Consider the following 122,704-nt stretch of genomic DNA (forward strand, 5'->3'; position numbering starts at 1 on the left):
CGTGCTCGGTCACACGCTGGCTCAGACCCTGCTGTGGAAGTATTTTGTAGAGGGATTAACACCTACAGTTGTGGATTGTAAGTCGAGGTCGTCACCTTCAGTCACGGGGGGACCTCGTCTCAGCAGGTGAAGGTTTTCAGAGCAGAAAGCCAGGGTTTTCCAGGGAAGGAGGTGGTGGCCTCGGGGTCCTGGAGACCAGCCTGAGTGTCCAGGCTGCTGGCCTGGGATATGGGCAACGTTAAGATTCTGTTCCTTAAAGTAAATGTCTACACGCGCAAGACATCTGACTGACGTGCCCCGTGGGTACCAGCACGTCTGTCCTCTGCACCCCGGCTCTCGAGCCGTGGCCGCGTGGCCACACTGCCTTAGAGTCACGATGTGTCGCACTGGGGGTGAAATAAAACATTTAAAAACTAGAACAGGCACCTATGGTGTCCAGGCACCGTCTGTGCCCTGTGGCCCCGGCCCAATGTGGGGAGCAGCTGGACATGGGGTTACTGTGCGGGGTGGGGGGAGCCTAGCGGCGGCTTCCAGCGGGTTGACCCTGAGCAGCACCCCAAGTGGATGCCTGTGGAGGAGCTGGTGGGGGGGTGTCTGGGTGGGGAGGGCTCTCGGGCCTGCAGGGCAGGCCTCCCCGAAAGGACCTGCTGGTGGAACCCGAGAGGAAGGGGCGGTAGGGACAGGCCCCGAGCGTGGCCCCAAGGTCCTCTCCATCCTGAGGGCCATTGCGCAGTCCAGGAAGGCGGCATGGGGATGGCCTGGTGGGGAAGAGCTGCCGGGCAGGAAGGGGTCACTGTGGTCACCCAAGCAGCCGTGGGCGGTGCCGTGGAGGCGGGGAAAGCTGAGCAAAGTTTAGTGACCACGGGTCCAGACAGAGAGATCTGGGGTGTGGGCAAAAGCAGGGACAGCCTCTAGGCTTCTGGTAAGAGCAGGGCTGCTGGTGGCACCAGCTTGGTGGGGAGGAAGTGGAGCTTGGGGCGAAGGTCTTGCGACAGGCTTGGGGGTGTGAGGCTGAGGTGAGGCCGGCCCCAGCCTTCCCGGACTGCGGCCCCACCCCCTGGTCCTGGGCTTCCAGCTCTGCCCTAAGCCTCTCCCCCTGGTACTGCTGGGCTGAGCGAGAGAATCCTGGGTAGTCAGCAGCGCCCCGGTGTCAGTGGGATCCGTGTCTGTGGGAGCATTTGGAGCATAAGGCAGGTTTGGTTTGTTTATGTGCAAATATGTCCCAGAGAAATGTGAGGACAGCAAAAATCACATGCGCTGAACGGACCGCAAAACGCTCTGTCCTCCGACTCCTTCCGAGTCCCTGGGCCCCAGCCATGCCGGGCCTCGCCCTGCCCCTGTCACAACTTCCCCAACTCCAGCCGCAAGCCCACGCCCTCCTCCCGCAGCGCTGGTCTTCCAGTAGACACCACTCCCCGGTGTCTGCAACCTGCCCGCCCACCTGGCTTATTCGGCTCCCACCATCGGTGGCTGATGGAGGGCTGGCGGCCCGCCCTTCGCCCTGAGTTTCTCACCAGTCTTTGGGTTTTCTTGGCTGGTCAGCCCCCCTCCTCAGGCTGCATGGCTTTGGCAGTCCCTTAACAGCCACAAGCCGTGGATTCCTCCCTGTGCCACAGTCCTCCCCTCTACCTCCCCGTCTGCCCCTCTGCCCAGCCACCCATGACCTGGGCCTGTCCCAGCCCTGTGCAGATGTGCACGAAACCCTAGGCACACACACGGGGTGCCTGATCCAGCAGAGTGGTGGGGGCACCTGCAGGAGAATGAAATCCTGAGGGGAGGGGCCTGCACCGGAGGAGGCAGAGGAGGGAGCAGGCCCGGGGGGGGGGGGCTGCGAGGGGCTCCGAAGTCTGGTGGAAGGTTGGAGGGGCACAGAGGCCGGGACCTTCCAACGGGCGCGTCCGTGGGCAGACGGACAAGGGCAGACAGTGGACGGATACTTGGAGACGCTGCTAGAAAGGGCACCCCCAGGAGGAGGTGGTCAGATGTCGGCAGGAGCTGCGGCCCCTCCCGGTTCCCCGGTCCCTCTCAGCTGCTTCTCAGGCCAAGCCCTATACTGAGCAGCTCGAGTGTCACGGGGGGACATATGCCCTCAGCTCACTGTCGTCGGGGGATGGTGTGGTGGCGGGTGAACACATGGGAGCGAGGCCTGGGCCAGAGGGGACTTGGCCGCAGTCCGCCGCTCAGACTAGTGCCGGCTGGGCCGCTCTCGGAGGGCGTGAATCTGGGAGCGACGTCCATCCATCCATGTTTGTCTGGTTCAAGACTGGAGACGGGGCGGCTGGTGACCGAGAGGCCGGGGCTCCCTGGGAGGCGATGCAGGTCTCAACCAGGACAGTGGCGCTGTGAGTCAGAAGTGGAAAACCACCGTCTTCTTTCACACGAGGTAAAAAACCTTCTGGAAGATCGGCGGCCGTGAGCAAGTCACCGGTGGGAGGCTGCTTTGTCTCCTCTGGGGTCGCAGACCCTCGAGGGGTCTCCCGGCTCCCGCAGGTACCCCTCAGTGGGCTCAGGCAGTACCGCCTGCTCTGTTCCTCGCAAGGCCGCACAGCGAGTGCCACATGTGCTGAGCGCCGGTCTCGTGCCCTATGTCATCTGGGCACTGAGGTGGCCATGGTCGTACCCCACGAGCTACGGAAAATTATAGTGGAGTCAGACAGACGGACCAACGCACAGGAGCCACCACGCGGCGGGCAAGGCCTATGAGGGAGGGGGCCTGGCTGCTGGGGGTCAGGGGAGCGTTCCAGGGGCAAGACTTCTCACCACCCCATCCCAGTTAGAGGAATGTCAGGTGGGCCTCTGAGGGAGGGGACCGTGCCAGGACCCGGAGTGGAGGGAGTGAGGCGCGGCGAGCGCGCGCAGCGGGGGCGGGTAGGAGGCCGGTGGGGGGAGGCAGCAGAGGCCTTGGGGACCCCTCGCAACGTGGACCTCATCCCGAGTGGTGATTGCGGGGGGCTGTGGCAGGGCCGTGGCTGTCACCAGGGGGCCACACTGGCAAGGCTGTGCTGGCTCTTCCTGTCTCGCAAGGACTTGGGGTCAGGGCGGAGACTGCGCGGTCCCGCCATCCTGCGCAGACCGGGCAGAGTCGCTGCCGAGAAACACCAAACCTTCAGGGTGCCGCCAGCGGTCTTTCTGTTTCCAGATGCGTTTTTATCACCTCCCTGAGACCTTTTCAGTTGAGCTGCCCGTGAGGTCAGCAGGGTCGGAGGAGCCGTGCATTCCGTGCGAGCACCGTCTCGTGGGCAGACGCCGGGGCTGTTCAGAGGCTCGGCTGCCGGGATGGCCGCCCCGGGAGCCGTCAGCGCGCCTGCGGGAGGACTTGCCCAAGGGTCGAGCTCGGGAAGCCTCGGAGCACAGCTCCAGGTCGTAGAAGCTTCGCAAGAGAGCTCGATGGACCGACGGACCCGCTTCCCAGCCGCAGCGCCGCCGCCGGGTATCTCCCCGACACCTGCTGTCCTCACGCGTGTCGGTTTCTTCCAATGGAGCGGATGTTCCCTGGGGTCTCCGCGTGGGCCGGATGCCAGTCAGTCCATCAGCAAGCACCTGTCCAGGCCCTGCCTGGCCTCGCTCTTCTGGAGGACTGGGGGGCGGCGCGTGGCCGTTTCTGCTTCCTCTTTGGTGGCGCGCCCGTCGCGGTGTCCGTCGAGGGGTCTTCGCCCGCGGAACACCCAGGCTCAGCCGTGAGGTAACCGGGAGCTTGTCGCCTGCTCACGGGGCCGGAGACGGAGCCCGCGGTGGCTTTTCTGAAGGAGCCTCGGAGCCAGCCAGTGGATGTGCCCAGACCCACAGGGCAGCTCACACGCGAGCCGCTGAGGTCCACACTGGGCGGGGTGACAGGTGCCTGGTCCCCAAAACTCCCGCCTCCCGGGAGTCACGTGTCCTGGGACGGCTCCACACACGCGGCTTCCGGGACTTCCACTCGCAGGGAGCTCAGCTCCGGCCTTCAGAGCCGCGCGCAGTTCCTCCCGGCCCAGGCGGCCACGGCTGCCGCGGGCCACGCTGCCTGGTCAGGCCCTGGCGCTCTGCCTCCGTGCGGCTGCCCGACGAACGCAGCCGGACAGGCCGCCGCCGGTCGGACTCCAAGCTGAAGAAGGAAGGGCTTTGTTCATCTTTTGCCCACATTCCTATTTTATTATCATTTTTTTACAGTCATTTATTTTTTATTTTTTAGAGATTTTATTTTGGGCACCTGGGGGGCTCGGTTGGTTGGGCGACGGCCTTCGGCTCAGGTCATGATCCCGGAGTCCTGGGATCGAGTCCCGCAGCGGCTCCGTGCGTGGCAGGGAGGCTGCTTCTCCTTCCGACCCTCAAATAGAGAAATAAAATCATAAAAAAAATTTAAAAGTAAAAAAGATTTTATTTTATTCTTAAAAGATTTTATTCATTTATTTAAGAGAGAGAATGAGAGAGAGAGAGCCTGAGAAGAGGAAGGGTCGGAGGCAGAGGGAGAAACAGGCTCCGCACTGAGCAGGGAACCTGACACGGGGCTCGATTCCGGACCCTGAGCCAAAGCAGACGCTTATCTGACTGAGCCACAAGGGCATCCCCCAAAAGATGTTATTTATTTACTTGACAGGCAGAGATCACAAGCAGGCAGAGGCAGAGAGAGAGAGAGGGAAGCAGGCTCCCCACCGAGCAGAGAGCCTGATGCGGGCCTCAATCTCAGGACCCCGAGATTATGACCTGAGCCGAAGGCAGAAGTGTAACCCCATGAGCCACCCAGGGGCCCCAAGATTTTATTTTTAAGTAATTTCCACACCCAGCATCCATTGTGGGACTTGAACTCACAACCCCGAGATCAAGAGTTACGCACTCTACCGACTGAGCCAGCCAGGCACCCCCTTCACAGTCATATTTTAAAAGTCACTTTTAGGGGCAGCTGCATGGCTTAGTCAGTGAAGTTCGGCTCAGGTCATGGTCCCAGGGTCCTGGGATCGAGCCCCGCAGCGGGCTCCCTGCTCAGCGGGCGGTCTGTCTCCCCTCCCTCTGCCGCTCCCCTGCCTGCGTTGCTCTGTCGCCACATCTCTCTGTCTAATAAATAAATAGAATCTTTTAAAGAAAAGTCACCTTTATTGAGGTATAATTTTCATGCAATAAAATGTACCCAATTTAAGTGAACAATTTGAGTTTTTCTTTTTAAAGATTATTTATTTTCGAGAGAGCCAGCCAGGAGGGGCAGAGGCAGAGGGAGAAGGGACGTCAAGCAGACTAGGGGCTGCGCAGGGAGCCTGACGTGGGGCGGGATCTCACCATCCCGCGCTTCGTGAGCTGTCACGGTCCTGCACACGCGTGACCGCGGCTGCAGCAACGTCCGCACGTTCCCGTCCCCCTGAGAGTTTCCGTGTGCCGCGCTCCAGCGAGCCCCACCTCCACCTGCATCATCCTGTAAGTATTTCAGTGTCCGTTAGTGTGCGGCTCCTTCCGCTCAGCGTGTGGGTTAGAGACCCACTCCTGCGGCGTGTGTAGGGACTGTGCTGCTTTTCATGGCCAAGGAGGGCTCCCTCCACAGCCATCACGGCTGGCTTCTCCGTTCACCTGCTCGTGGGCATTTCAGTCACGTCCAAGTCTGGCGATTACGAATAAAGCCGCTGTGAGTAACTGTGTTCCAGTCTTTGGATGAAAATCTCGGAGCGGCTCTGCAGGGTCCTGTGGTAAGTAACTGTTTAACATTACAGGAAACCACCCAGTTGTTTTCCCAAATGGCTGTACCATCGCGCTCCTCCACCAGCGGCCCCGAGTCCTCGCCGGTGCCTGTTATTGTGAATGTTTCCGTTCTCGCTTTTCTAGTGAACGTGGACTGGCATTAATTGTACTTTCATTTGCATGTCCTTGATGACAAATGACATTGAAAATATTCCTGTGTGGGGTGCCTGGGTGGCTCAATAGGTCAAGCGTCGGCCTTTAGCGCAGGTTGTGACCCCAGACGGGGCTCCCCGCCCAGTGGGGAGCCTGCTTGTGCTCTCTCTCAAATGAACAAAATCTTAAAAAAATAAAGAAAGAAAAGAAAACGTTCACATGTGTTTTTTGGCCATTTGTGTTTCTCTTTTTACAGGGTTCCTAAAGTCTTTCGACCATTTTTGAAACTACGGTTAAGCATCTTCTAATTATGAAACTGTAGAAGCACCTCTCTGGTCTGGACACAAGCCTTTGTCAAACAAGTGTATTGCGAGTATTTTCTCCGAGTTGCGGCTTACCTTTTAATTTCCTTAGCAGTGTCTTTTAAATAACAAAAGCTTTGAAGTTTATCAAAGGTTTTTTTTAGTGGTTCATGTTGGTTGTGTCTTAGCTGAGAAATCTGCTTCCTCTAGGGTCTTGATGATATCACCTAAGTCTTCACCTAAATAAAGTTTTTTTTTTTTTTTAATCTGGCTTTTACATTTAAGTCTAGGATCTGTTTCAAGTTAATTTTGTGTGTGATATGAGGTACGGGCCGAGGTTCTTTCTTTTTCTTTAATCGTGGTACCCAGTTTCCCATTCCCATCTGTTTAAAAAATGTGTGCATAAGTTTAGTTCCGGATTCTGCGCTCTGTTCCGCTGACCCGCGTGTTCCTCCCTATGATTATTGTCGCTTTACGCTAAGTTGTGAAATCAGGTGGTGTGGGTTCTCCAACTTTGTTATTTTCTTTTCAAAATTGTTTTGCATTTTCTACATCTTTTGTATTTCCATATACGTTTTAAGATGTTTGTCAAGTTCTACGGTAAAGCCTGCTGGGATTTTGATTGGTGTTGTTGAATTTCTATATCAATTTGGAGAGAATCGATACCTTGATGTTGTTAAGGTTTCTGATCCATGAACATGGTACATCTCTCTGTTTAGGGCTCTCTCCGCCTGAGCCATCAGGACAGACACTACTGATCTTCCTGCCTTTACTCAAACCACTCCCAGGCGCTTCCCTGGAGGACAGCAGACTCTGGGGCTGCCCATCCTCGGGTTTCCACACCAGGCCTTGACCACTCAAGACTCTTCATGTGTCTTCCTTCCACTTGGTTTCCCCTGACCTGCCTCCGCGCATTCTCCTGGGCTTTGAGTTTTGCTGTCCACACTCCCAGGACGATTTCCCACTAGCACTGAGACTGAGCCGTGGTCCTGAAGTCTTAACACTCTGTCCCTGGCTCTGGGACATGAAGCTCATTCACTGACTCCACAGTTGACCTATGGTGTACCTGGCCCGGGTTGGGGTGCTGGCCTGGGTGTTCTGCAAGTAGGTGTCCTGGGCCAGCCTCCCAGCATGACTCTGTGCAGCACGGCCATGTTCCTTGGCAAGGAGTGTGATGGAGGTGTGCACACTTTGTGTCTCTTCATCTTGAAAACGAGAATGGATGTGACGATGGCCTATGGAGATAGACATTTTGGTTGAAGAAAACATTAGCCGCCTTTGGCCTCAGTATAGTTAGTAGCCATTTTGGTGCCCTCCAATGGAAGCCTACTGAGCCCACTGGGCCGGGCTTACCGCTCACTGCGCTGAGGGGACCCCTGGTGATGGACAGGTCACGATGGGCAGGCGACGGGGGTCACAGGACTGGTGCTAGAGAGGACCTGTGAGAGGGCTGGGCTCACTCGGGTGAACTGGGAAGACACTCCGGATTGCATGCTGGCAGGAAAGCGGGTGGCCTGGGCCTGGGTGTCTCAACACCTCTTCTTTGGAAGGACAGGCCAGAGGCAGGAAAGCTGTCAGTAAGCAGGACCGTGCGCCGTGGGTCTCCTGCGCCTGGACGACGCTATGTCTTGTCTGTGTCCATATGTGGTCACGGAGCGGACCCACCCCAGACCGCCTGCTGTGACACGGGTGTGGCATGAAATTGTCTGTCACCAGGAGGCCACCAGCGCCTGGGTCTGCGCTGGGCCAGCTCCTGCAGCGCGAGGGCTTTGCGCAGAGGAGCAGGCCTGCCCCCCAGGTCAGAGGCTGCTTCCTTCCTCACCTGGAAAAGCAACAGCGCTTCACCCCCAGCTGCTCCCCGAGCCCACACGAGCGCCTTCTCGCTCCACAGCTCTGGTCCCAAGCTGCCTCTCCTTCCCTAACCTGGGTGGGGTTAGCAGAAATGCCCCAGCAGGGCTGCGTGCGGTGGAGGGGCGCAGGCGGGTAGGCGTCTGAGTCTTGGTTTCAGCTCAGGTCATCCTCTCAGGGTCATGGGATCGAGCCTCGTCTAGGCCTCCGTGCTCAGCAAGAAGTCTGCTTGACACGGTCTCCCCCCGCCCCTCCCAGCAGGCTCGCTCGCTCTCAGACAAAATAAATCAATTACAAAAAATAAAAAGGAAAGAAAGAAAGAAAAGAGATGTGGTGCTGGCCTTGCTCCAGGCCTAGCCTGGTCCCTCTGGGGCGCCCCCGGACGCCTCCTGGCGCCGCGGCCCCAGGCCCAGAGCTGCTCCGACTCCCCTCTTCCGCACATCTCCATGGCTCCTTCCCCGCTCGCCTCACCTGTTCACACCCCACGCCGTCTCCTGGATATTCTGTTGCTGGGCTCCCCTGCCAGAGACCCCTTTACCTCGGGGCCTCAGCTGTGTGCGGCCCTGGCGTTCCCTCTGGCGGCACACGCCTCTTCTCCCTGTCCCCTGGCCGGGCGGCCCTCACCACGCTCCTGCACCAACGTCCGGACCCTGGCCATCCCCAGGGAGCCGGCCCCAGGGTTGGCTTAGCTGAGAGGCCGGCTCTGTTCTTGGAGCCTCTCGAGGAAACTGTCCTTGCGCGTGGCACTCACGACATTCCGAGCTTCCCCGCCATGACCGATGTTCCCCTCAGCATGTCAGCACTCTGGGGCTCTTTCCAGTACGGGTCCCTGGTGGGTCTGTGAGCGGACCCTGACCAGATGCTGGCATGCCTAGGCCACAGGCCAGGCAGGGAGTCTTGGGCAGGGAGCTGCCCCTGCTCGAGGAGCCAGCCACCAAGGGGAGGGGCGGGGAGGGGACCTGTACTGCTTGCCTCATGCTTAGCATGTGGACCTGGCTAAGGGAGATGGTGCAGCAGCAGCCACGGGGCGCAGCGAGGTGGACTCCAGGAAGGGCCCAGGGATGCGTGCATCCGTGCCTTGAGCAGTCGGGCTTGCCTGGCGGTGCAAGGTCAGGCCTGGGCATTGAGCGGCTAGGGGACAGTGGGAGGCCAGCTAAGCAGCCAGTGGCAGATGGCAGGCCCATGGGCCAGGCCAAGAATGTGCAGTTCCTCCACCAGCAACTCTTTGAGGGTTTGAAGCAGACGGGGGTGGGGTGATCTGCGTTTGGAAATAGACGTAGCAGGAAGCAGGCCGGCGGTGTGAGTGGACGGGTGAGCACGAGGCAGCCTTCTGTGCAGGGGCGGGTGAGGGCAGGGAGGAGAGAAGACAGCCCTGGTTCTGGCAAGGGCGGTGGGGCAGAGACCATGGATGGAGACGACACGTCAGCAGCAGGTTTGTGGGGAGAATGGACGGTGGGCGGGGGACACAGCAGAGGTGCTGGCAGACCTCGGCAGGGACATTGACTCGTGGGCAGTGAGTCCCTTCGGAGACACTGGGGTCATAGGTCAGTTGTAGGGTTGGGTTAATGGGTGGGGTTGGGGGGGCAAGGGGCCCTGGGAGAGGGTTCTCAAGCTTCAGGAGGTGGGGGTCCTGTGGGGGAAGGCCGCAGACAACCAAGGGCAGGGAGGTCCCCCGACAGAGCTGGCCTCCAGACAGTGCAGGGGCCCCTCTGTGGGGAGGACCAGGGTATGGACAGCCGGCTGGCCTCTGGCTGGCCTCGGAATGCGGCCCCTAGAGCCCGGCTGGGAGAGACAGCAGGAGGGCACGTAGAACAGAGGACCGAGGTGAGGCTGGGGGAAGGTGCTAGAGGCAGGCTGAGGGGGCCAAGCCCTCGGAGTCTGTCCAGCTTCCCTCGAGAGGCTCCAGTCTGCAGCCCCTCATGGGGAGCAGAGCGATCTGCAGAGCTTTGTCTGAGCCAGGCCCGGGGGGCAACATCAGGTGCCCACTGATGGGCAGAGCTGGGGGAAGTCTGCTCTGGGGCCAGTCACCTACGCTGTCCCCAGACCCAGGGGACCCGTAAGACCCTCCGCCACGCTGTGCGGTTCCCAGGAGCGAGTGGCAAGGTCAGGCCATTCACCACCCTGCAAACCCGGCGCCACACTGAAGCTCCGGAGGCCTCGGGTCCCTGCCCCCGTCCCCGCGGGGTACCTCAGACGGAGTTCAGGAAGGCGCCGGGAAGGGCAGTGCACTGTGCACGGAGGAGGCCTGGCCGCTCTCCCTGTCCTTGCCCCCCCCAGCAGGCTCTCCTGCTCCTGCTCCCTTTACCCTGGCGATGCCCGCAGGCTCCTCCCCACCCCCAGAAAACGCGGCCAGGAGAGGGATCACAACGTGGAGAGCACAAGGGCCCATTTATTGGAATTTTAAAGACAGCAAGACAGAGGAAGGCCTCCCTCCCCCTGAAATAGCCTCATCTTCTCTGCTCTCAGGGCTCCGCGGGGGGACAAGGCCCTCAGTCCTCAGGGCCCCAGAGGGCAGCGCTCCAGGGCGGGGGAGGGGTGGGGGAAGGGGAACCCTAGGCCAGGCTGGGGGGGGGGGGCTGGAACGGGAAGGGAGACGTGCACCCTCACCCCTTGGCTCGCACCCTCTCCCCAAGACCTGGTGTGGCCCCCGGACCCTGGGGCGGGCTGGCAGACGGCTCATGCAACAGTGAGTGAGCAGGTGGCGGCCTGGGAACCGGGCCCCACTGCCCTGGGCGGGGCCTGAGGGCGAGAAGGGGCCATGCTGGCCACGGCAGGTCCACACAGGAGAATCTGCAGTTACACATGGGAGGGTCGGAGGGGCCCCTCGGTCCCGGGCTGTGGCCGGCAGGAGGCGGGGCGCGAGGGGAGGTGTGGCGGCGCTGCCCCGTCAGGGCCGGGACCCAGGCCCGCCACGCCGCCTGAGTGGGGCCCCGAGCTCCGGCTACTCCTTGGCGCGGCCGATAATGGTGAGGATGTAGAGGAAGATGTTGATGATGTCGGTGTAGAGGTTCAGCGCGGCGAACACGTACTCCTCGGGGCTGAGGGACAGCTGCTTGTTCCCCAGCAGCAGCTGGGTGTCCACAGCCAGGAACTGGAGGGGAGGGCAGGCGGGTGAGGGACACGTACCTGCCGCCTCGCTGCCCCTCTGGCCCGCCCCTTGCGCCCCCTGACCCCCCCTCGCCCGCCCCCAGCACTCACACAGGTGAAGAGCAGGGCGCCCAGCGAGGCGTACACGATCTCCAGGATGCGGTTGCGGATGAAGATGCAGAGGATGGCGAAGGCGACCAGCACCACCAGGCTCACCAGCAGCACGCCCATGCACGACGTGAAGTCGTAGCGGGTCTGTGGGCACGGGGGGGGACAGGGGTCTGGGTGCCGGCCCGGAAGGCGTCTGGGCCCGCGGGGCCAGCAGCCTGGCCTTCAAGAGCCCCTCACCTGCATGGAGAAGATGACCACCGTGAAGCAGACCGTCGTCGTGATGCCCACGGCCATGATGACCGCCTCAGTGTTGTAAAAGCTGGCGATCATGCCCACCATGTAGGACAGGCTGACGGTCAGGATCGACTGTGGGGACACAGAGCCTCGTGTGGGGGCAGCGGCTCCCCACCCCCGCCCTGCCCCATCCCCACCCTTCGGTGGCTGCAAAGAGGGGGGCAGCAGGTGAGGACGCTGGGGGAGGGGGCAGGCCGGGCGCTGGGGTTACCAGGGCAACAAGGTTCCAGGGATGCTTGCGCCGGAAGTCTCCACAGCAGCTGAGGACGATGAGGGAGATGAAGAAGACAGCGTAGGACACATAGTAGGTCCACACGTTCTCCCGGACGAAGCCCTTCACCTTCCCGACGAAGGTGAACACAGCCACAGTGGACAGCGTCACAGACAGCTGCAGGGTCAGCACCAGGAACACCTAGGGTGGGAGCAGGCTCAGAGCCCCGCCGTGAGGGGCCTCCGCACCTCCCCCTCCCCTGCCCCCAGCCTCCTTCCCGCACCTTCCGGATGAAGGCCTGGCGGATGCTCTTGTCGTCCCAGTTGGTGGCGGGGAAGTCCTGGTTGTCGTAGTAGGATGGGGGGCCCTCTTCATGGTAGTTTCCATGCTGAGGTGCTGAGGGGCGGGGGGGGGGGGCTGGGTCAGCAGCTCAACTGGGCACCTGGAGCCCCTGCCCCTCCCCCCACAGCTTCACCCCTCATACTCACAGCCAGGGTCCGGTACCGGGAAGGCCTGTGGTTGTCCATAGGGGTTGGGGGGAAAGGGGCTCTGTGGATATGGCCCCTGAGGGTAGCCCCCTTGAGGGTAAGGGCCCTGGGGGTAGCCCCCTTGGGGGTAGGGGCCCTGCGGGTAGCCACCTTGGGGGTAGGAGCTGGGGCCCTGGGGGTACCCTGGCTGGCCATATGGAGAAGGCTGAAAGGGGGCTTGTGGGTAAGGGGCTCCAGGGTAGGGAGGCATGGAGGGCTGGGGTCCCCCAGGATATCCAGGGTTGGGGGGAGGATAGCTGTCCCCAGACACCAAGAAACTCTTTTCATGGGGCATGGCCTCAGATTCTGTGGTCTCCCCCTAGAGGAGAGAGAGAGAAAAGTCAGCCCCGCAGTGACAAGTCCCCGGAAGCAGCCACCGCTGCCCCGCCCCACCTGCTGCAGAGAACCGGGACACAAAAGGGGGCATTCATGACTTTTGCCCCCAGGGCCATTGGCAACCCGTGAGCAGAAGGACCGCAAAGCCATGGAGGAGTGGTTGGCAGGCTGTGGGGCTTTGGAAGAGGCCGTTCTAAGACCACCCCAAAAGTGGAGGAGGGGACAGACAAGAGGATGACTTCGCCCGCTCCGCGATTTTTGGTTTTGGTTGTTTCTTAACAGCAAATGGGGGAGCTTTGTGACCGCGGCGGCGGAGTCTCCCAGGTCAGAGCTCAGCCCGGGTCGGGGCTGGGGGCGCGGTCAGGGAGGTGTGGAGGTGTGCCCGGACCCTCCCCTTCGCCACCCTCCCCTTAAGCAGCTTTAAGGGGCCAGAGCCGGCGGCTATTTCTATCCCAGGAAATCCCCAGGCCATCTGTGAGCAGCGAGAGTCCTGACCCTTGTCCAAATGCAGGCCGGACTGTCCCTCGCTCCCAAGGTGGGGGGCAGCAGGCCTGGGTCGGCTGTCGGGGAGCCTGCCAGGAGGGCACGCCAGGAACAGCGGGGTGCGGGGGCGTGTGGGGGATGGAAGCGACCAGAGGGCGTGCGGGGGAACAAAGCGGGCGAGACGGCGAGGCGGATGGGGGCGGCGGCCACGGAACCCGCACCGAGGGCGGATGGGTCCCGCTGCCCGGTCAGGGGGCGCTCGGGACGCGGGTCTCGTCGCTGCCGCCCCCGCCCCCGCCCCCTACTCCGCCGGCCCGCCGGCCAGCCGCCCGCCCGCCCGCCGCCCGCCGCCGCGCCAGGCCCAAGCGGGCCGGGCGCCCCGGCGGGACCTACCGACTGACCCTCCGCGACGCCGCTCGGCTGCGCAGGGCCCGCGCGGGGGCGGCCGGCCCAGCGGCCGAGCGGGTAGCCGCGCCGCTGCGCTCGGGCCAGGGACTCACCACTCGCGGGGCGCCTCCGGAACGGTGCGCACGGTGTCCGGTGCGCGACCGCGCGGTCGATGGCCGCTGCGCCCGCACCCACACCCGCACCCGCTCGGCGGCCGGCTCGGCTGGGCCTGCGCCTGCGGCTCCGGAGACGCTGCGGGGCCTTGTGACGGGGCGGGGCCTGGGCGGGGGCCGGGCCGGGGCGGGGCCGGGGCGGGGCCTGCGGCTGCGGAGACGCAGCCGGGCCCTGTGTCGGGGCGGGGCCTGGGCGGAGGGGAGGGGCGGGGCCTGGGGGCGGGGCGGGGCGGGGAGGCGGTGGAGCTGGGCTGCGGGCCGGGGCTGCACCGGGAGCTCTGGGCTGCTCGCGGTTGGGTCGTACCCGCTGTGGCCGCCGTGCTGGCTCCTTTCCGAGCCCCAGGCCGGCGCCCGGCGTCCCCCACTGTCCGCGGAAGGGCAGGCTTGGGCCGCGGGGGCTGAAGACCCTGGAGGCAGAGGCCCGGCCTGGCCGCTTGGGTTCGGGGAGCTGGAAGTGCATTCCGGAGCCTGGGACGCGCTGCCCGAGACTCCAGGCCGCGCTGGTCTTCAAACCCCGCTCTCCCTCTTCTCTCGCCCTCTCGTGCGGGCTCTCCTAAACTTGCGGGCCTTCCCCGCTGAGCGCCGCCCCCCCCCCCCCCCCCGCTCCCGCCAAGTCACTGAGACCACACTAGACCTGCTATGTCTTGCGTCCTCACCGCATCCTCGCGGACGGTGAAGGTGGCCTTCTCAGCCCCGCGTCATCGCCGCGGCCGCAGGTCAAGTCAGCTTCTTCCCGGGACTCCTGCAGTGCTGCTGGGGCCGGCGGACTGCCGCAGCCCGGTCGGTTTGGGCCGCAGTGCCTGGAGGCCCTGTTCGTGGCCCTCCCTAGACCCGCAGTGGTTCGGAGAATGCTCCCTCCGGACCTATGGCGCGCTGGCCCACCGTGCAAGACCAGGGGTAGCTGGGGAAGCCCTGAGCTGATTCCGCTCCTGCTGGTGTTACAGACTTGCCCCTCACGGCGGGTTCCCAGCGGTCACCAGTGTGACAGCTGATCCACAAAAATCCCGGAAAACTTAGCCCCCTGGTCCTGGTGGGACCTGCTCTGGCACAGGCTTGGAGCCTGGCCGCGGGCTGGGGTGTGAGACACGCCTGAGACAGTGTGTGAAAGGCGATCTGCTCTAGGACAAGAGAAGACATGGGCAGGCAGGGTGTAGAACAGGAAGCCCACGCAATTTACGGGGCTCACATCAAGAAAAATCATTAGAAACGAAAACTATGAAGTGGAGGTGGGGGCCTTGGATGGGGCCCAAGCAAGTCAAAGGACCTTAGGGACTTTTTTTTTTTTTTAAGATTTTATTTATTTAGGGCACCTGGGTGGCTCAGTGGGTTAAAGCCTCTGCCTTCAGCTCAGGTCATGGTCTCGGGGTCCTGGTCTCGGGGTCCTGGGATCGAGCCCCGCATTGGCCTCTCTGCTCGGCGGGGAACCTGCTTCCTCCTCTCTCTGCCTGCCTCTCTGCCTACTTGCGATCTCTGTCAAACAAATTTTAAAAATCTTTTTTAAAAAAGATTTTATTTATTTGACAGAGAGACACAGGGAGAGAGGGAACACAAGTAGGGGGAGTGGGAGAGGGAGAAGCAGGCTTCCTGCTGACTAGGGAGCCCAGTGGGGGGCTCCATCTCAGGACCCTGATGTCATGACCTGAGCTAAAGACAGACATTTAATCATCTGAGCCCTCAATGCGCTCCAATCCTTAGGGGCTTTAGGGTCAAGTTAAATCTACCAAGAAGAGTGCGCTGAGGGGAGCCATGGGGGTGGTAGCCGGGGGCTCTGAGAGGCCCATCCCCGCAGAGGGACAGGCCCATGCTTGGGTGCTGAGGAGGGGAGTGTCTGTTACTCTACGGAAAGAGGTTGGAGCTGGCTGAGCAGGGGGGAGTGCAGGGAGGGTGGGGACAGAGAGGGGATTGGGACCTGGTCAGGCCAAGCCTGGCAGGGCCCCCAAAGGACTTTGGCTTTTACTGAGTAATTCTGGCTTTTCCCATGGCTTAAGCTGGAGCTGTAGGCACCATGTCACGAGGCTCCGCTGCCCTCTGTGTTGAGGACGGACAGTAGGGTTGGGTAGGCGTGTCAGAGGGAGACGAAAACAAGAGGCTAGTGCAGTGGTGACCCAGAGAGGAGACGAGGGAGGCTCAGGCCAGGGTGCTGGGGGTGCAGCCTGGGTGCAGGCTCCCCAGGTGCCCCCGGACGAGCCACAGGGTCAGAGAGAGGTTCCCAGCAGCCATGGGAACGAATCTGGGAGGCTGGAGGCAGATGACCAAAGGTGGGGCGGTCGGTAGCAAGAGCGAAGGTGGACCGTAAAGGTGCAGCCGGGGGAGGCCCCGCACCCCCCTGGGTCCTGTCTGCGCCTCCCTTTCCCCTTCTGTGATGAGGATCTGCTCAGTAGCACATGTCGGCAGAGTGTGTGACCTCTGCTGGGTTGTGCACGACCGTGACGATGCGGTCTGCATCGGGCGGAGAGACGCACAGGTGCACAGACCAGGGATCCCCAGGAGGACAGCAGACGGCGGCTGTGCTGGGCCAGGGTGGGAGCTGTTCCCCTTCAGCAGCCCGTGGGCCCTCAGCTGGCTGTGGACCCTGACCCCCCACTCCACCCCTGCCACCAGCTACAGGGCCGGTGGGCCTGGAAGGAGCACAGGCTCCGTGGTACAGGCTGAGCCCGAGGCCGGCCCCGCCCATGTGCAGCTGCAGGGACTGTCCCCCACTCCCTGCCTGTGCCCCAGCATCCAGAGCAGCACGGCCAGACCCTGCTGTGCGCCACGGAGCACCGAGTGCCACCCCGCTCTGCCTTGGACAGTCCCCGGCCAGACTGGGTCCTGGCCCACCTGCCCCAGCCCCGCTCCGAGGCAGGGGAGTCTCAAGATTGGGGCAGGTGTGCTTGTTGGGGGGACGCTGGGAGCCGGCCTGCACCTTCCCCCGCAGGAGTCTGAGTCCTGGAGACCCTGGACCTGAGGGGGTTGAGGCGTCCCCGGCCCAGCAGCGGATGTGGTGGGGAGCGTCTCCCCGAGGGCCTGCTGCTGCGGGGGCTGTGTCTGGAGCCCGTGCTCCGCAGTGGCAGGGGGGCCCAGGAGGGCCTGGACTGCCCACCTGAGCACCTGCACACGGTGGCCTCCTTCGAGCAGCGGCAGGCTGAAGGGAGCTGCATAGACAGACGTGGGCCCCACTCTCCCTGCTCCTCAGAGCCCCAATGGGCCTCTGTCCTCTCCTTTCCTCCAAGTGGCCAGGTGGGTCCTACAGCAGGACCCCCAATAGCGGCGCTCAGGCCTGAGCCTGCCCCCCCCCCCCACTGTGACATCGTGGAGCCCAAGCAGCTTGCCACGGACACTGGCAGAGGGAACGACCTGGTCACAGGGGGGCCAGGGGCCAACGAGCATGGAGAGCCAGTGAGGGGGTGAGAGCCAGTGAGGGCGCTGAGAGGGGCGGGGCTGGGGACACTGTGCTCCGAGAAGGAAGCAGGGCAGACAGGAGCCTCTCTAGGGATGGGTCCCCTTGGGTCTCTTGGCCAGGCTGGGCCACTCAGCTTGGGGTTTACCGGGTTACTGGGATGGGGAGCTGGTGGGCCATGGCCTGTGGGGTCTCCAGACCCAGTGGGCCTCGTGGAGACGGCCAGCAGGTCTTTGGAGCAGGTTTCCATACACCCTGCAGCCCCCAGACTGCATAGGCAGTGACCAAGAGAAGGTGCACATGGGTAGGGCTCTCTGGGGACCCCAGCACACCCTGGGGCCCTTTCTCGACCTGGCCTTCTACCTTGTGTTGCGTTGTGTTGTGTTGCGTTGCGTTGTGCTGCGTCGTGTCGCGCTGTGCTGTGTTGTGTTGTGTTGTGCTGTGTTGTGTTGTGACCCTGTACCCTTCCCCTTCTCTCCATCGCTCACCTGCCTTACCCTGTACCCTGCACCCTGCCTGGGCTTGGCCACTGACCCCACATCTCTCCCTGCCCCCAGCAGAGGTCTGAGTGTGGCCGGCCACCCTGGAGGACCTGGGTGGGGAGGACTTGCTGTCTCACAGCTGGGCGTAGTGGGGGTCTGAGGGGCGCCCAGAGTGGAATCCCGCCTCCAGGGCCCGGGAGGGGGCTGGGGTGGCCACAGGGGACATCGCCACGCTGTGGTGAACCTGTGGGAGGCAGAAGGCAAGCTCGTGGGCAGGGAGCTGGTGGCCCGTCCGGTGGTGCGCGTGGCTTTCAGGCAGGGTGTAGCTGAGCTGGGTGGGGTGCTGGGGGCTGCCTTGGAGGCACGGGTCGAGGAGGAGATTGTGGGGCCCCGGGAGCCCATCTGGAGTCGAGATGTGAGTGTTGCCCGGGGGTGACGGCACCGGTCTCCAGGACTTCGGGGCCCCACCACCTAGCAGGACTGCCGGCTGCCCCCCACCTTGCTCGGGATCAGAGTTTGGGCTTTGTCTTGGCAGCTTTGGGCCCCAGCTGTGAGCCTGCACCCGGCTTGGGGAGGGCGGGGGGGGGGCAGCCATCGGGGTCCAGTGCCCTAGGAATGGCCCAGATACCCTGGGTCTCCAGGTGTCTCAGCAGAGGCGGGAGGGTCCTTGGACAGGCTGGGGTCTGGCAGAGAGCAGCAGGGAGGCCCGGTTGGGGCCGTGGGGCGTCTGCTCACATGGGATCCACATGGCCCAGGTGCGTCCACACCCTGTGCTGCCGGCCTCCTGTGGTCACCCACTCGACTCATGGCACCACATTGTCTTGCTGAGCCCCTCCCCACCCCCCGCCCCCGGCTGTCCCTCTGGCCTCTCGGACGAGGGCCCATGGGGCTCCCTAGTCCTGTCCCTGCTCTGGGGGTGGGGGGAGACAGAAGGGTGTAGAGGGCAGGGGGCCCCAGGATCTGACAGGCCAGAGCAGGGGTCCCCGTTTTGCAGACTGCAGCCCAGTGAGGGCGGAGGGTGGCACCCGCGCTCCTTGTCGGAAGCGCGGGGTGGTGGCGCCATCCCGTGGCCACTGTAAGGATTACGCACCCCGTAGATAAGGGACTGGCGCTGTTCTGGGAACCCCCCCCAAAGCGTCTGCCCCAGCAGGACCTGCTGCACTATTTTTATTCGCTAAATGTGGCAACTCTGAGCATGGGTGTGTTTCACTTTTTAAACATTTTCGGAGATTGTGTTTATTTGACAGAGAGCATGAGCACAAGCAGGGGAGCAGCGGAGGGAGAGGGAGAAGCAGGCTCCCTGCTGAGCAGGGACCCCCCCCCCCCAATTGGGGCTCGATCCCGGGACCCCGAGCCGAAGGCAGATGCCTCACTGACTGAGCCACCCAGGTGGTCCCGGCCCTATGGGTGTGCTTCAAACACTGGGAAGTACTGGGTGGGGGACACCGAGAGTGAGCCCCCGCCTCTCAGGCATCGGGAAGGAGAGGCTGCAGAGGGTCTCAGGAGGCGGCCAGGGGGTGAGGGCAGTGGCCGGAGCTGAACCGAGCCGGCGGGGGAGTGACCATGAGGTGAGGACAGGTGCAGATGAGCCGGTCAGGTGAGGGAGGGGGGCGGGCTGGGTGCTCGCCGGGTAGACAGGCGGGAGGAAGGGGCCTTGCAGAGCCCAGGCCTCGGTGGTGGCCGAGGCCAGCCAGACACTCCGGATGCTAGATGTACAGAGCTGCAGGCGGGCCGGGCAGCAGAAGTGACCCGCCGCCGGGCAGAGATGCAGAACGTCCCCCCTTCCCCAGATGGCCCAGCACCGCTGTTTTCCTACAGGCGGTAGCTCCAGCTCAGAGGGCCCCTTCCCTCCGCGCTTGGACTTAGCAGCTCTCCCTTCTGCGCTGTGGAAACAGGCTCCGCCGCGCGTGGCTCCTACCCCCCCTCGCAGGGCTTGCAGGCTCCAGGCTCTTGATCGTGGCACTTGCGGCTTGTGTTTCCTGAACAACGTCAGAGACCGTTTCTTGACTCGCTCCGTGGGGTGTGGAGATCGCACGGTCTGGCCAGTTGCGTTTTTCTTATGTTATCAAGGTTGACAGGTGTCACTTCCTAGTTTGTGACCACCGTGATGGTAACGGAAAGTATTTACCAATGAACCAGAGGAAACCAGGAAGCGAAATCCTCGTTATTAAAACTGTGTTGCATGAAAGAGAATTATGCAAGGGTTCAAAGACTAATGGTCCGTTTTCTTCTTCTCCTCCTCCTCCTCCTCTACGTAGGCTCCATGTCCAGTGTGGGGTTTGACCCTTGAGCACATGACCCTGAGATCAGGAGTCACGGGGTCAACTGACCGAGCCAGCCAGGCTCTGCAGACCCAGGGCTCTTCATCTTTATTTTATTTTTTTTTTAACTTTCACTTTTTTTCCTGTGTGGTTACCCTCTGTGGCCCCTGTCCCCAGCCTGTACAGACTCTGTTTAGCAGAGAACCTCCCTGACTGGCCAGGAAACATTTACTTTGCTTTTTACCATTAGAGGTAACTTGCAACTGTAATTGGTGGAAACTTGTTTTTCGAGTGAAAGCTGCTCTGTGTTTGAGACATAGTTAAGACAAGTTAAAACAAGTCAAATAAGCACAGTGAGATCTTGCGTATCTTAAAATGTCCTTATTTTGTCCTCATTAGTAGTGTAGGCAGGCATAGTGTTCAGGATCAAACTACGTTTTCCTTCCAAGCTCTGAAAGACAGTGCCCTTTTCTTTTCACTTAAAAAACATTGTTTTAGAAAAGCTAAAAAAAATCCATTTGTGGTCTCTTAGGACCTAGTAGCATTGGTGGTGAGCATGTGGCATTTTCCCCAGATTTTTCCCCACTTGCATATGACTTAGGGGTGTGCGCGCGCATGCATGTGCGTGTGTGTGCGTGCGTGTCTGGGTACGTGGGAGTGTCCCCAGCAGGTAGGCGCCAGGGACGTGTCTGTCCCCTTTGTCCTTCCGGGCCTTTTTATGGGTCCTTTCCACCAGCAGACGCCAGCTCAGGGCAGGGAAACTGGGCTCCGGGGCGCCCTCCCTGGAAGGGGCTGGCCCCCTGTGTGCCACCTTCCCCATGGGAAGGTCCCCATGGGTCCCCATCTCCTCCCTTTAGCTCTGAGCTGGGGGCCACTTCCCCAGCTCCACCTCCTGACCTCACCACCCCGTCTGCCCACTGGACTCTATGTCTGCATTCCATTCCCAGCTTTTTCAGACTGATTCTTTCTCCAAGCAGCCAGTTCTGGTGCGTGGATGTGATACTCTCTTGCCTCCCCCTAAAGAGATTAGTTGGAATTTCTTTGGAAGCTCTGTTTGAGCCGCTGAGTTGGCTCCGTTGCCGCTGGCTGCTGGTCTTCCCAGTGCTGAGGGGTCCGGGCCATCTCGTGGAATCTCAGGAACATCCTGTGTGCAGTAGGGGCACCTAGCTCAGCTTTGCCCTGTAGAGCCTGGTTGTGGGTGCCGGGGCCTGGTGAGTGCTTGGGCTTGCCCACCTGCAACCCTCCTCCTGCAAGGACCAGACTTCCCTGGAGGGAGCAAGGCTTCTGAGAAGCCTTCCAGCGCTACTTGGGCCCCCATCCGGGCGGCTAATGTCTGCCTAACCTCTGCAGCGGGATGCAGCGTGACTGGAGCTCGGCCCTGCCCACCCTGAACTCCACTAGGGGAAGGCTCTTGGCTTCCAGGCTCAGCTCTGCTGCGGGTTCCCCCGGGGGTTGGGGGGAGTAGGGGTAGAAGCGTCTCCCGAGAGCCTGGCCCTAGATGGCTTTCCCAGGGTGGAGCGCATGAGCGTGGGCTGCAGCAGCAGGTCCCACGTCCCGGGGAGCACCTGGAACAGGCAGGCCTCTTAGAGACGCCCAGGGGAGCAGGTCCTGTGCCACGGCCCATCTGCCGGGCAGTCCCACACATGTGCACAGGGCTTCAGCCACAGCTAGGGAGGCTTTGACAGGCCAGGCGGTGGTCTCTGGCTCTGGTCACCCGAGACCATCTTGACCCTCGCCTGTCCCCTGCAGGCACACTCTGTGGGCAGGGGCGTGCCTCCCTGTCCCTGCAGGACCGCTACTGGGCCCCAGCGCTGATGGTCATAAGGCGGTGTTCCCAGTGGTGGAAACCTGTGGGCACCCCCCACCCCCTGCGCGCCCCTGGCCACGTGTTCCTGCGCCAGGAGCGGGGTGGTGGGCCTCCGCCAGCCCAGCATCTTTGTCATCCTTCGGGACACCCGGGCCCTGCCCACCCACCTCATTACTTGCAAGCACATGCCCGGGCTTCCCCAGAGGACTCCTCTGGGCATTTGGGCCATTTTCCAGCCTCCTGACCCTCCTCGCCCCGCCCCCTCCAGTCCCTGGGCTCCTGGCTGCGCACGGCGTTCCCGCCCCCTGGGCTGCCCCTGGGTTGCCCCTGGGGTCGCCCCACCTCTGGCTGGGGGGAGTGGACAGGAGGGTGCGAACCTGGAGGACCAGGGCTGTGTCCCCGCTTGGGGGCCCGTACCCGCCGGAGCCGGCCCAGCCACCAGGGGTCAGCAGAGCCCGGAGGGAGGGTGGGCCCGCTCGACCCCGCCCGCCTCGGCCAAACCCCGACCGAGCGCCACGGTTTCCTGAATAAACGTCTACTGGAAACCAGGCGGCGGGGCCTACGGGACCTCTGGGTCCGATCTCTGCTAGGGAAATGGGGGACCCCGGCGTGGCTAGGGGCGAGGGCCGGCGGGCAGAGTCCGTGGCTCCTTCGGGGTAGCCCTGGTCCGCGGGCGGAGGCCGGACCCAGCGCGCACCCCTGCGACCCCACGTCGCCTTAGTGACACGCACGCTCCCCAACAACGTCTCCTTGCCGACCGGCCCGCTCTGTGCGCGCGGGGAGGCCTGCGCCCGGCCAGAGCGGCGCGCACCAGTCGGGCGCTGCTCGCCAAGCGGAACGCGCGCTCCGGCCCGTCGCCTCGGGGAGGCCCCGGCCCCGCGCGCACCCGGGCGCGACGACCGCACGGGCGGCGCTCGGTTGGGGCCGGGGCGGGGCTCCGAGCTCGCCCCGCCTGCGCAGCCTCCGCGGCTCTCCCCGCCCGGCAGTCCCGTGGCGGCGACCGAGCCTAGCCGAGCTGAGCCACCAGGCACGTAGGACCCGGCGGGGGATGGAGAGGCGTGCGGCGCGCGGGAGCTGCGGGGCGGGGCTGGGGGCGCTGCGGCCTCAGGCGTCCCGGAACTAGGGGCTGCGTCGCGGCCCATGCTCCCTGCGGAGGACACCACCTCTGCGCGCCCAGCACTGCGGAACTGGACGGGCGGTGCCCGGAGTGTGGGCAGGAAAGGCTGCTGGGGAGGCGCGGTGACAGCGGCGTGCCGGGCGGGGGGACCGGAGCAGAGGTGCGGGTGGAGGAGCGGTGGGGCGGGGAGGGCGTAGGCGGGGCGGGGTGGCCCCCAACTCCGGTGCCCGCTGTCTCCTCGCCAGCGCTTAGCCCCAGGGCGGAGGCGCAGAGTCCATATTGTGCCCCCACGCCCCCCGGCCCTGCCGGGACAGAGCCCCATTCACCTCCCGCACGCCAGCGCTCTTGGGGACCCGGAGCGGAAGAGCGGTCACGCGTGGGTGTGCGTGTGCCCCGGCAGCGCCGGCCGTGCGGGTGCGCGTGAGGCTCCGGGCTGGGGCAGGAGGGGAGGCCCGAGCTCCGCCCACGCCGCTGCGGCTCCCGATGCTCGAAGGCCTTCACTGCGGAGAGCAAGGTGGGACCGCGCGGAGGTGGGGGTGGGGAAAGGCGGTCGGGAGTCCTAGAGGCTGACACAGCTCGGAGGTAGAGCGCCCGTGTGGGCCGGGACCCCTCCCTGATGGCGGGGTGAGGGCAGGGAGTGCGGTCCGGGCTCCCTGATGGTGCGGCTGGCCTGCTGATCAGAGGTTTTCAGGGGACGTGCAGGTTTGGGACGCAGCCGGTGGGGGCTGGTTTCTGAGTGATGGCGTGAGCCCCGGCACAGACAGTGTGGAGGGGCCAGTGTCCTGGCGATAGACAAGGGAGTGAGGTCAGTGTTGGGGGGAGGGGTGTCTTTGTGTGGATGTCCCCAGGGTGAGCTGGAGGGAGTGAGGCCAGTTGTGGATGGGAGCAGAGTTGTCAGTGTCTGGGTTGGGGGGTCAGTACGTGTGAAGTGGGACCCAGGAGGGGAGTGAGGTTTGGTGTCCAGCTGGTTAGGGTGCGAAGGGTGCGGTCAATGTCCAGATTAAGGAAGTGGCGGTTGGTGTGCAGTAACCCCCTAAGCCCAGAAGTGTGACCCCCTCCTGCTCCCTCTCCAGGAGGCCATGTCAGGCGAGGACCACGAGGGGCGGCCGGTGGCTGAAGATGCCAACGGAGGCAGCGGCTCGCCCAGCCCTGGGGACACACTGCCCTGGAACCTGGGGAAGACACAGAGGACCCGGCGAAGCGGAGGGGGCTCCGGGGGCAATGGGAGTGTGCTGGACCCCGCCGAGCGGGCCGTCATCCGCATTGCAGGTAACGCCCTGGGCATCGTCGGCCCAGTTCGCACACTGGCGCCCACTTGCTGACTGAGCACCTGCCGGCGGCTCCCCGCGGGTGTCAGCGGTGGGAGCCCCGCTGCGCCTCGGGGGCAGGTGACCGCGGGCCGCACAGCGCCACCTGCTGGCCCCCGCCTGTCCGCCACAGGAGGCCCGCGCCAGAGCCCGAGGTTGAGTCGGGTCTGGAGGCGCCATCATGGGCCTCATGACCAGGAGCCAGTGCCCAGATGCCATGATACTTTCTGGGGCTTTTGGGGCAGGGCCACCTCCCAGGCCCCTTGCTCTCGGCCGCAGCGCGGGGGAGCACGCAGTTGCCGGAGGGGAGGGGGCCCCGGTTAGCTAGAGCTGTGGGGCCTCCGTGGGCTGGGGGCCTGCCTTGGCCTCCAGCCGCTGCCCTGCAGTGGAGGACGGGAAGGGCCCGGCCTGAGGCCCCTGCGAGTGCAGGGCGGGGCAGCTGGGGACGGCCCCTGCCCCTGGGAAGTGGGTGACCCAGGGCTGGAGGCCATCAGGCAGGCTGTGGCAGGAGGGGAAGGACCGGCTGAGGGTTCGCTGGCGCAGGCTGCACACAGCTGACCCCATTCCCCCCAGGACAGAATGAGGGCGAGGCATGTGGAGGGCAGGCCTGGCCCCTGCAGGAGGCCGGGGCGACACTGAGGCAGGTGGCCAGAAGCCTGCAAGGCCAGCCGCTGAGCGTCGAGGGGCTCCGTGGGGGCGAGGCCCTGTAGCAGCGCAAGGCAGTGCAGAGGCGCGGGACGCAGTGAGGGTGTGTGGGCGTCACATATGGGTTTTGAAGAAGGATTTTTACCCACGTGAAAGCAGATCACGAGTGTCCTTCCGCACCGCACGCCGTCTTTGGCGTCCGCCCCCGCCGTGGGGTGGTGGCCGCAGCCCTCCCCGGGCGAGCTGCCGTCGGGGCGTGGGCCGCGGGGTCTGCGGCCTGCAAAGGAGGACGTTCGTCTCCCGCGCTCGGACACGGGGGGCTTTGCCCATTTAGTGGGTGGGAATGAATCTGTCTTTTAGTTTCACCAAATCTTTTTTCTTTTGGCTGCGCATTGCCTATTTTAGTCTTTTTAGACTAAAATTGGTTGTGCTTTGAGCCTCTTTTTATATCGAAGCCACCAGCTCTGGTCTCCAGCGGCGGGAGGCGTCTCGGGAGCGGCGCGGGGAGGCGGGAGGGGCGCGCCCGGGGGCGGCCAGGTGAGGTAGCCGGGGACGTCGGGGCGGCGGGGGTCGGGGTCGGGGCGGGAGGGGTGCGGCGGCCGGGAGCCTGCCCAGCCCGCCCCGCGCCGCCCCGGCCCCCTGGCCCCTCGCCCGGCCCCGCCCCGCCCGTGGGGCATCCTGGGTGCGGGGGGCGGGGCGGGGCCGCCCCTTTAAGCGGCGCGCGGCCGCGGGGCCGGTGGCCGCCGGGTCTGGAGGCCGCTCCGCGCCGCGCCGCCCCGCCCCGCCCCGCGCCCAGGCATGGCCGCCCCGCCGCCCCCGGGCCCGCCGCCCGACGAGCTGGACTTCATCCAGGCCTACGAGGAGGTGCGGGAGAAGTACAAAGGTACGGCGCCGCCGGCCCCGCGCACCGTGCGGGCGACCTGCCGTCCGGCCGGGCCCTGGCAGGTCCTCCAGCCTGACGGCCCGGCCTCTGGCCGCTTGTCCGCCGTGGCCGCTCCTATCGCGGCTCCGGTTACCGCCCAGCCCGCCGCCTCGCCGGCCCCGCTCGAGCCCCCGCGGCTGCGGCGCCCCCGGGAGAGGCGGGAGCGGCGGGAGCGCCCGGCGGAGCCCCCGCGGTCATGCCCTTAATAGGGCATCGCGCGGCGAGGGTGGTGGGGTGGGCCGCGCCGCGGGCGGAGGCTCTCGGGGCCGGGGTCCAGTGTCCCCAGCCGGTGCCCAGCAGACACGTGGGTCAAGGCCGAGCCCTCCCGCGCCCCTCAGCAGGGTGCCTCCCCCGGGGGTGGGGGCCCCCGCGGCCACACCTGGCAGTGGGTCGCATACTTGTGGCCTCTCCTCACATCCCCAAACGGGCCCTCACCTAGGCTGCCACCCTTCCTTGGCAAGCACCTCCTCACTCCCCTTCTCCGACACCCCCCCTCCCCGGTAGGCAGCCGTGGGCTGGGGAAGACTGGGCAACCTTCCCTTCCTATTGAGAAGAACTGATTCTCTGGCTTTGACAGACCCCCTGGCCTGCTGCAGGGGCCCCCTGGGGCCTCCGACCTGCCCAGGCCCTTGGTGCTGTCCTCGGAGGGCACACACAGCCCTGGCTCCTGGCCCACACAGGCTCAGGGCCCGGTGAGTGAGCTGCTGCAGAGGGTCGAGGCGGGGGCCCTGGGCAGAGCTGACCAGAGCTTTTTCCAGCTCCACGTGGCTGGCTCGGCCCCCAAGGGCAGCTCAGGGAGAGCTCCTGCTAGGGCCTCACCTTGCTCTCTGCCTACTGACCTCCCCCAGGCAGGGAGAGGTTGCAGAGCGCCTGGGGCTCTTCCCTACCAGGCCCCCCTCCGCAAGGAGCTTCTGCGTGATCTCTGGCTGTGCTGTGCGGTCTCCTGCCCGTGCTGTGGCCGCCCCATTGGCCTGGTCCTCACAGAGATGCTCCTGGGGTGACGGGCTGCTGAGGGAGGGAGTCTAGGTCCAGAGAGGGCCGGCCTGCTGCTCTTAGCTCCCAGAGCCAGCCTGGCCTTGGAGGGTTCATCTGGGTGGTTCCTGGGCATGGAAGCAGCTGCCCACGTGGGCCACAGCTCTCCTGTGTTTCCTGTGTCTGTCTCCTCTCAACTGTTTATGAAGTAGTCACTCTGTTTGAAGTAGGGACACCTACACAAAATACACAGAATACATAGTGGTTTGTTCCAGAATCTTCCTTGGTATGATCGGGTTGGTCCAGATCCTGTCTGGGGCATCTGGGTGAGGCATACTGACCAGATTAGCCATGTTCCCTCTACTCCCTGAGTTGGAGGCCGGCCTCCCAGGAGTGAGATCTGACAGGTGCCTGGGGGTTCTCCTGTCTCGGTGCCCTCCCTGGATGCCAGGCTTGGTGTTGGACACATTGGGCTGTCTTGGCCTGTGTCCACTTCCTGGGTGTGGTGGCTGGAGGCTGACAAAAGGGCAGTCGGCGACTCGAGCCTGCTTCTTGCCCGAGGGTACACAGCGTGGACTCGCCGGGGCCCGTGGCCCAGCTCTCTGGTCTGGTGGTACTGGCAGCTGGCCATGGCTTGGTAGGAGAGTGAGTGCTGGGGGCTTCCCACATGGGCCTGGGCATCGGAGGGCTTCTGGGTCATACCAGGCACCCCCGGGACTCCTTAGCTCCTTTGAGTAAGGGTCTAGGTTGGTGCCTGTGGCCAGCCCAGGGCCACTGCCAAGGCCAGGAGGAGCTAGAGGAGGCCATAGGTGGGCGGTGGGCTGCAGGCCTGGCCACTGTGCATGCCTCGGACCTACCAGAGGACCAAGGCCCTGGTCCACCCTGTCCCTGGAAGTGGAGGGCTCCCAGTGGGGGAGGGAGGGAAGGGGTGGCCCTTGATGCCAGCCAGTGTGCAGACGGGGAGGCCGAGCCCCCCTCTCTTGGGTCCCAGCACAGCACTTTTCAGCTCTGCCTGGGGGACAGCCCCTCAGCCATGCCCAAGCTCTGCTGGTCCCTCACTGGGCCGACCAAGGACTCTGGCTTCTGCCTCCTGGTTTCTAGCCCAAGCTAGCTCTCACCCTCCCAGCCCCACACATGAGAAGCTCCTTCCCCAGTGGCCCTTCCAAAGTCTAGCCACTCAGTCCCTGCCCCCAGTGATCCCTCCCCCCACAGTGCCCCCGACCCCACCCCGGACACGTCATTCATTCCCCGCTTCTCCCCCTGGAAATCCCCAGTCCTCCCTTCAGGGTCACTGCTCCTCCCAAGCATTCTCAGTTTCCTGTCAGCCTGAGCCTTACCCTTGCCTGTCCCCTGCCTTCTGTCCAGGGCACATTCCTGTGGAGCTGGAGCCACTGGGTCTGTGGTGGGAGAGCTCTGGGTGCCCGTGGGAGGGGCTGCAAGGCTCTCCTGAGTCCCCGTTCCCCAGAGCCTGGCCTAGAGGCTGGCTGTGGGAGGCAGGGAGGCTGTGGGTGAGGGAGGACCCAGGCGGGCCAGGAGAGTGGGGTAAGGCTGCTGGTAGAGGGGCAGCCCAGCTCCCCCTGGTGCTGTGTGCACAGGGCCAGGGGCCTGTCTGTAGGATTAGGGGGGACTGGGGCTTCCAGGAGGGCCCAGGCGGCCGGGGTGGAGCCTTCAAGGCTGTCCCATGGGGCTGGGAGCAGGGTGGCCCCAGAGTCCAAGTGGTTCCAAAAGCAGCACCTCAGGGTTCTGATGAAGTTGCTTTGGGGGTCCGGGTGGGGTTGGGGAGCAGGGCTTCCGGGCAGGGGGGTTAGGGTAGGGAGCCCGCATCAGCCTGGGGAGAAGGTGGGTCCAGAGAAGCCCTGGGGTGGGGGGGGGGGCTGTCTACGTGTCTGCTGGGCATGGGCCCGGCATGTATCTTGTGCTTTCTTTGAGACTCAGCAGGAGGGGCTTCCCCCCTCCCTGGCAGGGCTGGCATCCTCCTTCCCTGTCCCACTTTTCCCAGGGCCTGGACTCTGCGCTGGGTCATCTGTGTCCCCCGCACTGCCCCAGGCTGTCACGGCAGGGTGCTCGCGGGGTGAGTGGGTGGTCAGCACAGGGTGTCGTCTTTGGTGACCGGAGCTCAGCTGCAGGGGCTGGGCTGGCAGTTAGCCGGGCTCTTTGGAGAGGACTCTAGGGCTGTGGTCTTCTGTTCCCAGTACTGTGCGGTCGCAGAAAGCGAGACCAGCGATGACCACACTGCGGAACTACATAAAGGAAAACAGTTGTGGTCACACCTCTGGCCCCCAGTCTCACTGGCTGGGGAGATCACAGCGTGTGTGTGTGTGTGTGTGTGTGTGTGTGTGCGCGCGCGCGTGCGCATGTGCACACACCTGTGTATGTGGGGGTGGGGAGAGCAGAGTTTTTCAACATATTAATAGACTCGTGAAACCATCAGCACAGTTAATTCCAGAACACTGACATCCCCCGGCCCCTGGCAAACCCGGGTCTACGTTCGGTCTCTAAGGATTTGCCTGTTCTGGACGTTTCGTATCAGTAGAATCAAGCCATCTTGTACCTGGCCTCTTTTATTTAGCATGATGTTTCCAAGGTTCATCTGTGTGGGAGTGTGTGAAGGGCGTCCTTCCATGGCGGAATCATAGCCCACGGCACGGACGCACAGGCTTTGTTCTCTGTGCGTCAGTTCATGGACATCCGGGCCTTCTTTTGGCCATTATGAATAACACCGCTGTGGACATCTGTGTGCGGGTGTTTGTGCGGACCGGCGTCCCCATGTCTCCTGGGTGGACACCAGGGAGTGTGATTGCTGGGTCACGTGGGAACTCTATGTTTAACTGTTGGAAGAGCTGCCAGGCTGTTTTCCGCAGCAGCTGCCCAGGCCCGCATTCCTCACAATGGTGTGCAAGCCTTCCCACTTCTCCACATCCTCACCAGCACTTAGGCTTACCTGCCTCTCTGAGTACAGATGTTCAGTCCTGGTGGGCAGAGGTGGGATCTCACTGTGACTTTGCTTTCCGTTTCCGGATGGCTGACGGTATCAAGAGCTTCTTGGTCATTTGTGTACCGTCTTTTGAGAAACATCTATCCAGATCCTTCGCCTGTTTTTAAGTTGGGTCTTTATCTTTTTATTGTTGAGTTGTAGGTGTTCTTTATGTATTATAGATACACGTCCCTTACCGGATACAGGATTTGCAAAGAGTTTCTGATTCTGTGGGTTGTCTTTGTACCTTCCTCGTGGTGTCCTTTGAAGCGAAAAGTTTTTAATTGCGACGAGTCTAGTTGATCTATTTTTTTTTGCTTGTGCTTTTGGCATCATATCTAAGAAACTATTGTTTCCTCCAAAGTCATGAAGATTTATGCCTACGGTTGCTTCCAGGAGTTTTATAGTTTAGGCCTTACATTTAGGTCTTTGATCTGGTTTTTTGTTAATTTTCGTTTATTTCCCTCATCCCTTTACGTGGACATTTGGGCTTGTCGTTAAAAACGATTGCATTTCTAGGCTGCGCTCTGGCATAGGTGAGCATGGCAGATACAAGACACGCGCGTTCTCCAGATCTTTGCCCACTGATTGATGAGAGAATCCAAACTGTTTTAATTCGCATTCTTTGATCAGTAATAAAAGCATCGTTTTGTAGTTCTCGGCTAATGTCACTTTTCTTCTTTTATGAGTTGCCTACTCAAAACCTTTGTTCAGATCTAGGCGAGAGGCAAGTAGGGATCAGGTGAAAAGAAAGAAGCATTGTTAATTTTTCTGTATGTTGTGTTTCTCTTTGAATGATAAGTGCTCTTTACAGAAGTGCCTGGGAGAAACAGTCGGTTAAGCCTCCGTCTCTTGGGCTCTTGGTTTTGGCTCAGGTCATGATCTCAGGGCCCTGGGATCGAGCCCCGGGTCCGGCTCTGTGCTCGGTGCAGTGTCTGCTTCTCTGCTTCTCCCTCTGCCCTCCCCCTGCTTGCTCACTCTCTCTGTCTAAAATAAATAAATACATCTTTTTAAAAAGCCTTTAAAAAAAAAGAGAGCTCTTACGTATTATGAATATTAACTTTCTTATTTGTTCTATATGTTTCAAACTTTTCTCCCAGTTTGTTACCTTTGGTAAGTAAGCGTTCTATTGAAATATAACATTTCTATGGAAAAGCATGCAAATTATACACACGCCGCTTCCTTAAATTTCACAGTCTCCTTGTGACCAGCATTGAGATCATGGAAATAGCTTCTTAGCCTCTTAAAAGGCCTCGTGTTCCCAGTTGCGGTCTTGACTTTTCCCACCACACAGCCGTCGGGTCGCCTGTCATTTCATCTTGTCTCTGTCTTCATCCGTGTCGACTCGAAAACTTTCCTCTTTTCTTTTGTGGCCTCTGAGTTTCATGTCTGCTCAGGACGTTCTTCTTTTGTAAAAAACGTTTGCTAAGAGTGTCTTCCAGTTCTGTCGTGTTTGTTTTCTAACATCTTCCTCTTTATCTGGAATTTGTTTTGGGTTGGGGTGTGTGGGAGACTTGGGGTGTCGTGCTCAGGGTTTCGACTTGCACTAGTGGGTGACCAAGAGGATTTTACGTATCTCCTTTCCCACCCACCTCCACTTCCTGAGGGCAGGGTCTGTGTCCGCTGCTCCTCTGCCGCAGAACAGGATCGCTTAGAAACGAGTGAGTGAGTGGGAGAGAGAAGGGGGCCCCGAGCCAGACCCTCGCGGGACCCCTGGTCCCCGCCAGTTGCCCCAGGTGCCCCCAGAGCAGGTGCCGAGGGGAGAGGCCTGGTGGTGGCCGAAGGCAGGGTGGGGGCCGGCCTTCTCTCCAGCAGGGGAGGCGGGGCAGCGGGAGTTTGCTTTGGGTTTGCGAGTTGGAGATGAGCGAGCCTGTGGAGACCCCGGGATGCCAGAAAAGGCTGGATGAGTTGAGGGAGGCCCGTCTGGGGCCGTGCTTTGGGGTCCTCACGAGGAAGGGAGGAGGCCCACCTCTGAGCCTTGGGGCAGCTGGGGACACCAGCCAGGGGAAGCAGGGGCAGAGCCACAGCACAGAGTCCCGGCAGCCCAGTGACTGGGAAGGGGTGACAGACCAGAAGAGGGCCACCTGAGCAGGACAAGTCTCCAAGAGTGCCTGGCCTTCGGTGATAAGGGACACTGGGGACCTTGGTGAGACCTGTTTGAAGGTGTAGTCAGGTAGGAGGTGCTGAGGGTGATGTTCGGAAGAAGAGGGGTGCAGGGCTGGAGGGTGTCCAACACTGTGGGAGGGAGGGGGCCCTCCAGGACAGAGTGCCGGCACGCAGGTGAAACACTGGCCTGAGGTCCCTGGGGCAGGGGTGGCCTTGGCCTGGAGGGGCATCTGTGGCCATCGGGGTATGGGCATTGCCGAGTGCTGGGCCCTCTCTCTCCTTGACCCATCTGCCAGGGGCTGAATGTGACCGAGGGCCTGTGGGGTACGCAGGGGGTGGGGCTGTCAGGCCTTCGAGTATAGCAAGGTGTGGGTGACGGTGCCTCCTAGCCTCGGTTTCCCCATAAAGCCCGGGGGGAGCTGGCAGGAGGGGGCGGGGTCTGGGTGCCTTCAGAGGGGGCTCGAGGAGGCTGGGGAGCAGTGGTACAAGTGGGGGCCACTTGTAGGCCAGCCGTGGGCAGGGAACCGTGGGCAGGGAGCCGTGGACAGGGAGCCGTGGGCAGGGAGCCGTGGGCAGGGGAGCCGTGGGCAGGGGAGCCGTGGGCAGGGGAGCCGTGGGCAGGGAGCCGGTGCTGTGGGGCACAACGATGGGGACCCAAGTGAGGGCAGGTGCTGGGTCATTCGGGGGCGCCCAGGTTGCTAGTGGACTGAGTGAAGGGGAGGTCAGGAACTCATTCCCAGGTGATGGGCAGAGAGTGCCCATTCAGGAGCCACGGGACAGGGGCCTGGAGGCCTGGGCGCCCACCTCCCTCCTCTCCTCTCCTCGGGGGTGCTGGGGTCGTGGTTTAGGAGAGGGGTTGTCCCCGTGGGTGGTCAGCCCTTGGCAGGGGCCTTTACTGCTGTCCTGAGGCGAAAGGGACATGGGGCGAGGAAGAGGAGGGGGCACTCTGCCGCCCACCCTGGTTCCTGGAGTGGGGCAGGTCAAGGGCCAATTCCGCAGGCAAGGCATGCCCTGGAAGGACGTCTGGTGTAGCTGGTCTGGAGTCTGGGTTCAGGCCGGCTGGTGGCCCCACTGGTGCCCGGAACAGTGGGGGAGGGGCAGCCCTCTGGGGCCCATGTGCGGGGCCGGAAGTGCAGGCCTCGGGGGCAGGTGTGGGCCAGCTGGTGGGGGGCTGGAGAGCAGCGTCCACAGCAGGTGTCTCTGGGTGTGGGGCTCTTAGAGCCTTTCTTCTCTTCCCTAGGTTTTTTTTTTTTTTTTTAAGGTTTTGTTTATTTATTTAACAGAGAGATCACAAGTAGAGAGGCAGGCAGAGAGAGAGGGGGAAGCAGGCTCCCCCTGAGCAGAGAGCCCAACGCAGAGACTGATCCCAGGACCCCAAGACCATGACCCAAGCCAAAGGCAGAGGTTTAACTCACTGAGCCCTCTAGGCGCTCCTGTTTCCGTTTTTGAAGTGAATGTGCATTTTGAACTTTTTAAATGTATCCTTTTTTCTCCTTCCTCATTAAGTGAAGGGCTACGGGGAAAGCTTATAGGACTGGAGTCAGCCTTGAGGGACACGACTGAGCTTTCTGTGGTTATTACTAGGACAGCTCACGCTTGGCTGTGGGATAGAGCCGGCCCCAAGAACACCCTCTCTTGGGTCTCTGCCTCAGACAGCACCACGGTACCTCCCACTGTTCCAGAGGCTGTAGGGCCGCTCCTGTCCCAAGGCCCAGTGGCCATGGGCCTTCCCTGGTGAGCGACTACGGCTCCGTCTTCAACATGACCTCCTCCCTGTGTCTTCTCCTGTCTCTTGCAAGGCTCCTCGTCACTGGAGTTAGAGCCTCCCTGAGTGATCCAGGATGATCTTATCTGAACATTCTGAATTATAACTGCAGAGACCTTTTTTCCTAATAAGAGAACACTGTGGGCTCTGGGATTTGGAGGTGGACACAGATTTGGGGGACAACTATTCAGGCCACAGCTGTCTGCCCTTTGGCCTCCTAAAACTCATGTTTGTCACATGCAAAATACATTTACCCCTTCCCACAGCCCCCCAGAGCATCAGCCCATTACAGCATCAACTCAAGTTCCAAACCTCCTCTAAATTTCAGCAGCTCAAAAGCCCACATCTTGTCCAAAGTGTCCAAATCAGGACTGGGTGAGTCCCTGGACACCATGGGGCAGAACTCCCATCTGGGGGTGGATTTGAGAAAGTAGTGAGCCAGTCTGAGACTCCAGAATACAATGGTGGGACAGGCACAGACTAGACACCCCCTTTCTAAGGGGGGAACTAGACAGTGATCAGGGTCTTGAGGTCCCAGCAAGTTTGAAACCTGCAGGGCAAGTCCTTACTCCTCCCGCGGCGGCGGCGGCAGCGGCGGCGACGGCAGCTGCTGCTCTGCGCTCTGGCCTCCTGCATAGGCCCCAAGGCTCTGCTTGGGGAGCCCTGTCTCCTTAGCCTTGAAGGGTAGCCCAGGGTTGAAGCTGAGTAGCCCTGCCAGCCCATTTCCCAGGAATCCCAGATTCCTAACGCCTTTCTTCTGTGTGCTTGTTCCGTCCAGTCCAAGCTGCTGGTGTCTCCGCTGGTCTGACATTCTCATAAACCTGTGGGTCTCCTGTGTATGTCACGGGTCCCACGTCCTTAGACAAGAGGGGTCTCCGTAGATCTTTTCTGGATGACCCCACTCCCTTCCTAGCTTCTGCTGAGACGGTGGAGTGGACCTGAGGGTCGGACAGCTGATCCACCCCACGGAAGGCCGTCCCGTCACCCTTGGCTGTCCCCTCCAGGACCTTCTCTCGCAGCCTTAGCAGCCTTTGCAGTCTGAGCGGGTTGGGGCTTTCCTGGGTCACCAGCGCTAACCGTCCCTTCCACGGCGATGTGTTTCCTCCCGACCCTCCTGTGAGCAGCCAGGCAGGTCACGCCTCTCACGCTTCACCGGGAAATCTCCGCAGCTAAAGCCGCTCACAAGTTCTGGTTTCCACCCAACAGTGCAAGGTCGTTCAGTCCTGTTTCCTGCCACTATTTGATAAGGATCGGCTTTCCTCCGGTGTTCAGGAATGCGTTCCTCCCTTCCTTCTAGGTCCTCCCCGGCAACACGCTTGCCGTCCATGTTTCTACCCCCAGTCTGTGCGCGGCGGTCCAGGCCTCCTGGCCTGCTCCTTGCAGCCCTCCAGCCTCTGTCCACGGCCACGCCCAAAGCCACAGCCGCGTGATCAGGCCTTGGTCACCCACCTCCGTAACACAGTGCCGACTGGTTTCCTGTGTCTGCCGTAACGAGCGCCACACATGGGTGGTCTAACAAACACAGACGTCTTCTCTCAGCTCTGGAGGCTGGACGTCCAAAATCGAGGTGCTGACAGGGCCGTGCTTCCTGGGAAGCTTCTAGAAGAGAGCCTCCTCACTTCTTCTAGCTGCTGTGGCTGCCGGCATCCCCGTCTTCACATGGCTTCTCCTTGTGGCTCTGTTCTTTTCTGCCTCATTGGATTTGGGCCCACCCCCATGATCCCAGGTGATCAGATCTTGAGATCCTTGATTAGATCTGCGGAAACCCTCTCTCCACGTAAGGTCATGGTCAAAGGCACCAGGGATTCAGATGTGAACATATGGTTGTCAAGGCCCCTGTTCTGCGCCCTACAGTGTCGGGCGATGTACTCAAAATCTCCACATCTTTTTGTTTTGTGCTTGGTTTGAAAAAATGTGCACGATATTTTGTAATACAACTTAATATATAATTTTATAATTATACAATTTGATATCATAGAGCATTTTAGACACATGTAACTTCTTTTTACTTAATGTTACAACGTGGACAGCTTTCTATAACATTTATTTGCAATATAATATAACAATGTGCCTTGGTATGGTAACTATATATTTAAACATTTTTTTTTCACTAAGTAAACTCCGTCCCCAGTGTGGGGCTCAAACTCACGACCCTGAGATTAAGAGTCGCTCGCTCTACCGACTGAGACAAGGCGCCCCTAACCATATCATATTCAACCGAACCCCCTCCCATACAGCATTAAGGTTATTATTTGTTTGTTTGATATGAGGAGGGCAGCAAGAAGCGCTTCTGTAGCTGGATTGTTGGGTGTGTCTATGACTACTGTTTGAAATAGCATTTCTGAATCAAATCGTGTGTAAAACACAAGCCTTATCTACACCAAGATACCATTTTTTAGGTATCAGATTGGCAAAAATCCCAACACTGGGATTTCTGGATTGTGTTGGGGAAACTGTGGGAACCAGGCCAGTGGTGGTGCCCAAGGGGACAGTGTTCCTGGGGGTTCTGGCAGGCGACAGGGCTCCTGGGGGACGTCTGAGGGCTCTGCTAGCTTGGGGGGTTCCCCTCTGCCACGGGCTGATGGCAGCAAAGGGTCGGACGGTACATGTGAGGCGTCAGGTTTTGTGCCAAAAGGAGGAAAACCAAGATTCGTGTTTGTATCTGCCGGATTTTCCATCAGAGGAGTGAACAGGAAGCCAGGGGAGGCGCCTCCCCAGCGCGCGGTCCCCGTGCGTCTGCGGACCATCTCCCACGCAGACAACGGGTGCGCTGTCCGGGGTGTTTGCTCGGTGCTGCTGGTGCTTCTGCTGCCGGGCCCGGGGGCCTCACTCCGACACCTGCCCAGCGCCGGGCTACCGTTTCAAACGGACGGCAGAGCCTTGCCAGTCTAGAACATGCCAGACATGAGGACATGAAGCCGTGTTAACAGGTGCGAACAGGGGCCAGCCGCAGGGCCCATCGCAATGGCAGGGCTCAGCCTGGGGTGTGTTGACCCTGGCGCCGGGGTGCGTGAGTCCCCCGCTCTGTCTCTGTGCGCGGGGTGGGAGGGGCTTCCGCACTCGAGTCCTGGCGGATTTTTATTTATCTTCTTCTAAGCACTTTATAGCTAGTGTTGCTGATGAAGGCTTTTTTCCCGTATGTTTTCCTAAGTCGTTGCCGCATAGATGAAACCTCCCGATCTTTGAGAGGTGAAGGTCAAGCCGGCCACATCACAGAGCTCTCTTGTGGGCTCCGACGGGTGGTCTGTAGGGTTTGTCCTGGTGCCGAGAGCAGCACATGCTGGCCGGCGGGAGGCAGCGGCACGGGAGGGCTCCCTGACTGCTGCCCCGAGGGCCTCTCGGCCTGAAGCGGTCTGGCTTGCTCCTTTGGACACTCCCCGTCTTAGAGTAGAACATCCTTGGGGGACCGTGGATTGGGGATTGGGGGGACCCTGGCAGGACAGCCTGGCAAGCCTCTCGGGCCTCCTGTAAGCAGTGTGTGCCTTCCGTGGTTTACTGGGACACTCTCTAAAAACCAGCGCTGCTTCTGAGTTTTATCGAATGAGTTCTCAGCCTTTTTGAGATTCATATTCAGATTTTCTCTTTTAACCTATCAGTGAGGCAAAGCCAGATTAATAGAGGTCCTGGGAGCCCCTCCCCCTGGCACAGCGAGAGACCACTCCCTTCTCTCCGCCACAGCGAGGCCTGGGTGTCCAGGTCTGGGCTTTGGTGATGCTGAGAGAGCTGCCCGAGGCCACCCAGTCAAGTGTCTGCATTAGTGTGCTTGTCCCTGTTGGGAGGGACCCGCAGAAGGGCGCAAGCGGTGGGACGCAGGCCCGGGTCTACCACTGCAGGGGAGCAAGGTAGCCCAGGCTGGGGGGCAGCAGCGGGGCCCTGGCGGGACCTGGTGGGTGCATGGTGGTCTTCTGGGGGCTGCCAGGACGAGCCTGCTGAGAAGGGTGCTGGTCAGGCAGTGGGCTGGAGGATGAGGATGGGTTTGAGAGGCAGTTGGGGGAGAATGGCCGAGCAGGGGGTGTGGGGGCTGGAACCAGGACCCCCCACCAGAGTCTCTGGCAGGTGCCTGGTAACAGTGCTGTTCTGGAAGGGGGCTGCACAGGAACAGCTGGCCGGGGCCTGAAGGGGTGAACTCGGCGCCGTCTTGCCCAGCACCTGCAGGAGCCCCGGTGGGCACTCGGCCTGGTGGTGCCATGGACCTAGACCTCCAGGAGCCGCTCAGGGTGGCTGGTGTGGCCGAGTTCCTGCCGTCCTCCCAGGCAGAAAGCTCTTCTCCTGCCCAGGCCCTACAGCTTCCCAAGGTGGAGGTGGACTCTGGGCTGTGACCGGGGGGCAGTGTGCCCCCGTGCTCCTGCCACAGACACAGTCTGTGGGGTCTCACCGGGTCACATCTTTCTTGATTGTCCTGTGGCCTACAGCTGTTACTCGTGCCCCCTGCGGGGAGCCCCAGCAGGGCTGGCTGCCATGGGGGTGGGGGACGGGTTTGAAGCTCGTGGGACCATCGGGAGGAGCACCATGCTGAGGGCAGGCAGGGTCTCAGGAGCAGCGGGAGAGAAGATGACGGTACTTGGGGTTGGGGGCAGGGATCCCTCCTTGGTCTCCTGGGATCGTGAAGAGGGCTTTGTCCCAGAGGGGCTGGAAAGGAGGGAGGACCTGGTTGTGGTGCATGATGCAGGTTCCAGGGACGCCGAGGGCACGAGCTGGCTCCTGGAATTTGCAGAAAGCTTTGAGATAGTTTGGCGTGTCCAAAGTCTGAGTGCCTGGCCCAGGCGACCTGATAAGGCCCTAGCAGGCCTGAGAGCGCCACGCTGCTGGATCAGACAATTTGCCCTCCTGAGGATCTAGATAGGAAGCCTCGTGGGTGGGCCGTGCGGCCCCATAAAAGCTGAGGATTTAGGGTGGGCCGCCTTCCGTTCTCACGGGCTGGACCTGGGGAACCTGCTTTTTTTCGTCCTCACCGGTGGTCCGTATCTCCTGCCTCCAGGCCCTTGTCCAAGTAGTCTGAGGGAGCTCCCTAGCTTGGTGAACCCCCAGGGACAGGTGTCTCCAACTCTTCCTCCCCTGGTCCTGCTGTCTCCACATTCTCTGGGGCTGGCCAGACTCTCTTCTCTTGTCTCTGGGCCTTTGCCTTCCAGGACCAGGATACTGGCTGAGGAGGTCGCTGGGTGGCCCAGACCAGTGGGTACCTCCTGCAGGGTAGTGAGTGGCGGTGGCTTCGAGGTCCGGGAAGCCACTGGCAGGAACGACTGGTCCGGGAAGCCACCGGCAGGAACGACTGGTTGGTCACTCTGACCGCGAGGCTGTGGCTTGGGGAAGGATGGGCCATCGGAGCTCACCTGGATCGGGCCTGTTGACCCGGCAATCTACCTGGAGTTGGCAGGGTCAAGCACCACGAGGTGGAGGCTGGAGGAAGGGGGTGGGGCGCGGCGGGAGCTCCCGCCTGGGCGGCCGGCCTTGAGCATTGATCAGCCGAAGCCCCGCCCCGAGCTGACAAGCCCCGCCCCAGGCCTCCCGGCTCCTCCCCCAGGCTGCGGCTCTGGCCCCGGCAGTGAGTTGCGGGGCTGGACTCTGCGTGGCGGAGGCACCGCCGCCGTCAGTCCCGGTGGACACATGGACCCTTCGAGAGCTATCCAGCAGGAGATCAGCTCCCTCAAAGGTGCGGGCCGGGGACGGGGCCCGAGGCAGGAGGCGAGGGCCAGGCAGTGACCTCCATCTGGCTGCAGCCCTGCGCAGGGCCGCGGTCAAGGTCTGCTGTCCCGGGAGTAGCCTTGGGGTTGGGGAGCCGGAGCCGCCGAGACCCCAGGCCCATGCGCCGCCAGGGCTCCACCTGGCCGGGGTCTGCTCTGGGCTGCGGGGGGCTACTCTCGCTGCAGCCCTGCGGTGAGGGTCGGGGGGGGCGGGGCGGGCTGCTGCAGCGATGGGGGCGGGTCCGAGGTGAGAGCTGGCGTTTGCGGCGGATCCGCCCGGTTTCTTCCACGCCTCTGCGGAGCTCCCGCCCCGCCTGCGGCCCTCCCAGCCTCCCTACCGCTTTGCATCCCTGCAGCTCGGCGTCCGAGGGGACTGGCCAGGGCAGTGGGTATCACTGTGGGGAGGCGCCAGGCGGGCTGGCCCCGGGCAAGTCCACAGTGCGGCTCTTTGTTCTGGGGTGGGGAGGCTGGGGGCTGCCCGAGGGTTCCGATTGGTTGCCCTGGAAACCTGGAGGGCCCCGGAGTGTAAGGGTAGGAGGCCGTCCTGCCCCTCCCCAAAGCCCCCCACGCCCTGGCCCTCCCGGTGCCGAATCAGCGACTCCGGCTGCGGTTCTGCAGCGTGGGGGCGGGGCAGAAAAGGGCATCCTTCCAGCTCTGGGACTTTGGGGGGGCGCCCCAACCCTGGCACGGAGAGAGACAGGGCGGGGGGTGTGCGGGAGCAGACGAAGCTGCCGGGAACAGCTTGCTCCAGGCTCCTGCCTGCCCCGCCCCTCATCCACCGAGGGCGCCGGGGCTGGTGGGAGGGAGGGGGAATTCCCTACGGTGCCCCGCCCCTTTTCTGCGGTTCCCCAAGTTGCTGCGGTCGCCGGGGCAGTCCCCTGTAGGAGATACCCTAGGCTCAAGTGTTTGGGAGGTCTTGGGGGTGGCTTGGAGTCATTCTGGGGGGCGTCGGTTGGCTTGGGGATTTGGGGGGAGTAGGTCGGGGCATCATGCCACGAAGCTGGCCTGGATGAAGGGGGTAAGCCTGGGCGGGAGAGCGGAAAGTGAGGAGAGGGCTGTGGGGTGCGCAGGGGGGCCGCGGGGGGCTTGTGGCGGGCGCCTGACCGGGAGAGTGGGCGTCTCTGCACGCGGGGTTGGGCCGGGCCTGCCTGAGCGCGGTCCTGAGCGGCGGCCGGTGCTGGTTCCCGAGCCGCGGCCGGGAGGCGGGGAGGGTCCTCCGAGGCTGCGGGGCCGAAGGGGCGTGGACGCCGTCCACTCGCGCGCAGGCGGTGCGTCCTCCCGGAGCCGGTCTCCCTGCGGCTGGGCCCGCCTGGCTGCCCGCCTGGCTGCAGGGGACCGGCGGGGGGCGGAGGGCGGGGCCGTGGGGACAGTTGGCAGGACCTTCCGCTTGAGCGCCGCGCCCGCCAGCCCTGGCGCACGCGTGTGTCCCCCGAGTGCGCGCGCGCGTGTGACGGCGTGTGTGCGCGTGCGTGCGCGCGTGGTCGGGGCGCTGTTTGGGGCTGGCGCTGCGGTGCCATGGCAACGGCCCGTACACCCGCCCCCGCCCGCTGCCCGTTGGCCGCCTGCCCGCGGGCGCCTCCCACCTCGGGATCCCCCCCCACCCCCGCCCTATTTGCCCTATTTATAATCAGTTCCCGCGTTAGCTGAGCCTGGTGGGAATGGGTGTGTCGGCCTGGGGGAGGGGGAGAGAACAGGTCTGGGGGCGGGTGCCTGCCGCACAGTGCGCGACAGCGGGGTCTCGCGTGGAATGGGGGAGGCACGGGAGGTCCACGGTTAGAGCCCCTGCGGTGGGAGCCTGGAAGTGACTCATGGGTGCGGCCCGCCGGGCTCCAGGGCCCTCCCGTGGAACCCGCCGACGCTTGTGGACCCTGCTGGGGCCCCTGACCCTCTGCCAGTGTGCTGCTCCTCTCCCCTGCGTCTGTCCCCCCTTATACACAGGTGGCTACGTGGCCACCCAGGGCAGAGTGTCCATGCAGCAGTAGGGGCACCAGGCCTGCCTGGGTTGGTGGGGACTTGGTAACTGATTTTCTGTGGCCACTGAGCTTTTCTGGCTTCCAGCAGCTGGCCTGGGGGTTGGGGTGGATGAAGGCCTGCCCAGAGCCCCCTACTCTGCTCGCTGTTCTAAGTGTTTGGGGGTTCCAGAGGCTCTGTTCCTGCATTTCCCCCCCACTCCCGTTGAGCTGGCTTGGCAAGGGAAGTGTTAAATAGAGTGTCTCAGGCCTGGCATTTGGAGGTGGGGGCTCTGCTCCTTTGCCCCTTTGACGGACAGCAGCCAGTGGTGGCGGCTAGCCGCCTGGCCATGTGCTACAGCAGCTGCTGCTTTCGTCCTGCCTCAGGCCTCTGCTCCCCAAGACCCCAGCTTTCCACCCAGATTTCTGCCCTGCTCCCTGGACCCCAGCTCTCCCCTCAGACCTCAAGTGCCCCAGCCCCCAGGCGCAGACAGCCCAGCACCCCACTGTCGGATCCTTGTAATTCCACGAAACCCTGAGACCACAGCCCTGAACTGGGTCCCCAGCCTGAGCACCCCTCCTGTCCTCTCTGCTCCCTGCTGCCCATTCTGCCACCTTTTCGGTTTCTTGGTCCTTGGCTGCTCCCGGACACCCCCCCCCTCCGCCGCCCCGTCTTAGGAGCCATGAAGGAAGTGTTTAGAAACTGATGTAATTACTGACGTCGGAGCTGTGGGCCCGGGAAGGGAGGGGGGCTGTTGGGGTGCCGGTGTGGCAAGGTGCCCCCTACTCTGCGAGGGGCCCCTGCTGGCTGTGGGTGGGAGGGGCCGCCGGTGCTGCTGAGTCAGAGGGGGCCGGCCGGGCGGGAGGGCGGGCGGAGGCTCCGCAGGCGGCGGGCAGGCGACAGTGCCGGCAGAGCCTCTGGGAGCCAGAGAGCCCGGCGCGGATCCCCAGCCCCGGAGCCCGCGCCCTCACGCTCACTGCGGTGCCCAGCGCCAGTGTCTCGGCTGTGCCGCGGGGGCCTGCTGGGCCTCCTGGACCTCCTTGGCCTCCTCCCCGGCCCCGCCCGGCCTCCAGGCCCTGGCAGCCATGGTGGCCGGCATGCTCATGCCGCTGGACCAGCTGCGGGCCATTTACGAGGTGCTCTTCCGCGAGGGCGTGATGGTGGCCAAGAAGGATCGGCGACCCCGCAGCCTGCACCCTCACGTCCCCGGCGTCACCAACCTGCAGGTCATGCGCGCCATGGCCTCCCTGCGGGCCCGTGGCCTGGTGCGGGAGACCTTCGCCTGGCGCCACTTTTACTGGTACCTCACGAATGAGGGCATGGCCCACCTGCGCCAGTACCTGCACCTGCCGCCGGAGATCGTGCCCGCCTCTCTGCAGCGCGTGCGCCGCCCCGTCGCCATGGTGATGCCCGCGCGCCGCACCCCCCACGCGCAGTCTGTGCAGGGTCCCCTGGGCTGCCCGCCGAAGTGGGGTCCGCAGCCAGCAGAGGACCCTGCCCGTGAGGAGCGGCGGGTCTACCGTCGGAAGGAGCCCGCGGAGGAGCTGGCTGAGCCCCCTGTGCGGCCCGCCGCCGCCCCAGGGAACCTGGGGATGTCTGTTCTGGAGCCGGCGCCAGCCACAGGTCAGCGGCATCTGGGCCCCAGTTGTGGGGAACGGGAACGGGGTGCCCGGGCACCGGCTGGTGGGCTGGGGTGGGCAGCACACGTGTGGGAACGTCGCTTATGCCGGCAGGTGGTGCTCTGTCTGCCCGCGCGCGCGGGCTGCTCAGCCGCTGGACCCACGTGGCTCCTCCTTGTGGCTTGAGGACCTTGGGGTGGGCAGGCCATGGAGGAGCACTTGGGCCGCTGCCAGGCCAGCCCCAGGCTCCCCCTGGGGCTAGGGGTGGGGCTTGGGGGCCTGGACTGGCAGGCCCAGCTGCTCCGCACAGCCCTGCCCCACACCCACCGGTCGCCATCCCTGGCCCTGCCTTTGGCCTGAGCCTTCCTCGCGTGTCCCCATGGCTTGGCTGCCCCTAAGCCCTCTCTGGGCGAGGCTGTGGAGCGCAGAGGATGTGCCAGAATGGGACGTGGTGGGGGCTCTCTAGTAGGGTGGCCCGGGCCAACTGTCTGACCTTTCTGAGCCTCAGGTCTGTCTAGGGCTGGTGACATCTACCCCCACGGTTTTGTGGCTCATATGGTTTTGTGATGTGGTACTGTGACTGGGAGCGTGACTGCCATGGGGTTGGGGACGGCCCAGGGGGTGCCCCGGGGTTGTGGGGAGAAGAGCAGACCAGAACCAGGGTGTGGTGGGCGCTGGGCCCCGTCCTGTGTCTAGGCCGACGGTGGAAGGGGCTCCCAGAGGACAGAACAGGTCCTGTGGCCCCAGGGGTTGCCAGGGGGCCCGTCACAGTGTCCTCCCTCCGTGGCATCCCTCTCTCCCCAAGCAGCTTGTGCTGGCAAGACTCCTGCGTCCCATGTAGCTTGGGGCTCACACATGTGCTTTCCCCGCCCCCTGGCCTTGGTGCTGACTTGGGGTGGCCCTGGTGCCCCAGCAGAGGTCAGGCTTGGCTGCCGCTTCCGTCTTTGTGTCTTGTCCCCTGGGGAGGAACGGGGTCTCTAAGGGTCTGGGAAGGGGGCCTGCCAGGAGGCCGGCTGGGTGGGCACGAGTCTGCCAGGTGAATAGGGGTCAAGTTCTATTCAAGTTCTGGTGTGGTCTCGTTTGCCCCACGAGGGCTGGGAGCCCATCCGGGAGGATCAGTGAGGTTGTCGGCTAGAAGAATGTTCTCGGGTGCTCCCTGTGGCTGTGGAGAAGTTGCGTGGATCTTCCAACTCCTTTGTCAGTGGGGTGACAGCGTCCCCCACAAGGGGACGGTGCCTGCTTGGCTGGGTGTTTGATCAGCACTGACTCGCATCCCGTGGCCGAGTTCTAGCCCCGGGGACCTCCGACTCTTGCCCCTGGCCCTCCGGCCCTCTCCCTCTCCTGAGTCACGGGTGCGGTAAGCACGAGCTCCTCTTTCCTTTTCTCTCTTTCCTTCCTTGTCTATGGCCAGGCTGGGCGGCTGGGCGGGCATGTGGTCGTAGCGCCAGGATGGGGGACTGGGTGTGGCCGCAGCAGGCAGAGTGGAGGGCGCCCCCGGCCCCGACGGCGGTGACTCAGTGTTCCTCCAAGCCGCAGCCACAGGCGGCCGCTCAGAGTTTCCAACAGGAAATGAGCTCCAGCTCCAGGCTGAGTCAGGCCTGCGGGTGTGGGCTTCCCAAGGGTCCAGCGTGGACCTGAGGACCACCCTTGCTGGGGGTACCTTGGGCCTGCTGGGTGCTGGCTGCGGTGTGGGCACGTCCTCATCTCTGGGGTCGCACCTAGAGTCAGTGACTTTTTGGAGAGACCCCTTTCTCCCTCGGCTTTGCTCTCCGTTAGGGTGAGGCCCACCGTGCTGATCCTTGGAATGGCCTCGGTCAGTGGGTCACCCCTGCCTGTCCAGCCTTGGCCAAGGAGCTCGGACGCCGTGAAGCAGTCACAGGCGCCTGCTCTGTCCCCGCCTGCGAGCCCTGGTGGTCTGCTTGTCTGTGTGGGCCGGCTTGCTCCGTCAGCTGCATACTGGCCAGATCCAGACCAAGCCCCTGGCCCGGGGAAGCCCCTGGCACCTGGGGAGGGGCGGAGAGGAGGGACGGACACCGGGGAGCGAGCTTCAGAAGCCATCGGGGAGGGCCCCCCGAGGAGGTGCCCTGAGCTGAACCTGACCGTCCGTCGAGCAGCCCCGGCCCCCCCCAGAGTTGGCAGCGGTGGGCTGGGGGGGTTCGGTGAGGGTAGGGGTGCTGGAAGGACGTGGACCTGGGCCTGTGGCTGTGGTAGGAGTTGGGGTTTACTTCTGTGGTGGGAAGCCCAGGCCGGGGCGTTTGTGTAGGAATTTCTTCTAGGTTTCCTGTAGTATTGCTTTGCCCGGCTCAGAACTCCAGCTGACCCAAGATGCTCCCCAAGGAAAGGGACCTGATGCTCGCAGCACCGTCATCACACAGCCGGTGGCCCACCCCACAGCATACCTTGTCTCTCCTGTGTGCTGCTTGTGTCCCAGAGGGAACCCGGGGTCAGCACTGCTTGTGTCCCAGAGGGAACCTGGGGTCAGCACGCGCAACGGCGGCGCTCTTCCCATGGCCACGTAGCACCGCGTGGCGGGGACAGGTTTTGGCAACAGTCACCAGCTTTGTGTCTGTGCTGGAGCTCCTGCGCCCGGCTCTCGTGGAACTCGGGTGGGGCTCCGGAGCAGAATCAGATCTGCCTTTCCCGGCCCGGATCGGCTGGTGGGAAGATGCCTAGGGGAGCACAGAGAGAGGGACACCAGTGTGGCATTTGCCCAGGCTGCAGACCCATAGGGGCGGGAGGGGGGTGGGGGGGGAGGCAGGGGCCCGCTGCTGCCGGTGGGCTGGTCGGGGCAGGCATCAAAGACCGGTGGGCCCTGTGGGCTCCACGGAGGCTTGGGGATGTCGGGCAGGCCGGTCCACTGTACCACCTGGGCTGGTCGGACCCCCTGCCCCACCAGGCTTCGGCTCTGCTGGCTCTGGCTCTGCTCACTGACTCAGGGGTGGCCATGAGGAGGAGTCACGGCTCCCAGAGCTGGGTGGGGAGCCCAGGGCCTGCGTGAGCCCTCCCTCTGCCTCCCACCGCCTCCCACCCTCCCCTCCTTCCTGTAGTCCCTGCCTTGCCTCCCCGCTGGCTCCGTGGCCTGGCCTGGCGCGTGCTCAGCCGCCATGGACAGGTACAGCATGGAGGAGCTGATTCAGCTGGGCCAAGGTAGGGCAGAGCAGCCCCCCTGGGGGGCTGTGGGCATGGGGGCTCCAGCTGGGCTGGGGCTGGGGCCCTGGGGGCGCTGGGGACTGCCTGCTTTGCCTGGGACACCAGGACACGGAGGTGCAGGATGAGCGGGTCCCCTCTCAGACCTGCCTGTGGGCGTGGCTGGCCGTTGGAGGTGGGAGGCCCCGTCTAGGTGGGCGGTGGGGGACCACCCACTGCCCCGGAGGGGTCCTCTCACTGCCCGTGGAGTCCTGGGGCTGCCTTGAGGCTCCCACCAGAGCCATGGGCTGTAGGCCGTTGTTTAGAAATGAGCTTCTGAATTGGGGGTTGGCCAGTGGGCGGTTTGGGGGCCGGCCTGGGCCCTCTTCTCATAGCGGCTGGTCACCCCAAGTGGACCGTGGTGCCTGTAGCCCAGTGGTCGGAGGCCAAGCGTGGTCTGCTGTGGGGTGACCACCGGTGCCGGCCACTGCCCGGGCCCCCAGGGGCCGGCTCCTGGCTCTGCACAGGCTCCCCATCCCCGAGGCTCAGCCAGAGCATTCGACTTCCTTCTGGGGTTCTCTGAGGTTGAAATAGAATATGGTGCTTCATGCACAGGAAATGCTACACAAGAGGATATAAATCCTTTTTAACTCTTTGTGGGCCAGGGGCCTGAAGGCCCCAGGGAGGAAAAGGTGGCATGGTTACCCCCATGTCCTGTTTGCTGTCCAGGCTGGGCTCCAGGGCTCCAGGATGTGGCTTGGGCATGCCTGCTGACAGTGACCTCTGGCGTCAGGCCTCCTGCAGACCAGAGGCTTCGAGGGCTCAGGGTGGGGCCAGGGCGGGCATCGGGGGCAGCCTGGGGCAGGGTCCTGGGGCTTGTGCTGCAGGGCTGGCAAACCTTCCTGCGGCTCAGCCTGATTTGGGGCGCCCTGGGTGTCTGGCTCGTGGTGTGACCTTGGAGAGGCTGCTCTGTCTCCTGGACCAGGTGTCGTGTGGACTGACTTGTGTGGGGCCCGCTGGGAGAAAGGGAGCCAAGCCCCCTGCGCCTGTGGCCTTCCCCGAGCCCCCACCACTTCCTGCGCCCTAAGTGGCAGGGCGGGCTGGGCAGGGCTGCGTCTCCTCCCATGGGCGGGAGCCCCCCCAAGCCTCAGTGTCCGTGCTGGGCCTTGTTCTGAGGGGGATCCCGACGCCAGGTGGCCTCTTATTATTAGAATCACGGGCAGGAGCTGGGGCTGGGTGGCGCCGCCCCCAGCAGGACCGGACTCCGGTGAGGGCCCCAGTGCCCTGCTCTGCGCGTCATGTTCTAAGTCTGGACGAGTGACGGCCCCGCTTGCTCTCCTCAGATATTTATAGCCCCCCCTGCCCACCCCTCCCCTCCCCCATGGACACAGGCACTGCTGCTGACCGCGGCTCGGCCGGCCGTGCCCTCCTCCACCGCCACCGTGGGGCTCGCGGCCGCCTCCGAGGGGTTGTGACCCTCTGCACAGCCTGCTCCCACTCCCTGTCTGCCCCGTGGGCTCCCGCTGCTGTCCCTAATGAAGATCGTGCCGGGTAGGTGGGCCGTCTTTGAAAGCTTCCTGAGAGCCCACGGGGGCCCGCGGGGCCCGGCCGGAGGCTCTGTCTGTCCTTACTTCCCCGACACACCCTGCCCTCCCAGGCCATCGCCCCAGCCCTCCCTCGGTCCGTGTTCGCTGTTCCACATGGGGGTGTTGGGGCTCTGGGGGGGGTGCTTGGGTCTGCTGCAAGCCTGGGGGGGCCAGAAGGGGCCAGGGTGCTGCCCCCCCCCTGCTGGGCTCCTGGCAGCTGTCACCAAGAGGGCTTCTTGGAGGCAGAGTGGGGTGCTGGGACACTGCAGTCACCCTCCTGGGGAGGCATGGGGGGGCCGTGCTGAGGCTGCCCGGGCTGTGCTGGGGGGGCGGGCTGTGCGTCACTACAGGTCCCTCCTCCTAGCGGGTGTGGCTGTGGGTGAGCAGGGGTTAAGGTTCCAGCTAACCTTGAGCGTGCTAGCTCTGCGTGGGGACAGCTGAGCTGGGCGCAGCGGGAGGTGGGTGGGGAGCTCCGAGTGTCCGGGAGGGAGGAGGAGGGGGAGGAGGCTGGCGGGAGCACAGCTGGGGCTGTGGACCAGACCAGTCCCCGGGGCGCCGGGGCTCCAGGCAGACGGTGCGGTAGGGCGGTCCCGCAGGCTGGGCGGTCCCAGGTCCCGGGGCACCCCCCCCACACACCCGTCTTCCAAGCAGGGAAGGGAGGGGTCTACCGGGTCTCCGGCAGCCGGCTCCCAAGGGCAGTTCCGCCTGCTGTGCCCACAGCGGTGCAGCCCCAGAGCCATGGAGCCCTCGGGCAGCCTGTTTCCCTCCCTGGTGGTCGTGGGCCACGCCGTCACCCTGGCCGCAGTGTGGCACTGGCGCAGGGGGCGCTGGCGGGTGCAGGACGTGCAAGGTAAGCGCCTCTGGCAGCTACCACCTGGACCGAGTTGGGGCTGCGGTTCAGGGACAGGAAGGGGAGGGAACAGGGAAATTTAGCGGAGGGAGGGAGGCGGCCCTCACCCCGCCCCGCCTCCAGCTGGGCAGGGGCGGTGGCTGCTGACTGCAAAGGAGGCCCTCCTGGACCCTCCAGGCCCTGCTCTAGAGCCCCCGCCCCCAAACTCCTCTGCACCCACCTGCCCAGGCTGGGGCTCCAGGGTTCGGGAGCCACTGAACCCCAGCCCCACCCGAGGGAAACGGGCAGGGTCTTCAGTGCAGGGCCCGCACACAGTTGAGCGCGGAGCTCCCCTCCCCAGTCTCCGGTCCTGCGTTCCTTTGCCAGGAAGGCCTCTGCCCTGCTCCCAAGGACGGAGGAACGGCGGCTGGCAGGTGTAGGGCAGGTGCAGGGCTGCCGTCCTGGGGCAGGTCCTGGGACAGGCTTCTGCCCAGGACTGAGGTGGGGCTGGGCCTGAGCACCCTCCGCCGGGCCCAGGACTGCCAAGGGGCAGGCAGCCAGGCTGCAGCTCTGCCCCACGGCCTGCTCAAAGTCACCCGCTCTGGGTGCCCGCCTGCGGCAGCCAGGGACCGCCCAGCAGGGATGGGGTGGGGCCTGCCTCCTCCTGTGAATGGGGCAGGGGCGGGGATTGGCCTTGGGGCCTGAGGGGCTGCCCTAAAGGATTTGGAGCTGTGTCTGGTCTGTGCCTGGCTGCACCTGGGGGGCAGGGGTTCCCAGTTTGGGTGCCAGGCCCACGGGACCTGAGGACTGAGTCAGGATGGGGCTTCTAGGCGTGGCTTTGGGGACCGGGGAGCCGCGAGTGACTCAGCTGCGGGGCGTTTAATACAATGCATGGGGCCGGCGCTTCTCTCCGCAGATTTGCTCTTTCCTCCTTTCCTCCGCCCACTGTGTGCCCCGTCCCCACGGGGGGATGGGCTCCTGTTCCGTTGCTGTCGTGGGCTGCCCTGCAGTGCCCCTCAGTTCTGTTCTTGGCAGTTCTCAGCCCTCTGCTCCCGGCGCCGTCCCCAAGCGCCAGCCTCTGGGAGCGTCAGTCCGTGGGCGTCAGTCTAGGGGAGTTTCCCGGCGCCTCGGCGTCCCCCGAGGCTCCCGTCCGCGGGAACCTGGGCATCCCGCGGGTTCCCATGCCCCTTTGTTCTGCCGGGCTGCCTCCCTGCGCCGCCAGCGCCCCGGGCCCCGCGGGGTCCTCTCCTTCCAAGTAGGGGCGCGGCTTTCCGGCGCGCGCTGGGCGGGGCGCCCCGCCGGGGGCAGGTTCCTCGGGTCTGGGCCGGGCGCCCGCTGCCGGCGGCCTCGAGGCGCGGGCTGGGGAGCAGAGGCTGCGCGCGGTCCTCCTCGCTCGCGGACCCCAGGGCGCCCGGGCTCATGGCTGCGGCGGGCACAGGGCGGGCGGGCGGCGCCTTCGCCGTGCGGGAGGTCGTGCTGGAGCGGCCGCGCTGGCTGGACGGGGGCTGTGAGCGGGCCCGCAGGGGCTACCTCTACGGGCAGCTGTGCTGCGTAGGTGCGTGCGGCCGCGGGGCGGCGGGCGGGGGGCACGGCCTCCGGGGGAGCCGCCGGCTCCGGGAAGGGGCGGAGCGCGCGCCCCAGGTGCAGCCCCGCCCCCCGCTGCGGAAACACCTGGGAAGGCGAGCTCCGTCCCGTCGGGCCCATCGGTTCCTCGTCTGGAGCCCGGGGCTGGGAAGGTGGGCGGGGCCGGCCTGGGCTTCGGCCGCGGTTTCCTGCTGCGTTGGGCACCAGGCCGTGGGCAGTCGGGACGCCGGGGGAGGGCGGGAGGGAGGCGCGGCGGCGGCGCTCCAGGCCCTCTGCGGCCTTGGGGCTCTCCTCGGCCCGCGGGCTACCCTCGGTCCGGAGGTTTCCCGTCCCAGGAGCGTCTTCCTTAGCTGTGGGATCTTCAGCCTGAGTTTCCACATCTGTACAAAGGGGCGATGATACCCCTGAAAGGGTCGTGGGCGGCTCCGGGGGACCCCGGCTGGGAAAATCTGCTGTTCTGGACAGCACAAGGCGGGAGCGCCCCTGCTGGGGAGGGGGCCAGCCGAGGCCAGCAGTGTTGGGAGGCCGGTGTGTCTGGGGGAGGGCACGCCGGCTGAGCCAGCCTGGGAGGGCTTGCCTCTTGGTTTGAGGGCCTGAATCTGATGGGGGAGGGGAGCCAGGGGCAGGCAGGGCTGGGAAGAAAGGCCTTTGGAGGTGGAGGGAAAGGGGGAGCTCAGAGGGAGGAGAGCTTCCCTGGGGCAGCAGGTGCTGCGGCTGCCCACCCTCCCCAGCATCCTTGGAGACCCTGAGTGGCAGAAAGCTGGAGACGGAGCTTGGGCTGGGGCCGGGGGTGAGGGTGGGGTGGGGGTGGGGCGTGGGCAGCCACTGGTGCCCAGCATGGAGAGCGCCGGCCTGTGTTGGCAAGGCTGGCACTGGGCTCTGGATCTTGATTATAGGGCCGTGGTGGGTGGGGGCTCCCACCAGTGTCAGACTTCAGGCCCTGGCTCCTGGGTCCTGTTTGTCCTAGAATTCCCTGCTCGCACCTCCTGGCCCATTCCCAGGGACCTTCCCCAGAACGACACCCACACCCTGGCTGGCAGGGGCCCCTGCCTCCCCGCTGGTGCTGGTGCTGGCCTTGCCCAGTGGCTGCTTGTTGCACGTGCTCAGTCTAGGCTTCTGGAACTCTGGGCGGCTGCTAGGGCAAGGTGTCCTCTGAAGGGGCATTTCTGCCAGCTCCAAACTTGGGGAGGGGGCAGGTGGGTGTATTGGGAGCCAGATTTGGGAGGCCTTCGGGAGCATGGAGAGCTGATGTCCGGTGGGATTGTGGAGACTGCCTCCCCAGGCCACCTCGCTGCCCCGGGCTCTGCATGGGGTGTGGGGAGTGTGGAGCTAGACCTCCATCCTGCGTCTGGAGCCAGGTGCAGAGCCGGGGCTCCAAGCCTGAGGGTCTGGCTGTGTCACTTAGACGTGGGGGGCGGTGGGGTGTTACCAGCTCCTCCTGGCCGGTGCCCCCCTTACCCCGTGGTGTTTGGGCGCCCTCCTGTGGCCACAGAGGGGCAGCACGAACGGGGGTGGGGTGAGCTTTTCCCGGAACCTTGGCGGGGAGGCTCAGAGTAGGGGGGGCTCCGGCTCGCAGCTGGATCGCATCAAGCCAGATGCTCTGACTGGAAAATTCTTGTGGCTGTTTGGGCGGCTGGGGCAGGAGTGCCGGCCATAGGCGGGTCTGCCTAGAGCTGAGGAAGCCGGGCTGCACCGGGCACCCTTCGCTCCGCCCTGAACTGCTGCTCTCTGTGAGCCCCGCCCGACCACAAACAGCCCCCAGGTGTGGTTTCCTCTCCTGTGAGTCACTCGGGTCCCCTCCCAGACCCTGACTCACTGGTGCCCTCTCCCCCCCCCGCTCCCCAGTGCCCCCTGCACCCCTCCTCCCCCCAACTCAGGCCGAGTTCCTGCAGATTGGGGCTGGGCGGTCCTGCCTGATGAGTCAACGCTCAGCTATGTGCCCGCTCCTGCCCCGCCGTGTGCTGTGCCTCTGGACAGGGGGCACTGCTCCAGGATGTGTCTGGTGGGCAGCTCAGAAGGGCCGGGCCGGCACGGGACCATAGTGGCTCCTGAGCTGGGGCATTGTGGGGCCTAGCAGGGGGCGGAGGCCAAAGAAATAGGGCTAAGGATGTGGTCTGTAGGGCTGCAAAAAAGAGGCGGTTAGCTCATTCCCCCAGTTCAGGGTCACTCAGCCTGGGGTCCCAGCTGACAGGGTGGGCAGGCTGAGGGGTGGACTGAAGGGAGGTGTGGCCTCGGGGCACCCTGGGCCCAGCCACACTCAGGCACCCCTCCCTGTGGCAGGGTGTCCCGTGGGGTGGCTGGGGGGCTGGAGTGGTCCTGGCAGCAGGAGGTGTGCAGCAAAGTGCCAGGCCCCTCAAATCCCTGGGTGTCCCTCTGGGACTGTGGCAGCTGGTGGGTGAGGAAACCCCTGGGTTTCCTGTTTCTGTGGGGCCCTGGGTGTGGCCGTGGGGGAGGGGCCACCTTCCTCCTTCCCGCTGGGGGGGAGGGGCGTGGGCAGGGCGGGGTGGGGCTCGGGGCGGGGACAGCAGCCCGAAGGAGTCCGGCGGGCAGGGAGCGGCCACACCAGCTCTGCCTGGAGCCGAGCAAGCCCGCCGGTCCCGTGGAGCGCCAGCCTCCAGCCGCCTGTGTGCCACGAGGGCCGGAGCTCAGCGCGGGGGGGCCTCGGGACTGAGCGCCAGAGGGGTGGGCGGCACCATGTCTCAGCACCGGCTGCGGGTGCCGGAGCCCGAGGGCCTGGGCCGCAAGAGAACCAGCTCAGAGGACAATCTCTACCTGGCTGTGCTCAGGGCCTCGGAGGGCAAGAAAGGTAGTGGGCAACCCTGCTGGGCAGGGCCACTTCCTGCCGCAGGAAGCCTGGCACCCGGCGGGGGTGGGGACCCTGAACGCCGGGACAGAGTCTGAGACCAGCTAGGGCCCTCGGGCCTGTGTGACACACCCCGTCCCAGTGCAGAGCTGGGGTGGGGGTGGGGCGTGGGCAGCCACTGGTGCCCAGCATGGAGAGCGCTGGCCTGTGTTGGCAAGGCTGGCACTGGGCTCTGGATCTTGATTATAGGGCCGTGGTGGGTGGGGGCTCCCTGGGCCCTGGGGAAGCCGGCTGCCCTGTTGGGAGGGTACAGCGTTCCGCTCATCCCGCCCCTGCCCTGTGTGTGGGGGTGGGGCAGCCGGGACTTGGACTCCCGCGGGCCTGGAGAGTGGCTGCCCGCTCTGGACCCTCCCATCTCCAGAGAGAGACAATAGGGGGATTGAGCGGAGGAGGCCCCTCGCCTGCCCAGCACCCGAGCCCGCGCGCGGGAGGATGCTGGGTCTCTGGGATCCTGAGATGCTCTTCAGGTGCCGCCCACTGTGTCTGCCTGGTGGTCGCCTCCTGGGGGCCCCTGCGGCTGCTCCCAGGCCTCAGGTCACCTGGCTTTGTCTCTCTCAGATGAACGGGATCGTGTGCAGAAGAAGACCTTCACCAAGTGGGTCAACAAACACCTCATCAAGGTCGGTGGCGCGTGGACGCGTGTGTGCATGTGTGTGCGGGGCCATGGGGTGGAGGAGGGCGCCCTGGCCCTACGGCTGGAACCAGGGCTGCTCTCGCTGTCGGCCGGGGCTCACCTCTCCTGTCTGAAACCTGTTCTTCTCTCTTTGTGCCTCCCCCTCGATGCTCCTGCTCCTGCCTCTGCCTCCTGTCTCCCTCTCTTCCTCCTCCTCCTCCTCCTCCTCCTCTGGCCTCTCCTGCTCTCCTCGTAGCACTGGAGGGCAGAGGTAGGTGCCTCGGTGGGGGCGGGGCACATTCTGGGGTCAGGGCCTGTCCCCCCTCCACCAGGGCCTGGTGGCGGCTGTGTAGCAGCCCAGTATCGCTGTCCCCGCAGGCCCAGAGACACATCAGCGACCTGTATGAAGACCTCCGTGATGGCCACAACCTCATCTCCCTGCTGGAGGTGCTCTCCGGGGACAGCCTGGTGCGTGTCCCTGCCCGCCTGTCCCCTCCGGGGCCCCGCCTGCCTCTCACCTGGACGCCCCTGCCTGCCTTCCTCTCTCGGGGCCTTTCCCACACGCCCACTCCACATCTAGCCTGGCCTCGGCCCCTCCTGGGTCTCCCGGCCTGGAGTGTTGGGCCCAGCCTGGGAGTGTGGCCTGTTCCCCGTGCCGTGGGCTCGCGGCCCTGCTGCTCTCTGTAACCTCACGCTCTGCTCTGCTTTGGTTTCTCTGCTGCTTGGACTGTGAACCTTGGCCTCTGCCCTTTACCCTATGCCCTGCTCTGGCCGGGCAGCCAAGAGAGCGGGACGTAATCAGGAGCTCGCGCCTGGTGAGTGAGTGGTTGTGCGTGCTGGCCGAGGCCGCGCGTGCGCTCCCCAAGACCGGGAGCCCGGCTCACCTGGGGCTGGTGGCCCATCCGGACCCACCTGTGCCTGGCGCTTGGGGAGGCAGGTGGCTCTGTATCCAGCTGCCCGGTGTCCTGCCTGTGGCAGTGCCCGGGACTGGGGCCCACCAGGGCTGCTGCCGCCGTCCAGGAGGACCCTGCCCCCCGTGCCACTGCCCTCCGCCCGCGGCTTCCTGGCTATTGTCTCCTCCCTTCCTTCCTTCCCACAGCCTGGGCCTGGCTCCTGGACTTCCAAAGCCCCTCCCGGGTCTGGCCTCTGGGCCACCGGCCCCCCTTTTCTAGCTGGGAAGGGTGACGCAGGGACATGGGAAGGGCTGCTGCCCCCTGGGGCAGACCCTCGGTCGGTTCCATTCCCGCAGTTGCCCTGGCGGGTCTGAGGGCAGGCAGGGGGCTGTGGCTGGAGGTGGGACCGTGCCCCTGCCCTGGGGTTCTGACTGCCCAGGCCTCTTCCTGCAGCCCCGGGAGAAGGGGAGGATGCGCTTCCACAAGCTGCAGAATGTCCAGATTGCCTTGGACTACCTGCGACACCGGCAGGTGAGGCCACTCGACTGGCCCGGCCGTGAGCCCCTTCCCCGGTCACGAGCCCCTTCCCCGGCCGCGAGCCCCCTCCCCGGCCACGAGCCCCCACCCCGGCCACGAGCCCCCTCCCCGGCCGCGAGCCCCTTCCCCGGTCACGAGCCCCCACCCTGGCCGCCAGCCCCCTCTCCGGCCTCGAGCCCCCACCCCGGCCGCCAGCCCCCTCCCCGGCCACGAGCCCCCACCCCGGCCGCCAGCCCCCTCCCCGGCCACGAGCCCCCTCCCCGGCCACGAGCCCCCACCCCGGCCGCGAGCCCCCTCCCCGGCCACGAGCCCCCACCCCGGCCGCGAGCCCCCTCCCCGGCCGCGAGCCCCCACCCCGGCCACGAGCCCCCTCCCCGGCCGCGAGCCCCCACCCCGGCCGCGAGCCCCCACCCCGGCCGCGAGCCCCCTCCCCGGCTGCGAGCCCCCTCCCCGGCTGGTCAGCAGTGGGACTGTGGGTGTTGCGTGCAGGTGAAGCTGGTCAACATCAGGAACGATGACATCGCCGACGGCAACCCCAAGCTGACCCTGGGCCTCATCTGGACCATCATCCTTCACTTCCAGGTAGTCTGGGGCTGGCCGGGCGGCCAAGGGGGCGTGTGGCCCAGGAGCCAGGGCCCTTGGAGTCCTGGCACCTTCCTGCCAGCCCCAAGCCCAGCCCCAGACAGCGCCCGTGCCCTGAGCTAGCCCCGTGGCCCGAGGGCTCCAAGCTCTCTCTGGGGCCTTCCTGTGCTGTGCCCTCTGACCCCGGCTGGGCAGGGCCGAAGAGCCTCCCTGCAGAGGAATGTGTTCTCTGTGCAACATGCGGCCTCCCGCCCGGGAGGGTTTTGGAGAAGCACCCTCTGCACTGGCTGACTCACCCGCTGCCCGCCCCAGCCGCACAGGAAGCCACAAATCTAGGAGCTGAGCAGGCAGAGCCTGGGGGCACAGCAGCTGAGTCACACGGGCTGGCAGGCTGACAGGCCGCCCCCCGGAACGTGCCCATCCCCCAGAGACCCCACCCCCATTCTGGAGTCGGGGGGGCGGCTGACCTGGGCCCCATCCCCACTGGGACCACCTTTCCTAGGCCTGCGGCTTCTGGGCTGGCCCTGGTGCCCACGGCTGCCCTCCTAGGGCCTGGCCTCCAGCAGCTCAGGGAGGCATCCATGGTGCCCACCCTGTGACGGGGGCCGGGCCTGGGGGCACTGACATATTCCGGGGCAGCCCGGCGAAAGCATCTTGGGCGGTGGCACTAATGGGGGAGGAACCTGGAGGCCTCCCTCTGCCTCCGCTGGCCTGGGGGCTCCCACGGGGCCCGCGTGCTTGCACGGACTCAGATAAGCGCCCGTGGGTGCCAGGCGAGGCGTGTGGCTGTGGCTGAGTGCTGCTGGCCTCCCGCGCGGGGCAGATCTCCGACATCCAGGTGAGTGGACAGTCCGAGGACATGACGGCCAAGGAGAAGCTGCTGCTGTGGTCCCAGCGCATGGTGGAGGGCTACCAAGGCCTGCGCTGTGACAACTTCACCTCCAGCTGGCGGGACGGCCGCCTCTTCAATGCCATCATTCACCGGCACAAGTATGTGGCCCAGGGCGCCCCAGGGCATCTCAGCTGGGCGACTGCTAGCAAGTTGGGGCAGGGGCAGTGGCAGGAGGGGCATCTGCTGCGACGGGAACCCGCTGCCTGAGGGGCTGTGTGCCTGTGCCAGCCCAGCCCTCTGGAAGGGTGCAGGCAGGCCCGGCCCCCCATGGCCCGCCTCTGCCCGGAGCCTTTCTGAGGCTTCACTGGCTTCCTTGAGCCAGATGGCGAGTGAGCTGATGGCTCTCAGAGCCGGGGCCTCAGCCTCACGTGCACGCCCCAGAAGGGGCTAGGGTGGCCAGGCCACGGTGGGAATGCCTCTCAGTGGACCTTTGCCCCAGCCCAGAACCTGAGGCCTGGGGGGCAGGGCAGCCGCAGGAACCGTCCGCAGGCGAGGAGCCTCTGCTTGGTGTGTTCCAGCCTCTGTGCCCAGTGTAGGCTTCTTGAGCTCCAGAAGCAAGGCCACGTAGGCAGGCAGTACTGGGCACTAGAGAGGTGGGGGGGTCGTTTTCAGGGTGAGTGACCTGCCGCACGGGCCTCACGGTCCCCCCACCCCTCTGCCCACAGGCCCATGCTCATCGACATGAACAAGGTGTTCCGTCAGACCAACCTGGAGAACCTGGACCAGGCCTTCTCCGTGGCGGAGCGGGACCTGGGGGTGACACGGCTCCTGGACCCTGAGGGTGCGTGCCCTGTCCCCCGCCCCCTGCCCCTCTGCTGCCCCTTGCTGGGCCCTCTCTGATGTTGGTCCCTTCCCTGCAGATGTGGACGTCCCACAGCCCGACGAGAAGTCCATCATCACCTACGTCTCGTCCCTGTACGACGCCATGCCGCGGGTGCCTGACGTGCAGGACGGCGTGAAGGCCAGCGTGAGTGGCGGCTGGTGGGCGGGGGCGGGCTGGGGAGGGGGGACGGCTGGGGGGAGCTGGCCAGGGGGCGGGGTGGGGGTGGTCCCGGCGGCTGGGGGGGCTGGCTGCGCCTCACGGCTCCCCCGCCCTGGCCGCAGGAGCTGCAGCTGCGCTGGCAGGAGTACCGGGAGCTCGTGCTGCTGCTGCTGCAGTGGGTCCGCCACCACACCGCGGCCTTCGAGGAGCGCCGGTTTCCCTCCAGCTTCGAGGAGATCGAGGTGGGCCTGGCCTCCCCCCCACCCCCCCGTGCCTGGCCCCATGCGGCCCAGGCAGGCAGCTCAACACACGCTTCTCCACAGATCTTGTGGTGCCAGTTCCTGAAGTTTAAGGAGACGGAGCTTCCGGCCAAGGAGGCGGACAAGAACCGCTCCAAGGGCATCTTCCAGTCCCTGGAGGTGAGGGCGTGTCCTGGATGGGGGGGGGGGCAGTGCTGGTGGGAGTGAGGCCCTCTTCAGCAGGGAGGGCAGGGCCTCGTGGCTGAGCTGTTAGAACTAGAGCTGTTCCAGGGTGGGTAGGCTGGGGGGCTCTGGGGGGCTCGGCCCCTACCCCCCTGAGCTCGGGCCCTGCCCACAGGGTGCGGTGCAAGCGGGCCAGCTCAAGGTGCCCCCCGGCTACCACCCGCTGGACGTGGAGAAGGAGTGGGGCAAGCTGCACGTGGCCATCCTGGAGCGGGAGAAGCAGCTCCGTGGCGAGTTTGAGAGGTGGGCGGGGGCGGGGCTGGGGGAGGCAGCTGGGGGGTGGGGCCCGCGGCCTCGGGGAGCCACCCGAGGGTGAGTCACTGCCTGGGGAGGAAACCACCCCCGGGCTGGGAATCCCACACTGGGGCCAGCTCTGCTGTGGGCCGCGGGCGGGCAGGGAGGCCGGTGGCAGGAGGGGCGCACGTCCTGGAGCCCGGCGGGAGGACCCCACTCACGGCGGCTCCCGGGGGGCACCGCGCTCCGCAGGCTGGAGTGTCTTCAGCGCGTCGTGAGCAAACTGCAGATGGAGGCCGGGCTGTGCGAGGAGCAGCTGAACCACGCCGACGCCCTGCTGCAGTCGGTGAGGGGGGCGGGGGAGGGGCAGGCAGGGGGGAGGCGGGAAGCGCCGGGAGCCGGCCACGCCCTGTGGCCAGTGGGTGGAGAGCAGCCCCAGCTCCTCCCCTGGGGTGCTGCCAACTCTGATCGCTCCCTTTGGGCAGAGCTGGTTTCCGAGCGCTGGGCAGGACACATAGGAGGCCACCGAACCCGGTGCCAGGCCTGGGAGGCTTGCTGCCCAGAGGAGCTGTCAGGGAGGGCCCCACACTCATGGGGCCCAGTGGGGCTGGGGCTGTGAGCCTGGGCCGGAGCTTGTGGAGGCAGATGGGGCCCGGAACCATGTGCAGGGAGCCCCGGGGGTCAGCATCATTCCCGCAGAGAGCCGGGGATGGGCAGTCTGGCCGGGAGAGCGTATCAGGAGGCTGCCTGCCCGCAGGCCCTGAGCGCTGGGGACGCCCTCCCTGCAGGACGTCCGGCTGCTGGCTGCAGGCAAGGCGCCCCAGCGGGCGGCGGAGGTGGAGCGTGACCTGGACAAGGCCGACGGCATGATCCGCCTACTGTTCAACGACGTGCAGACGCTCAAGGATGGGCGGCACCCGCAGGGGGAGCAGATGTACCGCAGGTGGGCCGCGCCCCTCGCCCGGGTGGGGGGGACTCTGGCGCTCTGGCCACCGGCTCATCCTCCCGCGCCCCCTCTGCCGCCAGGGTCTACCGCCTGCACGAGCGCCTGGTGGCCATCCGGACCGAGTACAACCTCCGGCTGAAGACGGGTGTAGCGGCGCCCGTGACCCCGGTGTCGGTGCAGACCACGCAGAGGCGCCCGGAGCTGGAGGACGTCACGCTGCGCTACTTGCAGGACCTGCTGGCCTGGGTGGAGGAGAACCAGCGGCGGGTGGACAATGCGGAGTGGGGTGGGGACCTGCCCAGTGTGGAGGCCCAGCTGGGCAGCCACCGTGGCCTGCACCAGTCCGTCGAGGAGTTCCGTGCCAAGATTGAACGGGCGCGAGCCGACGAGGTGCGCGGGCGCCCAGGGTGGGCCGTCGGGGTGAGGGTGTGGGTCCTGGCCACGGTAAGCGTCACCGCTTCCATCTCCCGCAGGGCCAGCTCGCCCCGGCCCCCCGCGGCGCCTACAGAGACTGCCTGGGCCGGCTGGACCTGCAGTACGCCAAGCTCCTGGTGAGTGCCGGCTGCGGCTGGGGGCGGGGATGGCGGGGACAGGACAGAGGGACCGGACAGTGGGATCCGCTGACGGGCTCTCGCCGCCCCGCAGAACTCCTCCAAGGCCCGTCTCCGCTGGCTGGAGAGCCTGCATGGCTTTGTGGCGGCAGCCACCAAGGAGCTGATGTGGCTCAGTGAGAAGGAGGAGGAGGAGGTGGGCTTCGACTGGGGGGAGCGCAACTCCAACATGGCCGCCAAGAAGGAGAGCTACTCGGTGAGGCCACCTTCCGGAATCTTCCAAGACTGTCCTGCCCCTGTGGGGTCCCCGGGTGCTGGCTGGGGGGGGGACGCTTATGGGAGACTGATGGACCCTGGCGAGGGCCCGACACCATTCCTGAGCCCTTTGCCTCCATGTCAGGCCCTGATGCGTGAGCTGGAGCTGCGGGAGAAGAAAATCAAGGAGATTCAGAGCACCGGGGACCGGCTGCTGCGGGAGGGGCACCCTGCTCGGCCCACAGTGGAGGTGGGGTGGGCCAGGGCCCCTCGTGGGCACGGGGGGGGGGTGGGCAGGCCGTGGGGGACGGCCGCGGGGACCGTGGTGGCCGTGGGGAACTGCCCCGAGGACCCTGGCGGCCACGGGGGGTGTGCGGGCAGGCCGTGGGGTCAGCCACGGCCGACGGGGAGCCTGAGGGTCGATGGGGGGTGCAGTCCTTTCAGGCAGCCCTGCAGACCCAGTGGAGCTGGATGCTACAGCTGTGTTGCTGCATCGAGACGCACCTGAAGGAGAACACGGCCTACTTCCAGGTGAGAACGGGCTCCTTCCGGGTCAGCTGCGGCGTCCCCGAGGGGCCCCAGACCGCAGCAGGGGGTGCAGGGCCCCTCCCCGTGTCCGTTTGCAGGGGCGAAGCTAGGTCGGCGCGGTCCTGCGGGGCTCGCGTCAGTCCTCTGCAGCCGGAGGCCCCTGGGCCCCATGTGACCCTCTTTCCTTCCCAGTTCTTCTCGGATGTGCGGGAGACCGAGGAGCAGCTCCGGAAGCTGCAGGAGACGCTGCGCAGGAAGTACACGTGTGACCGCTCCGTCACCGTCACGCGCCTGGAGGACCTGCTGCAGGACGCCCAGGTGAGGGCCGCAGGCCTCGGCCGGCCCGGGGTGATGAGGAGGGCTGTGGGGCCCAGCGCCGTGAGGGCGGGTGGCCGTCCCCTTCCAGGATGCAACGGCCTGGCGGAGGCAGCTGTGGCCGTGGGGGGAGTGCGGACCCCCCCCCGGGAGCCCGGAGAGGCTGGCTCAGAGTCTGTGCTGCACGGCTGCTTCGTGAGGGTCCCTGTGGGGGTGGGCGTGCAGCAGTGGGGCGGACCAGGGCGCCGGTGGGGGAAGACCAGACGGGGGTCGGTCGGCAGCGCGGGACGGGGCCGTAGGGGCACTCAGAGGTTAGTGCTGGGTCGTGGAGTGGTGGTGGGGTGGCAGCTAGAGCAACGTGAGCTCGTCACCTGAGCCTCCAGAGCGAGCAGAGACCTGGTCAGCCACCCCACCACTGGCACAGTCAGCTGGCAGAGAGGCGTCTGGGTCTGGTGCCCATGTGCCCTGGGGCAGGGGCGGGCTTGGCGGGGGGGCACAGGGAAGGACACTGGACAGTCCTGCCGGCTGGGGGCCCCTGGGAGCAGAAATTGGGGGCAGCGAAGGCCAGGGGGTCTTCTGGCAGAGGCACGAGACCCGGGCGGTTCCCGGATAGACTGACCACAGCCTCTGACAGTCCTCGGTGGGCTTTGGACCCGTGGAGGAGTGAGATGGGCGGAGGTGGATGACCTTCCATGGGGGGAGGACATCGTGTGGCCAGGCGTGGCTAGGGCTGCTCTTGGGGGGCCCAGCGTGGGGCCCTAGGGGAGGGGGTGCAGAATCTGGGCCGGGAAGAAAGGAGGGTCAGCAGGATGTGTTGGGGGCCGAGCCCTGGGTTGCTACCCCGGTCTTACCTCCTGGATCGTGGTCTCTGAGCCTTCTCTCCCTGGCAGGATGAGAAGGACCAGCTGAATGAGTACAGGGCACACCTCTCAGGCCTGGCCAAGCGGGCCAAGGCCATCGTGCAGCTGAAGCCCCGAAACCTAGCACAGCCGGTGCGGGGCCGTGTGCCGCTGTTGGCCGCATGCGACTACAAGCAGGCGGAGGTGAGGACCGGGCAGAGGGCACCCCAGGCGGGACCCAGTGGGGGGCCGCACGACCGCTCTGTGACCGCTGCGGCTCCCGCAGGTGACCGTGCACAAGGGCGACGAGTGTCAGCTGCTGGGCGCCGCGCAGCCGTCCCACTGGAAGGTGCTCAGCAGCTCCGGCAGCGAGGCCGCCGTGCCTTCCGTGTGCTTCCTCGTGCCCCCGCCCAACCAGGAGGCCCAGGAGGCCGTCACCAGGTGGGTAGGCGGGGGGGCTGGCAGCTGCAGCAGGTGGCCCTGGGCGGGCGCCCCCACGACTCTGACCGCGCACTGACCCGCAGGCTGGAGGCCCAGCACCAGTCCCTGGTCACTCTGTGGCACCAGCTGCACGTGGACATGAAGAGTCTGCTGGCATGGCAGAGCCTCAGCCGCGACCTGCAGCTCATCCGCTCCTGGTCCCTGGTCACGGTAGGAGTCACCCACGGGGCCGTGTGGGGCGGGGGAAGGGCGGGAGGTACCTCGCGGGCCAGCTGCCCCTTGCCCACGCTCAGCCCCTGGTGCCGCCTGCAGTTCCGGACGCTGAAGCCGGAGGAGCAGCGGCAAGCCCTGCGCAGCCTAGAGCTGCACTACCAGGCCTTCCTGCGGGACAGTCAGGATGCCAGCAGCTTTGGGCCTGAGGACCGGCTCCAGGCCGAGCGCGACTATGGCTCCTGCAGCCGCCATTACCAGCAGCTGCTGCAGAGTGCGGAGCAAGGTAGGCGGCGGCAGACCTGCGGCGGGGGGCCTGAATGGTGGGAGCTGTGCGGGGGGTGGGGGGGCTTGAGGGACAGGCCGGGCAGGCCCCTGAGCAGCACGCGCCCCCAGGTGCACAGGAGGAGTCCCGCTGCCAGCAGTGCATCTCCGAGCTCAAGGACATCCGGCTGCAGCTGGAGGCCTGCGAGACCCGCACGGTGCACCGCTTGCGGCTGCCGCTGGACGAGGAGCCTGCGCGGGAGTGCGCCCAGCGCATCGCAGAGCAGCAGGCAGGCCCCTGCCCCCCCTGCGCCCCTCCCACCCTGCCCTCCCTAGCCTTCCCCGGGTGCTGGGTGTGGGGCTCCTCAAGTCAGCTAACACTGCGCGGTTTCTCCCCAGAAAGCACAGGCGGAGGTGGAGGGGCTGGGCAAGGGGGTCGCCCGGCTGTCCGCTGAGGCCGAGAAGGTCCTGGCCCTGCCGGAGCCGTCCCCCGCCGCCCCCACTCTGCGCTCGGAGCTGGAGCTCACCCTGGGCAAGCTGGAGCAGGTCCGCAGCCTGTCTGCCATCTACCTGGAGAAGTGAGTGAGCCTATGGGTGGCCAGGAGCTGCGAGGGTGGGGGGCCTGCGCGCTGTGCGCTAGAGGACAGGTGGATGGGGGCCAGGAGGAAGGGTCTGCTGAGTGTTCTGGCCGAGGGGCGGGTGTGGACCAGGATGGTGGGTGTGGATGTGGCCAGAGGGCACAGCCCTGATGTGTCCCAAAGGTGGGGGTTGCTGGTGACCTGACGTGGGAAGGGGGTTCAGTACGGCTCACTGAGGCATGGGACTGTGGGTGTGTGGGCCGGGGGAGGAAGGGGAGGTGGCCCGTGACCCGTGAGGTTCAGACGGGGGCTTGGCCAGGGTTGGGCGCCAGGGTTGGGCGCCAGTCTTGGTGCCGGGTGGGGATGAGGAGCTGCAGAGGGCACGCAGGTGGGGTGCCGCGGGGAGCGGGCCTGAGGCTGAGGTCTTCCTGGAGGCTGCAGCCCACCCCCCAAGTCCGCACTCACTCCCGCATCTCGGGGGAAATGCAGCCCTTCCCAGGCCCCTTCCTCTGCCGGCCCCTTCCTCTGCCGGCCCCTTCCTCTGCCGGCCCCTTGCGACTCGCTCCCATGTGGACCTCAGGGGGCTCTGACCCCTGGGAAGGGTGGCATGCGGTTCTCTGCACCTTCCCTCGGTCTCATCACGGACTGGCTCCCAGGGCCCGTGGTCCTTCTGTAACGTCTGTGTCGTAAATAGCACGGCCAAGTGTTACTCGTCCTTTCTGCACAAAGGCAGATAGGTCAGAAACATCACCATGTGGTACGTGGTGTCACCCTTTACCCAATTTTGGACCTGGAAGGCTGAGAGCTTCTCCCAGGGCCCAGGGCTTTCTCTGGACAGCACAGCTGTCTCCAGGACTCAGTCGGAGCTGGCGCGTCCCTGGGTCCCCGAGCACCCCAGCCACCCTCTCGCCGAGGCCTCTGTTCATCTCGTGGGCACCTGTGACCACAGGAGTCCTGTGGTCCGCTGTGCGGGGACTGGTGCTGAGCCCCCTCTCCCCGCAGGCTCAAGACCATCAGTCTGGTGATCCGCAGCACGCAGGGCGCTGAGGAGGTGCTCAGGGCCCACGAGGAGCAGCTCAAGGAGGCCCAGGCTGTGCCCGCCACCCTCCCTGAGCTGGAGGCCACCAAGGCTGCCCTGAAGGTAGGGCGGGGGCGGGGCCAGGGCCTGGTCAGGAGGCTGGAGTGGGCTGTGCCCTGGGGGCCAGGGGCGGAGCTCCGGGGCTGAGACCACGCCCGACCCTCTACAGAAGCTCCGGGGCCAGGCCGAAGCCCAGCAGCCTGTGTTCGATGCCCTGCGGGAGGAGCTGCGGGGGGCGCAGGCAGTGGGCGAGCGGCTGCAGCGGCAGCACGGCGAGCGGGACGTGGAGGTGGAGCGCTGGCGCGAGCGGGTCACACCGCTGCTGGAGCGCTGGCAGGCGGTGCTGAGCCAGACCGATGTGCGGCTGCGTGAGCTGGAGCAGCTGGGCCGGCAGCTGCGCTACTACCGCGAGAGCGCCGACCCGCTGGACGCCTGGCTGCGGGAAGCCAAGCGGCGGCAGGAGCAGATCCAGGCCGTGCCTCTGGCTGACAGCCAGGCGGTGCGGGAGCAGCTGCGGCAGGAGAAGGTGGGTGTGGGCGGAGCGGGGGCCGGGGTGGGGGCCGTGGGGGGACGCGGGCGGCTGCTGAGCGCCCTCCCCTCCCAGGCCCTGCTGGAGGAGATCGAGCAGCATGGGGAGAAGGTGGAGGAGTGCCAGCGCCTGGCGAAGCAGTACATCAACGCTATCAAGGTGAGGCTCCGCAGAGGGGGTGCCCTGGGCGCAGGCCACCCTGGCAGAAGCCCAAGGTACGGTGAGGCGCAGCGGGAGGGGAGCAGGAAGCTGGTGGCCAACTCGCTTGTCTTCACAGGACTATGAGCTGCAGCTGGTCACGTACAAGGCGCAGCTGGAGCCGGTGGCCTCCCCGGCCAAGAAGCCCAAAGTCCAGTCCGGCTCTGAGAGTGTCATCCAGGAGGTGGGCCGGGGGTAGGGCTGGTGGGGCCGGGTGGGCTGCCTGGGCCCGTGGCCCCCTGCAGGCCTGACCCTGGCTGCCCCCTCCCCCACAGTACGTAGACCTGCGCACGAGGTACAGCGAGCTGACCACCCTCACCAGTCAGTACATCAAGTTCATCAGTGAAACTCTGCGCCGCATGGAGGAGGAGGAGGTAGGGCCTGGGGGATGGGCGTGCTGACCTCCTGCCCCCTCCCCCAGATGCTGCCCTAGAAACCCATGTGAGACCCCGTAGTTCAGCTCTGTCCCCTCCCCTCCTGCCAACCCCCTCCCCTCCCGTCAACACCCTTCCCTGCAGCACGGCCTGCCCCACCTTGGCCTGGCGCTGCACTGCTCTCCCCACGGTGGCTGGTCCCCCTCCTCTGTTGGCACGCGCCCCCACCAGGTGTTCTCCTGGCTCTGTGTGCGTGTGCGCGTGTGCGCGTGTGCGCGCATGTGTGTTCCTCCTTGGGATTCTATGTGGCCTCTGTGCTCGGCCACTTGCTCTAAGAGCTGGGGAGTGTGACGTCCTGGGGTCTGCGGAGGGAGGGTCCCAGTGGCTCCCTCTCCTGTTCCTCCTGCTGCCTGGCGGGTACGCCGTCTAGCCTACCCCACCTCCTCTCTGCAGGCCTGCAGCCCCTTGGGACTGCTCTGTCGCAACAGCTGCCCTGCCCCTCCTCGGTCCACAGGGCTGCAGGAGCGGGCCTGGGTCAGGGACAGGGGGCCTCTGGCCAGAGCCAGGCCAGCTGGTGGTCAGCGTGTCTTGGGCAGGGCCATGTGGTGCGTGCAGCTCGCAGGCTCTGCGAACTTCCTGCTTTGCTCTCTTTCTCTCTCTCTCCCTGTCCGTCTGTCTCCATGGCCTGTCTGCGGGAAGAGGGGAGGACGCCTGGGCCTCCTTCCCCAGGCTGGTGAGCACGGTGGGGCCAGGCTGCGCTCGCTGTCCTGAGTGCCCTGGGAGGGTGCACGCTGTCTCCTTCCGCCGGGCTGTGATCTCTGTCCTTCCTCGATCCCCGCCCCCCCCCACCCCGCGCTGTCGGAGTGAACTGTGGTGGTGATGCGTCCTGTGCTGCGTCCGGCAGCCCGCCGTGTGCTCACCACTGTCTCTGGTTCTCTCCTCTCTGCTGTGGCCGCAGAGGCTGGCGGAGCAGCAGCGGGCAGAGGAGCGTGAGCGGCTGGCGGAGGTGGAGGCCGCGCTGGAGAAGCAGCGGCAGTTGGCCGAGGCCCATGCCCAGGCCAAGGCGCAGGCGGAGCGTGAAGCGCAGGAGCTGCAGCGGCGCATGCAGGAGGAGGTGGCGCGGCGGGAGGAGGCCGCGGTGGACGCACAGCAGCAGAAGCGGAGCATTCAGGAGGAGCTGCAGCACTTACGGGAGACCTCGGAGGCGGAGATCCAGGCCAAGGCCCGGCAGGTGGAGGCGGCCGAGCGCAGCCGGCTGCGCATCGAGGAGGAGATCCGCGTGGTGCGCCTGCAGCTGGAGACCACCGAGCGCCAGCGCGGTGGGGCTGAGGGCGAGCTGCAGGCCCTGCGTGCGCGGGCAGAGGAAGCGGAGGCGCAGAAGCGCCAGGCGCAGGAGGAGGCGGAGCGCCTACGGCGGCAGGTGCAAGATGAGAGCCAGCGCAAGCGGCAGGCAGAGGCCGAGCTGGCCCTGCGCGTGAAGGCGGAGGCCGAGGCGGCCCGGGAGAAACAGCGGGCCGTGCAGGCGCTGGAGGAGCTGCGGCTCCAGGCGGAGGAGGCAGAGCGCCGGTTGCGGCAGGCGGAGGCAGAGCGGGCGCGCCAGGTGCAGGTGGCCCTGGAGACGGCGCAGCGCAGCGCGGAGGCAGAGCTGCAGAGCAAGCGGGCCTCCTTCGCCGAGAAGACGGCGCAGCTGGAGCGCACGCTGCAGGAGGAGCACGTGGCCGTGGCGCAGCTGCGGGAGGAGGCGGAACGGCACGCACAGCAGCAGGCGGAGGCCGAGCGCGCCCGGGAGGAGGCGGAGCAGGAGCTGGAGCGCTGGCGGCTGAAGGCCAACGAGGCGCTGCGGCTGCGGCTCCAGGCGGAGGAGGTGGCGCAGCAGAAGAGCCTGGCGCAGGCCGAGGCAGAGAAGCAGAAGGAGGAGGCGGAGCGCGAGGCCCGGCGCCGTGGCAAGGCGGAGGAGCAGGCCGTGCGGCAGCGGGAGCTGGCGGAGCAGGAGCTGGAGAAGCAGCGGCAGCTGGCGGAGGGCACCGCCCAGCAGCGCCTGGTGGCGGAGCAGGAGCTGATCCGGCTGCGCGCCGAGACGGAGCAGGGGGAGCAGCAGCGGCAGCTGCTGGAGGAGGAGCTGGCGCGGCTGCAGCGCGAGGCGGGCGCGGCAACGCAGAAGCGCCAGGAGCTGGAGGCCGAGCTGGCCAAGGTGCGGGCCGAGATGGAGGTGCTGCTGGCCAGCAAAGCGCGCGCCGAGGAGGAGTCGCGCTCCACCAGCGAGAAGTCCAAACAGAGGCTGGAGGCCGAGGCTGGCCGGTTCCGCGAGCTGGCCGAGGAGGCCGCCCGCCTGCGCGCTCTGGCGGAGGAGACCAAGCGGCAGCGGCAGCTGGCCGAGGAGGACGCCGCTCGCCAGCGGGCCGAGGCGGAGCGGGTGCTGGCCGAGAAGCTGGCCGCCATCAGCGAGGCCACGCGGCTCAAGACCGAAGCGGAGATCGCGCTCAAGGAGAAGGAGGCGGAGAACGAGCGTCTGCGACGCCTGGCGGAGGATGAGGCCTTCCAGCGGCGGCGGCTGGAGGAGCAGGCGGCCCAACACAAGGCGGACATCGAGGAGCGGCTGGCGCAGCTGCGCAAGGCGTCCGAGAGCGAGCTGGAGCGGCAGAAGGGGCTGGTGGAGGACACGGTGCGGCAGCGGCGGCAGGTGGAGGAGGAGATCCTGGCCCTCAAGGCGAGCTTCGAGAAGGCGGCCGCCGGGAAGGCGGAGCTGGAGTTGGAGCTGGGCCGCATCCGCAGCCATGCCGAGGACACGCTGCGCAGCAAGGAGCAGGCTGAGCTGGAGGCCGCGCGGCAGCGGCAGCTGGCGGCCGAGGAGGAGCAGCGGCGCCGTGAGGCCGAGGAGCGCGTGCAGAAGAGCCTGGCAGCCGAGGAGGAGGCAGCGCGACAGCGCAAGTCGGCGCTGGAGGAGGTGGAGCGGCTCAAGGCCAAGGTGGAGGAGGCGCGGCGGCTGCGCGAGCGCGCGGAGCAGGAGTCGGCGCGGCAGCTGCAGCTGGCGCGGGAGGCGGCGCAGAAGCGGCTGCAGGCGGAGGAGAAGGCGCACGCGTTCGCGGTGCAGCAGAAGGAGCAGGAGCTACAGCAGACGCTGCAGCACGAGCAGAGCGAGCTGGAGCGGCTTCGCGCCGAGGCCGAGGCGGCGCGGCGGGCGGCCGAGGAGGCGGAGGAGGCGCGGGAGCGCGCGGAGCGGGAGGCGGCGCAGTCGCGGCGGCAGGTGGAGGAGGCGGAGCGGCTGAAGCAGTCGGCGGAGGAGCAGGCGCAGGCCCGGGCGCGCGCACAGGCGGACGCGGAGAAGCTGCGCAAGGACGCGGAGCAGGAGGCGGCGCGGCGCGCGCAGGCCGAGCAGGCGGCGCTGAAGCAGAAGCAGGTGGCGGACGCCGAGATGGAGAAGCACAAGCAGTTCGCGGAGCGGACCCTACGGCAGAAGGCGCAGGTGGAGCAGGAGCTGACGGCGCTGCGGCTGCAGCTGGAGGAGACCGACCACCAGAAGAGCATCCTGGATGAGGAGCTGCAGCGGCTGAAGGCGGAGGTGACAGAGGCCGCCCGCCAGCGCAGCCAGGTGGAGGAGGAGCTCTTCTCCGTGCGCGTGCAGATGGAGGAGCTGGGCAAGCTCAAGGCGCGCATCGAGGCGGAGAACCGTGCGCTCATTCTGCGCGACAAGGACAACACGCAGCGCTTCCTGCAGGAGGAGGCCGAGAAGATGAAGCAGGTGGCGGAGGAGGCGGCGCGGCTGAGCGTGGCAGCCCAGGAGGCGGCGCGGCTGCGGCAGCTGGCGGAGGAGGACCTGGCGCAGCAGCGGGCCTTGGCCGAGAAGATGCTCAAGGAGAAGATGCAGGCGGTGCAGGAGGCCACGCGCCTCAAGGCGGAGGCGGAGCTGCTGCAGCAGCAGAAGGAGCTGGCCCAGGAGCAGGCCCGGCAGCTGCAGGAGGACAAGGAGCAGATGGCGCAGCAGCTGGTGCAGGAGACGCAGGGCTTCCAGCGCACCCTGGAGGCCGAGCGGCAGCGGCAGCTGGAGATGAGCGCCGAGGCCGAGCGCCTCAAGATGCGCGTGGCCGAGATGAGCCGGGCCCAGGCCCGCGCCGAGGAGGATGCCCAGCGCTTCCGCAAGCAGGCGGAGGAGATCGGCGAGAAGCTGCACCGCACGGAGCTCGCCACGCAGGAGAAGGTGACGCTAGTGCACACGCTGGAGATCCAGCGGCAGCAGAGCGACCAGGACGCCGAGCGCCTCCGGGCCGCCATCGCCGAGCTGGAGCGCGAGAAGGAGAAGCTCAAGGAGGAGGCTGCGTTGCTCCAGCACAAGTCCGAGGAGGTACCGACCTGCCGTCCACGCGCAAGTGGGTGGGCCCCGGGGCAGGGGGGCTGCTCTCAGGCGGGCCCCGGCGTCCCTGACTGTCCCCTCCCCTCCTTCCCAGATGCAGGTGGTGCAGCAGGAGCAGCTGCTGCAGGAGACGCGGGCCCTGCAGGAGAGCTTCCTGTCCGAGAAGGACCGCCTGCTGCAGCGCGAGCGCTTCGTCGAGGAGGAGAAGGCCAAGCTGGAGCGGCTCTTCCAGGACGAGGTGGCCAAGGCGCAGAAGCTGCGTGAGGAGCAGCAGCGGCAGCGGCAGCAGATGGAGCAGGAGAAGCAGCAGCTGTTGGCCAGCATGGAGGAGGCCCGGCAGCGGCAGCGCGAGGCCGAGGAGGGCGCGCGGCGGCAGCAGGAGGAGCTCCAGCGGCTGCAGGAGCAGCGGCGGCAGCAGGAGGAGCTGCTGGCGGAGGAGAACCGGCGGCTGCGGGAGCGGCTGCAGCGCCTGGAGGAGGAGCACCGCGCCGCGCAGGCGCAGTCCGAGGAGATCGCCGCCGCGCAGGCCGTGACCGCCAAAGCCCTGCCCAACGGCCGGGACGCGCCCGATGGCCCGGCTGCGGAGGCGGAGCCCGAGTTTGCGTTTGACGGCCTGCGGCGGAAGGTGCCGGCCCAGCGGCTGCAGGAGGTGGGAGTCCTGAGCTCGGAGGAGCTACAGCGGCTGGCCCAGGGCCGCACGACGGTGGCCGAGCTCGCCCAGCGGGAGGACGTGCGCCGCTACCTGCAGGGCCGCAGTGGCGTGGCGGGGCTGCTGCTGAAGCCCACCGATGAGAAGCTGAGCATCTACGCGGCCCTCCAGAGGCAGCTGCTGAGCCCAGGCACGGCACTCATCCTGCTCGAGGCCCAGGCCGCCTCAGGCTTCCTCCTGGACCCGGTGCACAACCGGCGCTTGACTGTCCAGGAGGCCGTGAAGGAGGGCGTGGTAGGCCCAGAGCTGCACCACCAGCTGCTGTCGGCAGAGCGCGCCGTCACCGGCTACACCGACCCGTACACGGGGGAGCAGATCTCCCTCTTCCAGGCCATGCAGAAGGACCTGATCGTCCGCGACCATGGTCTCCGCCTGCTAGAGGCGCAGATCGCCACGGGCGGCATCATCGACCCCGTGCACAGCCACCGGCTGCCCGTGGACGTGGCCTACCGGCGCGGCTACTTCGACGAGGACATGAACCGCGTCCTGGCCGACCCGAGCGACGACACCAAGGGCTTCTTTGACCCCAACACGCACGAGAACCTCACGTACCTGCAGCTCCTGGAGCGCTGCGTGGAGGACCCCAACACGGGGCTGCGCCTCCTGCCGCTCACGGATCAGGCTGCCAGGGGTGGCGAGCTGGTCTACACAGACTCCGAGGCCCGGGACGTGTTCGAGAAGGCCACCGTGTCTGCTCCTTTTGGTAGGTTCCAGGGCAGGACGGTGACCATCTGGGAGCTCATCAACTCCGAGTACTTCACAGCAGAGCAGCGGCGGGACCTCCTGCGGCAGTTCCGCACGGGCAAGGTCACGGTGGAGAAGATCATCAAGATGGTCATCACGGTGGTGGAGGAGCACGAGCAGAAGGGCCAGCTCTGCTTCGAGGGCCTGCGTGCCCTGGTGCCCGCCGCAGAGCTGCTGGAGAGCGGGGTCATCGACCGTGATCTCCTCTGCCAGCTACAGCGGGGCGAGCGATCCGTGCGGGAGGTGGCAGACGTGGACTCCGTGCGGCGGGCCCTGCGAGGTGCCAACGTCATTGCAGGGGTGTGGCTGGAGGAGGCGGGCCAGAAGGTGAGCATCTATGAGGCCCTGAAGAAAGACCTCCTGCCTCCAGAGGCGGCTGTGGCTCTCCTGGAGGCCCAGGCTGGCACTGGCCACATCATTGACCCTGCCACGAGCGCCCGGCTCACTGTGGACGAGGCGGTGCGTGCCGGCCTGGTGGGGCCCGAGCTGCACGAGAAGCTACTGTCCGCCGAGAAGGCTGTCACCGGCTACAAGGACCCCTATTCGGGGCAGAGCGTCTCCCTGTTCCAGGCCCTAAAGAAGGGCCTCATCCCCCGGGAGCAGGGCCTGCGCCTGCTCGATGCCCAGTTGGCCACTGGCGGCATCGTGGACCCGAACAAGAGCCACCGCGTGCCCGTGGACGTGGCCTGTGCCCGAGGCTACCTGGATGAAGAGACCCGCCGAACCCTGTCAGCACCCGGGGAAGAAGCCAGAACCTACCGCGATCCTACCTCGCAGGAGCCCGTCACCTATGGGCAGCTCCAGCAGCAGTGCCGGCCCGACCAGCTCACGGGGCTGAGCCTGCTGCCGGTCTCGGAGAAGGCCGCCCAGGCCCGGCGCGAGGGGCTCTGCTCCGAGCTGCAGGCCCAGGAGACCTTCCAGAAGACTCCTGTGGAGGTGCCTGTGGGCAGCTTCAAGGGCAGGACAGTGACTGTGTGGGAGCTGCTAAGCTCTGAGTACTTCACGGCAGAGCAGAGACAGGAACTGGTGCGCCAGTTCCGGACAGGCACGGTCACCGTGGAGAAAGTCATCAAGATCCTCATCACCATCGTGGAGGAGGTGGAGACTGTGCGACGAGAGAGGCTGTCCTTCAGCGGCCTGCGTGCCCCGGTGCCGGCCAGCGAGCTCGTGGCCTCCGGGGTCCTCAGCAGCACCCAGTTTGAGCAGCTCAAGGATGGCAGGACCTCAGTGAAGGACCTGTCGGAGTTGAACTCTGTGCGGACACTGCTGCAGGGCAGCGGGTGCCTGGCCGGCATCTACCTGGAGAGCTCCAAGGAGAAGGTGACCATCTACGAGGCCATGCGGCGAGGTCTGCTCCGGCCCAGCACGGCCACTCTTCTGCTCGAGGCACAGGCGGCCACTGGCTTCCTGGTGGACCCTGTGCGGAACCAGCGCCTGTACGTCCATGAGGCTGTGAAGGCAGGCGTCGTGGGCCCCGAGCTGCACGAAAAGCTGCTGTCAGCCGAAAAGGCCGTCACTGGCTACAAGGATCCCTACTCGGGCAACACCATCTCCCTCTTCCAGGCCATGAAGAAGGGCCTAGTCCTCAGGGACCACGGCATCCGCCTGCTGGAGGCGCAGATCGCCACGGGCGGCATCATCGACCCCGTGCACAGCCACCGGCTGCCCGTGGACGTGGCCTACCGGCGCGGCTACTTCGACGAGGACATGAACCGTGTCCTGGCCGACCCGAGTGACGACACCAAGGGCTTCTTCGACCCCAACACGCACGAGAACCTCACGTACCTGCAGCTCCTGGAGCGCTGTGTAGAGGACCCCGAGACGGGGCTGCGCCTGCTGCCGCTTAGAGGCGCCGAGGGGACGGAGGTGGTGGAGACCACGCAGGTGTACACGGAGGAGGAGACGCGCCGGGCGTTCGAGGAGACGCAGATCGACATCCCTGGTGGCGGCGGCCGTGGCAGCTCCACGATGTCGCTGTGGGAGGTGATGCAGTCGGACCTGATCCCGGAGGAGCAGCGCACACGGCTGCTGGCGGACTTCCAGGCCGGCCGGGTGACCAAGGAGCGGATGATCGTCATCATCATCGAGATCATCGAGAAGACAGAGATCATCCGCCAGCAGAACCTGGCTTCCTACGACTACGTCCGTCGCCGCCTCACGGCCGAGGACCTCCACGAGGCCCGCATCATCTCCCACGAGACCTACGGGCTCCTCCGGGCCGGCACCAAGAGCCTGCGCCAGGTGCTGGAAGAGGAGTCGGCCTCCCGCTACCTGTACGGCACGGGCTGCGTGGCCGGCATCTACCTGCCGGGCTCCAGGCAGACGCTGTCCGTCTACCAGGCGCTCAAGAAGGGGCTACTGAGTGCTGAGGTGGCCCGTCTCCTGCTGGAGGCACAGGCGGCCACAGGCTTCCTCCTGGAGCCCGTGAAGGGCGAGCGGCTCACCGTAGATGAAGCCGTGCGCAAGGGCCTGGTGGGCCCCGAGCTGCACGACCGGCTGCTGTCGGCGGAGCGGGCCGTGACCGGCTACCGCGACCCCTACACGGAGCAGACCATCTCGCTCTTCCAGGCCATGAAGAAGGAGCTGATCCCCGCGGAGGAGGCCCTGCGGCTGCTGGACGCCCAGCTGGCCACGGGCGGCATCGTGGACCCGCGCCTGGGCTTCCATCTGCCCCTGGAGGTGGCCTACCAGCGGGGCTACCTCAACAGGGACACGTACGAGCAGCTGTCGGAGCCCAGTGAAGTGCGCAGCTACCTGGACCCGTCCACGGACGAGCGGCTCAGCTACACGCAGCTGCTGCGCCGCTGTTGCCGCCACGAGACCAGCGGCCAGCTGCTCCTGCCCCTGTCGGACGCCCGCAAGCTGACCTTCCGCGGCCTGCGCAAGCAGATCACGGTGGAGGAGCTGGTGCGCTCGCAGGTCATGGACGAGGCGACCGCGCTGCGGCTGCAGGAAGGGCTGGCATCCGTGGAGGAGGTCAGCAGGAACCTGCAGAAGTTCCTCGAGGGCACCAGCTGCATCGCCGGCGTCCTCGTGGACGCCACCAAGGAGCGGCTGTCGGTGTATCAGGCCATGAAGAAGGGCGTCATCCGGCCCGGCACGGCCTTCGAGCTCCTGGAGGCGCAGGCGGCCACCGGCTACGTCATCGACCCCATCAAGGGGCTCAAGCTGACCGTGGAGGAGGCCGTGCGCATGGGCATTGTGGGCCCCGAGTTCAAGGACAAGCTGCTGTCGGCCGAGCGCGCGGTCACCGGCTACAAGGACCCCTACTCTGGGAAGCTCATCTCTCTGTTCCAGGCCATGAAGAAGGGTCTGATCCTGAAGGACCACGGCATCCGCCTACTGGAGGCGCAGATCGCCACGGGCGGCATCATCGACCCCGAGGAGAGCCACCGGCTGCCCGTGGACGTGGCCTACCAGCGCGGCCTCTTCGACGAGGAGATGAACGAGATCCTGACGGACCCGAGTGACGACACCAAGGGCTTCTTCGACCCCAACACGGAGGAGAACCTGACGTACCTGCAGCTCATGGAGCGCTGCGTGGAGGACCCCGGCACGGGGCTGCGCCTGCTGCCGCTGAAGGAGAAGAAGAGGGAGCGGAAGACGTCCTCCAAGTCCTCCGTGCGCAAGCGCCGTGTGGTCATCGTGGACCCGGAGACGGGCAAGGAGATGTCCGTGTACGAGGCCTACCGCAAGGGGCTCATCGACCACCAGACGTACCTGGAGTTGTCCGAGCAGGAGTGCGAGTGGGAGGAGGTCACCATCTCCTCCTCGGACGGCGCGGTCAAGTCCATGCTCACCGACCGCCGCTCCGGCCGCCAGTATGACATCGATGAAGCCATCGCCAGGAACCTGATCGACCGCTCGGCGCTGGACCAGTACCGTGCCGGCACGCTCTCCATCACGGAGTTCGCAGACATGCTCTCGGGCAACGCCGGCGGCTTCCGCTCCCGCTCTTCCTCCGTGGGGTCGTCGTCCTCCTACCCCATCAGCCCTGCCCCCTCCAGGACCCAGGTGACCTCCTGGTCGGACCCCACGGAGGAGACGGGCCCCGTGGCCGGCATCCTGGACACGGAGACGCTGGAGAAGGTGTCCATCACGGAGGCCATGCACCGCGGCCTTGTGGACAACATCACGGGGCAGCGGCTGCTGGAGGCTCAGGCCTGCACGGGCGGCATCCTCGACCCCAGCACCGGCGAGCGCTTCCCCGTCACAGACGCCGTCAACAAGGGCCTGGTGGACAAGATCATGGTGGACCGCATCAACCTGGCGCAGAAGGCCTTCTGCGGCTTCGAGGACCCGCGTACCAAGACCAAGATGTCAGCCGCGCAGGCCCTGAAGAAGGGCTGGCTGTACTATGAGGCGGGCCAGCGGTTCCTGGAGGTGCAGTACCTGACCGGCGGCCTGATCGAGCCCGACGCCCCAGGCCGCGTGCCCCTGGACGAGGCCCTGCAGCGCGGCATGGTGGACGCCCGCACCGCCCAGAAGCTGCGTGACGTTGGCGCCTACTCCAAGTACCTCACCTGCCCCAAGACCAAGCTGAAGATCTCGTACAAGGACGCACTGGACCGCAGCATGGTGGAGGAGGGCACGGGGCTGCGGCTGCTGGAGGCCGCCGCCCAGTCCAGCAAGGGCTACTACAGCCCGTACAGCATCAGTGGCTCGGGCTCCACGGCCGGCTCGCGCTCCGGCTCACGCACCGGCTCCCGGGCCGGCTCCCGCCGAGGCAGCTTCGACGCCACCGGCTCCGGCTTCTCCATGACCTTCTCTTCATCCTCCTACTCTTCCTCAGGCTACGGCCGCCGCTACGCCTCCGGGCCCGCACCCTCCCTGGGGGGCCCCGAGTCTGCAGCGGCCTGACCGGCTGCTCGCGCCCCGCCCCCCCGCTCTGCATGTGGCCAGGTTCCCCGCCCAGGTGCTGGGTCTTGCGTGTCTAAAGGTGTCTTCCTCCCAAGCGGTGCCTCAACTTTAACCAAAAAGAACCAACGAGACTAATACGTTAGTATCTGTTTCCTGTTCAGACAGCCTGTGTCTGGGGGAGGGGCCAGCTGGGCCCCTCGGACCCCCTCATCCCGCAGGCCTCCTGCTCCTGTCTGCCTGCCACTCGCCCCAGCCAGGTGCCTTGGAGGGTCCCGAGCCAGACCCCCAGCCCAGCCCTTCTGGGCCTCCAGGGAGGGTGTCGTCAGGGCCCGGTTCTGCTGGCCCTGCTCGCCGGGCTCGCTGACACCAGACACCGGTCCTAGCGGCTCGGGGAGGCGGGGGGCGGCCCCCCTCACCGGCAGAGCCCTCACCACCAGCTTTCTCTCCTGTTTCCGGGACTGACCTCCGTGCTCAGCGGGCCCTGCCGGGGCGGGCGGGCGGTCCTGGGTCAGCCGTCTCTTCGAGCCTGCCCGGAGAAGCCCCTTCACCACGGGAAGAGCAGGGTCCGGTGTGCAGAGCCAGCTGGCCCCTGGCAAGCTGTGGACCCTGCCCCTCCACCCCCACTGACACTGTCCCGAGACCCCAGGCCTCAGCCCCCAGTAAGTGCCTTCAGTGTCCTTCCCCCACCCCGGCCCCGGGGCCCCAGATCTGGGGTGGGAGGGAGACCCTCCGGGGAGACTCCCCACGGCCCAGCTCTCGGGCGCGCCAGCCCGGGGCCAGCCTGGGTATGATGGGGCTCCTGTGGGCTCTGCCCCCCTGTGGCCCCGCCCCGGGGGCTTCCTGCCTGTCTCCGGGGAGACTGCTGCCAGGCCCAGGGCCACCTTGGTGGCTTCCACCCCGCTCCCCGCCCCGCCTCAACCCTCTGACGAAGCTTTGCATGTCCCACTAACCCATGCGGCAGCGCGTGAAGCAGCGGGGTTCTGGCCGCCTCCGTGAGGGCAGAGAACTAACCTGACCACGGGTGAGCTTGCACTGCCCACCCCAATAAAAGCAATTCCAACCTTCCGGTGGGTCCTGTCTTGCGTTTTTGTTCTGGGGTCGGGTGTGCGTGGGGGTCTGGTCGGGGCCGCTGCCTCAGGCTCAGTGCTCGGCCAGGGGCGGAGCAGCAGGGCCTCGGAGAAGACACTGGCCTGTGGCCGCATGTCTCAGGGCAGAGAAAGCTGACTGAGCAGCAGCGAGGCGGAGGCCCACCCCGCGGAGGTCTGCTCCGGGACAGCCTCGGCCCCTGTCACTGGTCCGGCCAGCCACACGTCGTTCTGCCGGGCCCTCGGGGCTCCGCTCACGCCTGGCACCACTGAGGCCGGGGCTCCATGCTCTCCTGTCCCCTGCCGTTGGCTGTGCCCCTGTGGCCCATCGTCGGGCGGGAGTAGTGTGCCTGTTTGTGAAGGGTGGCGTTCCAGAGGCAGGCACGGTGGTGAGCCTTAGCAGCTGGCCTCTCCCTCCAAGGCCGCACAGTGCCTCTCACGCCCGCCAGAGCCCAGCTTCCCCGATTGTTTCCTGAAAAGCCTCCAGGGGCAGGGTAAGCAGGGCTGAGCATGGTTGCACCCAGCCTCTGGCCCCGAGGCCATGACCAGAACTCATCTGCCTGTTTTGCCCGGAGCAGGGACAGCAGACAGAGTCCCAGGGGGTCTGAATCCTGGTGACCGGGTCCTTGTCAGGCTCTGCTCTCTCAGTGAGAGCCGGGCGTCCTGCTCACAGAGGCTCGAGTGTATCCACAGAGCCACGGGCAGACCCGCCGCGGTCCGGGAACATACAGCTGGGACAGACACACTTGACCACGGGCGGGAGTCGCGGCCGGTGCGACAAATCCACCAGGGACGTGAGGGTAAGATGGTGAAAGGAACTTAAGACACAAAGAGATGGGGCAGGAGGAGCACTGAGGAGGGGCCAGCAGTGGGATTTGATTCAAAGCGCTAAGGTCATAAATATAGTGACAGGAGGAGCAGTACACCTGTGTCTGGTGAAACAACCACGAGTTCCCATAATAAGTTTCACCTTTAGCTGTAAGCAGACCTCGTAACACCAAACGGCTGATGCTAGTACAGTTGTTCTGTGCTGATACAGCAAACCTGAAAGTAATTTATGGGCCGTACGAGGGCAGCAAGGACCGGCACCGAACTATTGACCCCCGCCGAGATGTCCTCCGTTGTTTAGCAAGCGTGTGGGAAGTCACATAGGCGAGCACACAGCACAGACCCTTTCTCTGTGCTGCTCAACTTTTCCCGTCCTAAACCTTTTGTTAGGTTATTCGGACTTTAAAGGAGGCACAAGTCAGGGCCTGCTTGGTTCTTGTCTCAAGCCCTGTGGCCTCCCACAGGCGGGACCCTCAGTGGCTCCTCGGGCTACAGAACACAGACTTCCTGTAGCAGGTAAGACCGGTGGGAGCCTCAGACACTCCTCCCCACGCCCCGGTGTAATAAATCACACACCGCGTCCAGGCTCGCACGGCAGAGACGAGCAGGGGTGAGGCTGTTTCCTACAACAGGTGAACATGGCCTCTGGGAAGTGCTTTGTGACGCTTGGCTTGGCAAAGCTTTCTGTGCCACACTGGGAGGAGTGAGGGGGAGCCTGTGTGAGTGCGACCAGACCCGGACTCCCTTCCTTTCCGACCCCCGAGGTCCCCCCTCTGGCGGGGCCTGTGCTGGTGCGCGGCGGCCCCTGGGGTCCACCAGCCCCGATTCCGACCTGGCGGCTCCAGCTCCCTCGGGCCCGCCTGCCCAGCGTGGTGGCTGGGGCAGCGTGACCAAAGGCCTCGGAGTCCTGCTGCCTCCACCAGAGTGTCTTGGGGAGACCGAGGAGGTCTTCCGATTCATGGGTTCTGGGTCCGAGAACTGGCTCAGGTAGGGAAGCCGGTCAAGCGATCACATTTTCCACTGGGGCAGCGGATGTCGACCACGTTTACCATAAGTCCCGATTCTCTGTGATAAGCTAGTGTTCCTCGCAGCGTGAGTTCTGAGCACACGGGCATGGTCCCAGGGCCTCCGGGCGGCAGGGGAGGGAAGCCACGCGTCCTCGGCCCCACCCTCGACCCACCGAAACAGAAATTCCAGGCCTGTCCTAGCCCCGCCTGTGACCGCGCGCCCAAGTGCGAGAGCCACTACTGTCAGCCACCCCCTTGCCAGACACCCAGGTCTCGCAACGCCATAATGGGGGGCTGCCTGCGCCAACTCTTGTGGATCAGGCCCGCCAGACCACTTCGACCGTGCCGTGGGCCCTGGTCAGCCACAGCCGCTGGAACGGGCACCACAGCCCAGTAGCCCCCAGCATGTGCTTCCTCCCAGCTTGGGGGACCACAGGTCTGACCATACTGCTGTCAGGGCTCTGGAAGCTGGTAATTCTTCACTGCTAGGGACAGCGACCAGAGTGCCTGGGACACGTGGGTGTCGTGGTTCAGGGACCAAGAAGCGGAGCCCCTGAGTCCTGGGGTCAAGCACCTGTGGGGGCCTTGTCCATGGAAGGCAGAGGGCCTGGCACGGGGGATCGGAGAGTATCAGAGTATCAGTGCGCGGGGGCTTCGTAGGCCCACCAAGCACAGGCCCGTCGGGCGAGGTTCTCAGGGGCAGTGCCAGCACGCGTGGGGGGTGCTTGGCGGCGCGTAGCATGTCCCACTGGTTCGTAGGCAGGCAGGACCCAGGTGTCCTATCTCCTGAACACTCTCCCCGTCCTGTTTGCCCTCCAGGGTCCAGAGACAGCACCGTTCCCAGGCTCCTCGCCCCGGCTCAGCACACACGAGCTGTCGCTGCTTACAGGGCCTCTGCTAATTCCAGCTGAGCCCTGGATTCAGCCCCTGCCATAGCTTCCCCCTGTCCCCGTCCCCGTCCTGCAGCTGGCGGCCCTACGAGCCCTGGATGTGGGGGGCGGGAGGGGTAAGCCTCCAGCTTTCCCTCAGCTCCTGCCACTAACTGTGGCTGCCCGGGACAGAGCCCAGGAGTGCGCTGGAGGAGGCCTGACCTCCACCCAGCCTCTCCTCCGGGCTCCAGGCCCCAGGGGCATCTCAGCTCCTGTCTCAGCAGGATGTCGGGGGCATCTGTTCCCAAAGAGCCAACACGAAACGAGAGAGCATCCCCCACACAGGCAGAGTTGTGGGCCGCACTGGACACCCCATGCCCAAAACGGCAGCAGCTTCCCCAAAGCCAGTGCCCAGAAAGGACCGGACTTCTGTGATCTGCCAAAAAGGGTCTCTGGTCTGCTCTCAGAACGTGAGACTTTACAATGTTGGAAATTGGAAGACGGGACAAACCGAGCATCAGTGAAGAAAACAGCTGCTTCAATCTACGAGTTAAAAAAGAAACGAGATGCTTGTCTTCAGAGGATCCTGGGGGAACCAACTTATTATATGTATTTTAAAATCGGTACCTAATGCAAGAGGATCCCGCGTTGGAGGATGGCGGTGTGCGAGGCACCAGGAATCCCTCCGCTAAAACACGCCTGTGCTGTGGCCTCCGTCGGATCGAACTACTCATGGAGACCTGGAGTCTGTGGAAGGTTTGTAACTTGCCAGGAAAGACTCAGGGGGTTCGATGTGGTTCATGCCCCTCCGCACAAGCTCTTGGCGCAGCAGCAACTTCCCATCCCTCACCGGGCTAGTGGCGGGCTGCGGCGCAGGTGCTCCTGGCGCATCGTGCACTGCTTGCGGGATCCAGGCGCACAGAGGGCCCTGGCTCCGAGTATGGAGACCTGCGTGCGGACCCCCAAGCGCCCCGTCAGAGCACACAGGAGCCCATGTGGCTGGGGGGCGGGCTAGTTCTACGCCTCCCAGACGGATGCGAGGCCCTCTGGCTGAAGTGACTTCCAGGGTATTTTAAGGGCCCCTGGTGGCTCGATCAGTCCAGCATCTGACTCTTGGCCTTGGCTTGGGTGGTGAACTCGGGGTTGTGAGGTCGCCTCCTGCATCCGGCTCCATGCTCAGCAGAGAGTCTGCTTGAGATTCCCTCTTTCCCCCAGTCCCTCTCCCCACCCCTCTAACACAAATAAATGACTCTTAAGAATAAAATAAAGGGGGACGCCTGGGTGGCTCAGTTGGTTAAGCGGCTGCCTTCGGCTCAGGTTATGATCCCAGCGTCCTGGGATCGAGTCCCACATCGGGCTCCTTGCTCAGCGAGGAGCCTGCTTCTCCCTCTGCCTCCGTCTGCCAGTGCGCTCACGCTCTCTCTCGTTCGCTCTCTCTCTCTCTCTGACAAATAAATAAATAAAAATCTTTAAAAAAATAAAAAAATAAATTAAAAAAAAAGAATAAAATAAAGGGCTGGCACCCTCTCCTCCAACTTTATTTTCCTCTTTTCTCCCCTTTGGGACCCAAACATTACAGACTAAGATATTCAAAAACAACCACATATAAAAGAAAAATTAGAAAGTGACCATGCAGGTCACCTGGATGGCTTAGTCTGTTGGGCGTCTGCCTCTGGCTCGGGTCATGAACCCAGAGTTCTGGGATCCAGTCCTGCATTGGGCTCCATGCTCAGTGGGGAGTCTGTTTCTCCTCTGCCTCTGCCCTCACTCGTGGTCTCTCTCTTTCTCAAATAAATAATAAAATCTAGAAAGAAAGAAAGAAAGAAAGAAAGAAAGAAAGAAAGAAAATAAATGACCATGCTGTCACACAGGCTAAGAAAAGACCAAATCAGACCTTCTGTTTACCCCTCACACTAATCCTTAGCACAGAGACAGATAATAATAATAATAACAATAACACAGAAAACCCTGGGGAAGGAGGAGAGTCTGATTTCCAGAGTTACCACATTATTAGATTCAAATATCTAGTCTTCAGAAAAATCACAGGGCGCACCAAGAAATAGGAAATCACGCCCATTCAATAGAAAAAAAGCTCAACAGAAACTGTTCCTGAGAAAGACCCAGCAGGTCTGCTGAACAAAGACTTTAAAACAATTGTCTGAAGGATGCTCAAAGACTTAAGGAAGACGTGGAGAATGTCCAGGAGATGATGTGTGACTAAAATGGCGAGACCAACAAAGAGATGGAAAACCTACAGAGACACTGAAAAGAAAGCGCGGAGCCAGAAAGTGCAAGATCGGAGATGAAGACGGTCGTCCGTTCAGTACAGAAGCAGAATGAAGGAGACTTAAAGGCAGATCCGAGCAGCAGAACAAAGGACTGGCAAACAGACGACCGGACAATAGAAATGATCAACTCTAAAGAACTGAAGAAAAAAAAAGATTGAAGTGAACAGAGCCCGAGGGACTTGTGACATCCCCAACATGTGCATCAGGGGGTCCCAGAAGGAGAAGAGCGAGAGAAAGAGACGGAGCGCAGCTGGAGAAGTTAAGGCTTAAATTTCCCAGATTTGATGAAAGCCATAAATATAAATATAAACATAATATATATATTTCCTGTATATATATGAGATATATATATAAAATACAAACATAAATATAAACATCCAAGAGGCTCAGTGACCTCCAAGTTAAGGTGAACTCAAAGAGACCTACACTGAGACAGTGTGATCAAACCTTCAAAACAAAATAGAAAGAATTTTGAAAGCAGCAGAAGAGAAGCTGCTCGTAGCATCCAAGGGTCCTCAGTCAGACGATGGGTGGATTTCTTTCTCATCAGAAAATGTGGAGGCCAGAAGGCACCTGGCTTCTATAGCCCAAGTGCTAAAAAGAAAAAAAAAGTGTCAACTAAGAATCCTATTTCCACCAAAACTGTCCTTCAAGAGTGAGGGAGAAATTAAGACAGTCCCACGTGCACAAGTGTGGAGGGAGCTCATGACCATTAGGCTTGCCCTGAAAGAGATGCTCCAAGGGGTTCCGCAGGGTGGGATGAAAGGCAGTCGCGCAGTAAGGAGACCCCCACACGGCCATCCCAACCGATTCAGAGGAAAGCATCAGCCAAAAGTTCAGCGCTCCTTCGTGATACAAACCCTCAGTGAACTGGGAGCAGAAGCAAACTATCTCGACATAATAAAAACCACAGTTGAAAAATCCATAACAAGCCTCATAGTCACTGGCGAGACACGGAAAGCTTTTTCCTCTAAGATCGGAATAGAACAGGGACATCTGCTCATACCACTTCTCTTTCCTGTAGTATGAGAAATTCCAGCCAGAGCAACTGGACAAGAAAAAGAAATAAAGGGCGTCCCCTTCGGAAAGGAAGAAGTAAACTTGTCTCTGTTTGCAGATCATGTCGTCTTATATGTAACCCCTTATAGGTGACCCCCTCGGGCCCTGCTGCTGGGAGCAAAAGGTCACCCCCCGGGGAACAGCAGGGCCCTTCCTCGAGCTGTCAGTCACGTGATCCCAGACGACCCAGCAATTCCACTCGCGGGAAGGGACCCCAGAGACCGGAAACGGCATCTGCACGCTGCGGTCCTAGCGGCGATGTTCGCAGGAGCCGAGGGGCGGGAGGGATACCAGGTCCCTGGACGGGTGAATGGGGGGGGGTGGCGGGAAGACCACAGGGGAACGCTGTTCGCCGGGAAGAACATTCTGCCTTGTGTAAACATGGGCAAACCCTGAAGACGCTGTGCTCGGGGAGATGAGGCACGGACAGCGCGTGACTCCACTAGGTCCGCAGCCAGCACTACAGGGGCAGGAAGCGGAAGGCTGATCGCAGGGGCCAAAGAGGTGACGACTTGGAGCCGGTGTCCAACAGGTACCACGTAGGCCGGCCAGGACCAGAAGAGCCCTGGAGAGGGATGGGGGTGCTCTCCCCGCGACGGGACGCCACAGACCTCCACGTTCACAAAGGGTCAGGAGGACGTTGTGTATATTTTACCACAATAACAAAAAAAGGAAAAGGAAACAATTTTTTTAAAAATTGGAAACAAGCTAAACATCCAGCAACTGGAGAATTTCTCACTCGGAAGGAAAGAAAAGAGTCGGGCGTGGCGCTCCTGCTTTCCTATGCAAACTGGGCTTCTCGGTAACACATGGGCGGGCGGCCCGGGGGGGGGGGGGGGGGGGGCAGCTTGTCTGCCCCGGAGCAAAGGTCCGAAGCGCACCGTCTTGACAAAACCCAGCCTGGTTCACTGCCTCCCGTTCTGGGGAGCAACCCCCACCCACCCAGCCAGGAGGGTCCCCAGAGGGGCACAAAGGGGCGTGACGGTGTCGGAGGAGGAGCCTACACAGAGGGGCACGGTGTGCTGATGGTCGGCTGGACTCCACCCCCCCAAGGGGAGAGGGGACAAGAGCCGTGTCACTGGGGGGAGCGCGCAGAAGCGAGGCGCGTCTCTGGTGGGTCTGGGCTGTGGGAAGGTGGAGCGCGGGCCTTCCCCTCTGCACCCTGCGCCACTGGCCTTGTCCACCTCCATCCCGCACCCACCTCCCCTGCCCGCCTCTGAGGACGGGGGCAATGGACCGAACTTGCCCGTGTCGTGACCTTGACTTCTGGGTTGAGAAGACTCGGCGTTGGGAGACGTCCCTCCACCCGGTCCTCTCCTGTCCGAGTCCCTCGTCTGTCTCTGCGACTGGCCCCGGCCAGGCCGGGAGGACAGTGGCTGCACGAGCATCACCTCACGGACGTCCTTCCTCTGTTAGACGACTCTCGATTTATTTTGCTCACGGTATGTTTTAGGTAGGGTTTGCGGCGGCTGAGGTGGCGAAACGCCTGTATTCTGACAGGTTCCAGCAGATGGCAGCCGCGCGCCCGTCCGGAGACAATCCCGGCCCCCCCGCGGCTGGGACGACCCCGGAGGCTCCGTGGGGGACACTCAGTGCCCGTCAGCTCTTGAGGCCGCAGAGAAGTGGTCCGGAATCCAAGCGCCTTTCTGGCCCGACGTCATCTCAGACCCGTGCTTCTCAGCGCGGCACGACACGGGACTCTCAGAAGATGGTGGGTTTTGGTTTTGTTCCCGCGTGTTCAGGCGTGGAAGCCACCGGGCGATGCGGGACGACGGGGACCCCGCAGATCTGACACCCGAAGACACACGGTGCCCATCAGTACCGCGGCCGGGCGTGAGAGATTTCTTAAAAGTCTGGGAAAAAATTAACCGTCTATGTTCTGGAATCTATGCTGTATTAAATATAAAAAATGTCATTTAGGAGCTTCGCGGGTACCCTTGGCTCCCACGCAGGTCTCTTCCGTTTAATGTCAACAATCTGAGCCTGGAAGCCAGTGCCCACAGCCACAGCGGCTGCGAGTCCAATTTAAGTGGGAAAAATTACAGTAGAACGAAAAACCAGTAAAACATCTTTGTGTGAGTAACACTTACATATCATTGAAGGTGAAGTGCAAAACACTTCCCTTCCCAAACGCAGGGATGAGCACGGCTGTGCACGAGCCCACGGCAGGCGCGCGCCCTCTGTCGGCCCCAGCCCTGCCCCGAGCGTGAACACTCTTCTGCGTACCCCAGGGCCCTGCAGAATGTCCTCCTGGGATGGCGGCCACTTACCCATCGCTCCTGAGCTGTGACTCTCGGTTTTCCCCACACATTATTATTTCTTTTTTCGAGATTATTTATTTATTTATTGGACAGAGAGAGATCACAAGCAGGCAGAGAGGCAGGCAGAGAGACGGGGAAGCAGACTCCCCGCTGATCGAGATGCGGGGCTCGATCCCAGGACCCTGAGATCCTGACCTGAGTCGAAGGCAGAGGCTTTAACCCACGGAGCCACCCAGGCGCTCCAGACACATTATTTTTTTAAAGATTGTATTTATTTATTTGAGAGAGAGAGAGCACGAGTGGTGGGAGGGAGGGCAGAGGCAGAGGGAGAAGCAGACGGTCCACTGAGGAGAGACCCAACATGCTGCTCCATCCCAGGACCTTGAGATCATCACCTGAGCCAGTTAGATGCTTAACTAAGTCACCCAGGCGCCCCCTCCATATATTATTTTGGTAAAGTTATTTTATTGATTTGGGGGGTTGTAAATATAAAAGATTCCTATATAAATATTGCTGGGGAAAAACTGAGAAAAGTTTTCGATTAGCAATAATCACCCCTCAGATAAGCCTCATTGGCTGTGATACGGCCCCTGCACTAAGCTGGGAAGAGCTCGAGAGATCCCTATGTTCTCAAAGTTGAGGTAGCAAAAACTCACAAGTTTTCGATGTCAGAAATGTCACCCTTGGAGACGTCTGTGCACTGTGCCGGTCCTAGGTTTGGGTTTGGACGAGGCAAGGTCTAGGATACAAACACCTGTACACCTGGGATAAGGTGGATATTTTTTATTTTGTGGAAATCATAGCAAAATTCCATAACATGATGCCAGATCATTTATGCAGAAAACAATCACCAATACCAAATAATGTCACTCATTATTTAGAGGAAATAAAAACTACAAAACCAAATAATTAAAATGATGGAAAATGCGACAAGTACGATGGTTTTCAGCAAAGTGAGTGCTGGCCAGCTGTGCCCCCTCTTCTGCTGCTGCATGGCTGGCTGGCTGCTGGCCCCCTGGTGAGACCACGTGACAAGTGTAGGCCAATGAGAGGTAAGAGGAAGTGGCATCTTCCCACGAGAGCCTTTAATTGCCAGAGTTCTTTCTCGCAGCGAGGAAGACCAGGAATGTTCTAGATTGTGGTCATTTCCTCAGCCTGGATCCCGCAATGAAGCCAGTGGAGCAGAGTCTCAGCCAATTCACTTATTAGGAGCGAGAATAAATTTACAAAAAGGAAATGGGAAACAACCCAAGTATCCATTGACATGTACCCATGTACAAACGGGAGACTCATTCAGCCTTTAAAAAGAATGGAATTCTGATACACACAACAATTTGAATGAACCTTAAAGTCATTATGGAATGCAAAGCAATCCAGACACAAGAAGAGAGATCCCGTATGAGTCCACTCACCGGAACTGCAGAGAGTAGTCTAATACACAGAGACAGAATGGAGATCAGTGCTGCCAGAGGCCGCGGGTGGGGCAGGACATGGTGAGTATCATTTAATGGGTCCAGAATTTCACTGTGGAACGACAAGAAAGTTTGGGAAATGAATAGTGCAATGGCTGTAAACTACACGGAGTGTATTTGATGTCACGGAACTGTACCATGTTAAGATGGTTAAGATGGTAAATTTTGTGTTTTACACATTTTAACACAATTGGAAACTTATTTTATTTTTCAAATTTTTAATTTTTAAAAAATTTTAAAAAGTTTTATTCATTTATGTAATCTCTACGCCCAACCTGGGGCTTGAACTCGTGACCCCAAGACCAAGACATCAGGCTCCCTGCTCAGCGGGAAGCCTGCTTCTCCCTCTCCTACTCCCTCTGCTTGTGTTCTCCCTCTCACTGTCTCTGTCTCCTTCAAATAAATAAATAAAATCTTTCAAAGAAAAATAAAGTAAACATCTGTACCGAAAAGAACAAATGTCTCAAATTAATAACCTAATCCTTCACCTTAAGAAACTAGAAGAGTGGGACGGCTGGGGGGCTCAGTGCGTTAAGCCTCTGCCTTTGGCTCAGGTCATGATCTCAGGATCCTGGGATCGAGCCCCGCATCAGGCTCTCTGCTCAGCGAGGAGGCTGTTTCCTCCTCTCCCTCTGCCTGCCTCTCTGCCCACTTGTGATCTCTCTTTGTGTCAAATAAATAAATAAAATCTTTAAAAAAGGGGGGGGGGCTAGACTAAACCGAAACCCAGAACAATCAGAAGGACGGGAATAATGAAGATGAGGGCAGAAACAGGGAGACATAGGAGGAAAAGCCAATGAAACCGAAAGTTGCTTTAAAAAGATAAATAAAATCAAAAAACCTTTAGCTAAACCGGCCAAGAGAGAAAGAGAAGACTGAAATCACTAAAATCATGTATGCAAAAGGAGACATTACTACTGACCTCACAGAAATAAAAATGACTATTTTTTTTTATATCAGATGGTTTGAATACTACGAACAACTATATGCCAAAAGTTAGATGACCTAGATGAAATGAAGCAATTCTTAGGAGGATATTAAACTAACTCAAGAAGAAATAGAAGATTTGAGCAGACCCACAACAAGTAGAGAGAGAGAGAGAGCAATCTAAAATCTTCCCTCGAAAAAAGCCCAGACAGATGGCTTCACTGCTGAATTCTACCAAAAGTTTAAAGAAGAATCAATACCAATTTGTCATAAACTTTTCCAGAAGGGTTAGACTTCCTGACTCATTCTGGGAGGCCAGTATGAGCATCATAATGAAACCAAAGACAAGAAAACTACAGACTTGTATCTCTTATGAACATGGGTGCAAAAAGTCTCGCCAAAACACTAGCTAATTGAATCCACTAGTGTATGAAAAAGGGTTATACACAGTACCAGTAGGGATTTACCCCAGGAGTGCAAGGTCACACTAAAAAGCAAGAAGACAGCCCACATAATGGGAGAAAATATTTGGAGATCACCTATCTGATAAGGGCCTCATATTTAGAATCCGTAAAGAACACTTAAACTCAACAGTAGAAAGAAAAACTTTCCAATAGTCAAAGGATTTGAGCGGATACTTTTCCACAGGAGATCTCCAAATGTCCAAGAAACACATGAAAAGACGCTTGATGCCACTAGTCACTAGGGAAATGCAAATCAAAACCACAATGGGATACCACTTTATCTTTAAAAGGATGGCCCTAATTTAAAAACAAACAAACGGAGAATAGCAAGAGTTGGAGAGGATGTGGGGAAATTGGAATCTTTGTGCACTGCCGGTGGGAACGTGGAGGGGTGCGGCTCCTTGGGAGAACAGTCTGACGGGATGACCCCACGGTTCCACTCCTAGAGATCAAGGAGCAAATTTTAAGGAAAACTTACATACTAACGTTCATAGCTGCATCATTCACGATAGCTACGAAGTACAAACAACCCAAATTACCACCCATGACGAAGGGTAAAGAAAATGTGAGGCGTCCACGTGATGGGACGTGATTCAGCCGTAAAAAGAAGGAGGCACTGACACCTGCTACCACACGGATGAACCTTCGAAACATCACGTTTGTGGAAGAATCCCGACGCGAACCACACACCGCACAAGTCCGTGGGCAGGAAAACGCGAGGGGCCGGCAAGTCTCTAGAGACACAAAAGGAATGAGAGGTTTCTAGGAGCTGGAGAATCACTGTTAGAAAGTGTGGGGTTGCTCTTAAGAATGATGAAATGTTGCAAAATTCGATGGCCGTGATGGTTGGTGAACGTTGGGATATAGTAAAAAACCCTGTATTGGGGCACCTGGGTGGCTCCGGCAGGTTGGGCCGGCGCCTGGTAAATCCTCTCAAGTTACAAAGTGGTTCAAGGTAAAGAGACGGAAGGTCCGGGGGAGGCTGAGGAGTTCCCGACCAAGTCAAGAGAAGGAGAGCAGGCTCTGCGTGTCCAGAGGGTCTCAAGGTTCCGCAGTCGATCCAGAACACACCTGAGGGCATGTCCGCAGGCACACACAGCTCACGGGCATCAGATGGGTAAGAAACCAGTTCGTTGTTTTTTGGTCTTTTTTTTTTTTTTTAAGATTTTATTTTTAAGTAATCTCTACACCCAACATGGGGCTCGAACTCACAGCCCTGTGATCGAGAGTCACACATTCCACCCGCTGAGCCAACCAGGGGCCCCCAGTTAGTTTTATTTTTAGAAAAATTCTCTGGGGCGCCTGGGAGGCTCAGTGGGTGAAGCATCTGCCTTTGGCTCAGGTCATGATCCCAGAGTCCTGGGATCCAGTCCTGGGATCCAGTCCTGGGATCCAGTCCCATACGGGGCGGGGGGGGGGGATCCCTGATCAGCCGGGAATCTGCTTCTCCTTCTGCGCCGCCCCTCCCCCTGCCGGTGAGGCGCTCTCTCTCAAAAGTAAATTTTAAAAATCTTTGAAAACATTTCGACAGCGGAGAGTTGGAATACAAGGAGCCACTCCCACTTACCCATACCAGCCCCTCAACAGCGAGGAGCCCATGGCCCACGTTGTGGTCTCTAGACCATCCTGTTCCTGTTCCCCACACCCCTCATCACCACGAAGACGAGGGCTCTTTTGCAAGATAATAATCACAATACCCTTATGGTGCCTAAACCAGCAATCCTTTCCAATATGGTCAAGGAAGCAGGACCCTGGATCCGGACGCGCCCCCACCCAGAACAAGATGCAAACGAAAGCCACAGACCCGGCGTGGGGCAGACACACTGTGAGAGGAGCCGAGCCCAGAGTCCACTTGGAGTGATAGAAACCGCTGCCCTGGCGCTGCCCCCATGCCAGGCCCACCCTCCGCAGCCTGAACATGGGCTCGAGTTGCTGGGACGCGGGTGTGGACCCAAGGTGGAGCCGGGGCAGGCCGACGCCGTCCTCAGCCGGAGCTCCGGACGCGGAGTTCCCAGGGCTTCCTGGCGCCCCCCCCATCCCCCGAGCCGGCATGCGCTGCTGGCTGAAGGGCAGGAGGGCGTCCAGTCTCTGGGGGCCTGAGTTCTGGGGCCTGGACACCAGGGCGGCCTGCTTTCCCCGCAGCGGCCAGGTCCTACGCCCGCACACTGGCCTTTCCTCCACCTGGGCCCAGGGTTCACGTCCCTGAGCTCCGCAAGGCGACGCATCTCTTCCCAAGTATTAGAGAAATACTTGCTTCGAAGAGTTTGTTGCTTTTTTTCCCCCAGTGGACGGTGGTGTCTCCTGCCGACAGAACAGTTTCCTTCTCTTTCCTCGCGGTTACTTGGCCTTCCTGCTTTCCGTTCCCCGGAGGCTTGAGGCCCCGACGGCGACTGCGTAGCTTGTGCACAAGGCAGAGCGGCTCCTGCCGGCTCTCAGTGACAAGCCAAAGGGCCAGGGGCGCCTGGGGGCTCGTGGGTTAAAGCTTCTGCCTTCGGCTGGGTCATCATCCCCAGGTCCTGGGGTCGAGCCCAGCATCGGGCTCTCTGCTCCGCGGGGAGCCTGCTTCCTCCTCTCTCTCTGCCTGCCTCTCTGCCTGCTTGTGATCTCTGTCTGTCAAATAAATAAATAAAATATTAAAAAAACAAAAAACAAAAAACAAGCAAAAGGGCAGACAAAGAAGTCAGGATTTAGGGGTGCCCAGGAGGCTCAGTCAGGGGAGCGTCTGACTCTGGATCTCAGCTCAAGGCTGGGTCTCGGGGTCGTGAGTTCAAGCCCCGTGCTGGGCTCTGTGCTGGGTGCAGACCTACTTTAAAGAAAGGTCATGTTTTAGAGCTAATTTGCTAAGAGTTTTTCTGGGATTTGCTTGTTTTTATAATCACGGATAGGTACTGGAGTCGATCAGCTGCTCTCCTGCGTGGATCCGTGTCTCTCTTTGTTCCCTACCGTCTGTCAACCATGTGAGTGACGTGCGCTGCTCGGCCCGTCGGACCACCTTGCATGGCCGACACTCCCGGACTCTTCTCTCAAACGTTGTGGCGTTTCACTAGGTAACGTGTTTGCATGTGTGTCCTGACACGGTGCAGCTCAGCGCCCCTTGGCCCTGCGTTGTCCTTTTCTGGTTTTGGAATCGACAGTTGTTCTAGCCACATAAAACAAGTTTGCTAGATCTTCCCTTTTCCTATTTTATCTGGTTTCGTGGGAACCCCCGCCATGAGTTCACAAAAAAATTCTTTTTGCAAGTTTGGTGGAACGTACTTCTAGAGGTACGTGGGCCTGGAGATTTCGCGGTAGGAGATGCTCGAATCACCATTTCATTGACCGGCTGAAAGCGTCCGTTCAAACTGTTTTCCAGTTTGAACATATTCTATACCTCCAGGAACGTGGACACCGTATCTAGGTATTGAGATGACTTGAGTTTTTGCAGAAATCTTATTTGGGTCTTTCGTTACGGACTGTGCTGGAAGTTCCACGATTTCTTCCTGGGCTGATGCTCGGGCAGAAATGTTCCCTCTGAGCTCAAAGCGTAGGTGTGCCTGGTCTGTGGGACTTGGGCACCTGGTGGGTCTAGGGCGTCTGGAGAACCCATCCGCCGGCCGCATCGCTGGCACTTCAACGCGTCTCTCTGAACCACCCGCTTCTCTGGGGCGTGTGTCCTGGGCAGCGGTACCTGGCCCTGCATCTCGGGACCGATTCTGAGGGGCTGCTGGGGGCTCCGAGCTCGGGGCTGCTCTCACCCTTCAGGGCGCCCGTCCGCAACACCGCCGGGCCGGGAGTCAGGACTGCTTTCTTTGGTTCATGAGGTTTTCGGGTTTTTGCTTTGTTTTTTGTCTTTTTTAAAGATCTCATTTATTCACTTGACAGAGCGCAGCATAAGCAGGGGGAGCGGCGGCAGAGGGAGAGAGGAAGCAGGGCTGCGGAGCAGGGAGGCCGACGTGAGACTCGATCCCAGGACCCTGCTCAGGACCTGAGCCGAAGGCAGGTGCTCGCCGGACTGAGCCGTCCAGGCGCCCCTGGCTTTTGGTTTCCAGTGGACCCTCGCAGGACGCCTGGTGACGCAGTCGCCTGAGCGTCCCACTCTTGGTTGCAGCTCAGGTCGCGATCGGGGTGGTGGGATCGAGCCCTCGGCGGGCCCCGCGCTCCCCGAGGAGTCCGCCTCCGCTTCTCCCCGCGGCCCGGCGCTCGCACGCTCACCCTCTCGAAAAGGAAGGAGCAAAGACACAAACGAATGTTAAAACCAGTGCGGTCGGCGCCTGCGGACGGACGCGGACACGCGGGATCCTGCTGGCTTTGCAAATCCAGCCCCAGATCTCCCCTAAGTGGAGAGGTCAGCGCAGCCTCAGGCTCCCGGGGCCACCGCCAGGGGCTGCTTCCTGCCCTCCTGCCGCGCCTTCTCCTCTCCGCTTCCAGGGCACCCCCACCCCCACCCCGCGTCCCGCAGGAACCTCGTCAGCCCCGATTCTAAGGAGACTCTGGTGCGCCTGCGTCGCTGCCCCTGCTCTCCGGTTCCCTCTCCTCCCTTCCCATCCCCATCTCGGCTCCCCGGCGGCCGCCCGCCACCCCCGGGCCCTCCTGTCCGCGCCCCGGCCGCTCGCTCTGTCCTCTGCTCCCGCGGCGGACGCCCGCCCCGTCTGTTGGCTCCTTCCTCCTTCCCGTCCCCGGGGCGGACCGGCTCTTGGCTGCCTCCCCCCGCCGTGCGTGAGGACAGCACCCCATTATCTGGCGTCCGGAGTCCGGCACCGGCCCCCTCAGCCACGCACTCCTCTCCTGACGCGGGTGGCCGTCTCTCTTGTCTGGGACTCCTGCCAGGGTGGCGCTCCTGGGTCCCTACCAGCCCCCCGTCCTGTTCCACCGCTCCGCCGGACGCCCAGGGAGGTTTGTTTGTCGCACCCGCCAGGACGTCTCTACCTCCGCCCGCAGCGGAGTGGCCTGGTCCCCGGGGTGGCCCCTGCGTCCCCGTTGCTCGAACTGCCTCTCCCTGCCTCGAAGAGCCTGCCTAGCTCCTCCAGCCGTGGCCGCAGACGCGTGGTGCTGGCCTCAAGGCCCCGGTCGCCTCCCCCGTGTTTCCCCCAGTGTCCGTGTGTAGCTCACGGGTCCGTCCACCCCGGCGTGTGTGCACCGGGTCGTGTGCCACATGGCGTCGTCTGTGAGACCGCGGCTGTGCCCTCAGGGCGCTGGTGGTGTCGCCCAAACTCCCTCTCCTGGGCCAGTTGCCACAGAAGCTGGCCATCATGCCCGTCCCTCCCGAGTGGACACACTCTCAGGGGGAGCGCTGGGAAGGTGGTCCCTTGGCTTTGGAGGGCAAGGGGGGCGGTGGTCAGGGGGACTTTCCTCAGCACCTCCGGCAGCCATGGTGGCCTCGGCTGTAGAGGCCTGGGAGTCCGTCCCTTTCGGCGGCCATCCAGAAGAGACCACGAGCAGTGTGCGTTTCCGGGGGACGCAGTCAGTGCCCGGGCAGGTGACACTGCCGCCCTGTGTCCCAGAAGGGCCACGGGACACCCTGGTCGGCGGTGCGCAGCCCACCACGCTGATCCGCGACTCGAGGGTGTCCTGGCTGCGGGACCCGGGGATACCGTGCGTGCTCTGTTTAGACACCGGCCAGTCCCGTGGATGGAGACACACCGACCAGGAGGAGCAGCGGTGCAAAGGCCCTGAGAGTGTGGGGGCGGGGAGAGGCGTGGGGGAGCCGCGAGGGGGAGGGCGGGTGGGGGCGGGATGGCCTGGCGAGACTCTGCTCTTCATCCAGGCGAGAGGAAGGCCACGCAGGCTCTCAGAGGTGGAGGGCAGCGGGCCGTCGGGGCGGCGGCTCGTGTGCTGTCCGTTTGTGCTCACTCTGACCACGCGCCGGGGTGTAAAGGGAGTCGTGCTCTGCTCCGTCTGCCGCGCCTCCCACTCAGCCGGGCTCAGCCGCGGGCTCCCCTTTCTGGGGACATCCTGTAAGGTCCTCCGGCGGCCGGGAAGGATCTTGAGCCCAAGCCACCACGATGCCCTCTTATCACATTGGTTGAGTTGTGGCCTCTCCTGCCCAGGGGGGTCCCCGGCACCGTCGCCTCCACCTGCTGCCATGTGTGGACAGCCGCTGCATGCCCGACGCCCCCAGCAAGGGACTCGGGGGCTGCCCAGCCACTCAGCAGCTTCTAGAACCTCGAGCCAGCCCTGGGGCACGATCCCCCCGAGAGCAGCTGGGGTCGGGCTCCCACCACCAGTCACCGCAGGGCAGCAGCCGGCCGTCCACCCAGCCCGCCGCCTTCGCCCGGCTTCTGCCTACGTCCTCCTGCCCCAGGCTCCGTCCGCCCTCAGCCCCTTTCCCTGCAGAGCAAGCCGGGTCACTCTCCCATGCTCCGGCCCCACCTTCAGGCCACGTGATGTCACGGCAGCCTCCCCCATGGGCAGGAAGCCAGCCGCCCTGAGCCGTTTACAGGCCTGAGCCTGCGCCCTCCCGGCCGGGCGCTGCCTCGGAGCCCCTCCGCCCCGTCCTCCCCCGGCCCCAGCTGCGGGCGCGGGGCCGCTGTGCCTCCGGTGGTCTGTGGCCCGTGGCTGGAGCGCTTCAGCCCCGCTCTGTCCCTGGTGCCTCTGCCTTCGTGTGCCGCATTCTCCCGGCTCTGTGGAGAACACGGGTCCCCCCAGGTGAGGCCGCCCTGATGACCTCACCGTCCCTCCATCACGTCACCTGCCAGAACCTTAGCACCAAGTAAGGTCAGATTCCCAGGTCCTGGGTGAGGGTTTCAACATCTTTTTTGGAGACACGGTTCAATACATACCAGCTGCTGACCCAGTGGTAGCCAAGGTGATTTAATCGGCATTTGTGGGAGTGACAAATGGGTTTCTTTTGTCTTGCGGCCGGGAGGCACACAGGGCTGCACCCAGGCTGCCTTTAAGAAGTAACAGGAAAGCAGAGAAAAGAAGCAGCTGTGCTCTGCCTGATCAGCAGGACCAAGCTGTTCCTGAAGGCGCACTTGCCGGGCTTCTCATGCATGTGAGCTGAAGGCCTGCCTTCTGCAAAGTTTCTGTCACTAGCAACCCACGTGGCCTCCACTGATGAGAAACTGGTGCAAGGGCTGGGCTTTACAAGCTGTGGCCCCTGAGGAAGTGGGGGGGACCAGAGGCCACTCCCTGTTCAGGGAAGTTGGTGATACACTTGGCCCAGGCGAGGCTGGTGACCGCGCCTCCTGCCCCAGCCCTCCCTGCAAGTGGTTGGAGGCCAGGTGAGGGCGGCGGGCTGGGTGGACGGCCGGCTGCTGCCCTGCAGTGACCGGTGGCGGGAGCCCGACCCCGGCTGCTCTCGGGGGGATCGTGCCCCAGGGCTGGCTCGAGGTTCTAGAAGCAGCTGAGTGGCTGGGCAGCCCCCGAGCCCCTTGCTGAGGGCGTCGGGCTCAGGAGCGGCTATCCACACGTGGCAGCAGGTGGAGGCGACGGCCAGGGGGCACTGGTCTCCAGGACAGACTGGAGTCCCGGATGCTCTGTGCAGGGGGACCCGCCCGGCCCCGATCCCCACTGCACGCAGCGACCCGGCCTGGGGAGAAAGGCTGGCCGCCGCTGGGACGTGGTCGTGCTCTTGAGGGCCGGGACTCGGGCGCCTGTGAGGTGCTCGGAGGGGGAGGCGTGTGGGAACCAGGCAGCCAGGGAGCGATGGAGAAAGTGCATGTTTGCCTCTCGCCAGCCCCTCTGCCTAGCCCGAGGAGGACACCTGTTCCCCTCACTGCCAACAAAAGCCAACGAGACCTTCTCCAGATCCTCTGGGATGAAAGCCGGAGGTTTCTCTCTCTTACCCTGCAGCGCTGTGACGGGGAGCCTGGAGCTGGGGCTGTGCGGACGCCCCTGCGGCCCGGCCTCGCCAGGTCCCTCTCGCTCTCTTCCCTCGGGCCGGCTTGAATCGAGTATCTGGTGACCCACGAAAGCTTTGGGTCTTCCTGGACCTCCACGGCCCAGAGGGGCCTCTGTCTGGCCCAGCCGTGTGGCTGCCTCTCCGACTCTGGGGGAAGGCCCGCCTGGGACAGGGGCGCAGGTCCCTTGGATCCCAGGATCCCCCAGACTTGGGCTTTCTGTCGTGAAGCCACACACCCCTGTGAGGGCCAAACCGTGGTTCTTGCCGAGACCTCATAAATCTGCGTCTTGCGAAGAAAAGCCTCTTATTTCAACACACGCCTCCTGCCCATCAAGAGGGTGGTAAACGAGCCTTCGCAGGAATCAGTTCCCCAAGAGACACCCCACCCCATGCCGCCCTTTCCTCCAGGCATTTGGAGCGCCCCCAGCCCCCCGGGGGCAAAGCCTCAGGCGTGTGAGCTGCCAGACCTCCCCAGCTCAGCCCAGGCCGGGGGAGCACAAGTCCCCTCGACAGCTCCCTCCTGACCCCGCCTGGGCCACCTGAACTTCCTCACCCCAGCAGACTCGACCCACGGCAACCTGGAGCCCTCAGGCCTCAGGCCCCATGAGGCCGCATCCCTCTGAAGCCGGCCCCCCGCACGGGCCTCCCCGCCGCGAGCCACGGCACGTTCATGCCAGTTCACCCGACCCAGGCCAGGGGGTCAGGGCGGTGGGGCTCACGGCGGCCAGTCTGGGCTGTGTCTGCAGAACTCGTGCTGACGGCATTCCCTCCCGGAGACCCCGGTCCGGCCACGGCCCGTGTTGCAGGGCCTGCGGCCGGGCTGCAGGGTGGAAGTCAGCCTAGCCAGGGCCGACGGTCCTTATCCCAGGTGGGGAGGGGCCACTGGGTGAGGTGCGGCCTCTGGAGAGGTCCCGGGAGCATCAGGTTGAAGGTGCCAGAGGAGGACGCTCCAAAGGGAAGTCTTGGAGGTGCACGCGGCCTGTGCCTGAGCCCGGGGCCGCATGAAGTGTGGCGCCCAAGGCCACGGCTTCGGCAAACCAGTCTCTGCTGGGCATGCAGCCGGGAGAGAGGGGCTGCCCGGAGATCGGGGCCCCTGCTCCTTTCCTGTCCCTCTTGACAGCAGGCCACGCCATGCTGCTGGGACCTGAGAGCCATGCCCCGTGGGGGAGGAGGACCACGTGGCCGGCCCACGCTGCCGCCAGCGAGGTGAGGCCCCCTCGGAGCCCCGCTGGGTGGTGGTTACCGTCCTCCCCGGGGGAGCCTGGCTCAGCCCAAGACCGTGGCCCCAGGTCCCCCTGGGCAAGGCCAGAGGCCGCCCCAGTTCAGCCCCTGGCCTTCCCGTCCCCTGCCGCAGGCCTTTGTTCAGCTCTGCGAAGACCCAAACAGAAGCCTGACCCGGCCCTGCTTCGGGGGGGGGAACCGACCACAAGGACCAGGTGTCAGGAGTGAAACTCCTCTCCCCTATGGGAGGCCCGAGCAAGAGCAGGGACGAGGTGGCAGGGACCAGGGGCCACCCCGGCGGCTGGGTACACCCAGGCGCACGGCGACATCTGTGTGTGGGGCCCACATGCTAGGCCATCTGCGGACCCAAGGGTGGAGGCTGAGCACAGGGTCGGACGGGCAGGGTGGGCTGGGCGGTGCCGTGGGACGGGCCTTCCATCCACCCCGCCTGCAGCCTGCCCCGGCCTGTCTGCCCGCCCACCCCACCCAGCATTTTCCGATGGAAAGTTCCCCGGGCAACAGCAGCACAAACCCCACGACAAGGACGAGCCCAGGCAAGGGCGGCCCGAGTGGTTTCAGGCTGTGAGGTGGGGGGCGGGGGCAGGCACTCTGCTGTCAGGCGGCTGGGGGGGGCCCGCCGTGCTTCCAGGCTGCCCCCGAGGTTGGGATTTCCTTTGCAGGCTGGATCTCTGGGTACCCTCCCCAGGCAGGGTGTGTTCCTGGGAGGGTCTGGGGCTCAGCATGGTGGTGGACACGTTCCTAGGCTTGTCTGCTGGGCAGAATGTCCACTCCTTGGAAGCAGCCAACACCAGACGAGGGATCAGTAGGCGAGTGAATGAATGGGCAAACCTGACCACGGACTGAAAGCGCGTTGGAATACCCTGAGCTGGCAAGGAGCCAGGAGGGCCCCTTCGGGGGAATCAACCCTTGTGCCAGGGGCCTGGGAGAAGGGGCTTCCAGGCTGGGCGGGGCAGGGTGCGTCCCGCATGTGGGGTTCCCGGAAGTAAGAGCCACCAGTTGGGAGGGTCTTGTCGGGAAGCCCTGGGTGAGGGGTAACCAGGCCCCGGGTGAGGCGGCTAGAGGAGGCGAGGCCGGCAGGGCCACGGGGAGGCGGGAGGAGAAGGCAGACCAGGGCTCAGATCTGGCTCAGGAGGAGGGGGAGGTGGGAACCCCCAGAGTGGTTCTGCGATCCCCGGGTTGTCGCTCCAGCCAGAGGCTCCCCAGCGCGCGAGACTTGCCTCCACTTCCCCTGACCCCGGCCGCACACAAGGCAGGCTTGGTACCCATCGCCCGTGGCCTCTCCGGTGCCTGTGGGCTGGGTGGGGTCTGCTTGGGGTGAGAGCCCACTGCCCCGTCCATGGCACAGGGAACGAGGACGGGGTGAGGAGCCCCAGCCTGCTCCCCACGCTCAGGCCGAGGCCCAGGGGGACACAGCACAGCGAGGGCGGCTGGGGCTGGCCAGGAGCTGCAGAGCTGTGCCAGGCAGACAAAGGACACTGCGGCTCCAGAGGCTCCCGTGCAGGCTGTGGAGGGCGGGAGCCGCATGCCTGAGCCTGCTCGGACAGGGGCCACCGGCAGTGACCCCAAGACAGCAAGTGCACAGTGTGAGGCCAGCACTGGCCGCGTGCACCAGGGTATAGGGGTGCTGGGCAGGCCAAGAGCCCCCCAACCCCGCCGCCCGTCCCTCGTGCTGGAGGCTGCCCCAGGCCCTGTCCGCCTTGGGGAAACCAGCTACGAGGCTGGGCTGCCCAGGGGAGGAGAAGAGCCATGCCTGGGCCTGCCCGAAATTCCCGGGCTGCTCCCACCAGCGTCTCCCTGGGCCTGGGAGAGGACAGCAGTGGCCAAGACCACGGGAGGCGGGCCCTGCTGACCCGTGGGGCAGCCAGTCCTGGGGGGCCTAGGCAGTCTGGGGCGGGGTGAAGGTTGGGGCACCACGCAGAGAGCTGGCGGCAGGGGGGCTGGGAGGGAGGCCGGGTGAGTGGGCTGCTGCACCTCGAGGCTGGGCTCTCCCTCCCCAGCCATGCTGCAGGTAGAGGTGAAGCCTCTGGGACGGAGCGGGGAGCAGGACCCCGAACTGAAGGTCGCGTGGGGGCCTTGGCGAGCCGACGGCGTGGGAGCCGGGGGAGCTGGTCACCAGTGAGGGGGTCTATAGGCTGAGGACAGCTGGGCCAAAGTCCCGCCGCTGCCCCGGAACACTGGGGGGTGGGGTTAGCTCCCCCAGAGTCTTGGGGGAAGAGAAAGGTGACCCCAGGCAAGCTGGACAGCCTGGGGGTTCTGCCCTGGGGCCCTGGCTGTCCGTGGAAGGGGTCCATTCAGAAGAGACCTGCCCTCTGGAGTGCTGAGGAGGAAGGAAAGCTGGGGCAGGCAGGGTGACCAGAAGGCTTTTTGGGGGCCACCTGGCTGGCTCAGTCGTTAAGCATCTGCCTTCAGCTCGGGTCATGATCCCAGAGTCCTGGGATCGAGTCCCACGTTGGGGGGGTTCGTGCTCAGCGGGGAGCCGGCTTCTCCCTCTGCCTCTGCTCTCAGTTGTTCTCTCTCTCTGGCTCTCTCAAATAAACACATACATAAATAAAAGAAGGCTTTTCGTGGCAATTTCCAGACTTGGCGCCCATCTCTTGTGGAACCTCAAGTCCCCTCCCCCGCAGGGTCAGGGCTGCAGACACTGGGCGCCTGGCCAGGCCACCAGAGGCAGGCGTGGGCAGCAGGAGACAGCACTGGGTCAGCTTGACGCTGTCCCAGTTGGGCTGGGGACAGAGAGGGGGGCACCTTCTAGTGGCTCTAACAAGTAGAGCTCCTAGTTAAGAGCTCAGTGATGCTAATTATGACCCCCCACTTATGCAGTAACTGGAAAGAAAACCTATTTGGAGCAAGATGTAAAAAAGTTAATTCTGAAGCCCAGGCAGGCATTCTTCCAGATTTAAGGCTGCCTGGAGGCACAGCCCACCAGGGCCCCCCCCACCCCCATCTCCTCCAGCACAGGAGGGCTGGGGTGGCGGAGAGATGCCGAGGTCGCTCCCCTTCTCACTCGCCGCAGCTCTGGTCTGCACACGCGAGCCTGGACTCGGCTTTGCAAGCTGAGAGGCTTCCACAGCACAAACCAGTCAGCGGCGGGTCAGGAGGCTGGTCCCGGTGTCGCAGGGTTGACTCCCTTTGAGGGGAACGAGAGCAAGGACCTGCTCCGGGCCTCTCTCCTTGGCTGGCAGATGGTGTCTTCCCTCGGGGGTGTCTGCCCAAATCGCCCCTTTTTCCAAGGGTACCAGTCAGGACGGCTGGAGGCCTCGTCTGAACGGATTACACCCGCAACAACCTCCGAGTAAGGTCAGGTTCGGAGGGACTCAGGGCTTAAGACTTCAACAGGTGAACCTGGGGGAGGGACACAGCTCATCATCGCGAGTAAGGCCTGTTGGTGAGTGCCCAGCAGCACGGTGGGCAGAGGCTGTGTTCCCTCCGGGCTGGGACATGCTGGCCAGAGCTCACTCCTCTGCTGGGGATAGGGCCCTCCAGTGGCCAGCAGCAGTCACACAGGATGGCAAGTGCAGGCCACAGAGATGGGGACCATTGCCCCAGTGCGTGGAGGCTAGCCCCAGGTCCAGGGAGCCTTGGTGAGCAGGTGTGAGTGTGGGCGTGGTAAGCAGGGGTGAGGCCAGAGCCCCTCCCGTAGCAGTCCAGACCCCCCAGGGCACAGGGACCTGTCAGAGGTGGCTGGCTGGCCCTGAAGGAGGTCAGAAATGACCCAGCAAAGGTGGGGGCTAGGGGAGCAGGGAGACTGAGCTCCAGGGCAGGGACTGGGGATGGAGGGGGCTGCCTGGGGCTCTGCCTTGGGGGGATGAGGGGCACAGCACTACCCTGTCCATCTAAAGTGTCTGAGTAGTCTAAAGGGAGACCAGCCAGGAGATCTATGAGAGGTTCCTGCCCTGGGCCGTGGTCCCCAGCAAGCTAGCCCCCAAGGTTTTGCCCCCGAGGTTTGGGCCTCTAACACCTGGCAGCAGCCCCAGAGGGCAGGTGCTCGGATGGGCTTTCCAGGTGTGGTCCGGGTACTCCTGGACCAACAGGGGACCTCCCCTGAGCCCAGGTGGCTGCGCTGGACTGGTGGGACGGGGCCTGGCCATCTCTCTCAGAAAGGACTGGGGAGCGGCTGAGGACACCCCGCTCAGCCCACACAAGTCCAAGCAGCAGTGGAGGGAGTTGGCCCCAGGAATCCAGCAAACCCAGCAGACTGCCCGAGAGAGGGCTGGACAGGAGGCGGCAGAGCAGGCCTCCCAGCCCAGCAATGAAGTTGCGTTTGGGAGAGGGAAAGCGCATGGGTGGGTCTGCGTTTCCCTGAGGCTCGCGATGCGCCCGCTCCCGCACCCCACGCCGGGGCTCTGCGGGGGCGGTCGGCAAGGCCGGGGTTCCACGGAGTGGGCAGCCGCCCTCCACCGTTCGGGGGCCCTTCCTCAACAGGGGTGCTCGCAGGCGGCCCGCCTGCCAGAGGGGTGCGCCCGGGGCGTCGGCCCGGCCCCGCGGGGTTCCGGGCACCTGCCCGCCGCACCCTGCTTCGGGGCGCGCCCCCTGCCCCTGCCCACCCCCACAGGGGCAGGGCCGCGGCGGGGCGGGGCTGGCGGCGCATTTAAACCCCCGGGGCGGGCGCACCAGCCAGCAGCGAGCGAGGACAGACTGAGCGCCTGGGGGCGGCAGGTAGGACACGCGGGGCCGCCGGAGCGACGCGGAAACCCCTGCGAGGGCGCGGGGCTTGGGTCCCGGGAGGCTGGGGCGGCGGGCGCGGGGGCGCGACGCGCGCTGGGAGTGGCCGGAGCTCTGGGCCCGGCTGTTCCCCGTCCCGGGCCGCTGGCCTCCCTCCGGCCCTGCTGGGCGGGGGTCCTGGTGACCAGCACCCACGTGGGAGACGCCGCCCGCGGGGATCCTCCCCGACCCCGCGCTTTCCCCCTCCCCGCAGGGCTGGAGGGCGGCTCCGGCGGGTCCCGCAGGTCAGGTTCCTGGGGGGCGGGGCGGGGGGGGCACCTTGTAGGGCGCGGCGAGGGGAGGGGGTGCGGACAGTTGGGGCAGGAGTGAGCGGCACCCAGGCGGCGGAGGGTGCGAGGTAATTAGACTGACAAATTGAGGGGCGGTGCTGCTCCTGGCGGGCGGGGCAGGGGGGTGGGGGTGGCCCGTTGGGGGAGCTACCTGCTGTGGGGTCGGGGGATGGGTGGGCACAGGGAGGCCTGCACCGGGCCATCTCAAGGTCCTTGGGAGGCAGAGTCCGCAGGGGCTCTGTCTTCCCTGTGCCCTCGTGTCATGCCGACTTCCGGGGCGGTTGGTCTTTGCTCCATAGAGGTGGGTGGGACCTTCCTGCAGGTGTCCACAGTCCGGCAAAGGCCGGGATTGCGCCTGTCTCTGCGGGCCTGAGGCGGCCTGGCCTCCTCCTTCTGTCGCCATGTGGCTCAGGTGGCCTGCCCGCCTGTCCGCTGCCCCTCCCAGGCTGGGGGGTGGGGGCTGACCTTCAGCGGTGGTGACGTTGATGGCCCGTGCCCAAGGAATGCAGACTCACCCTGCTCAGGAATCGTCTTCCTCCCCGCTGCCTGGGCCCACCTGAGATGGGGCCCTTCAAGGAAGCCACAGGAAGAGACCCCCCCTCAGATTCCTTTTTCCTCAGCGTCTCTCGCCCAGCCCCAAGGCCAGTAGCCCAAGGCCAGCCCCCATCGGCTGGTGGCCCCCTCTCTGGGTCACCCATCTTTCGGCTTCTGTGACATTGGGCTTGTCTGGGCCTCCCAGTCTCCCTCTCCCACTCCCCAGGCCCCGGACACAGTCACTTGCCCTGGCCCGTCTCTCCAAGCTCCGGACCCCTCCGTCCAGCTGCCTTCCCAGGGTCCCCCCTGCAGACTCAGGTGCCCACTCGGGGGTCCTCTTCGGGTCGCACCTGGGCAGGGTCCAGGGAGACTCAGACCAGGCTCAAGGTCACTGTCAGCCAAAGGGGGGAGGAGGGCGTGGCCCGGCTGCCACAGGCACAGGCCTCCCTGGGCCCTCACTTCCTGCTCTCCCGCCCCGCGACACCCAGCCCCGCGACACCCAGCCCCGCTCCAGCATGAATGCCCTTTGTGCAGGAAACGGGAGCCTCCTGTTCCCAGAGCATGTACTGGCTCTAGTTTTCTTGTCGAGTGCCTGCCTGGCACTGCCCGCCCCCCAGCACAGCCTGTCTGGCTCCGGGCTGGCTGCCCATGTCCAGGCCAAGGGCCACCCACGGTCCTGATCGCTTGGCTGCTCCCGCCGCACGTGGCCCAGGACACGCTTCCCTCACTCTTTTGCCTGGCGAAAGGCACACTGTCTTCCCTGCCCCATAGCCTCGTTCCTTGGCACCCCTGCTGGGACTGGGGCAGGTCTGGGTGCGGGCGACGCATGGATCCCTGGACTCGCACCCCCTCTGAAGGCAGTCCTGGGACGTGGGAACAGGCCCATTTTACAAACATGCCCATCCTTGGTGCGGCCGGGCTGCAGAACATGTGTCCGGGTGGGGCGCCAGGAGCAGAGTCTGCCCGCAGGACCATTAGGTGGTCCCAAGAAACCCCCTCCGGAGGGAGGATGGTGGAGGGGGGAGCCAGCCCGCCTGTAATGGAGTCGCACTGTTGCCAGGAGGTCAGGGCGGCCCTCACCCACCACCAGCTCCCAGGGTGCCGACAGGCTTCTCGTCCCAGGAAACCCGCAAACTAAGGGTCTCCTCCCCACTCCTCGTTCCCCACCCCCCGCCCCCACTGCCTGTCTGCTGGGCTTGGTGCGCCCTCAGGTGGGAACACTGTTAGCTGCCAGAACCCGGCGTGGGCCTTTGGGGCCCACCCCTGCCTCCACCCCGTCCCAGACCCCCCTTCTCCTGGCGGTCGGTTCACTCTTCTTCAGGCTTCTTCTTGGTCCTGGACACAAGGAGCCAGAACGTCCTGGGAGCAGCTGTGGCCGTCGGCGCAGCGGGACTGTCCCAGGTGGATCTGTCATCCTCTGGGACGGAGCCCAGAGCCACAAGGACAGAGGGTGGGGTCGTTGGAGGGATGGTGGGGGCCGAGCCTGCTTCCGTCGCTTGGCTCCTGGGCCCACGTGGTCCATCTGCAGGGACAGGTGCATCACATTTTAGGAGTACACCCCTCCCGGGGGCTGGGGGCGCCTGGGGGCTGGGGCTCCAGCTCTCAGGACGGTGCTGCCCAGCCTGCCCCCAGGGCAGTCTTCACGGTCACTGTCACGGTCACTGTGCAGCCCCACTGGGACCCGCATGGCCTTAGACGCCCAGCTGACTGCTCAGCCACTGTGATCTTCTCCCAAAGCTTAGCAAACACCGCCCGCCACGTGCTCGGGGCTAGCCTCCACGTCTCAAATGCCTGATACCTGGTGCTACGCTCCACTTGGGTGGGAAGGCTGGTGGCTTGAGGCCCTTCCCGGAGCCCAGCTGCCATGGCTAGCCAGGTTGCAGCTCCCCCTACAAAGTCCTGCTCGGTGTCTGTCTGGTCCTGGCCACCCCCGCCCCCACCGTCTGTGCGGCACACAGCTGCTGGGGTCCAGAAGGCTCAGGCCCCACATCTGTGTGTGGGAAGGGAAGGCGGCAAGACTCTACCTATACCCGGGGGCTCACAGCAGGGTCCCAAGCCAAGTCGAGGGACTAGGAAGGGCAACACAATTCCCGAGGGAGCAGAAGCAGGGGCCATCCGCGGGGGGCCCTCCTTCAGCCTCAGGTGGGGTTGGGCAGCACTTGAAGCGATCACTCTACTAGATCTGTGTCATCGAAGCCCTGGCTGATTCCGGGCGACTGTGGCAGCTCGGCACCCCGCTCAGCCATGCTGTCCCCTGTCCAGCCCCGGCATGGAGGTCTTCCCATGGAGGTCCCAGCTGCCCAGCCTCTCTATCACTTGCTGACCCTGCCCTGCTCCAGGGCTGGAGGCGGTGGAGAGGGCAGCATCAGGGAAGGTGGTCCTTGCAAGCTGGAGGCTAAGGGGTGCCTGGAGGCCGTAGGCGGGGACATGAGTTGGGCTGACCCGGTGAGGACCCCTGGTGGGACCAGCAGGGGCTGGAGAAGGTGTGAGGGGATTCGGGGGTTAGACAGAGTGCCTGAGGGAGGCTCTACAGAGCACGGGCGGTCGTGGGGGTGCCGCGGAGCCTCCGCAGGTGTCCAGGAGGCAGCCGGGCATGGGTTCTGGGACTCCAGGGCGGGCTGGGGAGATGGAGAGCAGTGTGAGGGGCTCCCTGGTTTGGAGCAGACCCTGTCACCGGCAAGAAGGCTGCAGAGCTGTGACCGGAGGCGGGGCAGTCAGATCCAAAATGCGTTTCTTGGGTTTGGCAGCCAGAGTCCAAGGTCGCCTCGGGGAGAGCTGCAGAGCGAAGGGGCAGAGGAAGGGGCAGAGGCGTCCTGAGCCTTGTCCCGCGGCGGGCGTGGGGCAGGGGCGTGAGCTGATTGGGTTGTCAGGACAGGTGTGGGCGGCCGGCACTGGGGACGAAGGAGGCTTCCGAGGAAACCGGGTGTGGGCCGGTTCACGGGGTGGGGCGTGGCGGGCAGGAGGCTGTGCTGCCCCCACCCAGCTGTCGCAGCCACTGCCGTAGCCTGGGCGGCTTGGAGCAGCCGACACGCCTCTCATGGTTCCTGGGGCTGGGGCTGGAGTCCGCTTCTGCCCTGGAACCTGGGCCTCTGGGCCTCTGGGCCCCTTGCAGGAGATCTTCGCCTCGGTCTTCCTGCGCAGAAAGCAGGCCAGGGATTAGGGGCCTCCCTGCTCTGGGGCCGCAGCTGAGTTCCAGCTGCAAAGACCCAATTTCCAAATAAAGCTAGAGTCATAGGTCCTGGAGGTTAGGACTTGGACATTTCTTTTGGGGGGACGTGATTGAAGCCCACAGGACAGGGATGGGCGGAGGTGACACAGGCTCGTGTGCAGGTGGGATGGGGGAGGGAGGGAGGGCACTTGGCACCACAGGTCCGACAGTCACGGCACAGCCGAGGGGCTGCTGGGGCTCTGAGCCGCCCACCAGGGCCCAGGGCCTGGCCATCCCCACAGTTCCTGCTAGACTGGCCCTCGGGCACCGAGTCTTTGTTCTCTCGGGCCTCCGAGGCTGGGTCTGGGCACAGGGAGGCCGTATCCCAGAGAGCACAGAGGTTGGGGGACTGGGAGGGCACCGAGTCAGGCTAAGGCAGGAGACTCTGGGGGTTCTGCCTGGAGCCCAGTGGGGGTCTGGGAAAGGAACGGAGGCCAGAGCTGAGGGTCCAGGGTGGAGTGTGGGGGTGGAGGTGGTGACTGGAAGGGTACTGGTGTCCCTGAACCCAGGGGGTGGCAGGAGGAGGAAAAAGCTCTCGGGAGCAGAGGGGAGGCCTGGGAGGCGGGGAGGTGTGAATTAGAGGGGGAGGGTGAAGGGGGAGGGGCCACACCCTGCGGGCTCAGGGCTGACTCCGCCCAGAACATGCAGGCCCCTCTGGCCGGGCCCACACCAGGACCCTGGGGAGGGGGCTGGAAGGTGTTGGGCGGCGACAGAGGCCCACAGGAGAAGAGCCCACATATGCTGGCAGCTGCCTGATTGGCCTGAGGTCCCTCATGGTCCCTCCTGGGATCCCACAGGGTGAGGCAAAGGACCTCACATGGCCAGGAGGCCAGCCATGTCTGGAGGCTGATCCAGAGTTTGGGACGGACCTCTGACTGGTCCCTCCTGCCTGCCTGGGCCATCCAGGGCCCCTAATGGAGCCTTTCTACCCCCCCCTCCCCGCAGGGAGCAGACACAGGGGACCTTGGGTGAGTGGATTCTGCACAGCAGGGCCAAGCATGATGAACGGCCACAGCTCCCCTCCTCTCGATGTCCTGGCCACCAATGGCACCGAGCTGACCATCGTCCCTGAGACCACGAAGGCCATGTTGGGAACCAGCACCTCCTCCGGGCCCCAGGCCAAAAGCATCACTGGGGTATTCGTGGAGGCCTCCAGCCAGGCCCAGAGTCTCTACGCTGCCATGAAGCAGGGCCTTCTGTCCAGTGAGCTTGGGCTGGCTCTGCTGGAGGCCCAGGCCGCCACTGGGGGCCTCGTGGACCCCACGCAGGGCCACTTACTCTCTGTGTCTGAGGCCGTGCAGCAGGGCCTGGTAGGCCTGGGGCTGAAGGAAAGGCTGCTGGCTGCTGAGCAGGCCGTCACCGGGTACCCCGATCCCTATGGTGGCGGGAAGCTGGCCCTCTTCCAGGCCATCGGGAAGGAGGTGATAGGGCGAGCACAGGGGTACAGCTGGTTGGAGGCCCAGCTAGCCACCGGGGGCCTGGTGGACCCCATTCGGGGGGGGCGAGTGGCCCCAGAGCTGGCCTGCCAGCAGGGCCTCCTGGACCAGGAGACGTGGCGTGTTCTGGCAGAGCGCACGCCGCGTTCCAGCAGCCCCGGCTTCCAGGACCCCAACACGGGAGAGTGGCTGTCCTACGGCGGTCTGCTGGGCAGGTGTGTGAGAGCCCCCGGCACTGGGCTGGCCGTCCTGCCCCTCAGAACCACGTTCCACACCCTGTGTGGGGCAGTGAGCTTGGCAGAGCTGCAGGAGGCAGGCATCCTGGATGGGGAGACCGCCCGGGGCCTTCGGGAGGGCGAGCTGTCCGTGTCGGACGTGAGCGCCCGGGCCGCTGTGAGGCGCTACCTGCAGGGCACGGGCGGCGTGGCGGGCGTTGTCCTGCTGCCCGCTGGCCGCAAGAAGAGCTTCTTCCAGGCTGTCACCGAGCACCTGCTCCCCATGGCCACGGCGCTCCCGCTCTTGGAGGCTCAGGCTGCCACCTGCACACTGGTGGACCCAGGCACCGGCCAGCGGCTGCAGGTGGATGAGGCCGTCAGGTCTGGCCTCCTCGGCCCCGAGCTCCATGGGCAGCTCCTGGTGGCGGAGCAGGCGGTGACGGGCTACCACGACCCCTTCAGCGGCACGCGGGTCCCCCTCTTCCAGGCCATGAAGAAGGAGCTGGTGGACAGGTCCCTGGCGCTGCGACTCCTGGATGCCCAGCTGGCCACGGGGGGGCTCGTGTGTCCAGCCCGCAGGCTCCGGCTGCCCCTGGAGGGCGCCCTGCGCTTCGGATGCCTGGACGAAGAAACACGGTGTTGTGTCTCCCGGGCCACTGGCTTCTCGGACCCCAGCACGCAGGAGAGCCTTGGCTATGGGCAGCTGATGGCCCGCTGTGTCACCGACCCAGAGACAGGGCTGGCCTTCCTTCCACTCTCAAATGGCACCCTTGGAGGGGAGCCACAAGGACTCCCGTTCATCGATCACAGCACCCGGCAGACCTTAAGTGAGGCCATGACCACCGTCTCCGTGGGCCAGTTCCAGGGCCAGCCTGTGTCTCTGTGGGAGCTACTCTTCTCCGAGCCCATCCCCGCAGAGCAGAGGGCAGCCCTGGCCCAGCGGCACCAGGAGGGCACCATCTCGGCGGAGGAACTGGCAGCGGCGCTGAGGGCCATCCTTGAACACGCTGCAGCCACGGCCAAGACCACCTTTGCTGGACTGAGGGGGCCCGTGATGCCCGCTGAGCTGTTGGAAGCAGGGATCATCGAGCAGGACATGTATGAGCGTCTGGAGCAAGGCCAGACCACAGCCCAGGAAGTGGGCAGGCTGGACCCTGTGCAGAAATACCTGGAAGGGACCGGGTGCGTTGCTGGCCTGCTGCTGCCCAGCTCCCAGGAGCGGCTCAGCATCTATGAGGCTCGCGGGAGGGGGCTTCTCAGGCATGGCACGGCCCTCATCCTCCTGGAGGCGCAGGCAGCCACGGGCTTCATCCTTAACCCGAAGGAGAACAAGAGATACTCCGTGGAGGAGGCCCTGAGGGCCGGCCTCATCGGGCCTGATGTGTTTGCAAAGCTGCTGTCGGCGGAGCGCGCCGTCACCGGCTACACCGACCCGTACACGGGGGAGCAGATCTCCCTCTTCCAAGCCATGCAGAAGGACCTGATCGTCCGCGACCATGGTCTCCGCCTGCTAGAGGCGCAGATCGCCACGGGCGGCATCATCGACCCCGTGCACAGCCACCGGCTGCCCGTGGACGTGGCCTACCGGCGCGGCTACTTCGACAAGGACATGAACCGCGTCCTGGCCGACCCGAGCGACGACACCAAGGGCTTCTTTGACCCCAACACGCACGAGAACCTGACGTACCTGCAGCTCCTGGAGCGCTGCGTGCTCGACCCCGAGACGGGGCTGCGCCTCCTGCCGCTGACCCGCCCGCAGCCGCAGCTGGTGGACGGCACCACCCGGCAGGCCTTCCAGAGCCTGCTGCTGTCCGTGAGGTACGGGCGGTTCCAGGGACAGAGGGTCTCGGCGTGGGAGCTCATCAACTCCGAGTGCTGCAGCGAGCCCCAGCGGAGGCAGCTTTTGCGGGACTATCGGCAGCGCAGGCTCTCGCTGCCGCAGGCGGCGCGGCTGCTGCAGAGAGCGACGGCGAGGTGGGCGGACGTCACGCTGCCCATGGCGTGCGCGCCGCGGGGCCGAGTCAGCGCCTACCAGCTCTGGGAGGCCCGGATCATTGACCAAGAGCTCCTGGACCGGGTGCTGGAGGGCGCAGTGAGCCCCGAGGCGCTCCTCCGCATGGACAGCGTGCGGCAGGCCCTGCGCGGCACCGGGGCCGTGGGCGGCGTGCTGCTGCAGCCCTCTGGCCGGAGGCTCAGCCTCTACGCGGCCATGAAGCAGCAGCTGCTAGGCCCAGGCGTGGCACTGGCCCTGCTGGAGGCCCAGGCGGCCACTGGGGCCCTTCTCGACCCCCATGGTCCAGAGCCCCTGTCAGTGGACGAGGCCGTGCGGAGGGGGCTGGTGGGGCCGGAACTGTACAGCAGGCTGAGGCGGGCGGAGGGCGCGGTCATTGGCTGCAGAGACCCCTTTTCTGGGGAGCGGGTATCCTTGTTCCAGGCCATGAAGAAGGGCCTCATCCCTGTAGAGCAGGCTGCTCGCCTCCTGGAGGCCCAGGTGGCCACAGGAGGAGTCTTTGACCCCATAGGCCGCTACCGCCTCCCCATGCCCACAGCCGCCCAGCGCGGCTACATTGACCAGGAGATAGAGACGGCCTTGTGCGGCTCCCCTGAAACTTTTCCCACGCCAGACGGCCGGGGCCACACCAGCTATGCCCGGCTCCTGGAGCAGTGTGTGAGGGACGAGGCTTCAGGCCTCCGTTTCCTGCCCCTGCCCGAAAACGCTGCTGCGGCCCCCACGGATGCACAGGTCCGGGAGACCCTGCAGGCCGTGCAGGGGGCTGAGGACGGCACGTCCCTCTGGGAGCTCCTGTGCTCCCACCACTTCTCGGACGAGCAGCGGCAAAGACTCTTGGAGGACTTCAAGGTGGGAAAAACCACTACCCAGCAGCTCCGGGAGACCGTGCAGAAGTGGGTGCAGGAGGCAGAGCTCCTGGCACAGGCTCAGGTCACAGTGCCCGGCCCCCGGGGGGAGATTCCTGCTGTCTGGCTGCTGGCTGTCGGCATCATCTCCCGGGAGACCCTGGTGGCGCTGGCTCAGGGCACGCGATCACCTGCCGAGGTTGCTGGGCAGCCCGCTGTGAAGGCCTGCCTCTGGGGTACCGGCTGTGTGGCCGGTGTGCTGTTGCAGCCGTCGGGGACCAAGGTCAGCATCAGCCAGGCTGTGACAGATGGCCTCTTGCCTGAGGGCCTGGGACGAAGGCTGCTGGAGGCCCAGGTGGCATCCGGCTCCCTCATTGACCCTCTGACCAACCAGAGACTCTCTGTGCAAGGTGCCGTCAAAGCCGGCCTGGTGGGGGCGGCCTTGCACGAGCAGCTGCGGCAAGCCGAGAGGGCCGTGGTTGGGTACCAGGATCCCTACTCGGGAGGTTCCCTCTCACTGTGGCAGGCCATGCAGAAGGGGCTAGTGCCCCGAAGCGAGGGCCTCCCCCTCCTACAGGTACAGTTGGCCACGGGGGGTGCCATGGACCCTGTCCACGGGGTGCACCTGCCCGAGGCGGCGGCCTGCAGGCTTGGCCTCCTGGACCAGCAGGTCAGCCAGGGGCTAACCTCCACAGCTGAGGACAGCAAGTTCTTCTTCGACCCCAGCGCCCAGGACACGGTGACATACAGCCAGCTCAAGGAGCGCTGTGTCCTGGATGCGGACACCGGCCTGTGGCTGCTTCCGCTCGCCCAGGACAAGGTGCTGAAGGTGGACGAGCACATGGTGGTGGCTCTGAGAGCCATGAAGGTTCCTGTTGGCACCGGCAGATTCAAAGGCCTCAGCGTGTCACTGTGGGACCTCCTGCACTCAGAGTACATCGACGTCCACACACGGCGGGAGCTGGTGGCCCTTTGCCAGTCTGGGAGGGCCACGGCCCTGCGGCATGTGACTGCGGCCGTCACTGCCCTGGTTGAGGTCTCAGAGACACAGCCCTCAAAGGTCACCTTTAGAGGACTCCGGAAGCTGGTGTCGGCCAGTGACTTGTTCAGGTCACGGCTGATTGACAAGGAGACGCTGGACGCGCTGACCCAGGGCACAAGGACAGTGCAGGAGGTGACGGAGAGGAGCTGTGTGAGGCAGTACCTAGAGGGAGGCAACTTCATTGCTGGGGTCCTTGCCCAGGGCACGAGGGAGAAGATGAGCATCTCTGAGGCCCTGAGGAGGGGCATCCTGCGGCCCGGCACGGCCCTGGTGCTGCTGGAGGCACAGGCGGCCACGGGCTTCATCATTGACCCCGTGCGCAACCAGAGGCTGACGGTGGAGGAGGCGTTCGCGGCAGGGATGTTTGGCAGGGAGACCTACCAGAAGCTGCTGTCGGCGGAGCGCGCCGTCACCGGCTACACCGACCCGTACACGGGGGAGCAGATCTCCCTCTTCCAGGCCATGCAGAAGGACCTGATCGTCCGCGACCACGGCATCCGCCTGCTGGAGGCGCAGATCGCCACGGGCGGCATCATCGACCCCGTGCACAGCCACCGGCTGCCCGTGGACGTGGCCTACCGGCGCGGCTACTTCGACGAGGACATGAACCGCGTCCTGGCCGACCCGAGCGACGACACCAAGGGCTTCTTCGACCCCAACACGCACGAGAACCTGACGTACCTGCAGCTGCTGGAGCGCTGCGTGGAGGACCCTGAGACGGGGCTCTACATGCTGCAAATTGTGAAGAAAGGAGAAACCTATGTTTATATCGACGAAGCCACAAGACAACAGCTCAAGTCCCAAACCATAAACATGCAAGTGGGGAGGTTTGCCAATCAGACAGTCTCCTTCTGGGACCTGCTGTCCTCCCCGTACTTCACAGAGGAAAGGAAACGGGAGCTCATCCACGAGTACAGGGTCCAGAACACATCCCTGGAGAAGCTGCTGGAGATCATCACCACGACAGTGCAAGAAACAGAGAATCGGTACCAAGGCATGAAGCTGACAGGCATCGGTGGGGAGGTGACCGCCGCCGAGCTGTTCAACTCTGAAATCCTCGATGAAAAGACCCTGGATGCCCTGCCTGGGGAGACCTCGGGGGGGCTAGATCTCAGCAGGCTGGTGCAAGTGAGGCCCTATCTGGAAGGGACCGGCTGCATCGCGGGGGTGGTGCTACCCTCCACCCAAGAGGCAATGAGCTTCTACGAAGCCAGCAGGGAGGGACTCATCCCCATGGGGTTCGCGGCTCAGCTGCTGGAGGCCCAGGCAGCCACAGGCTTTCTGCTGGATCCTGGCAGCCGCAAGAAGTTCTCCGTGCGGCAGGCCTTGGCTGAGGGCCTGGTGGGTGAGGACCTGCAGACGAGGCTTCGAGAGGCTGAGAAGGCCGCCCTAGGCTATGCAGACCCAGCCACGGGAGACACAATCTCCCTGTTCCAGGCAATGCAGAGGAAGATTGTCCAAAGAGAGGAAGCACTGAGACTGCTGGAGGTACAGGTGGCCACAGGGGGCGTCATCGACCCCCTGCACCACCACCGCCTCCCACTGCACGTGGCCTACAGACGCGGCTGTCTGCACCCGGACATCTACCCGCTCATTGCAGATCAGAACCACATGAAGAGAAGGTTTGTGGATCCAAACACTCAGGAGAAGGTAACATACCAACAGCTGCAGGAAAGGAGCCAGAAAGGAGCAGGGACGGGCTGGGCTCTCTTCCAGGTAGTCCGTGAAAGCCAGAGCACTGCCTATGTCGACGAGGCCACCAGGAGGGCACTGGAGGCCGAGAGAGTGGAGGTCCCAGTTGGAAGGTACAAGGACCAGAGGCCGTCGCTGTGGGAGCTGCTCAATTCGGAGTACGTAACTCACGAGACGAAACTCCAGCTGGTGAGGGACTATAAAAGAGACACGGCCAGGGCAATGGAAAAGGTAGTAAACGTAATTTTAGAATTAATAGAGAAGAAAGAAAAAAACAAAAAGGAGCTATGGTTCCCAGGGATCAGAAAACAAATCACTGCTTCAGAACTCCTCCAAGCAGATGTCCTCAGCAAAGAGGTGTTGGAGGACCTGGCCCAGGGCACCAGGACGCCGCAGGAGGTGACGGAGATGGACTCGGTCAAGCGCTACCTGCAGGGCACCAGCTGCATCGCGGGCGTGCTGGTGCCCGCCAAGGACGAGCCCGGGCGGCAGGAGAAGATGAGCATCTACCAGGCCATGTGGAAGGGCGTCCTGCGGCCCGGCACGGCCCTGGTGCTGCTGGAGGCACAGGCGGCCACGGGCTTCGTCATCGACCCCGTGCGCAACCAGAGGCTGACCGTGGAGGAGGCGGTGGCCGCGGGCGTGGTGGGCGGCGAGATCCGGGAGAAGCTGCTGTCGGCGGAGCGCGCCGTCACCGGCTACACCGACCCGTACACGGGGGAGCAGATCTCCCTCTTCCAGGCCATGCAGAAGGAGCTGATCGTCCGCGACCACGGCATCCGCCTGCTGGAGGCGCAGATCGCCACGGGCGGCATCATCGACCCCGTGCACAGCCACCGGCTGCCCGTGGACGTGGCCTACCGGCGCGGCTACTTCGACGAGGACATGAACCGCGTCCTGGCCGACCCGAGCGACGACACCAAGGGCTTCTTCGACCCCAACACGCACGAGAACCTCACGTACGTGCAGCTGCTGCGTCGCTGCGTGCTCGACCCCGACACGGGGCTCTACATGCTGCAGCTGGCCGGCCGGGGCTCCGCCGTGCACCAGCTGAGCGAGGAGCTGCGCGGCGCCCTGCGTGACGCCCGCGTGGCGCCGGGCCACGGCGTGCTCCAGGGCCAGAGCGTCTCCATCTGGGAGCTCCTGTTCTACCGGGAGGTGCCCGAGGGCCTGCGGCAGGACCTGCTGCGCCGGTACGGGGCGGGCGCGCTGACCGTGCAGGAGGTGGGCGCTGCCCTCACCTCGCTGCTGGCCCGTGCCAGCGCCGACGGGAGCGGGAGCCCCAGCCCGGTTCCCCCGGACCCCCGCGGGGCCCTGCGTGCCGCCACCATGGAGGTCAAGGTGGGCCGCCTGCGGGGGCCGGCGGTGCCCGTGTGGGACGTGCTGGCGTCCAGCTACGTGAGCGGCGCCACGCGGGAGCAGCTGCTGGCCGGCTTCGGCTCGGGGACGCTGGGCTTGCCGGCGCTGACCCGCAGGCTGACCACCATCGTGGAGGAGGCGGAGGCGGCCGGCGGGCCCGATCGCGGGCCGGAGGAGGCCGCCCGCGGCCCGCAGGAGGGCCGGCCAGCCGGGCGAGGTGGCGGGGACGGCGACGTGGGGCCCTCCCCGGGCCAGGCCCCCGCCGAGCCCACCGCCGGCGGCCCCCAGGAGCAGGCCCTGCGTGCCGTCACCATGGAGGTGCGCGTCGGCCAGTTCCGGGGGCGGCGGCCCTCCGTGTGGGACGTCCTCTTCTCCTCCTACCTGAGCCGGGCCCGCCGGGACGAGCTCCTGGCCCAGCACGCGGCCGGCGCCCTGGCCGTGCCGGCCCTGGTCGCCGTCCTCACCCAGGCCATCGAGGAGGCGGAGGAGCGGCTGAGCAAGGTGTCCTTCCGGGGCCTGAGGCGCCAGGTGTCCGCCTCCGAGCTGCACACGTCCGGGATCCTGGGCCCCGAGACCCTGCGGGACCTGGCCCAGGGCACCAGGACGCCGCAGGAGGTGACGGAGATGGACTCGGTCAAGCGCTACCTGCAGGGCACCAGCTGCATCGCGGGCGTGCTGGTGCCCGCCAAGGACGAGCCCGGGCGGCAGGAGAAGATGAGCATCTACCAGGCCATGTGGAAGGGCGTCCTGCGGCCCGGCACGGCCCTGGTGCTGCTGGAGGCACAGGCGGCCACGGGCTTCGTCATCGACCCCGTGCGCAACCAGAGGCTGACCGTGGAGGAGGCGGTGGCCGCGGGCGTGGTGGGCGGCGAGATCCGGGAGAAGCTGCTGTCGGCGGAGCGCGCCGTCACCGGCTACACCGACCCGTACACGGGGGAGCAGATCTCCCTCTTCCAGGCCATGCAGAAGGAGCTGATCGTCCGCGACCACGGCATCCGCCTGCTGGAGGCGCAGATCGCCACGGGCGGCATCATCGACCCCGTGCACAGCCACCGGCTGCCCGTGGACGTGGCCTACCGGCGCGGCTACTTCGACGAGGACATGAACCGCGTCCTGGCCGACCCGAGCGACGACACCAAGGGCTTCTTCGACCCCAACACGCACGAGAACCTCACGTACGTGCAGCTGCTGCGTCGCTGCGTGCTCGACCCCGACACGGGGCTCTACATGCTGCAGCTGGCCGGCCGGGGCTCCGCCGTGCACCAGCTGAGCGAGGAGCTGCGCGGCGCCCTGCGTGACGCCCGCGTGGCGCCGGGCCACGGCGTGCTCCAGGGCCAGAGCGTCTCCATCTGGGAGCTCCTGTTCTACCGGGAGGTGCCCGAGGGCCTGCGGCAGGACCTGCTGCGCCGGTACGGGGCGGGCGCGCTGACCGTGCAGGAGGTGGGCGCTGCCCTCACCTCGCTGCTGGCCCGTGCCAGCGCCGACGGGAGCGGGAGCCCCAGCCCGGTTCCCCCGGACCCCCGCGGGGCCCTGCGTGCCGCCACCATGGAGGTCAAGGTGGGCCGCCTGCGGGGGCCGGCGGTGCCCGTGTGGGACGTGCTGGCGTCCAGCTACGTGAGCGGCGCCACGCGGGAGCAGCTGCTGGCCGGCTTCGGCTCGGGGACGCTGGGCTTGCCGGCGCTGACCCGCAGGCTGACCACCATCGTGGAGGAGGCGGAGGCGGCCGGCGGGCCCGATCGCGGGCCGGAGGAGGCCGCCCGCGGCCCGCAGGAGGGCCGGCCAGCCGGGCGAGGTGGCGGGGACGGCGACGTGGGGCCCTCCCCGGGCCAGGCCCCCGCCGAGCCCACCGCCGGCGGCCCCCAGGAGCAGGCCCTGCGTGCCGTCACCATGGAGGTGCGCGTCGGCCAGTTCCGGGGGCGGCGGCCCTCCGTGTGGGACGTCCTCTTCTCCTCCTACCTGAGCCGGGCCCGCCGGGACGAGCTCCTGGCCCAGCACGCGGCCGGCGCCCTGGCCGTGCCGGCCCTGGTCGCCGTCCTCACCCAGGCCATCGAGGAGGCGGAGGAGCGGCTGAGCAAGGTGTCCTTCCGGGGCCTGAGGCGCCAGGTGTCCGCCTCCGAGCTGCACACGTCCGGGATCCTGGGCCCCGAGACCCTGCGGGACCTGGCCCAGGGCACCAGGACGCCGCAGGAGGTGACGGAGATGGACTCGGTCAAGCGCTACCTGCAGGGCACCAGCTGCATCGCGGGCGTGCTGGTGCCCGCCAAGGACGAGCCCGGGCGGCAGGAGAAGATGAGCATCTACCAGGCCATGTGGAAGGGCGTCCTGCGGCCCGGCACGGCCCTGGTGCTGCTGGAGGCACAGGCGGCCACGGGCTTCGTCATCGACCCCGTGCGCAACCAGAGGCTGACCGTGGAGGAGGCGGTGGCCGCGGGCGTGGTGGGCGGCGAGATCCGGGAGAAGCTGCTGTCGGCGGAGCGCGCCGTCACCGGCTACACCGACCCGTACACGGGGGAGCAGATCTCCCTCTTCCAGGCCATGCAGAAGGAGCTGATCGTCCGCGACCACGGCATCCGCCTGCTGGAGGCGCAGATCGCCACGGGCGGCATCATCGACCCCGTGCACAGCCACCGGCTGCCCGTGGACGTGGCCTACCGGCGCGGCTACTTCGACGAGGACATGAACCGCGTCCTGGCCGACCCGAGCGACGACACCAAGGGCTTCTTCGACCCCAACACGCACGAGAACCTCACGTACGTGCAGCTGCTGCGTCGCTGCGTGCTCGACCCCGACACGGGGCTCTACATGCTGCAGCTGGCCGGCCGGGGCTCCGCCGTGCACCAGCTGAGCGAGGAGCTGCGCGGCGCCCTGCGTGACGCCCGCGTGGCGCCGGGCCACGGCGTGCTCCAGGGCCAGAGCGTCTCCATCTGGGAGCTCCTGTTCTACCGGGAGGTGCCCGAGGGCCTGCGGCAGGACCTGCTGCGCCGGTACGGGGCGGGCGCGCTGACCGTGCAGGAGGTGGGCGCTGCCCTCACCTCGCTGCTGGCCCGTGCCAGCGCCGACGGGAGCGGGAGCCCCAGCCCGGTTCCCCCGGACCCCCGCGGGGCCCTGCGTGCCGCCACCATGGAGGTCAAGGTGGGCCGCCTGCGGGGGCCGGCGGTGCCCGTGTGGGACGTGCTGGCGTCCAGCTACGTGAGCGGCGCCACGCGGGAGCAGCTGCTGGCCGGCTTCGGCTCGGGGACGCTGGGCTTGCCGGCGCTGACCCGCAGGCTGACCACCATCGTGGAGGAGGCGGAGGCGGCCGGCGGGCCCGATCGCGGGCCGGAGGAGGCCGCCCGCGGCCCGCAGGAGGGCCGGCCAGCCGGGCGAGGTGGCGGGGACGGCGACGTGGGGCCCTCCCCGGGCCAGGCCCCCGCCGAGCCCACCGCCGGCGGCCCCCAGGAGCAGGCCCTGCGTGCCGTCACCATGGAGGTGCGCGTCGGCCAGTTCCGGGGGCGGCGGCCCTCCGTGTGGGACGTCCTCTTCTCCTCCTACCTGAGCCGGGCCCGCCGGGACGAGCTCCTGGCCCAGCACGCGGCCGGCGCCCTGGCCGTGCCGGCCCTGGTCGCCGTCCTCACCCAGGCCATCGAGGAGGCGGAGGAGCGGCTGAGCAAGGTGTCCTTCCGGGGCCTGAGGCGCCAGGTGTCCGCCTCCGAGCTGCACACGTCCGGGATCCTGGGCCCCGAGACCCTGCGGGACCTGGCCCAGGCACCAGGACGCCGCAGGAGGTGACGGAGATGGACTCGGTCAAGCGCTACCTGCAGGGCACCAGCTGCATCGCGGGCGTGCTGGTGCCCGCCAAGGACGAGCCCGGGCGGCAGGAGAAGATGAGCATCTACCAGGCCATGTGGAAGGGCGTCCTGCGGCCCGGCACGGCCCTGGTGCTGCTGGAGGCACAGGCGGCCACGGGCTTCGTCATCGACCCCGTGCGCAACCAGAGGCTGACCGTGGAGGAGGCGGTGGCCGCGGGCGTGGTGGGCGGCGAGATCCGGGGAAGCTGCTGTCGGCGGAGCGCGCTGTCACCGGCTACACCGACCCGTACACGGGGGAGCAGATCTCCCTCTTCCAGGCCATGCAGAAGGAGCTGATCGTCCGCGACCACGGCATCCGCCTGCTGGAGGCGCAGATCGCCACGGGCGGCATCATCGACCCCGTGCACAGCCACCGGCTGCCCGTGGACGTGGCCTACCGGCGCGGCTACTTCGACGAGGACATGAACCGCGTCCTGGCCGACCCGAGCGACGACACCAAGGGCTTCTTCGACCCCAACACGCACGAGAACCTCACGTACGTGCAGCTGCTGCGTCGCTGCGTGCTCGACCCCGACACGGGCTCTACATGCTGCAGCTGGCCGGCCGGGGCTCCGCCGTGCACCAGCTGAGCGAGGAGCTGCGCGGCGCCCTGCGTGACGCCCGCGTGGCGCCGGGCCACGGCGTGCTCCAGGGCCAGAGCGTCTCCATCTGGGAGCTCCTGTTCTACCGGGAGGTGCCCGAGGGCCTGCGGCAGGACCTGCTGCGCCGGTACGGGGCGGGCGCGCTGACCGTGCAGGAGGTGGGCGCTGCCCTCACCTCGCTGCTGGCCCGTGCCAGCGCCGACGGGAGCGGGAGCCCAGCCCGGTTCCCCCGGACCCCCGCGGGGCCCTGCGTGCCGCCACCATGGAGGTCAAGGTGGGCCGCCTGCGGGGGCCGGCGGTGCCCGTGTGGGACGTGCTGGCGTCCAGCTACGTGAGCGGCGCACGCGGGAGCAGCTGCTGGCCGGCTTCGGCTCGGGGACGCTGGGCTTGCCGGCGCTGACCCGCAGGCTGACCACCATCGTGGAGGAGGCGGAGGCGGCCGGCGGGCCCGATCGCGGGCCGGAGGAGGCCGCCCGCGGCCCGCAGGAGGGCCGGCCAGCCGGGCGAGGTGGCGGGGACGGCGACGTGGGGCCCTCCCCGGGCCAGGCCCCCCGCCGAGCCCACCGCCGGCGGCCCCCAGGAGCAGGCCCTGCGTGCCGTCACCATGGAGGTGCGCGTCGGCCAGTTCCGGGGGCGGCGGCCCTCCGTGTGGGACGTCCTCTTCTCCTCCTACCTGAGCCGGGCCCGCCGGGACGAGCTCCTGGCCCAGCACGCGGCCGGCGCCCTGGCCGTGCCGGCCCTGGTCGCCGTCCTCACCCAGGCCATCGAGGAGGCGGAGGAGCGGCTGAGCAAGGTGTCTTCCGGGGCCTGAGGCGCCAGGTGTCCGCCTCCGAGCTGCACACGTCCGGGATCCTGGGCCCCGAGACCCTGCGGGACCTGGCCCAGGGCACCAGGACGCCGCAGGAGGTGACGGAGATGGACTCGGTCAAGCGCTACCTGCAGGGCACCAGCTGCATCGCGGGCGTGCTGGTGCCCGCCAAGGACGAGCCCGGGCGGCAGGAGAAGATGAGCATCTACCAGGCCATGTGGAAGGGCGTCCTGCGGCCCGGCACGGCCCTGGTGCTGCTGGAGGCACAGGCGGCCACGGGCTTCGTCATCGACCCCGTGCGCAACCAGAGGCTGACCGTGGAGGAGGCGGTGGCCGCGGGCGTGGTGGGCGGCGAGATCCGGGAGAAGCTGCTGTCGGCGGAGCGCGCCGTCACCGGCTACACCGACCCGTACACGGGGGAGCAGATCTCCCTCTTCCAGGCCATGCAGAAGGAGCTGATCGTCCGCGACCACGGCATCCGCCTGCTGGAGGCGCAGATCGCCACGGGCGGCATCATCGACCCGTGCACAGCCACCGGCTGCCCGTGGACGTGGCCTACCGGCGCGGCTACTTCGACGAGGACATGAACCGCGTCCTGGCCGACCCGAGCGACGACACCAAGGGCTTCTTCGACCCCAACACGCACGAGAACCTCACGTACGTGCAGCTGCTGCGTCGCTGCGTGCTCGACCCCGACACGGGGCTCTACATGCTGCAGCTGGCCGGCCGGGGCTCCGCCGTGCACCAGCTGAGCGAGGAGCTGCGCGGCGCCCTGCGTGACGCCCGCGTGGCGCCGGGCCACGGCGTGCTCCAGGGCCAGAGCGTCTCCATCTGGGAGCTCCTGTTCTACCGGGAGGTGCCCGAGGGCCTGCGGCAGGACCTGCCTGCGCCGGTACGGGCGGGCGCGCTGACCGTGCAGGAGGTGGGCGCTGCCCTCACCTCGCTGCTGGCCCGTGCCAGCGCCGACGGGAGCGGGAGCCCCAGCCCGGTTCCCCGGACCCCCGCGGGGCCCTGCGTGCCGCCACCATGGAGGTCAAGGTGGGCCGCCTGCGGGGGCCGGCGGTGCCCGTGTGGGACGTGCTGGCGTCCAGCTACGTGAGCGGCGCCACGCGGGAGCAGCTGCTGGCCGGCTTCGGCTCGGGGACGCTGGGCTTGCCGGCGCTGACCCGCAGGCTGACCACCATCGTGGAGGAGGCGGAGGCGGCCGGCGGGCCCGATCGCGGGGCCGGAGGAGGCCGCCCGCGGCCCGCAGGAGGGCCGGCCAGCCGGGCGAGGTGGCGGGGACGGCGACGTGGGGCCCTCCCCGGGCCAGGCCCCCGCCGAGCCCACCGCCGGCGGCCCCAGGAGCAGGCCCTGCGTGCCGTCACCATGGAGGTGCGCGTCGGCCAGTTCCGGGGGCGGCGGCCCTCCGTGTGGGACGTCCTCTTCTCCTCCTACCTGAGCCGGGCCCGCCGGGACGAGCTCCTGGCCCAGCACGCGGCCGGCGCCCTGGCCGTGCCGGCCCTGGTCGCCGTCCTCACCCAGGCCATCGAGGAGGCGGAGGAGCGGCTGAGCAAGGTGTCCTTCCGGGGCCTGAGGCGCCAGGTGTCCGCCTCCGAGCTGCACACGTCCGGGATCCTGGGCCCCGAGACCCTGCGGGACCTGGCCCAGGGCACCAGGACGCCGCAGGAGGTGACGGAGATGGACTCGGTCAAGCGCTACCTGCAGGGCACCAGCTGCATCGCGGGCGTGCTGGTGCCCGCCAAGGACGAGCCCGGGCGGCAGGAGAAGATGAGCATCTACCAGGCCATGTGGAAGGGCGTCCTGCGGCCCGGCACGGCCCTGGTGCTGCTGGAGGCACAGGCGGCCACGGGCTTCGTCATCGACCCCGTGCGCAACCAGAGGCTGACCGTGGAGGAGGCGGTGGCCGCGGGCGTGGTGGGCGGCGAGATCCGGGAGAAGCTGCTGTCGGCGGAGCGCGCCGTCACCGGCTACACCGACCCGTACACGGGGGAGCAGATCTCCCTCTTCCAGGCCATGCAGAAGGAGCTGATCGTCCGCGACCACGGCATCCGCCTGCTGGAGGCGCAGATCGCCACGGGCGGCATCATCGACCCCGTGCACAGCCACCGGCTGCCCGTGGACGTGGCCTACCGGCGCGGCTACTTCGACGAGGACATGAACCGCGTCCTGGCCGACCCGAGCGACGACACCAAGGGCTTCTTCGACCCCAACACGCACGAGAACCTCACGTACGTGCAGCTGCTGCGTCGCTGCGTGCTCGACCCCGACACGGGGCTCTACATGCTGCAGCTGGCCGGCCGGGGCTCCGCCGTGCACCAGCTGAGCGAGGAGCTGCGCGGCGCCCTGCGTGACGCCCGCGTGGCGCCGGGCCACGGCGTGCTCCAGGGCCAGAGCGTCTCCATCTGGGAGCTCCTGTTCTACCGGGAGGTGCCCGAGGGCCTGCGGCAGGACCTGCTGCGCCGGTACGGGGCGGGCGCGCTGACCGTGCAGGAGGTGGGCGCTGCCCTCACCTCGCTGCTGGCCCGTGCCAGCGCCGACGGGAGCGGGAGCCCCAGCCCGGTTCCCCCGGACCCCCGCGGGGCCCTGCGTGCCGCCACCATGGAGGTCAAGGTGGGCCGCCTGCGGGGGCCGGCGGTGCCCGTGTGGGACGTGCTGGCGTCCAGCTACGTGAGCGGCGCCACGCGGGAGCAGCTGCTGGCCGGCTTCGGCTCGGGGACGCTGGGCTTGCCGGCGCTGACCCGCAGGCTGACCACCATCGTGGAGGAGGCGGAGGCGGCCGGCGGGCCCGATCGCGGGCCGGAGGAGGCCGCCCGCGGCCCGCAGGAGGGCCGGCCAGCCGGGCGAGGTGGCGGGGACGGCGACGTGGGGCCCTCCCCGGGCCAGGCCCCCGCCGAGCCCACCGCCGGCGGCCCCCAGGAGCAGGCCCTGCGTGCCGTCACCATGGAGGTGCGCGTCGGCCAGTTCCGGGGGCGGCGGCCCTCCGTGTGGGACGTCCTCTTCTCCTCCTACCTGAGCCGGGCCCGCCGGGACGAGCTCCTGGCCCAGCACGCGGCCGGCGCCCTGGCCGTGCCGGCCCTGGTCGCCGTCCTCACCCAGGCCATCGAGGAGGCGGAGGAGCGGCTGAGCAAGGTGTCCTTCCGGGGCCTGAGGCGCCAGGTGTCCGCCTCCGAGCTGCACACGTCCGGGATCCTGGGCCCCGAGACCCTGCGGGACCTGGCCCAGGGCACCAGGACGCCGCAGGAGGTGACGGAGATGGACTCGGTCAAGCGCTACCTGCAGGGCACCAGCTCACGCCGCC

The 122,704-nt window shown here is 64.9% G+C and overlaps 3 protein-coding genes and 3 long non-coding RNA genes across 36 annotated transcripts in view; 2 read left to right on the top strand and 4 right to left on the bottom strand.

Moving 5' to 3' along the window:
- Nucleotides 1-10,304: 10,304 nt before the first annotated feature.
- On the bottom strand, nt 10,305-13,639 carry GRINA (glutamate ionotropic receptor NMDA type subunit associated protein 1). 2 transcript variants are annotated; one of them, XM_082718994.1, is made up of 7 exons: nt 13,493-13,639; nt 12,135-12,492; nt 11,930-12,042; nt 11,647-11,847; nt 11,379-11,507; nt 11,142-11,285; nt 10,305-11,034 (listed from the first exon to the last, which is right to left on the bottom strand). In XM_082718994.1, exons 2-7 carry the CDS (start codon nt 12,466-12,468, stop codon nt 10,885-10,887), a joined length of 1,071 nt encoding a protein of 356 aa, XP_082575120.1. In that variant the 5' UTR covers nt 12,469-12,492; nt 13,493-13,639; the 3' UTR covers nt 10,305-10,884. The 2 variants fall into 2 exon arrangements, with proteins under 2 accessions (XP_082575120.1, XP_082575121.1); XM_082718995.1 differs by having other exon boundaries at nt 13,386-13,621.
- On the top strand, nt 12,531-76,572 carry PLEC (plectin). Of its 30 annotated transcripts, none has more exons than XM_082718988.1 (34): nt 22,364-22,508; nt 23,672-23,867; nt 53,086-53,168; nt 53,525-53,608; nt 53,920-53,955; nt 54,487-54,564; nt 55,060-55,152; nt 55,976-56,142; nt 56,710-56,825; nt 56,905-57,011; nt 57,149-57,268; nt 57,350-57,445; nt 57,624-57,751; nt 57,995-58,088; nt 58,531-58,685; nt 58,769-59,078; nt 59,162-59,239; nt 59,334-59,495; nt 59,640-59,744; nt 59,930-60,025; nt 60,215-60,340; nt 61,228-61,380; nt 61,463-61,617; nt 61,701-61,827; nt 61,930-62,113; nt 62,224-62,381; nt 62,491-62,669; nt 63,672-63,810; nt 63,917-64,273; nt 64,352-64,435; nt 64,554-64,658; nt 64,750-64,848; nt 65,807-69,187; nt 69,291-76,572. In XM_082718988.1, the coding sequence occupies exons 2-34, from the start codon at nt 23,678-23,680 to the stop codon at nt 75,507-75,509; spliced, it is 13,764 nt and encodes a 4,587-aa protein (XP_082575114.1). In that variant the 5' UTR covers nt 22,364-22,508; nt 23,672-23,677; the 3' UTR covers nt 75,510-76,572. The 30 variants fall into 30 exon arrangements, with proteins under 30 accessions (XP_082575117.1, XP_082575109.1, XP_082575089.1 ...); XM_082718989.1 differs by lacking the exon at nt 22,364-22,508 and adding an exon at nt 22,553-22,758; XM_082718990.1 differs by lacking the exon at nt 22,364-22,508 and adding an exon at nt 23,098-23,112.
- Nucleotides 43,470-49,308, bottom strand: LOC309858495. Its single transcript, XR_014308218.1, has 2 exons — nt 48,322-49,308; nt 43,470-45,208 (listed from the first exon to the last, which is right to left on the bottom strand). It is a non-coding gene; the product is annotated as an uncharacterized lncRNA (long non-coding RNA).
- A 9,102-nt stretch (nt 76,573-85,674) lies between the features above and the next one.
- On the bottom strand, nt 85,675-86,485 carry LOC309859660. Its single transcript, XR_014308786.1, has 2 exons — nt 86,319-86,485; nt 85,675-86,107 (listed from the first exon to the last, which is right to left on the bottom strand). It is a non-coding gene; the product is annotated as an uncharacterized lncRNA (long non-coding RNA).
- A 13,187-nt stretch (nt 86,486-99,672) lies between these two features.
- Nucleotides 99,673-103,481, bottom strand: LOC309859651. The gene is made up of 2 exons (XR_014308777.1): nt 101,976-103,481; nt 99,673-100,175 (listed from the first exon to the last, which is right to left on the bottom strand). It is a non-coding gene; the product is annotated as an uncharacterized lncRNA (long non-coding RNA).
- A 3,033-nt stretch (nt 103,482-106,514) lies between these two features.
- EPPK1 (epiplakin 1) overlaps nt 106,515-122,704 on the top strand; it is a gene marked incomplete at its 3' end in the record, with an annotated part of 16,509 nt that continues 319 nt past the window's right edge. Inside the window, 12 exon segments of the mRNA XM_082719069.1 lie at nt 106,515-117,905; nt 117,908-118,192; nt 118,195-118,533; nt 118,536-118,819; nt 118,822-118,933; nt 118,936-119,144; nt 119,146-119,389; nt 119,392-119,925; nt 119,928-120,382; nt 120,385-120,624; nt 120,626-120,739; nt 120,742-122,698. Of these exon segments, the coding sequence (XP_082575195.1) occupies nt 106,565-117,905; nt 117,908-118,192; nt 118,195-118,533; nt 118,536-118,819; nt 118,822-118,933; nt 118,936-119,144; nt 119,146-119,389; nt 119,392-119,925; nt 119,928-120,382; nt 120,385-120,624; nt 120,626-120,739; nt 120,742-122,698 (16,114 nt within the window). The 5' untranslated portion in view covers nt 106,515-106,564.

Source organism: Mustela nivalis (assembly GCF_964662115.1).
Source record: "Mustela nivalis genome assembly, chromosome: 2".
Taxonomy (NCBI): domain Eukaryota; kingdom Metazoa; phylum Chordata; class Mammalia; order Carnivora; family Mustelidae; genus Mustela; species Mustela nivalis.

Coding starts and splice junctions, on each gene's coding strand:
- PLEC (XM_082718962.1), top strand. CDS start 42,006: ATGGTGGCCGGCATGCTCATGCCGCTGGACCAGCTGCGGGCCATTTAC. Junction 55,153..55,975: donor CCATCATCCTTCACTTCCAG/GTAGTCTGGGGC, acceptor CGCGCGGGGCAG/ATCTCCGACATCCAGGTGAG. Junction 69,188..69,290: donor TCCAGCACAAGTCCGAGGAG/GTACCGACCTGC, acceptor CCTCCTTCCCAG/ATGCAGGTGGTGCAGCAGGA.
- GRINA (XM_082718994.1), bottom strand. CDS start 12,468: ATGCCCCATGAAAAGAGTTTCTTGGTGTCTGGGGACAGCTATCCTCCC. Junction 11,508..11,646: donor CCTGGAACCTTGTTGCCCTG/GTAACCCCAGCG, acceptor GTGTCCCCACAG/TCGATCCTGACCGTCAGCCT. Junction 11,035..11,141: donor GCGCCCTGCTCTTCACCTGT/GTGAGTGCTGGG, acceptor CCTCCCCTCCAG/TTCCTGGCTGTGGACACCCA.